The 131,326-nt window shown below is 34.9% G+C and overlaps 146 non-coding genes across 146 annotated transcripts; all 146 read right to left on the bottom strand.

Moving 5' to 3' along the window:
• Positions 1-53,178: 53,178 nt before the first annotated feature.
• Positions 53,179-53,260, bottom strand: TRNAS-AGA (transfer RNA serine (anticodon AGA)). Its single transcript has one exon. It is a non-coding gene; the product is annotated as a tRNA-Ser (tRNA).
• A 249-nt stretch (positions 53,261-53,509) lies between these two features.
• Positions 53,510-53,591, bottom strand: TRNAS-UGA (transfer RNA serine (anticodon UGA)). The gene has a single exon. It is a non-coding gene; the product is annotated as a tRNA-Ser (tRNA).
• Positions 53,592-53,949: 358 nt separating this feature from the next.
• Positions 53,950-54,031, bottom strand: TRNAS-UGA (transfer RNA serine (anticodon UGA)). The gene has a single exon. It is a non-coding gene; the product is annotated as a tRNA-Ser (tRNA).
• Positions 54,032-54,115: 84 nt separating this feature from the next.
• On the bottom strand, positions 54,116-54,197 carry TRNAS-UGA (transfer RNA serine (anticodon UGA)). The gene has a single exon. It is a non-coding gene; the product is annotated as a tRNA-Ser (tRNA).
• Positions 54,198-54,281: 84 nt separating this feature from the next.
• On the bottom strand, positions 54,282-54,363 carry TRNAS-UGA (transfer RNA serine (anticodon UGA)). The gene has a single exon. It is a non-coding gene; the product is annotated as a tRNA-Ser (tRNA).
• Positions 54,364-54,556: 193 nt separating this feature from the next.
• On the bottom strand, positions 54,557-54,638 carry TRNAS-AGA (transfer RNA serine (anticodon AGA)). Its single transcript has one exon. It is a non-coding gene; the product is annotated as a tRNA-Ser (tRNA).
• An 83-nt stretch (positions 54,639-54,721) lies between these two features.
• Positions 54,722-54,803, bottom strand: TRNAS-AGA (transfer RNA serine (anticodon AGA)). The gene has a single exon. It is a non-coding gene; the product is annotated as a tRNA-Ser (tRNA).
• Positions 54,804-54,887: 84 nt separating this feature from the next.
• Positions 54,888-54,969, bottom strand: TRNAS-UGA (transfer RNA serine (anticodon UGA)). The gene has a single exon. It is a non-coding gene; the product is annotated as a tRNA-Ser (tRNA).
• Positions 54,970-55,382: 413 nt separating this feature from the next.
• Positions 55,383-55,464, bottom strand: TRNAS-AGA (transfer RNA serine (anticodon AGA)). Its single transcript has one exon. It is a non-coding gene; the product is annotated as a tRNA-Ser (tRNA).
• Positions 55,465-55,822: 358 nt separating this feature from the next.
• On the bottom strand, positions 55,823-55,904 carry TRNAS-AGA (transfer RNA serine (anticodon AGA)). The gene has a single exon. It is a non-coding gene; the product is annotated as a tRNA-Ser (tRNA).
• Positions 55,905-55,988: 84 nt separating this feature from the next.
• Positions 55,989-56,070, bottom strand: TRNAS-UGA (transfer RNA serine (anticodon UGA)). The gene has a single exon. It is a non-coding gene; the product is annotated as a tRNA-Ser (tRNA).
• An 84-nt stretch (positions 56,071-56,154) lies between these two features.
• Positions 56,155-56,236, bottom strand: TRNAS-UGA (transfer RNA serine (anticodon UGA)). Its single transcript has one exon. It is a non-coding gene; the product is annotated as a tRNA-Ser (tRNA).
• A 193-nt stretch (positions 56,237-56,429) lies between these two features.
• TRNAS-AGA (transfer RNA serine (anticodon AGA)) lies at positions 56,430-56,511 on the bottom strand. The gene has a single exon. It is a non-coding gene; the product is annotated as a tRNA-Ser (tRNA).
• Positions 56,512-56,594: 83 nt separating this feature from the next.
• On the bottom strand, positions 56,595-56,676 carry TRNAS-AGA (transfer RNA serine (anticodon AGA)). The gene has a single exon. It is a non-coding gene; the product is annotated as a tRNA-Ser (tRNA).
• An 84-nt stretch (positions 56,677-56,760) lies between these two features.
• Positions 56,761-56,842, bottom strand: TRNAS-UGA (transfer RNA serine (anticodon UGA)). The gene has a single exon. It is a non-coding gene; the product is annotated as a tRNA-Ser (tRNA).
• A 413-nt stretch (positions 56,843-57,255) lies between these two features.
• TRNAS-AGA (transfer RNA serine (anticodon AGA)) lies at positions 57,256-57,337 on the bottom strand. The gene has a single exon. It is a non-coding gene; the product is annotated as a tRNA-Ser (tRNA).
• A 358-nt stretch (positions 57,338-57,695) lies between these two features.
• On the bottom strand, positions 57,696-57,777 carry TRNAS-AGA (transfer RNA serine (anticodon AGA)). The gene has a single exon. It is a non-coding gene; the product is annotated as a tRNA-Ser (tRNA).
• Positions 57,778-64,053: 6,276 nt separating this feature from the next.
• TRNAS-AGA (transfer RNA serine (anticodon AGA)) lies at positions 64,054-64,135 on the bottom strand. The gene has a single exon. It is a non-coding gene; the product is annotated as a tRNA-Ser (tRNA).
• Positions 64,136-64,493: 358 nt separating this feature from the next.
• TRNAS-AGA (transfer RNA serine (anticodon AGA)) lies at positions 64,494-64,575 on the bottom strand. The gene has a single exon. It is a non-coding gene; the product is annotated as a tRNA-Ser (tRNA).
• Positions 64,576-64,659: 84 nt separating this feature from the next.
• TRNAS-AGA (transfer RNA serine (anticodon AGA)) lies at positions 64,660-64,741 on the bottom strand. The gene has a single exon. It is a non-coding gene; the product is annotated as a tRNA-Ser (tRNA).
• A 250-nt stretch (positions 64,742-64,991) lies between these two features.
• On the bottom strand, positions 64,992-65,073 carry TRNAS-UGA (transfer RNA serine (anticodon UGA)). The gene has a single exon. It is a non-coding gene; the product is annotated as a tRNA-Ser (tRNA).
• Positions 65,074-65,157: 84 nt separating this feature from the next.
• On the bottom strand, positions 65,158-65,239 carry TRNAS-UGA (transfer RNA serine (anticodon UGA)). Its single transcript has one exon. It is a non-coding gene; the product is annotated as a tRNA-Ser (tRNA).
• An 84-nt stretch (positions 65,240-65,323) lies between these two features.
• Positions 65,324-65,405, bottom strand: TRNAS-AGA (transfer RNA serine (anticodon AGA)). Its single transcript has one exon. It is a non-coding gene; the product is annotated as a tRNA-Ser (tRNA).
• Positions 65,406-65,821: 416 nt separating this feature from the next.
• Positions 65,822-65,903, bottom strand: TRNAS-UGA (transfer RNA serine (anticodon UGA)). Its single transcript has one exon. It is a non-coding gene; the product is annotated as a tRNA-Ser (tRNA).
• An 84-nt stretch (positions 65,904-65,987) lies between these two features.
• TRNAS-UGA (transfer RNA serine (anticodon UGA)) lies at positions 65,988-66,069 on the bottom strand. The gene has a single exon. It is a non-coding gene; the product is annotated as a tRNA-Ser (tRNA).
• An 84-nt stretch (positions 66,070-66,153) lies between these two features.
• On the bottom strand, positions 66,154-66,235 carry TRNAS-UGA (transfer RNA serine (anticodon UGA)). Its single transcript has one exon. It is a non-coding gene; the product is annotated as a tRNA-Ser (tRNA).
• Positions 66,236-66,816: 581 nt separating this feature from the next.
• TRNAS-UGA (transfer RNA serine (anticodon UGA)) lies at positions 66,817-66,898 on the bottom strand. The gene has a single exon. It is a non-coding gene; the product is annotated as a tRNA-Ser (tRNA).
• Positions 66,899-66,982: 84 nt separating this feature from the next.
• Positions 66,983-67,064, bottom strand: TRNAS-UGA (transfer RNA serine (anticodon UGA)). Its single transcript has one exon. It is a non-coding gene; the product is annotated as a tRNA-Ser (tRNA).
• An 84-nt stretch (positions 67,065-67,148) lies between these two features.
• TRNAS-UGA (transfer RNA serine (anticodon UGA)) lies at positions 67,149-67,230 on the bottom strand. The gene has a single exon. It is a non-coding gene; the product is annotated as a tRNA-Ser (tRNA).
• A 249-nt stretch (positions 67,231-67,479) lies between these two features.
• Positions 67,480-67,561, bottom strand: TRNAS-UGA (transfer RNA serine (anticodon UGA)). Its single transcript has one exon. It is a non-coding gene; the product is annotated as a tRNA-Ser (tRNA).
• An 84-nt stretch (positions 67,562-67,645) lies between these two features.
• On the bottom strand, positions 67,646-67,727 carry TRNAS-UGA (transfer RNA serine (anticodon UGA)). Its single transcript has one exon. It is a non-coding gene; the product is annotated as a tRNA-Ser (tRNA).
• Positions 67,728-67,975: 248 nt separating this feature from the next.
• On the bottom strand, positions 67,976-68,057 carry TRNAS-AGA (transfer RNA serine (anticodon AGA)). Its single transcript has one exon. It is a non-coding gene; the product is annotated as a tRNA-Ser (tRNA).
• Positions 68,058-68,473: 416 nt separating this feature from the next.
• TRNAS-UGA (transfer RNA serine (anticodon UGA)) lies at positions 68,474-68,555 on the bottom strand. Its single transcript has one exon. It is a non-coding gene; the product is annotated as a tRNA-Ser (tRNA).
• An 84-nt stretch (positions 68,556-68,639) lies between these two features.
• Positions 68,640-68,721, bottom strand: TRNAS-UGA (transfer RNA serine (anticodon UGA)). Its single transcript has one exon. It is a non-coding gene; the product is annotated as a tRNA-Ser (tRNA).
• Positions 68,722-68,805: 84 nt separating this feature from the next.
• Positions 68,806-68,887, bottom strand: TRNAS-UGA (transfer RNA serine (anticodon UGA)). The gene has a single exon. It is a non-coding gene; the product is annotated as a tRNA-Ser (tRNA).
• Positions 68,888-69,136: 249 nt separating this feature from the next.
• TRNAS-UGA (transfer RNA serine (anticodon UGA)) lies at positions 69,137-69,218 on the bottom strand. Its single transcript has one exon. It is a non-coding gene; the product is annotated as a tRNA-Ser (tRNA).
• An 84-nt stretch (positions 69,219-69,302) lies between these two features.
• On the bottom strand, positions 69,303-69,384 carry TRNAS-UGA (transfer RNA serine (anticodon UGA)). Its single transcript has one exon. It is a non-coding gene; the product is annotated as a tRNA-Ser (tRNA).
• Positions 69,385-69,632: 248 nt separating this feature from the next.
• TRNAS-AGA (transfer RNA serine (anticodon AGA)) lies at positions 69,633-69,714 on the bottom strand. The gene has a single exon. It is a non-coding gene; the product is annotated as a tRNA-Ser (tRNA).
• An 84-nt stretch (positions 69,715-69,798) lies between these two features.
• On the bottom strand, positions 69,799-69,880 carry TRNAS-AGA (transfer RNA serine (anticodon AGA)). Its single transcript has one exon. It is a non-coding gene; the product is annotated as a tRNA-Ser (tRNA).
• Positions 69,881-70,128: 248 nt separating this feature from the next.
• TRNAS-UGA (transfer RNA serine (anticodon UGA)) lies at positions 70,129-70,210 on the bottom strand. Its single transcript has one exon. It is a non-coding gene; the product is annotated as a tRNA-Ser (tRNA).
• Positions 70,211-70,294: 84 nt separating this feature from the next.
• On the bottom strand, positions 70,295-70,376 carry TRNAS-AGA (transfer RNA serine (anticodon AGA)). Its single transcript has one exon. It is a non-coding gene; the product is annotated as a tRNA-Ser (tRNA).
• Positions 70,377-70,792: 416 nt separating this feature from the next.
• TRNAS-UGA (transfer RNA serine (anticodon UGA)) lies at positions 70,793-70,874 on the bottom strand. Its single transcript has one exon. It is a non-coding gene; the product is annotated as a tRNA-Ser (tRNA).
• An 84-nt stretch (positions 70,875-70,958) lies between these two features.
• On the bottom strand, positions 70,959-71,040 carry TRNAS-UGA (transfer RNA serine (anticodon UGA)). Its single transcript has one exon. It is a non-coding gene; the product is annotated as a tRNA-Ser (tRNA).
• Positions 71,041-71,290: 250 nt separating this feature from the next.
• On the bottom strand, positions 71,291-71,372 carry TRNAS-AGA (transfer RNA serine (anticodon AGA)). Its single transcript has one exon. It is a non-coding gene; the product is annotated as a tRNA-Ser (tRNA).
• Positions 71,373-71,622: 250 nt separating this feature from the next.
• TRNAS-AGA (transfer RNA serine (anticodon AGA)) lies at positions 71,623-71,704 on the bottom strand. Its single transcript has one exon. It is a non-coding gene; the product is annotated as a tRNA-Ser (tRNA).
• Positions 71,705-71,788: 84 nt separating this feature from the next.
• On the bottom strand, positions 71,789-71,870 carry TRNAS-AGA (transfer RNA serine (anticodon AGA)). Its single transcript has one exon. It is a non-coding gene; the product is annotated as a tRNA-Ser (tRNA).
• A 250-nt stretch (positions 71,871-72,120) lies between these two features.
• TRNAS-GGA (transfer RNA serine (anticodon GGA)) lies at positions 72,121-72,202 on the bottom strand. The gene has a single exon. It is a non-coding gene; the product is annotated as a tRNA-Ser (tRNA).
• An 84-nt stretch (positions 72,203-72,286) lies between these two features.
• TRNAS-UGA (transfer RNA serine (anticodon UGA)) lies at positions 72,287-72,368 on the bottom strand. The gene has a single exon. It is a non-coding gene; the product is annotated as a tRNA-Ser (tRNA).
• Positions 72,369-72,452: 84 nt separating this feature from the next.
• Positions 72,453-72,534, bottom strand: TRNAS-UGA (transfer RNA serine (anticodon UGA)). Its single transcript has one exon. It is a non-coding gene; the product is annotated as a tRNA-Ser (tRNA).
• Positions 72,535-72,783: 249 nt separating this feature from the next.
• Positions 72,784-72,865, bottom strand: TRNAS-UGA (transfer RNA serine (anticodon UGA)). The gene has a single exon. It is a non-coding gene; the product is annotated as a tRNA-Ser (tRNA).
• Positions 72,866-72,949: 84 nt separating this feature from the next.
• On the bottom strand, positions 72,950-73,031 carry TRNAS-AGA (transfer RNA serine (anticodon AGA)). The gene has a single exon. It is a non-coding gene; the product is annotated as a tRNA-Ser (tRNA).
• Positions 73,032-73,280: 249 nt separating this feature from the next.
• TRNAS-AGA (transfer RNA serine (anticodon AGA)) lies at positions 73,281-73,362 on the bottom strand. Its single transcript has one exon. It is a non-coding gene; the product is annotated as a tRNA-Ser (tRNA).
• Positions 73,363-73,611: 249 nt separating this feature from the next.
• Positions 73,612-73,693, bottom strand: TRNAS-GGA (transfer RNA serine (anticodon GGA)). Its single transcript has one exon. It is a non-coding gene; the product is annotated as a tRNA-Ser (tRNA).
• An 84-nt stretch (positions 73,694-73,777) lies between these two features.
• Positions 73,778-73,859, bottom strand: TRNAS-UGA (transfer RNA serine (anticodon UGA)). Its single transcript has one exon. It is a non-coding gene; the product is annotated as a tRNA-Ser (tRNA).
• An 84-nt stretch (positions 73,860-73,943) lies between these two features.
• On the bottom strand, positions 73,944-74,025 carry TRNAS-AGA (transfer RNA serine (anticodon AGA)). The gene has a single exon. It is a non-coding gene; the product is annotated as a tRNA-Ser (tRNA).
• Positions 74,026-74,109: 84 nt separating this feature from the next.
• Positions 74,110-74,191, bottom strand: TRNAS-UGA (transfer RNA serine (anticodon UGA)). The gene has a single exon. It is a non-coding gene; the product is annotated as a tRNA-Ser (tRNA).
• Positions 74,192-74,275: 84 nt separating this feature from the next.
• TRNAS-AGA (transfer RNA serine (anticodon AGA)) lies at positions 74,276-74,357 on the bottom strand. Its single transcript has one exon. It is a non-coding gene; the product is annotated as a tRNA-Ser (tRNA).
• A 249-nt stretch (positions 74,358-74,606) lies between these two features.
• TRNAS-UGA (transfer RNA serine (anticodon UGA)) lies at positions 74,607-74,688 on the bottom strand. The gene has a single exon. It is a non-coding gene; the product is annotated as a tRNA-Ser (tRNA).
• Positions 74,689-74,772: 84 nt separating this feature from the next.
• TRNAS-AGA (transfer RNA serine (anticodon AGA)) lies at positions 74,773-74,854 on the bottom strand. The gene has a single exon. It is a non-coding gene; the product is annotated as a tRNA-Ser (tRNA).
• A 249-nt stretch (positions 74,855-75,103) lies between these two features.
• Positions 75,104-75,185, bottom strand: TRNAS-AGA (transfer RNA serine (anticodon AGA)). The gene has a single exon. It is a non-coding gene; the product is annotated as a tRNA-Ser (tRNA).
• A 249-nt stretch (positions 75,186-75,434) lies between these two features.
• TRNAS-GGA (transfer RNA serine (anticodon GGA)) lies at positions 75,435-75,516 on the bottom strand. Its single transcript has one exon. It is a non-coding gene; the product is annotated as a tRNA-Ser (tRNA).
• Positions 75,517-75,600: 84 nt separating this feature from the next.
• TRNAS-UGA (transfer RNA serine (anticodon UGA)) lies at positions 75,601-75,682 on the bottom strand. The gene has a single exon. It is a non-coding gene; the product is annotated as a tRNA-Ser (tRNA).
• An 84-nt stretch (positions 75,683-75,766) lies between these two features.
• Positions 75,767-75,848, bottom strand: TRNAS-AGA (transfer RNA serine (anticodon AGA)). The gene has a single exon. It is a non-coding gene; the product is annotated as a tRNA-Ser (tRNA).
• An 84-nt stretch (positions 75,849-75,932) lies between these two features.
• Positions 75,933-76,014, bottom strand: TRNAS-UGA (transfer RNA serine (anticodon UGA)). The gene has a single exon. It is a non-coding gene; the product is annotated as a tRNA-Ser (tRNA).
• An 84-nt stretch (positions 76,015-76,098) lies between these two features.
• Positions 76,099-76,180, bottom strand: TRNAS-AGA (transfer RNA serine (anticodon AGA)). The gene has a single exon. It is a non-coding gene; the product is annotated as a tRNA-Ser (tRNA).
• Positions 76,181-76,429: 249 nt separating this feature from the next.
• On the bottom strand, positions 76,430-76,511 carry TRNAS-GGA (transfer RNA serine (anticodon GGA)). Its single transcript has one exon. It is a non-coding gene; the product is annotated as a tRNA-Ser (tRNA).
• Positions 76,512-76,595: 84 nt separating this feature from the next.
• TRNAS-UGA (transfer RNA serine (anticodon UGA)) lies at positions 76,596-76,677 on the bottom strand. Its single transcript has one exon. It is a non-coding gene; the product is annotated as a tRNA-Ser (tRNA).
• An 84-nt stretch (positions 76,678-76,761) lies between these two features.
• Positions 76,762-76,843, bottom strand: TRNAS-AGA (transfer RNA serine (anticodon AGA)). The gene has a single exon. It is a non-coding gene; the product is annotated as a tRNA-Ser (tRNA).
• An 84-nt stretch (positions 76,844-76,927) lies between these two features.
• TRNAS-UGA (transfer RNA serine (anticodon UGA)) lies at positions 76,928-77,009 on the bottom strand. Its single transcript has one exon. It is a non-coding gene; the product is annotated as a tRNA-Ser (tRNA).
• An 84-nt stretch (positions 77,010-77,093) lies between these two features.
• TRNAS-AGA (transfer RNA serine (anticodon AGA)) lies at positions 77,094-77,175 on the bottom strand. The gene has a single exon. It is a non-coding gene; the product is annotated as a tRNA-Ser (tRNA).
• Positions 77,176-77,424: 249 nt separating this feature from the next.
• On the bottom strand, positions 77,425-77,506 carry TRNAS-GGA (transfer RNA serine (anticodon GGA)). Its single transcript has one exon. It is a non-coding gene; the product is annotated as a tRNA-Ser (tRNA).
• Positions 77,507-77,590: 84 nt separating this feature from the next.
• Positions 77,591-77,672, bottom strand: TRNAS-UGA (transfer RNA serine (anticodon UGA)). The gene has a single exon. It is a non-coding gene; the product is annotated as a tRNA-Ser (tRNA).
• Positions 77,673-77,756: 84 nt separating this feature from the next.
• Positions 77,757-77,838, bottom strand: TRNAS-AGA (transfer RNA serine (anticodon AGA)). The gene has a single exon. It is a non-coding gene; the product is annotated as a tRNA-Ser (tRNA).
• Positions 77,839-77,922: 84 nt separating this feature from the next.
• Positions 77,923-78,004, bottom strand: TRNAS-UGA (transfer RNA serine (anticodon UGA)). Its single transcript has one exon. It is a non-coding gene; the product is annotated as a tRNA-Ser (tRNA).
• An 84-nt stretch (positions 78,005-78,088) lies between these two features.
• On the bottom strand, positions 78,089-78,170 carry TRNAL-UAA (transfer RNA leucine (anticodon UAA)). The gene has a single exon. It is a non-coding gene; the product is annotated as a tRNA-Leu (tRNA).
• Positions 78,171-78,254: 84 nt separating this feature from the next.
• TRNAS-GGA (transfer RNA serine (anticodon GGA)) lies at positions 78,255-78,336 on the bottom strand. The gene has a single exon. It is a non-coding gene; the product is annotated as a tRNA-Ser (tRNA).
• An 84-nt stretch (positions 78,337-78,420) lies between these two features.
• On the bottom strand, positions 78,421-78,502 carry TRNAS-AGA (transfer RNA serine (anticodon AGA)). Its single transcript has one exon. It is a non-coding gene; the product is annotated as a tRNA-Ser (tRNA).
• An 84-nt stretch (positions 78,503-78,586) lies between these two features.
• Positions 78,587-78,668, bottom strand: TRNAS-UGA (transfer RNA serine (anticodon UGA)). The gene has a single exon. It is a non-coding gene; the product is annotated as a tRNA-Ser (tRNA).
• Positions 78,669-79,083: 415 nt separating this feature from the next.
• Positions 79,084-79,165, bottom strand: TRNAS-AGA (transfer RNA serine (anticodon AGA)). The gene has a single exon. It is a non-coding gene; the product is annotated as a tRNA-Ser (tRNA).
• Positions 79,166-79,249: 84 nt separating this feature from the next.
• On the bottom strand, positions 79,250-79,331 carry TRNAS-AGA (transfer RNA serine (anticodon AGA)). Its single transcript has one exon. It is a non-coding gene; the product is annotated as a tRNA-Ser (tRNA).
• Positions 79,332-85,330: 5,999 nt separating this feature from the next.
• On the bottom strand, positions 85,331-85,412 carry TRNAS-AGA (transfer RNA serine (anticodon AGA)). Its single transcript has one exon. It is a non-coding gene; the product is annotated as a tRNA-Ser (tRNA).
• Positions 85,413-85,660: 248 nt separating this feature from the next.
• Positions 85,661-85,742, bottom strand: TRNAS-GGA (transfer RNA serine (anticodon GGA)). Its single transcript has one exon. It is a non-coding gene; the product is annotated as a tRNA-Ser (tRNA).
• Positions 85,743-85,992: 250 nt separating this feature from the next.
• On the bottom strand, positions 85,993-86,074 carry TRNAS-AGA (transfer RNA serine (anticodon AGA)). Its single transcript has one exon. It is a non-coding gene; the product is annotated as a tRNA-Ser (tRNA).
• Positions 86,075-86,323: 249 nt separating this feature from the next.
• TRNAS-UGA (transfer RNA serine (anticodon UGA)) lies at positions 86,324-86,405 on the bottom strand. The gene has a single exon. It is a non-coding gene; the product is annotated as a tRNA-Ser (tRNA).
• Positions 86,406-86,489: 84 nt separating this feature from the next.
• On the bottom strand, positions 86,490-86,571 carry TRNAS-AGA (transfer RNA serine (anticodon AGA)). Its single transcript has one exon. It is a non-coding gene; the product is annotated as a tRNA-Ser (tRNA).
• Positions 86,572-86,985: 414 nt separating this feature from the next.
• TRNAS-UGA (transfer RNA serine (anticodon UGA)) lies at positions 86,986-87,067 on the bottom strand. The gene has a single exon. It is a non-coding gene; the product is annotated as a tRNA-Ser (tRNA).
• Positions 87,068-87,151: 84 nt separating this feature from the next.
• TRNAS-AGA (transfer RNA serine (anticodon AGA)) lies at positions 87,152-87,233 on the bottom strand. The gene has a single exon. It is a non-coding gene; the product is annotated as a tRNA-Ser (tRNA).
• An 84-nt stretch (positions 87,234-87,317) lies between these two features.
• Positions 87,318-87,399, bottom strand: TRNAS-AGA (transfer RNA serine (anticodon AGA)). Its single transcript has one exon. It is a non-coding gene; the product is annotated as a tRNA-Ser (tRNA).
• A 415-nt stretch (positions 87,400-87,814) lies between these two features.
• TRNAS-UGA (transfer RNA serine (anticodon UGA)) lies at positions 87,815-87,896 on the bottom strand. Its single transcript has one exon. It is a non-coding gene; the product is annotated as a tRNA-Ser (tRNA).
• An 84-nt stretch (positions 87,897-87,980) lies between these two features.
• TRNAS-AGA (transfer RNA serine (anticodon AGA)) lies at positions 87,981-88,062 on the bottom strand. Its single transcript has one exon. It is a non-coding gene; the product is annotated as a tRNA-Ser (tRNA).
• Positions 88,063-88,311: 249 nt separating this feature from the next.
• On the bottom strand, positions 88,312-88,393 carry TRNAS-UGA (transfer RNA serine (anticodon UGA)). The gene has a single exon. It is a non-coding gene; the product is annotated as a tRNA-Ser (tRNA).
• Positions 88,394-88,642: 249 nt separating this feature from the next.
• TRNAS-AGA (transfer RNA serine (anticodon AGA)) lies at positions 88,643-88,724 on the bottom strand. The gene has a single exon. It is a non-coding gene; the product is annotated as a tRNA-Ser (tRNA).
• A 1,075-nt stretch (positions 88,725-89,799) lies between these two features.
• Positions 89,800-89,881, bottom strand: TRNAS-UGA (transfer RNA serine (anticodon UGA)). The gene has a single exon. It is a non-coding gene; the product is annotated as a tRNA-Ser (tRNA).
• Positions 89,882-92,447: 2,566 nt separating this feature from the next.
• TRNAS-AGA (transfer RNA serine (anticodon AGA)) lies at positions 92,448-92,529 on the bottom strand. Its single transcript has one exon. It is a non-coding gene; the product is annotated as a tRNA-Ser (tRNA).
• Positions 92,530-93,276: 747 nt separating this feature from the next.
• TRNAS-UGA (transfer RNA serine (anticodon UGA)) lies at positions 93,277-93,358 on the bottom strand. The gene has a single exon. It is a non-coding gene; the product is annotated as a tRNA-Ser (tRNA).
• A 411-nt stretch (positions 93,359-93,769) lies between these two features.
• Positions 93,770-93,851, bottom strand: TRNAS-UGA (transfer RNA serine (anticodon UGA)). Its single transcript has one exon. It is a non-coding gene; the product is annotated as a tRNA-Ser (tRNA).
• Positions 93,852-94,101: 250 nt separating this feature from the next.
• Positions 94,102-94,183, bottom strand: TRNAS-UGA (transfer RNA serine (anticodon UGA)). The gene has a single exon. It is a non-coding gene; the product is annotated as a tRNA-Ser (tRNA).
• A 415-nt stretch (positions 94,184-94,598) lies between these two features.
• Positions 94,599-94,680, bottom strand: TRNAS-AGA (transfer RNA serine (anticodon AGA)). The gene has a single exon. It is a non-coding gene; the product is annotated as a tRNA-Ser (tRNA).
• Positions 94,681-94,764: 84 nt separating this feature from the next.
• Positions 94,765-94,846, bottom strand: TRNAS-UGA (transfer RNA serine (anticodon UGA)). The gene has a single exon. It is a non-coding gene; the product is annotated as a tRNA-Ser (tRNA).
• Positions 94,847-94,930: 84 nt separating this feature from the next.
• On the bottom strand, positions 94,931-95,012 carry TRNAS-AGA (transfer RNA serine (anticodon AGA)). The gene has a single exon. It is a non-coding gene; the product is annotated as a tRNA-Ser (tRNA).
• An 84-nt stretch (positions 95,013-95,096) lies between these two features.
• Positions 95,097-95,178, bottom strand: TRNAS-UGA (transfer RNA serine (anticodon UGA)). The gene has a single exon. It is a non-coding gene; the product is annotated as a tRNA-Ser (tRNA).
• Positions 95,179-95,427: 249 nt separating this feature from the next.
• TRNAS-UGA (transfer RNA serine (anticodon UGA)) lies at positions 95,428-95,509 on the bottom strand. The gene has a single exon. It is a non-coding gene; the product is annotated as a tRNA-Ser (tRNA).
• Positions 95,510-95,593: 84 nt separating this feature from the next.
• TRNAS-AGA (transfer RNA serine (anticodon AGA)) lies at positions 95,594-95,675 on the bottom strand. The gene has a single exon. It is a non-coding gene; the product is annotated as a tRNA-Ser (tRNA).
• An 84-nt stretch (positions 95,676-95,759) lies between these two features.
• Positions 95,760-95,840, bottom strand: TRNAS-UGA (transfer RNA serine (anticodon UGA)). Its single transcript has one exon. It is a non-coding gene; the product is annotated as a tRNA-Ser (tRNA).
• An 84-nt stretch (positions 95,841-95,924) lies between these two features.
• Positions 95,925-96,006, bottom strand: TRNAS-UGA (transfer RNA serine (anticodon UGA)). Its single transcript has one exon. It is a non-coding gene; the product is annotated as a tRNA-Ser (tRNA).
• An 84-nt stretch (positions 96,007-96,090) lies between these two features.
• Positions 96,091-96,173, bottom strand: TRNAS-UGA (transfer RNA serine (anticodon UGA)). The gene has a single exon. It is a non-coding gene; the product is annotated as a tRNA-Ser (tRNA).
• An 83-nt stretch (positions 96,174-96,256) lies between these two features.
• On the bottom strand, positions 96,257-96,338 carry TRNAS-UGA (transfer RNA serine (anticodon UGA)). Its single transcript has one exon. It is a non-coding gene; the product is annotated as a tRNA-Ser (tRNA).
• An 84-nt stretch (positions 96,339-96,422) lies between these two features.
• On the bottom strand, positions 96,423-96,504 carry TRNAS-AGA (transfer RNA serine (anticodon AGA)). The gene has a single exon. It is a non-coding gene; the product is annotated as a tRNA-Ser (tRNA).
• An 84-nt stretch (positions 96,505-96,588) lies between these two features.
• Positions 96,589-96,670, bottom strand: TRNAS-UGA (transfer RNA serine (anticodon UGA)). The gene has a single exon. It is a non-coding gene; the product is annotated as a tRNA-Ser (tRNA).
• Positions 96,671-97,083: 413 nt separating this feature from the next.
• On the bottom strand, positions 97,084-97,165 carry TRNAS-UGA (transfer RNA serine (anticodon UGA)). Its single transcript has one exon. It is a non-coding gene; the product is annotated as a tRNA-Ser (tRNA).
• A 415-nt stretch (positions 97,166-97,580) lies between these two features.
• Positions 97,581-97,662, bottom strand: TRNAS-UGA (transfer RNA serine (anticodon UGA)). Its single transcript has one exon. It is a non-coding gene; the product is annotated as a tRNA-Ser (tRNA).
• A 249-nt stretch (positions 97,663-97,911) lies between these two features.
• On the bottom strand, positions 97,912-97,993 carry TRNAS-AGA (transfer RNA serine (anticodon AGA)). The gene has a single exon. It is a non-coding gene; the product is annotated as a tRNA-Ser (tRNA).
• An 84-nt stretch (positions 97,994-98,077) lies between these two features.
• On the bottom strand, positions 98,078-98,158 carry TRNAS-UGA (transfer RNA serine (anticodon UGA)). Its single transcript has one exon. It is a non-coding gene; the product is annotated as a tRNA-Ser (tRNA).
• Positions 98,159-98,242: 84 nt separating this feature from the next.
• On the bottom strand, positions 98,243-98,324 carry TRNAS-UGA (transfer RNA serine (anticodon UGA)). The gene has a single exon. It is a non-coding gene; the product is annotated as a tRNA-Ser (tRNA).
• Positions 98,325-98,573: 249 nt separating this feature from the next.
• TRNAS-UGA (transfer RNA serine (anticodon UGA)) lies at positions 98,574-98,654 on the bottom strand. Its single transcript has one exon. It is a non-coding gene; the product is annotated as a tRNA-Ser (tRNA).
• Positions 98,655-99,235: 581 nt separating this feature from the next.
• Positions 99,236-99,317, bottom strand: TRNAS-UGA (transfer RNA serine (anticodon UGA)). Its single transcript has one exon. It is a non-coding gene; the product is annotated as a tRNA-Ser (tRNA).
• Positions 99,318-99,401: 84 nt separating this feature from the next.
• TRNAS-AGA (transfer RNA serine (anticodon AGA)) lies at positions 99,402-99,482 on the bottom strand. The gene has a single exon. It is a non-coding gene; the product is annotated as a tRNA-Ser (tRNA).
• An 84-nt stretch (positions 99,483-99,566) lies between these two features.
• Positions 99,567-99,648, bottom strand: TRNAS-UGA (transfer RNA serine (anticodon UGA)). The gene has a single exon. It is a non-coding gene; the product is annotated as a tRNA-Ser (tRNA).
• An 84-nt stretch (positions 99,649-99,732) lies between these two features.
• TRNAS-UGA (transfer RNA serine (anticodon UGA)) lies at positions 99,733-99,814 on the bottom strand. The gene has a single exon. It is a non-coding gene; the product is annotated as a tRNA-Ser (tRNA).
• Positions 99,815-100,063: 249 nt separating this feature from the next.
• On the bottom strand, positions 100,064-100,145 carry TRNAS-AGA (transfer RNA serine (anticodon AGA)). Its single transcript has one exon. It is a non-coding gene; the product is annotated as a tRNA-Ser (tRNA).
• A 746-nt stretch (positions 100,146-100,891) lies between these two features.
• Positions 100,892-100,973, bottom strand: TRNAS-UGA (transfer RNA serine (anticodon UGA)). Its single transcript has one exon. It is a non-coding gene; the product is annotated as a tRNA-Ser (tRNA).
• Positions 100,974-101,388: 415 nt separating this feature from the next.
• Positions 101,389-101,469, bottom strand: TRNAS-UGA (transfer RNA serine (anticodon UGA)). Its single transcript has one exon. It is a non-coding gene; the product is annotated as a tRNA-Ser (tRNA).
• Positions 101,470-101,553: 84 nt separating this feature from the next.
• Positions 101,554-101,635, bottom strand: TRNAS-AGA (transfer RNA serine (anticodon AGA)). Its single transcript has one exon. It is a non-coding gene; the product is annotated as a tRNA-Ser (tRNA).
• Positions 101,636-101,719: 84 nt separating this feature from the next.
• On the bottom strand, positions 101,720-101,801 carry TRNAS-UGA (transfer RNA serine (anticodon UGA)). The gene has a single exon. It is a non-coding gene; the product is annotated as a tRNA-Ser (tRNA).
• Positions 101,802-102,050: 249 nt separating this feature from the next.
• Positions 102,051-102,132, bottom strand: TRNAS-UGA (transfer RNA serine (anticodon UGA)). Its single transcript has one exon. It is a non-coding gene; the product is annotated as a tRNA-Ser (tRNA).
• An 84-nt stretch (positions 102,133-102,216) lies between these two features.
• On the bottom strand, positions 102,217-102,298 carry TRNAS-AGA (transfer RNA serine (anticodon AGA)). The gene has a single exon. It is a non-coding gene; the product is annotated as a tRNA-Ser (tRNA).
• Positions 102,299-102,382: 84 nt separating this feature from the next.
• Positions 102,383-102,464, bottom strand: TRNAS-UGA (transfer RNA serine (anticodon UGA)). Its single transcript has one exon. It is a non-coding gene; the product is annotated as a tRNA-Ser (tRNA).
• Positions 102,465-102,548: 84 nt separating this feature from the next.
• On the bottom strand, positions 102,549-102,630 carry TRNAS-UGA (transfer RNA serine (anticodon UGA)). The gene has a single exon. It is a non-coding gene; the product is annotated as a tRNA-Ser (tRNA).
• Positions 102,631-102,879: 249 nt separating this feature from the next.
• Positions 102,880-102,961, bottom strand: TRNAS-AGA (transfer RNA serine (anticodon AGA)). The gene has a single exon. It is a non-coding gene; the product is annotated as a tRNA-Ser (tRNA).
• Positions 102,962-103,376: 415 nt separating this feature from the next.
• On the bottom strand, positions 103,377-103,457 carry TRNAS-UGA (transfer RNA serine (anticodon UGA)). Its single transcript has one exon. It is a non-coding gene; the product is annotated as a tRNA-Ser (tRNA).
• A 581-nt stretch (positions 103,458-104,038) lies between these two features.
• TRNAC-ACA (transfer RNA cysteine (anticodon ACA)) lies at positions 104,039-104,119 on the bottom strand. Its single transcript has one exon. It is a non-coding gene; the product is annotated as a tRNA-Cys (tRNA).
• An 84-nt stretch (positions 104,120-104,203) lies between these two features.
• On the bottom strand, positions 104,204-104,285 carry TRNAS-UGA (transfer RNA serine (anticodon UGA)). The gene has a single exon. It is a non-coding gene; the product is annotated as a tRNA-Ser (tRNA).
• An 84-nt stretch (positions 104,286-104,369) lies between these two features.
• TRNAS-AGA (transfer RNA serine (anticodon AGA)) lies at positions 104,370-104,450 on the bottom strand. Its single transcript has one exon. It is a non-coding gene; the product is annotated as a tRNA-Ser (tRNA).
• Positions 104,451-104,699: 249 nt separating this feature from the next.
• Positions 104,700-104,781, bottom strand: TRNAS-UGA (transfer RNA serine (anticodon UGA)). The gene has a single exon. It is a non-coding gene; the product is annotated as a tRNA-Ser (tRNA).
• Positions 104,782-105,030: 249 nt separating this feature from the next.
• TRNAS-UGA (transfer RNA serine (anticodon UGA)) lies at positions 105,031-105,111 on the bottom strand. Its single transcript has one exon. It is a non-coding gene; the product is annotated as a tRNA-Ser (tRNA).
• Positions 105,112-105,195: 84 nt separating this feature from the next.
• On the bottom strand, positions 105,196-105,277 carry TRNAS-UGA (transfer RNA serine (anticodon UGA)). Its single transcript has one exon. It is a non-coding gene; the product is annotated as a tRNA-Ser (tRNA).
• Positions 105,278-105,361: 84 nt separating this feature from the next.
• On the bottom strand, positions 105,362-105,443 carry TRNAS-AGA (transfer RNA serine (anticodon AGA)). The gene has a single exon. It is a non-coding gene; the product is annotated as a tRNA-Ser (tRNA).
• Positions 105,444-105,692: 249 nt separating this feature from the next.
• TRNAS-AGA (transfer RNA serine (anticodon AGA)) lies at positions 105,693-105,773 on the bottom strand. The gene has a single exon. It is a non-coding gene; the product is annotated as a tRNA-Ser (tRNA).
• Positions 105,774-106,188: 415 nt separating this feature from the next.
• On the bottom strand, positions 106,189-106,270 carry TRNAS-UGA (transfer RNA serine (anticodon UGA)). The gene has a single exon. It is a non-coding gene; the product is annotated as a tRNA-Ser (tRNA).
• Positions 106,271-106,354: 84 nt separating this feature from the next.
• TRNAS-AGA (transfer RNA serine (anticodon AGA)) lies at positions 106,355-106,436 on the bottom strand. Its single transcript has one exon. It is a non-coding gene; the product is annotated as a tRNA-Ser (tRNA).
• Positions 106,437-107,016: 580 nt separating this feature from the next.
• Positions 107,017-107,097, bottom strand: TRNAS-UGA (transfer RNA serine (anticodon UGA)). Its single transcript has one exon. It is a non-coding gene; the product is annotated as a tRNA-Ser (tRNA).
• A 581-nt stretch (positions 107,098-107,678) lies between these two features.
• TRNAS-UGA (transfer RNA serine (anticodon UGA)) lies at positions 107,679-107,760 on the bottom strand. The gene has a single exon. It is a non-coding gene; the product is annotated as a tRNA-Ser (tRNA).
• A 249-nt stretch (positions 107,761-108,009) lies between these two features.
• TRNAS-UGA (transfer RNA serine (anticodon UGA)) lies at positions 108,010-108,091 on the bottom strand. The gene has a single exon. It is a non-coding gene; the product is annotated as a tRNA-Ser (tRNA).
• Positions 108,092-108,340: 249 nt separating this feature from the next.
• TRNAS-AGA (transfer RNA serine (anticodon AGA)) lies at positions 108,341-108,421 on the bottom strand. The gene has a single exon. It is a non-coding gene; the product is annotated as a tRNA-Ser (tRNA).
• An 84-nt stretch (positions 108,422-108,505) lies between these two features.
• Positions 108,506-108,586, bottom strand: TRNAS-UGA (transfer RNA serine (anticodon UGA)). The gene has a single exon. It is a non-coding gene; the product is annotated as a tRNA-Ser (tRNA).
• An 84-nt stretch (positions 108,587-108,670) lies between these two features.
• TRNAS-UGA (transfer RNA serine (anticodon UGA)) lies at positions 108,671-108,752 on the bottom strand. Its single transcript has one exon. It is a non-coding gene; the product is annotated as a tRNA-Ser (tRNA).
• Between the last annotated feature and the right edge of the window lie 22,574 nt (positions 108,753-131,326).

Here is a 131,326-nt window from a genome sequence, read left to right as displayed (position 1 = left end):
GAACTTAAGCCTAAGCCTTTGGTTAAAAAACTTATTTTCTAATTTTTTTATAGATCAAATGAATGGGTTAAAATCTTAAATAGGAAAGATTTGTTTAGCAAATCCACCAAACAACTTTACGATTCGTACAAAATATGTGCAAAACATTTTGATGACACTCAATACATGAATTTAGAAACAAGGAATAAACTTGTACCCAACGCACTACCAAGTTTATTTTCTTGTAAATTTCAAAATCTTCGTGATATTGGTGTTAATACACCAAAAATTCAATTATTTACAAAGAACACTAGTAAGTAATAATTTTAAATACCTTTACCTTTTTAACTAATTACATAATATCAACAAAGGCGAAAGTGAAACAATTGGAAAACAACCCTTGAATATATCAGATTTAGGTCACTTTGAAAGTGAAAAAAATGTTATTGATTCAAAGAAAAACAGATCACCGAGAACTCTTTTCAATGTCAGATCCAAGTCTAATGGTATGTTTCATTTATAATTTATTGTTTTTGTTAAGGTTAAAATTAAAACTATGTAAATTTCCGTACGTTATATCACTGTTTAAAAAATTATTCACAATAGATATATTAAGTTATTATATCTTCTAATTAGAGAATGTTTTTATATAAACAATTAGCTTTCAACTTTTCTTAATATGTACCAACTTGTATTTTTAATTTACTTAATTGGCTGCTAAGATATAATTTAATTAAAAATTGAAGCTCAAAAGTTATAAATCGCTTTGGTTTAATAAATTCAGTTGGTACGATTTTATTCGATACTGCATGAAGCTAAAGGAAATATCGGATTTTTCTTGTTCTAAATGTTCACCTTAAATTATGTTAATAGTTTTTCTCAATTTATTCCACCAGTTCCAAGAAAGGTATTGTCACCATATGAAAATGTTTCATTTTCAAACTCTGATTCTGGTAGGTTTCATCTTTTAACGTGTGGTGTATTTTTCAATTTCTGAAATTTTGTTTCAGGTATATTTTTGGGCGAAACCTATATTGATTCACCTAGGTCCACTAAAAGAAAATATGATAATTTTGGTACAGAATGTTTTCTCATATTATTAAAGTTTTTATTTTACCTTTTTTAACTATTAGATAAAGTTGCAGGTTTATCAAACGCTCGTAGAATAAAACCGAACCTTAAGAGGAGACTTCTTTTTCCCGAAATTTCAGAGACTCCCATCAAAAAATGTACACAAAAGAAATTGCAAGACAGCGGTATGTTTAAAAAAAATTTAAAAGAAAGGTTTTCGCTTATTTTAAATATAAATGTATTTGCATTAGGTACAACTACAAACATTGAAATTAAACGTGCAAGGAAATCATTGGATACTACTGACATACCACTAAGGGTTAGTGAGATATTTCATGGTATGTATTGGGAAATAGTAATAAATTAAATTTATGATTCAGTGGAGTCACAAGCTGGGTGTGATCAGCACCAGGTGTCACCCCTAGAGAGAGTTCCTAGCCTTGGCGAAGGACTTGGGTACCTGTCTGTTCCAGTCCTATATATATGGCGAGTCCGAGTAAGTACTCGAACTTGCAATTTTAGTATCTGCACACCACTATATGTTCACATACAATTAAGGAGGGGAATGTGTTCACAGGCTACGCCACTGGTGTGAATTAGTAATTTAAACTTAAATTTAAATTATTTTCACATTTAATTCGTACTTCTAATTTAGTTTTCTCTAAATTGGTATTACATTATAAGTATATTTGGTGATATAAATTAATTACTTTTTAACAATTTAAGGTCAACAACTCTTGTGGTGTAGCCAGAAACCCTGAAAGGAAATTTCACACTTTGGAAAATACCTAAGAGGGTCAAAGCTATGTCAAAAAAATTCCTTATTTTAAAAATAAAATGTATTTTAGGTGCAGCTACAAACGTTGAAGTTAATGAATCCGATTCCATTGTCGCTGACACATTGCTCATTGAAGAATCTTGTTGCAAAAAACAAGAAAGGAAATTTCAAATAAAGCAGGATAAATTAATGAAAATCATTAACAGTCAAAGGCTAAAACTGTATCGTCGGGAAAAGCATATTCAGAATTTAAAAAGAAAACTGGATGCAGTAAAGAATGTAAAACAGCACAATTCTGGTGAAAAATTGGAAAAATTAAATTCTCTTGCAAAGGCCCTTGTGGAGTCAGATTTAAAACTTCAAAATAGGAAAAAAAGAAGACGCCGTTATTCCACGACAATCAAAACTATAGCACTATCGCTATATTATCATAGCCCTCAAGCTTATAGACAAGTTTCGACAATGTTTTGCCTACCAACTAAAAGATCATTACAAGCTTGGTTAGCTCAAAATGAAATTCGGCCTGGATTTGATGAGAAAGTGTTCAACTTGCTAAAAATGAAATTCGAAAACAAAAGCTCAGATGAAAAGCTGTGTGTACTAGCTCTTGATGAAATCAGCCTGACAGAAACATTGACGTATGACCAACCAAACGACGAAATAGAAGGTTTTGAAAATTTTGGCACTCTGGGAAAAACAAGAAGAGTAGCAAATCAAGCGCTTGTTTTTATGGTAAAAGGTTTAAAATTTAGTTGGAAACAACCCCTTGGCTATTTTTTTGCACGTGACTCTTGCCCAGCTGAGCAGCAAAAAGAACTTTTGTATGAGTGCGTCCAAAAACTGAATGACATTGGTCTAAAAGTAAAGGTCGTAGTCTGCGATCAGGGAACCAACAACAGAAAAATGTTCAAGCTAATGGGGATACGGGAAGAGATGCCGTATTTTTTGTCACCAACAAAAGAAAAAATATTTGCAATGTTTGACCCTCCTCATCTTCTCAAAAGTGTCAGGAATAATTTGAGCAAGTATGTCATTTTAACCAATGGGGGTCCAGTAAAATGGGAACATTTGTTTAAGCTCTACAACTTAGAGACAGCTCAAGGAAAATTTAAACTTGCTCCTAAATTGACAAAGAAACATTTGCATTTAACGAACTTTTCCAAAATGAGGGTGCCATTGGCTTCACAGTTGCTCAGTAGAACCGTTGCCAGTGCGATGTATACATATACATCACAGAATCACTTGAAATTCGATGCTGTATTCACAGCAGAGTTTATCGAGAGAATGAATGATTTGTTCGACCTATTTAATTGCAGAACTGCCAATTTTAATGCTTCCCTTTTAAAAAATACTCCGTGTAAAGGCCCAATGACCAATAAATCTCCTCATTTGGAAACCTTGGATGATGCTTTGATCTGGTTGAATTCATGGAACTTTAAAGGCTGTCGATACAAAACCCTTCCTTGCGTGGAGGGGTGGAAGTTATCAATTCAGTCATTAAAAGCCCTCTGGGAAGATTTAAAGACCAATTATGGATTTAAATTCCTCCTTACAGGAAAAATGAACCAAGATTTTCTTGAGAACTTTTTTGGGGTAATTCGACAAAAAGGTGGGAACAGAGATCACCCGTCACCACAATTCTTCAGAAAGGCATATGGAAGTGCAAGCCTAAATCACTTACTAAAACCAACTGCAAAGTCCAATTGCATAGCAGATTTGGATAAAATAATACTAGATATTGATTCAACAAAAGCTAACAAAAATGTTCGAGTAACGGATCTCTCACTCAGTGAATCAGTACTAATAGAGTACGAAGATGCAGAAACAGCTTTTCAAAAAGAATTTGAAATAACTGGATGTCATAATGATGACAACAATTCAGTTTGCTATATTGCAGGTTACATATTAAAAAAATGTTTTGAAAACCAAAACCATTTGGAATGCAATTCGTGCAAAAAACAACTACTGCGCTTGAACTCAAATTACTAGCACGAAGATACCTTCATTTCATTCAAAACCTACAGTAGTACAACTGTGGATCAAATCACCAGACCAAGTATTCCATTTCTGGATTTTATTGAAGACCTTAATGAAAAATTTGATTCGTTATTTCCCAAAATTTTCCATATGAAAAACATTAGGGAACGCGTTATTCGGAACTTTAATATTGATATAGCTAAACTAAATTGGTTTCACCCACAAGAAGAAAAGTGTTCGTTGCTTATGGACTACATAATCAAATACTATGTTAGGTTTAGTATATTTGCGGCACTAAAAAAAATTAATGACAACATTAGCACTAACAAGAAAGAAGAACGAATTGATAGAAAAGCTATTAAAGTTGGTCACAGTGCAAAATAAAAAACAATAAAAATAGGTGTTAAACTTAAAAGATAATATGAAAAAAAATTAAAATCCTATCCCACATTTAAATGTTTTAAGTAAAACATGATTTTAATATTTTTTTGTTAAATGTTTTAATGCATAAATATGATAAAGATGATAGTGAGATTAAAATTGTTCCTATTTTAAATAACATTAGTGTTAAAAATTAAATCCTATCCCACAATTAAATGTTTTAAGTAAAATATGATTTTAATATTTTTTGTTAAATGTTTTAATGCATAAAGATGATAGTGAGATTAAAATCTGTTCCTATTTTAAATAACATTAGTATTAAAGAAAGCAAAAGATTTGTAATACTGAGTGAAATTCGCTCATTTTCAACTTTTCATTTTGGGAAAAAATCCTTTTTATTTGCATATTTGTTTTCGTAGTTAAATGTTCCTGATCAAAATTATAGCAATTTGTGATTAATTAAATAATTAATACCCAATAGTCCTTGTTCCTATTTTGATGATATTAAAATGAATAAAAAATAAAAATTTAAATACTGAGTGAATTTGTTATTTTCACATTTCCTATTTGCATATTTTAATAATTAAAGTTAGTCAAAAATCATAACACCTCAAGATTAAATTAAAAGCTATAATAGTCATTAGATTTTATTTAAATTATAATATTTTATTTTATATAATATTTATATTATATTACAAACAATATATACAGTTAATATAATATAATTATAAAATAGTTTATATAATTAATATGAAATAATTCAATATAAATAATATAATATTTATATTGTAATTTTTATAATAGTATAAAAATTTCATTATTCATATTTAGCCTATGGTCTATTCCAACAGTTCTGCATGGTTTGTGTATTTTTCAGTTATTTAGTCTGTGGAATACTGAAGCTTACACCCTGGCCGCCACGAGCGCTAGAGCTCGCAAGGGGGGAAGCAAGAGATAAACCTGTTCGGCTCTCTTAACGTTAGAAGTATAGCGAGTTTCACATCTCCTAAAGCATAAGCGTATTTATTATCTCTGGGTAAAAGTTGGCGACTCTTCGGAGCCCAGCCATTCTGTGGAATTTAAGAACTATCACCTTCCCAGAGCCCCAAGGTGTGAAGGGAGGGGAGGGGGGCATGGGTTTTCGTAAGTGCATCTCTAAACGTGGTGAAATCGCTTCTGTTTGTCTTTTAACCCTTTAGCCCATACACTCTGGGTAATTTTTGAAATTGTCACCCCTATATTTCCCACAAACATATTTCGAGCGGTTCCCATATTTTCCACAAAAATATTTCGAGCGGTTTTTTTCGACAGTTTATTTTATTTGTTTCTTGTTTCCGTTAACGGTTATACTACTATTCGTTGTGTTCGTAAAGCTTGGCTCGTGTGAAACTATTATTTGGGACTGCCGGGCCCACTTGTTACGTTTTACGATAACGTGTGTGGCTTATAGAAGCAGCTGTTTTTTCCCTGAATTACAATGATCCCCCTTTACAAATAAACTCGGAATGTTAACACCGCTTCACCTACCCTTTTTAGGCTACAGGGGGCCCCTGAGGGGGCTTGTTTTCTAAAGTGGAAAGCAAAGAGTACCGGCCGTTCAGGAATAAAAAAACTGTTAGTCAACTAGTCATCTTTTCAATGAATCTTAGGCCCCAAGAAGGCACGTTTTTCTTAATTTGGAGGCCCCTAGTAGGCCTATAGTTCTTAAAAAGGAGGCCCCCTAAGTAGGTCCAATTTTTTTCAACGTAGGCACGTGCCTACCGCTGGCGGCGCTACTGCTCGCACAGCCCTAAAGCCCTGGAATAATTTCGGCCAGTACATCTTCGAATATCAGACTTGTAGTTGCATAATTTTTTACGAAAAACCAGAGTAACTTCTAATAATTATAATCAGCTAGGTTAATACCCAAGGCACCACCAGTCCTAAGGCCCAAGTCATCTAGCGTATTTTAATTCCATTAAACAGGTGGAACTATAGTGACGCTTGTGTTGTACACTTAATAGAGAGGTTAAGCAGACAACTCCACAAGTTTGAACAATGTCGAGAGTCACGTGAATATTTTAGACGTTTTAATAGACCCATAACAAAAGAGGGGCCGCAGACGAGGCTTAAGTGAGACCTGTGGACGGAACATCCTGTTTGTGACGTTTTCAACCACGTGACCGCCATTGTAATATACAGGCGGAAGTAAGGAAACGGATGTTCCGTCCAAATGCTGAGTTGCCAGGTAAAAATGTTAATTTTCGGCCCCCCAACTTTCAACATGGGTCTATTTTCCCGTTTATACTTCCCTCTCGCGCCAAGAGGGAGCGCTTGGAGGTAACCATGGTACTTCGAAGTCGAATATTTAACCTCTTCAACACGACGCCATATTCGTGTCGAGCTTGTGACACGTTGTCATAGATTTATAGTGTTTAAATAAGAATACTGATAATTATAGTTTTCCAGCTCAACAAATCGAGACAGAGTTATTACAACTTATTATTGATCCAGCAGCGTACTTGTTAACAAGTTGGCAAGCCAAAATATACCTCTCCTCGGAAGAATGGTCCCTAGTGGTATTAATTTCTCGACACGACCCCCAAAGATATTTCCGCAATTCAGAGTTATTTACGAAAAACGTTTTCTCGGTTCAAACCCTGCCTGGTATAAAATTTTAATTTTAATTTAAATAATTGAGACGAAACAATCGAGTTTAATTTATTCAGAATATTATAAATTAAGTAGTTACAACAGCGAGTTAGACTTACTAAAACAATGCACAATTGAATTTAACCCTTTTTTCAATACATGTTTATCAGTTGAATATAATACTAAGCAAATTTTAATGAAAGAAATATCTAAAGATGGTATTTGTATTTTTCTCGCTTACGAAATACTTGCCGCATCTTTGACGCTCATTTTATTTCAACGCTCGTAGACTTCCAGTTGACGTTGTGACACATACCGCATGAAAAAGACCAATGCCGTCCAATTTCCAATATCATATAATGACTCGCACACCCAGGAAATCATTGACTGCGTTAGAAATCGTAGATATCCAAATATCCACACCAAATATATTTACAAGAAGCAAAAACCTTACCATCAACAAAGCACAGAGAGCCACTTGACTAACCGCCAGCTCTTAAAGCAATTAACGTTAAATTATCTTCTTTGAATTAACACAACTATATATAGGTCGTTAAGAATACCCGTAAATAAATAACAAAAAAACTAACAAAGTGGACCACCCACAGGGTCTACCCTTTAACCCTCTAATCTCGGCTGACTGCGCTAAAACAAGATTTAACCTTTAAAATTTCATTCGTAAAAAAACCAGATTAGGCTTTCATAAATTCATTAATAAAAAAAGACTTTATTACCTATTATGCTTACGATGCGTGTTTTAATTTCAGTGAACCTAAGCAGCTATCGGTGGTTCTGTGGTAGAGCGCTTGACTGCCAAGCCGAATGGCCTGGGTTCGAAACCTGGGTGGCGCATTTCTTTTTAATCAATAGAGAAACGCTAAATTAGAATTTCTTCGATGCAATAATTTCAATTTCAATTCTATTTCAATTAAACCAAAATTTCGTACTCTATTAAATACGCTTCCGATAAAGCTGAAGGTCTAATTTTCAATAAAGCGTAACAAGTGTCGGTGGTTCTGTGGTAGAACGTCCGCCTGTCAAGCAGGAGGTCCCGGGTTCAAATCCCGCCCGATGCGATCGCAAATTGATACTAAGACGAATATCGTGTACAACTGGTGGAAACCCTGCCATTGGACGTTGAGAGGTAGCATTACACTCAACACTCGGTCCGTCCCAAAGTCATTAGGAAGAAGTTGGAGAGGAAACGCCTATACAAACACCACAGACTTAACATGCACAACCGTCAGAACACAAATACAACAAACTCAACACTCACTACCTACGCATAAACATTACAAAAACTTAATACACCGGACCGTCACGACGGTGAGCGAAAAAACACATTCCAAACCAAACCGCAAATGATTCCGTTAACGCTCACCGTCACACGGTGGTTTTTCCAACCCTTCGAGAAACTGCGAACGCAGAGATCTCGAGAAACTGCGCACGCAGTGATTACACTTTGCACCGAAAATGCGAACGCGTTCGCAGGCCTGACAGACAGACACGGTGGTTGTATAACCCCTCCTAGGGGACTTGGTCCCCTCGGAGAGGTAAAAAGCGTATATACTTGTTTGAATGGAAATATGCCTAGACCTTGTACAATTAAGATTAATTTAATAAGTACGAATATACAAGCTTCAGAAACATCGAAAAAAACCGGGGGAAACTGTTTCTATGAAAAAATATCTAACCCTGCGACGTCACCAATGTTAAACGTCTATTGAGAAAAAACGCGAGTTTTCATGACAACCATTACGGAAGCTACGGCTGTGACGTCACTAACTTTTAAAAACGCATCAACTGCAAGCACTCTATTAGTTGTTAAGTATGCTTTTTCAAGCCATATATTTTTTGTAGATATTTGAGGGGGGATGGGAACGGGTTTAGCCAGGCAGCCAGCCATTGTAGGGAAATTTAAAGGAGGTGCAATCTATTCGCTACCCGATTGTGGGAAAAGGAAAAAAATGGAGGGGGATACGTTGTTTGGAGAGGCAAAAACTACAGTTTTTGCTTCTAAAACGGTCGAGTAGAAACTTTGGTTTGTCCGTCCGAAAGCTGAGTGACGGGCGCTAGTAGAAACCAAGCATTAGAGTACTCCGCATATTCATGGCGTACTCCCTGATTACGTCATTATTTTACAGTCAAACTAGAAGTGAGTAGCCCCTCGTTTCCCTTCTAATTTTTGATTAATAATTTTTTCAGAATGCAAACAAGGTGATTCATGTGATAGCACCAAGTGCCCTTCGAAAACAGCCAAATGTTCCGCCAATGATCCGAATGGTGACACCGACGAGGACGCTTTCTGCTACTGCACCTGCCCGGATGGTGAAGATCAGTGCAATGGCTTAAAGATAGGAGAGGGGCCGGATTCTTTCTGCGAGGAAGGGGAAAAAGTCAGCTGCTTCGTTGAAAAATGCGTGTGCCTTTAGAATGCATCAAGCCGGGAAACTATTAATAACAGACTGTTCTGCCACTTTTCACGTCCTCAGAATAATATATATTTACACTTGTCATTACTCTGTACGATTGATATTCAAAATAAAATTGTTTCTTGAATTTTAGTTGAATTAGCGATACAACAATAAGGACTAGCGAATTTTGGATGTTTGTTTGCGAGTTTTGACTGTTTTGTTGATTTTTTGAAACTTTGATAGTTTTGATAGTTTTTTTTGGGCTTTTAGGATACATTTTTTAGTTTGGGTAATTTTATCCATTTATTGGAATTTTTTAGCTTGGAGTATTGGGCCGTTTGTTTTTTTTTCTAAGAAATGTTTGGGCGTTTTTGACGTTTTATAATATTTGCACGGTTTTGTTATACATTTTGGAACAAACGTATGCACATTATCTGACGTAAAATCGCGTAAAATGTCTGCCTGACATGGTAAAATTTAAAATTTACCACAAGTCCGGGCTTTACAGCTAGTTGATTGTAAAGAAATGTAGTTCAAAAGTTTACCTGTATTGTAATCCAACTTTAACCAAATTAATCGAAATGTATCCTCATTATCTGCAAATTACATTAAATAAACGGGACAAAATAAAGGGATGCAACGAAATAATTAGCTAACATATTTTAATCAAATTTGAAAAGTGTTGCGAAGCAAAATTGTTAAAATAATAGTAATAATAATAATAGTAATTAATTAATAAATTAATAAATAATCATAATTTAATAAAATCTATTTTACGTTGTAAATGGAAGTTACCAGGGAAAATGCTACGTGCAGTTGTCAGTGTGAATACACCGGTTTCGGTAAATATCCACGTGTTTGAGAGTTTGATAGTGAATGGTGCGAGATCTATTCTGGGAATAAATACTATTTTTCCGTTTAATCACCCAGTTTATTTTTCGCAAAAATAACACTGATTTCCATATTTGTGGCTACCATTCTGATCTCATTGCATAAACCATTTTTAGAGTTGAGGTTCCCGAGTAGCGTGATTATAGTGCCCACTTTTAATTTTAGTATAAATACTGGCATTCCCAAACAGAAGGTGTGAGAGCAACGGGCGGGTTTGGAACCCGAAACGCGTAAAACCGTACAAGAAGAAAACGGACTCCGCTTTTACTAAATGGCGACTCCGTTGGCTATTCTGCCCTCCAGTCCCTTACTGAACGCACCCAATGACTTTCGATAATGGATCAATGAATTAGGCCATTGTTCAACTATGGAGCTGGTGTTGGTATTTTTTAATTCGTTTCGTTGGTTAGACTATACAAAAATATTTCGATTTTTCAAACCCCTGTAACCTTTAAATTAAAGAATTTAAGGATCAGGTTCGAAATGTTATTTCTCCAGCTGTTAGTTCATACTTCCAAAAATAAAATTATAATTTATTTTGGATGTTAGTATTATTTTTTTGTGTATCGCTACCCAACCTTTTTACCTCTCCGAGGGGACTTTGTACCCTGGAGGGGTATTACAATCACCGTGTCCGTCCGTCTGTCTGTCTGTGGGTCTGTCCTGCGAACGCGTTCGCATTTTCCGTGCAAAGGTTAATCATTGCGTACGCAGTTTCTCAAAATCTCAGCTTCTCGAAGGGTTGGCAAAACCACCGTGTGACGGCGAGCGTTAACGGATTCATTTGCGGTTTGGTTTGGATGGTGTTTTTTCACTCACCGTCGTGACGGTTTGGTGTATTACGTTTTTGTAATGTTTATGCGTAGGTTGTGAATGTTGAGTTCGTGTTATGACGGTTGTGAGTGTTGAGTTTGTCGTGTTTGTCGTGTTTGTGTTATGATGGTTTGACATGTTGAGTTCGAGTTATGTCGGTTGTGGGTGTAGAGATTGTGGTGTGCCTGTGTTATGATGGTTGTGGATGTTGAGTCTGTTGTGTTTGTATGGGCGTTTTCTCTCCAACTTCTTCTTAATGACTTTGGGACGGACCGAGTGCTGAGTGTAATGCTACCTCTTAACGTCCAAGGGGCGGGTTTCCACCAATTGTTCACGGCAATCGTCTTAGTAACAATTTGCGAATTATTGGCGCCGGCCGGGTATCGAACCCGAGTCTGGCTCGTGCAAGAGATTTACTCTAACCACTCAGCCACCAACGCTTGTTAAGTTATGGTGTTTTTCTAAAAAACAGCTTTGGCGAATGTCATTTACAAAGTTATAACGTTAGGTACTATAATTTATTCTACATCATTTTAAATATTTATAAATTATATTAATCTTATATTTAATTAAATATTTATAAATTATATTAATCTTATATTTAATTAAATATTTATAAATTATATTAATCTTATATTTAATTAAATATTTATAAGTTATATTAATCTTATATTTAATTAAATATTTATAAATTATATTAATCTTATATTTAATTAAATATTTATAAATTATATTAATCTTATATTTAATTAAATATTTATAAATTATATTAATCTTATATTTAATTAAATATTTATAAATTATATTAATCTTATATTTAATTAAATATTTATAAATTATATTAATCTTATATTTAATTAAATATTTATAAATTATATTAATCTTATATTTAATTAAATATTTATAAATTATATTAATCTTATATTTAATTAAATATTTATTAATTATATTAATTTTATATTTAATTAAATATTTATAAATATATTAATCTTATATTTAATTAAATATTTATAAATATATTAATCTTATATTTAATTAAATATTTATAAATTATATTAATCTTATATTTAATTAAATATTTATAAATTATATTAATCTTATATTTAATTAAATATTTATAAGTTATATTAATCTTATATTTAATTAAATATTTATAAATTATATTAATCTTATATTTAATTAAATATTTATAAATTATATTAATCTTATATTTAATTAAATATTTATAAATTATATTAATCTTATATTTAATTAAATATTTATAAATTATATTAATCTTATATTTAATTAAATATTTATAAATTATATTAATCTTATATTTAATTAAATATTTATAAATTATATTAATCTTATATTTAATTAAATATTTATAAATTATATTAATCTTATATTTAATTAAATATTTATAAATTATATTAATCTTATATTTAATTAAATATTTATAAATTATATTAATCTTATATTTAATTAAATATTTATTAATTATATTAATTTTATATTTAATTAAATATTTATAAATATATTAATCTTATATTTAATTAAATATTTATAAATATATTAATCTTATATTTAATTAAATATTTATAAATTATATTAATCTTATATTTAATTAAATATTTATAAATTATATTAATCTTATATTTAATTAAATATTTATAAATTATATTAATCTTATATTTAATTAAATATTTATAAATTATATTAATCTTATATTTAATTAAATATTTATAAATTTTATTAATCTTATATTTAATTAAATATTTATAAATTATATTAATCTTATATTTAATTAAATATTTATAAATTATATTAATCTTATATTTAATTAAATATTTATAAATTATATTAATCTTATATTTAATTAAATATTTATAAATTTTATTAATCTTATATTTAATTAAATATTTATAAATTATATTAATCTTATATTTAATTAAATATTTATAAATTATATTAATCTTATATTTAATTAAATATTTATAAATTATATTAATCTTATATTTAATTAAATATTTATAAATTATATTAATCTTATATTTAATTAAATATTTATAAATTATATTAATCTTATATTTAATTAAATATTTATAAATTATATTAATCTTATATTTAATTAAATATTTATAAATTATATTAATCTTATATTTAATTAAATATTTATAAATTATATTAATCTTATATTTAATTAAATATTTATAAATTATATTAATCTTATATTTAATTAAATATTTATAAATTATATTAATCTTATATTTAATTAAATATTTATAAATTATATTTATCTTATATTTAATTAAATATTTATAAATTTTATTAATCTTATATTTAATTAAATATTTATAAATTATATTAATCTTATATTTAATTAAATATTTATAAATTATATTAATCTTATATTTAATTAAATATTTATAAATTATATTAATCTTATATTTAATTAAATATTTATAAATTATATTAATCTTATATTTAATTAAATATTTATAAATTATATTAATCTTATATTTAATTAAATATTTATAAATTATATTAATCTTATATTTAATTAAATATTTATAAATTATATTAATCTTATATTTAATTAAATATTTATAAATTATATTAATCTTATATTTAATTAAATATTTATAAATTATATTAATCTTATATTTAATTAAATATTTATAAATTATATTAATCTTATATTTAATTAAATATTTATAAATTATATTAATCTTATATTTAATTAAATATTTATAAATTATATTAATCTTATATTTAATTAAATATTTATAAATTATATTAATCTTATATTTAATTAAATATTTATAAATTATATTAATCTTATATTTAAGTAAATATTTATAAATTATATTAATCTTATATTTAATTAAATATTTATAAATTATATTAATCTTATATTTAATTAAATATTTATAAATTATATTAATCTTATATTTAATTAAATATTTATAAATTATATTAATCTTATATTTAATTAAATATTTATAAATTATATTAATCTTATATTTAATTAAATATTTGTAAATTATATTAATCTTATATTTAATTAAATATTTATAAATTATATTAATCTTATATTTAATTAAATATTTATAAATTATATTAATCTTATATTTAATTAAATATTTATAAATTATATTAATCTTATATTTAATTAAATATTTATAAATTATATTAATCTTATATTTAATTAAATATTTATAAATTATATTAATCTTATATTTAATTAAATATTTATAAATTATATTAATCTTATATTTAATTAAATATTTATAAATTATATTAATCTTATATTTAATTAAATATTTATAAATTATATTAATCTTATATTTAATTAAATATTTATAAATTATATTAATCTTATATTTAATTAAATATTTATAAATTATATTAATCTTATATTTAATTAAATATTTATAAATTATATTAATCTTATATTTAATTAAATATTTATAAATTATATTAATCTTATATTTAATTAAATATTTATAAATTATATTAATCTTATATTTAATTAAATATTTATAAATTATATTAATCTTATATTTAATTAAATATTTATAAATTATATTAATCTTATATTTAATTAAATATTTATAAATTATATTAATCTTATATTTAATTAAATATTTATAAATTATATTAATCTTATATTTAATTAAATATTTATAAATTATATTAATCTTATATTTAATTAAATATTTATAAATTATATTAATCTTATATTTAATTAAATATTTATAAATTATATTAATCTTATATTTAATTAAATATTTATAAATTATATTAATCTTATATTTAATTAAATATTTATAAATTATATTAATCTTACATTTAATTAAATATTTATAAATTATATTAATCTTACATTTAATTAAATATTTATAAATTATATTAATCTTATATTTAATTAAATATTTATAAATTATATTAATCTTATATTTAATTAAATATTTATAAATTATATTAATCTTATATTTAATTAAATATTTATAAATTATATTAATCTTATATTTAATTAAATATTTATAAATTATATTAATCTTATATTTAATTAAATATTTATAAATTATATTAATCTTATATTTAATTAAATATTTATAAATTATATTAATCTTATATTTAATTAAATATTTATAAATTATATTAATCTTATATTTAATTAAATATTTATAAATTTTATTAATCTTATATTTAATTAAATATTTATAAATTATATTAATCTTATATTTAATTAAATATTTATAAATTATATTAATCTTATATTTAATTAAATATTTATAAATTATATTAATCTTATATTTAATTAAATATTTATAAATTTTATTAATCTTATATTTAATTAAATATTTATAAATTATATTAATCTTATATTTAATTAAATATTTATAAATTATATTAATCTTATATTTAATTAAATATTTATAAATTATATTAATCTTATATTTAATTAAATATTTATAAATTATATTAATCTTATATTTAATTAAATATTTATAAATTATATTAATCTTATATTTAATTAAATATTTATAAATTATATTAATCTTATATTTAATTAAATATTTATAAATTATATTAATCTTATATTTAATTAAATATTTATAAATTATATTAATCTTATATTTAATTAAATATTTATAAATTATATTAATCTTATATTTAATTAAATATTTATAAATTATATTAATCTTATATTTAATTAAATATTTATAAATTATATTTATCTTATATTTAATTAAATATTTATAAATTTTATTAATCTTATATTTAATTAAATATTTATAAATTATATTAATCTTATATTTAATTAAATATTTATAAATTATATTAATCTTATATTTAATTAAATATTTATAAATTATATTAATCTTATATTTAATTAAATATTTATAAATTATATTAATCTTATATTTAATTAAATATTTATAAATTATATTAATCTTATATTTAATTAAATATTTATAAATTATATTAATCTTATATTTAATTAAATATTTATAAATTATATTAATCTTATATTTAATTAAATATTTATAAATTATATTAATCTTATATTTAATTAAATATTTATAAATTATATTAATCTTATATTTAATTAAATATTTATAAATTATATTAATCTTATATTTAATTAAATATTTATAAATTATATTAATCTTATATTTAATTAAATATTTATAAATTATATTAATCTTATATTTAATTAAATATTTATAAATTATATTAATCTTATATTTAATTAAATATTTATAAATTATATTAATCTTATATTTAAGTAAATATTTATAAATTATATTAATCTTATATTTAATTAAATATTTATAAATTATATTAATCTTATATTTAATTAAATATTTATAAATTATATTAATCTTATATTTAATTAAATATTTATAAATTATATTAATCTTATATTTAATTAAATATTTATAAATTATATTAATCTTATATTTAATTAAATATTTGTAAATTATATTAATCTTATATTTAATTAAATATTTATAAATTATATTAATCTTATATTTAATTAAATATTTATAAATTATATTAATCTTATATTTAATTAAATATTTATAAATTATATTAATCTTATATTTAATTAAATATTTATAAATTATATTAATCTTATATTTAATTAAATATTTATAAATTATATTAATCTTATATTTAATTAAATATTTATAAATTATATTAATCTTATATTTAATTAAATATTTATAAATTATATTAATCTTATATTTAATTAAATATTTATAAATTATATTAATCTTATATTTAATTAAATATTTATAAATTATATTAATCTTATATTTAATTAAATATTTATAAATTATATTAATCTTATATTTAATTAAATATTTATAAATTATATTAATCTTATATTTAATTAAATATTTATAAATTATATTAATCTTATATTTAATTAAATATTTATAAATTATATTAATCTTATATTTAATTAAATATTTATAAATTATATTAATCTTATATTTAATTAAATATTTATAAATTATATTAATCTTATATTTAATTAAATATTTATAAATTATATTAATCTTATATTTAATTAAATATTTATAAATTATATTAATCTTATATTTAATTAAATATTTATAAATTATATTAATCTTATATTTAATTAAATATTTATAAATTATATTAATCTTATATTTAATTAAATATTTATAAATTATATTAATCTTATATTTAATTAAATATTTATAAATTATATTAATCTTATATTTAATTAAATATTTATAAATTATATTAATCTTACATTTAATTAAATATTTATAAATTATATTAATCTTACATTTAATTAAATATTTATAAATTATATTAATCTTATATTTAATTAAATATTTATAAATTATATTAATCTTATATTTAATTAAATATTTATAAATTATATTAATCTTATATTTAATTAAATATTTATAAATTATATTAATCTTATATTTAATTAAATATTTATAAATTATATTAATCTTATATTTAATTAAATATTTATAAATTATATTAATCTTATATTTAATTAAATATTTATAAATTATATTAATCTTATATTTAATTAAATATTTATAAATTATATTAATCTTATATTTAATTAAATATTTATAAATTATATTAATCTTATATTTAATTAAATATTTATAAATTATATTAATCTTATATTTAATTAAATATTTATAAATTATATTAATCTTATATTTAATTAAATATTTATAAATTATATTAATCTTATATTTAATTAAATATTTATAAATTATATTAATCTTATATTTAATTAAATATTTATAAATTATATTAATCTTATATTTAATTAAATATTTATAAATTATATTAATCTTATATTTAATTAAATATTTATAAATTATATTAATCTTATATTTAATTAAATATTTATAAATTATATTAATCTTATATTTAATTAAATATTTATAAATTATATTAATCTTATATTTAATTAAATATTTATAAATTATATTAATCTTATATTTAATTAAATATTTATAAATTATATTAATCTTATATTTAATTAAATATTTATAAATTATATTAATCTTATATTTAATTAAATATTTATAAATTATATTAATCTTATATTTAATTAAATATTTATAAATTATATTAATCTTATATTTAATTAAATATTTATAAATTATATTAATCTTATATTTAATTAAATATTTATAAATTATATTAATCTTATATTTAATTAAATATTTATAAATTATATTAATCTTATATTTAATTAAATATTTATAAATTATATTAATCTTATATTTATAAATTATATTAATCTTATATTTATAAATTATATTAAACTTATATTTATAAATTATATTTAATTAAATATTTATAAATTATATTAATCTTATATTTAATTAAGTATATATAAATTATATTAATCTTATATTTAATTAAATATTTATAAATTATATTAATTTTATATTTAATTAAATATTTATAAATTATATTAATCTTATATTTAATTAAATATTTATAAATTATATTAATCTTATATTTAATTAAATATTTATAAATTATATTAATCTTATATTTAATTAAATATTTATAAATTATATTAATCTTATATTTAATTAAATATTTATAAATTATATTAATCTTATATTTAATTAAATATTTATAAATTATATAACAACTGGCCCGACCACTGTCTGATAATGGAATTTCATGGCAAACTTCACCATGATCAGAAATTTGATTATGTTCCTTCCACTACCGCCAATGACTAAACAACTCGCAATTGCCTATCAAAATGTTCGGGGTCTTCGGACCAAATCTCATATATTTTTCACTAATGTCAATTTATCTAATTTCGACGTCATCTGTATCACCGAAACGTGGCTCAATAGCACTCATTTTAACGACGAATATTTTCCGAACACATTTAACATATTTCGCTCGGACAAAGATTATTCGGCTGATAATGGTATCCGAGGTGGTGGCGCCTTAATTGCCATTAAAAAATCTTACATGGTTATACGACGCACCGATCTGGAAAACACTCCCGAATCCATATTTTTAGAAATCAAAATTAACACCAATAAATCCGTAATCCTTGGGACTGTCTACTTTTCTCCTAGCAGTAGTGTGAAGATCTTCGAGGACCTTAGTTCGCATTGGCAACGCTGTGCGCCCCATCTACAACAAGACATTATCATATTGGGCGACTTCAATTTACCTAAAGTTAACTGGTCGGGGAATGACGCATCCGACTGCACTCATTACGTCCGTAAAAAATCTTGCCATATCTTTGACATGTGTTACGCTAGCAACTTACACCAAGTTAATTATTTAAAGAATCACTGTAACAACGTCTTGGACCTTTGTCTCACTAATGTATCTAACGCTAAAATTTGTCCTCTCCCTGATCCATTTGTTGATGTAGATGTCGCTCACCCACCTTTTGTATTGCATTATACCACGTTATCCGATGGTACAGTGCCATCTAGCGTAAAAAAATTTAATTATCTTAAAGGTGATTATCACAGCCTATATACATTTCTGAGAGATTCCGACTGGTCTGAATTCTACAATCAAACAGATGTTGACTTTTGCGTAAATGAACTTACGAGTAAAATTGAATCGGCCATGAATTTATTTATTCCGAAAAAAGTGTACAAGAGGTCAAAAAATTATCCAGATTGGTATTCACCGGAATTAATTGCTTTATTTAAACGTAAAACATACTATCACAAAAAAATTAAGAGAACAGGTAATCCTCTGGATTACGCGCATTATACCGAGCTCCGAGCTAACTCTAAAATTTTAATTAAAAGAGACAATTGCGATATGAATAAGAATTTGTGTGATATGGCACTAAAACACCCTAAAATGTTTTGGAATTACGTAAATCGTAATATTAAGAGTCAACCAATGGACATTAGGTTAAAACAAGGGGGAAATTTCGTTACCAGCCCAAAGGATTTAGCAGATATCTTCCTGGATAATTTTTCTAATATAGCGGTTGATACCGTCAGTCGTGACCAACCTTTTGACTACGGTGCTTCTAATTCTTTCTCAGATAACTTTTACACTTTCACAATCACTAATCTTGACATAAAAGCTGCTATTATTAAACTTAAACTTACATTTTCTACTGGAGTTGATAACATTCCTCCATTTATAGTTAAGGGCTGTGGCGATATTTTTGCGCCTCTACTCGGTCACATTTTTAATCTGTCCATTCGTTGTAATAAGTTTCCCAATTTATGGAAATCGGTGATTGTTAGTCCAATTTTCAAAAGCGGTTTCGCTGGTGACGCCAAAAATTATCGTCCTATTTCTTTGTTATGTGTTTTTGCTAAACTTTTTGATAGTATTATGCACGCGAAATTATCTAGTTGGTTCAGCGCCTTTCCAAACCCATGTCAACATGGTTTTACTAAAGGAAAGAGTGTAGAAACCAACCACGTCACCTTTCTTAACACCTTAGCACCCAATATTGAAAATAGGCATCAGGTTGATGTGATATTTTTAGATTTAGCCAAAGCCTTTGACAGGGTGTCACATCACTACCTTCTAAAAAAGCTCGACAGCTATGGTCTTCATGGAAATTTATTAGAATGGGTTCGTGATTATTTGAGCCAGCGCAAAAACGTCATCAAATGTAATGCAGTCGTCACTGACGTAACATATCCGGTCACTTGTGGAGTCCCGCAGGGGTCCTCACTCGGGCCGCTCCTATTCAATATGTACATCAACGACCTTCAATTTAGATTAAATCATTCGGAACTCTATCAGTTTGCTGATGATAATAAAGTTTGTCGTGTTATAAGGGATGTAGGTGATTGTGACTCTCTGCAAAGTGACTTAAATATAATTAATTCCTGGTGTAAACAAAATAATTTACCAATTAATCCCACAAAATCAGTAGTCGTCTCTTTTTCTAGAAAAACCAATATCATTCGGTATAATTATAGAAATAATAATGATGAAATCACTCGAAAAAGTAGCACTAGAGATTTAGGGGTCATTTTTGCCAAAAACCTAAATTTCCGGGAACAAATACAGAACATTATTAGCTCCTGTAAACGTTTATTAGGAGTAATCCTTAAACTTAGCAAAAACATTAAATCTAGTAAACATTTTATTTTATTATATATAAGCTTAATTCGTTCCAAAGCTATGTACGGGTCATTAACCTGGGAAGGTTGCAGTAATTATCTGTTACTAAACATAGAAAAAATTCAACGTAAATTTGTAGATCAACTATATTATTTCTTTCTTCGAAAACACTGCAGATATAATTACAAAAATATACTTAAAGACATTGGATTAAATACCCTATCCACCATTCGTGAGCAAACTGAGCTAATATTTATGTTTAAACTAACAAATAACATTACACTATGCTCAAATCTATTACCCTATATCAATCTATGTGTGCCTAATTATAAAACAAGAAATTTTAATTTGTATAAAACCGAAAAAAGCCCATTAAATCCAATTAATAGAGTACTAAACACTGTAAATAAATATAGTGGCAAAATTGATATTTATAATTGCAGAATTGCCCATTTAAAACAAGTAGAATATTAAACCTCTCATTTATATACTCAAAATACACTCAAAATTGTTTAAATTGTTTTGAAATTTTCCTTTTTTTTTTCTTCCACAAGAAACATGTATAATTTTTTAACTGTGTGTTAACTTGCTGATACAACCCTGTATTGTTTTAATGCACATTAAACTACTTTTTCATTTCATTTCATTTCATTTCAATTAAATATTTATAAATTATATTAATCTTATATTTAATTAAATATTTATAAATTATATTAATCTTATATTTAATTAAATATTTATAAATTATATTAATCTTATATTTAATTAAATATTTATAAATTATATTAATCTTATATTTAATTAAATATTTATAAATTATATTAATCTTATATTTAATTAAATATTTATAAATTATATTAATCTTATATTTAATTAAATATTTATAAATTATATTAATCTTATATTTAATTAAATATTTATAAATTATATTAATCTTATATTTAATTAAATATTTATAAATTATATTAATCTTATATTTAATTAAATATTTATAAATTATATTAATCTTATATTTAATTAAATATTTATAAATTATATTAAGCTTATATTTAATTAAATATTTATAAATTATATTAATCTTATATTTAATTAAATATTTATAAATTATATTAATCTTATATTTAATTAAATATTTATAAATTATATTAATCTTATATTTAATTAAATATTTATAAATTATATTAATCTTATATTTAATTAAATATTTATAAATTATATTAATCTTATATTGAATTAAATATTTATAAATTATATTAATCTTATATTGAATTAAATATTTATAAATTATATTAATCTTATATTGAATTAAATATTTATAAATTATATTAATCTTATATTGAATTAAATATTTATCAATTATATTAATCTTATATTTAATTAAATATTTATAAATTATATTAATCTTATATTTAATTAAATATTTATAAATTATATTAATCTTATATTTAATTAAATATTTATAAATTATATTAATCTTATATTTAATTAAATATTTGTAAATTATATTAATCTTATATTTAATTAAATATTTATAAATTATATTAATCTTATATTTAATTAAATATTTATAAATTATATTAATCTTATATTTAATTAAATATTTATAAATTATATTAATCTTATATTTAATTAAATATTTATAAATTATATTAATCTTATATTTAATTAAATATTTATAAATTATATTAATCTTATATTTAATTAAATATTTATAAATTATATTAATCTTATATTTAATTAAATATTTATAAATTATATTAATCTTATATTTAATTAAATATTTATAAATTATATTAATCTTATATTTAATTAAATATTTATAATTTATATTAATCTTATATTTAATTAAATATTTATAAATTATATTAATCTTATATTTAATTAAATATTTATAAATTATATTAATCTTATATTTAATTAAATATTTATAAATTATATTAATCTTATATTTAATTAAATATTTATAAATTATATTAATCTTATATTTAATTAAATATTTATAAATTATATTAATCTTATATTTAATTAAATATTTATAAATTATATTAATCTTATATTTAATTAAATATTTATAAATTATATTAATCTTATATTTAATTAAATATTTATAAATTATATTAATCTTATATTTAATTAAATATTTATAAATTATATTAATATTATATTTAATTAAATATTTATAAATTATATTAATCTTATATTTAATTAAATATTTATAAATTATATTAATCTTATATTTAATTAAATATTTATAAATTATATTAATCTTATATTTAATTAAATATTTATAAATTATATTAATCTTATATTTAATTAAATATTTATAAATATATTAATCTTATATTTAATTAAATATTTATAAATTATATTAATCTTATATTTAATTAAATATTTATAAATTATATTAATCTTATATTTAATTAAATATTTATAAATTATATTAATCTTATATTTAATTAAATATTTATAAATTATATTAATCTTATATTTAATTAAATATTTATAAATTATTTTAATCTTATATTTAATTAAATATTTATAAATTATTTTAATCTTATATTTAATTAAATATTTATAAATTATTTTCATCTTATATTTAATTAAATATTTGTGAATTATTTTAATCTTATATTTAATTAAATATTTATAAATTATATTAATCTTATATTTAATTAAATATTTATAAATTATATTAATCTTATATTTAATTAAATATTTATAAATTATATTAATCTTATATTTAATTAAATATTTATAAATTATATTAATCTTATATTTAATTAAATATTTATAAATTATATTAATCTTATATTTAATTAAATATTTATAAATTATATTAATCTTATATTTAATTAAATATTTATAAATTATATTAATCTTATATTTAATTAAATATTTATAAATTATATTAATCTTATATTTAATTAAATATTTATAAATTATATTAATCTTATATTTAATTAAATATTTATAAATTATATTAATCTTATATTTAATTAAATATTTATAAATTATTTTAATCTTTTATTTAATTAAATATTTATAAATTATTTTAATCTTTTATTTAATTAAATATTTATAAATTATTTTAATCTTATATTTAATTAAATATTTATAAATTATTTTAATCTAATATTTAATTAAATATTTATAAATTATATTAATCTTATATTTAATTAAATATTTATAAATTATATTAATCTTATATTTAATTAAATATTTATAAATAATATTAATCTTATATTTAATTAAATATTTATAAATTATATTAATCTTATATTTAATTAAATATTTATAAATTATATTAATCTTATATTTAATTAAATATTTATAAATTATATTAATCTTATATTTAATTAAATATTTATAAATTATATTAATCTTATATTTAATTAAATATTTATAAATTATATTAATCTTATATTTAATTAAATATTTATAAATTATATTAATCTTATATTTAATTAAATATTTATAAATTATGTTAATCTTATATTTAATTAAATATTTATAAATTATATTAATCTTATATTTAATTAAATATTTATAAATTTTATTAATCTTATATTTAATTAAATATTTATAAATTATATTAATCTTATATTTAAGTAAATATTTATAAATTATATTAATCTTATATTTAAATAAATATTTATAAATTATATTAATCTTATATTTAATTAAATATTTATAAATTATATTAATCTTATATTTAATTAAATATTTATAAATTATATTAATCTTATATTTAATTAAATATTTATAAATTATATTAATCTTATATTTAATTAAATATTTATAAATTATATTAATCTTATATTTAATTAAATATTTATAAATTATATTAATCTTATATTTAAATAAATATTTATAAATTATATTAATCTTATATTTAATTAAATATTTATAAATTATATTAATCTTATATTTAATTAAATATTTATAAATTATATTAATCTTATATTTAATTAAATATTTATAAATTATATCAATCTTATATTTAATTAAATATTTATAAATTATATCAATCTTATATTTAATTAAATATTTATAAATTATATTAATCTTATATTTAATTAAATATTTATAAATTATATTAATCTTATATTTAATTAAATATTTATAAATTATATTAATTTTATGTTTAATTAAATATTTATAAATATATTAATCTTATATTTAATTAAATATTAGAAATATATGAATCTTATATTTAATTAAATATTTATAAATTATATTAATCTTATAATTAATTAAATATTTATAAATTATATTAATCTTATATTTAATTAAATATTTATAAATTATATTAATCTTATATTTAATTAAATATTTATAAATTATATTAATCTTATATTTAATTAAATATTTATAAATTATATTAATCTTATATTTAATTAAATATTTATAAATTATATTAATCTTATATTTAATTAAATATTTATAAATTATATTAATCTTATATTTAATGAAATATTTATAAATTATATTAATCTTATATTTAATTAAATATTTATAAATTATATTAATCTTATATTTAATTAAATATTTATAAATTATATCAATCTTATATTTAATTAAATATTTATAAATTATATTAATCTTATATTTAATTAAATATTTATAAATTATATTAATCTTATATTTAATTAAATATTTATAAATTATATTAATTTTATATTTAATTAAATATTTATAAATAAATTAATCTTATATTTAATTAAATATTAGAAATATATTTATCTTATATTTAATTTAATATTTATAAATTATATTAATCTTATAATTAATTAAATATTTATAAATTATATTAATCTTATATTTAATTAAATATTTATAAATTATATTAATCTTATATTTAATTAAATATTTATAAATTATATTAATCTTATATTTAATTAAATATTTATAAATTATATTAATCTTATATTTAATTAAATATTTATAAATTATATTAATCTTATAATTAATTAAATATTTATAAATTATATTAATCTTATATTTAATGAAATATTTATAAATTATATTAATCTTATATTTAATTAAATATTTATAAATTATATTAATCTTATATTTAATTAAATATTTATAAATTATATTAATCTTATATTTAATTAAATATTTATAAATAATATTAATCTTATATTTAATTAAATATTTATAAATTATATTAATCTTATATTTAATTAAATATTTATAAATTATATTAATCTTATATTTAATTAAATATTTATAAATTATATTAATTTTATGTTTAATTAAATATTTATAAATATATTAATCTTATATTTAATTAAATATTTATAAATTATATTAATCTTATATTTAATTAAATATTTATAAATTATATTAATCTTATGTTTAATTAAATATTTATAAATATATTAATCTTATATTTAATTAAATATTAGAAATATATTAATCTTATATTTAATTAAATATTTATAAATTATATTAATCTTATAATTAATTAAATATTTGTAAATTATATTAATCTTATATTTAATTAAATATTTATAAATTATATTAATCTTATATTTAATTAAATATTTATAAATTATATTAATCTTATATTTAATTAAATATTTATAAATTATATTAATCTTATATTTAATTAAATATTTATAAATTATATTAATCTTATATTTAATTAAATATTTATAAATTATATTAATCTTATATTTAATTAAATATTTATAAATTATATTAATCTTATATTTAATTAAATATTTATAAATTATATTAATCTTATATTTAATTAAATATTTATAAATTATATTAATCTTATATTTAATTAAATATTTATAAATTATATTAATCTTATATTTAATTAAATATTTATAAATTATATTAATCTTATATTTAATTAAATATTTATAAATTATATTAATCTTATATTTAATTAAATATTTATAAATTATATTAATCTTATATTTAATTAAATATTTATAAATTATATTAATCTTATATTTAATTAAATATTTATAAATTATATTAATCTTATATTTAATTAAATATTTATAAATTATATTAATCTTATATTTAATTAAATATTTATAAATTATATTAATCTTATATTTAATTAAATATTTATAAATTATATTAATCTTATATTTAATTAAATATTTATAAATTATATTAATCTTATATTTAATTAAATATTTATAAATTATATTAATCTTATATTTAATTAAATATTTATAAATTATATTAATCTTATATTTAATTAAATATTTATAAATTATATTAATCTTATATTTAATTAAATATTTATAAATATATTAATCTTATATTTAATTAAATATTAGAAATATATTAATCTTATATTTAATTAAATATTTATAAATTATATTAATCTTATATTTAATTAAATATTTATAAATTATATTAATCTTATATTTAATTAAATATTTATAAATTATATTAATCTTATATTTAATTAAATATTTATAAATTATATTAATCTTATATTTAATTAAATATTTATAAATTATATTAATCTTATATTTAATTAAATATTTATAAATTATATTAATCTTATATTTAATTAAATATTTATAAATTATATTAATCTTATATTTAATTAAATATTTATAAATTATATTAATCTTATATTTAATTAAATATTTATAAATTATATTAATCTTATATTTAATTAAATATTTATAAATTATATTAATCTTATATTTAATTAAATATTTATAAATTATATTAATCTTATATTTAATTAAATATTTATAAATTATATTAATCTTATATTTAATTAAATATTTATAAATTATATTAATCTTATATTTAATTAAATATTTATAAATTATATTAATCTTATATTTAATTAAATATTTATAAATTATATTAATCTTATATTTAATTAAATATTTATAAATTATATTAATCTTATATTTAATTAAATATTTATAAATTATATTAATCTTATATTTAATTAAATATTTATAAATATATTAATCTTATATTTAATTAAATATTAGAAATATATTAATCTTATATTTAATTAAATATTTATAAATTATATTAATCTTATATTTAATTAAATATTTATAAATTATATTAATCTTATATTTAATTAAATATTTATAAATTATATTAATCTTATATTTAATTAAATATTTATAAATTATATTAATCTTATATTTAATTAAATATTTATAAATTATATTAATCTTATATTTAATTAAATATTTATAAATTATATTAATTTTATGTTTAATTAAATATTTATAAATATATTAATCTTATATTTAATTAAATATTTATAAATTATATTAATCTTATATTTAATTAAATATTTATAAATTATATTAATCTTATGTTTAATTAAATATTTATAAATATATTAATCTTATATTTAATTAAATATTAGAAATATATTAATCTTATATTTAATTAAATATTTATAAATTATATTAATCTTATAATTAATTAAATATTTGTAAATTATATTAATCTTATATTTAATTAAATATTTATAAATTATATTAATCTTATATTTAATTAAATATTTATAAATTATATTAATCTTATATTTAATTAAATATTTATAAATTATATTAATCTTATATTTAATTAAATATTTATAAATTATATTAATCTTATATTTAATTAAATATTTATAAATTATATTAATCTTATATTTAATTAAATATTTATAAATTATATTAATCTTATATTTAATTAAATATTTATAAATTATATTAATCTTATATTTAATTAAATATTTATAAATTATATTAATCTTATATTTAATTAAATATTTATAAATTATATTAATCTTATATTTAATTAAATATTTATAAATTATATTAATCTTATATTTAATTAAATATTTATAAATTATATTAATCTTATATTTAATTAAATATTTATAAATTATATTAATCTTATATTTAATTAAATATTTATAAATTATATTAATCTTATATTTAATTAAATATTTATAAATTATATTAATCTTATATTTAATTAAATATTTATAAATTATATTAATCTTATATTTAATTAAATATTTATAAATTATATTAATCTTATATTTAATTAAATATTTATAAATTATATTAATCTTATATTTAATTAAATATTTATAAATTATATTAATCTTATATTTAATTAAATATTTATAAATTATATTAATCTTATATTTAATTAAATATTTATAAATTATATTAATCTTATATTTAATTAAATATTTATAAATTATATTAATCTTATATTTAATTAAATATTTATAAATTATATTAATCTTATATTTAATTAAATATTTATAAATTATATTAATCTTATATTTAATTAAATATTTATAAATTATATTAATCTTATATTTAATTAAATATTTATAAATTATATTAATCTTATATTTAATTAAATATTTATAAATATATTAATCTTATATTTAATTAAATATTAGAAATATATTAATCTTATATTTAATTAAATATTTATAAATTATATTAATCTTATATTTAATTAAATATTTATAAATTATATTAATCTTATATTTAATTAAATATTTATAAATTATATTAATCTTATATTTAATTAAATATTTATAAATTATATTAATTTTATATTTAATTAAATATTTAAAAATTATTTTAATCTTATATTTAATTAAATATTTATAAATTATTTTAATCTTATATTTAATTAAATATTTATGAATTATTTTAATCTTATATTTAATTAAATATTTATAAATTATATTAATCTTATATTTAATTAAATATTTATAAATTATATTAATCTTATATTTAATTAAATATTTATAAATTATATTAATCTTATATTTAATTAAATATTTATAAATTATATTAATCTTATATTTAATTAAATATTTATAAATTATATTAATCTTATATTTAATTAAATATTTATAAATTATATTAATCTTATATTTAATTAAATATTTATAAATTATATTAATCTTATATTTAATTAAATATTTATAAATTATATTAATCTTATATTTAATTAAATATTTATAAATTATATTAATCTTATATTTAATTAAATATTTATAAATTATATTAATCTTATATTTAATTAAATATTTATAAATTATATTAATCTTATATTTAATTAAATATTTATAAATTATATTAATCTTATATTTAATTAAATATTTATAAATTATATTAATCTTATATTTAATTAAATATTTATAAATTATATTAATCTTATATTTAATTAAATATTTATAAATTATATTAATCTTATATTTAATTAAATATTTATAAATTATATTAATCTTATATTTAATTAAATATTTATAAATTATATTAATCTTATATTTAATTAAATATTTATAAATTATATTAATCTTATATTTAATTAAATATTTATAAATTATATTAATCTTTTATTTAATTAAATATTTATAAATTATATTAATCTTTTATTTAATTAAATATTTATAAATTATATTAATCTTATATTTAATTAAATATTTATAAATTATATTAATCTTATATTTAATTAAATATTTATAAATTATATTAATCTTATATTTAATTAAATATTTATAAATTTTATAAATCTTATATTTAATTAAATATTTATAAATTATATTAATCTTATATTTAATTAAATATTTATAAATTATATTAATCTTATATTTAATTAAATATTTATAAATTATATTAATCTTATATTTAATTAAATATTTATAAATTATATTAATCTTATATTTAATTAAATATTTATAAATTATATTAATCTTATATTTAATTAAATATTTATAAATTATATTAATCTTATATTTAATTAAATATTTATAAGTTATATTAATCTTACATTTAATTAAATATTTATAAATTATATTAATCTTACATTTAGTTAAATATTTATAAATTATATTAATCTTACATTTAATTAAATATTTATAAATTATATTAATCTTATATTTAATTAAATATTTATAAATTATATTAATCTTATATTTAATTAAATATTTATAAATTATATTAATCTTATATTTAATTAAATATTTATAAATTATATTAATCTTATATTTAATTAAATATTTATAAATTATATTAATCTTATATTTAATTAAATATTTATAAATTATATTAATCTTATATTTAATTAAATATTTATAAATTATTTTAATCTTATATTTAATTAAATATTTATAAATTATTTTAATCTTATATTTAATTAAATATTTATAAATTATTTTAATCTTATATTTAATTAAATATTTATGAATTATTTTAATCTTATATTTAATTAAATATTTATAAATTATATTAATCTTATATTTAATTAAATATTTATAAATTATATTAATCTTATATTTAATTAAATATTTATAAATTATATTAATCTTATATTTAATTAAATATTTATAAATTATATTAATCTTATATTTAATTAAATATTTATAAATTATATTAATCTTATATTTAATTAAATATTTATAAATTATATTAATCTTATATTTAATTAAATATTTATAAATTATATTAATCTTATATTTAATTAAATATTTATAAATTATATTAATCTTATATTTAATTAAATATTTATAAATTATATTAATCTTATATTTAATTAAATATTTATAAATTATATTAATCTTATATTTAATTAAATATTTATAAATTATATTAATCTTATATTTAATTAAATATTTATAAATTATATTAATCTTATATTTAATTAAATATTTATAAATTATATTAATCTTATATTTAATTAAATATTTATAAATTATTTTAATCTTATATTTAATTAAATATTTATAAATTATTTTAATCTTATATTTAATTAAATATTTATGAATTATTTTAATCTTATATTTAATTAAATATTTATAAATTATATTAATCTTATATTTAATTAAATATTTTTAAAATTATATTAATCTTATATTTAATTAAATATTTTTAAAATTATATTAATCTTATATTTAATTAAATATTTATAAATTATATTAATCTTATATTTAATTAAATATTTATAAATTATATTAATCTTATATTTAATTAAATATTTATAAATTATATTAATCTTATATTTAATTAAATATTTATAAATTATATTAATCTTATATTTAATTAAATATTTATAAATTATATTAATCTTATATTTAATTAAATATTTATAAATTATATTAATCTTATATTTAATTAAATATTTATAAATTATATTAATCTTATATTTAATTAAATATTTATAAATTATATTAATCTTATATTTAATTAAATATTTATAAATTATATTAATCTTATATTTAATTAAATATTTATAAATTATATTAATCTTATATTTAATTAAATATTTATAAATTATATTAATCTTATATTTAATTAAATATTTATAAATTATATTAATCTTATATTTAATTAAATATTTATAAATTATATTAATCTTATATTTAATTAAATATTTATAAATTATATTAATCTTATATTTAATTAAATATTTATAAATTATATTAATCTTATATTTAATTAAATATTTATAAATTATATTAATCTTATATTTAATTAAATATTTATAAATTATATTAATCTTATATTTAATTAAATATTTATAAATTATATTAATCTTATATTTAATTAAATATTTATAAATTATATTAATCTTATATTTAATTAAATATTTATAAATTATTTTAATCTTATATTTAATTAAATATTTATAAATTATTTTAATCTTATATTTAATTAAATATTTATAAATTATTTTAATCTTATATTTAATTAAATATTTATGAATTATTTTAATCTTATATTTAATTAAATATTTATAAATTATATTAATCTTATATTTAATTAAATATTTATAAATTATATTAATCTTATATTTAATTAAATATTTATAAATTATATTAATCTTATATTTAATTAAATATTTATAAATTATATTAATCTTATATTTAATTAAATATTTATAAATTATATTAATCTTATATTTAATTAAATATTTATAAATTATATTAATCTTATATTTAATTAAATATTTATAAATTATATTAATCTTATATTTAATTAAATATTTATAAATTATATTAATCTTATATTTAATTAAATATTTATAAATTATATTAATCTTATATTTAATTAAATATTTATAAATTATATTAATCTTATATTTAATTAAATATTTATAAATTATATTTATCTTATATTTAAGTAAATATTTATAAATTATATTAATCTTATATTTAATTAAATATTTATAAATTATATTAATCTTATATTTAATTAAATATTTATAAATTATTTTAATCTTATATTTAATTAAATATTTATAAATTATATTAATCTTATATTTAATTAAATATTTATAAATTATATTAATCTTATATTTAATTAAATATTTATAAATTATATTAATCTTATATTTAATTAAATATTTAATTATTTTAATGTAAAATTTGATCGTGATCAGGAATTGAACTCGAGTCGCATTGTTACAATGCGGATAGTTCACCGGCGAGCCATTGACTTCATTTGGGAAAATTAAAAAGTGAAGGAACCATTATGATAAGGCGGTGTTTTTTACTAAACGGATGAATACAATATCTGTATATATTGTTTATTGAACTTTGGTTTTTAGTTTTTGTGAACTTGTTAAAGCCTAAATATTTTACGTATGGAAATTTAAAGGTCAAATCTTGTTAGTTTTTACCTCTCCGAGGGGACAAAGTCCCCTAGGAGGGGTTATACAACGACCGTGTCTGTCTGTGGGTCTGTGGGTGGGTCTGTGGGTGGGTCTGTCTGTCTGTCAGGCCTGCGAACGCGTTCGCATTTTCGGTGCAAAGTGTAATCACTGCGTACGCAGTTTCTCGAGTTCTCTGCGATCGCAGTTGCTAGTAATTAGGGAACAAAGTCGAAAAACCGTGTTTGCAAAACCACCGTGGGACGGTGAGCGTTAACGGATTAATTTGCAGTCGGGGTTGGTTTGGTGGTTTTTTTTTCGTCAACGTTCGCCGTCACGACAGGTTTAATTCAGTAGTTTGGATATTTCGCTATTGTAATGTTTATGTGTAGGGTGGTAAGGTTGTGTTATTGTTATGACGTTTGTGGGTGTTGAGTTTGTGGTGTGTATGTACGGGTGGTAACTCTCCAACTCTTTCTTATTGACTTTTGGGACGGACCGAGTGTTGAGTGTAATGCTACCTCTCAACATCCAATGGCAGGGTTTCCACCAATTGTTCACGGTATTCGTCTTAGTATCAATTTGCGATCGCATCGGGCGGGTTTCGAACCCGAGACCGCCTGTTTGACAGGCGGACGTTCTACCACAGAACCACCGACACTTATTACGTTTCTTTGAAAATTAGACCTTCAGCTTTATCAAAAGCGTATTTAATAGAGCATGAAATTTTGGTTTAATTGAAATAGAGCAAAATTTCGGGAAAGATTTAAATTATTACATCGAAGAAATTCTAATTTAGCGATTTCTCATTTGATTAAAAACAAATGCGTCACACAGGTTTCGAACCCGGGCCGTTCAGTTAGGCAATCGATCGCTCTACCAAAGAACCAACGATAACTTCAAGCTATACTGCAAATAAGACACTCATTGTAAGCATAATAGTTAACAAAGTCTTGAATTTTTTTACGAATGAAATTGTGAAGGCCTAATGTGGTTTTTTTACGAAAAAATTATAAAGACTTAATCTTGTTTAATATAATAAGTTGCTTTATTTCAATTTGGTATTTTGTTTAGTGTTTTTTAATGAATGGAGTTAATGATTTTTTTCTTCTATTATTTGACGTTTTATTTTTGCGGTTGTATATTTGTTTTATCTTTTATTCTTTTAAAATTATTTACTTCTTCCGCAAAATGGTTCATTTTTTGGACGAACCTTTTTACTTATTTTTTGTGTATTAATGTTTTGAGAACCTTTACGTTTGGGAAAGGATAATTTTTGACGGAACCTTCAAAGTGTATACGTCGCATTTTCAAAAAATGTAATGGTCAAATCTTGTTTTAGCGCAGTCAGCAGATAAGATAAAGGGTAGAACCCGTTAATTTTTTGTAATTTATTTAGTTTTTTCAGTCGTATATTCTTATCTATTAGGTTTAGCGTATTGGTTTTCAAGCTTAATAATTCATTTATTAACAACATATCGAGTTGGTCTGGTTTTCAACTCGGTCGTAATTTATTTTAAACGTTTTCTCGGCTGATTAAGATGTTTAATGCAGTTCATCAATTGGGTTCGTTTGTGTTTATTTATAAAGAACCTTAACTATTCCATCTACGGTCATTTATTGATATACGTTTAGTCAAGTGGCTTACTGTGCTTTGTGAATGGTAAGTTTTTCGCTTCTTGTTAATAAGTTTTTTGGTGGTGTGGATATTTGGATATCTACTATTCCTAATGCAGTCATTGATATCCTGGGTGTGCGAGTCATTATATGATATTGGAAATTGGACGGTTTTGGTCTTTTTCATGCGGTATGTGTCACAACGTCAACAGGATGGTTCCGACAGTCTACGAGTCGTCCACTACCAGATATCTACGGTATCTTGATCGGGCGAACGTTGAAATAAAATGAGCGTTAACTATGCGGCAAGTATTTCGTAAGCGACAAAAATACAAATACCCTCTGTAGATATTTCTTTCATTAAAATTGGCTTCTTATTATATTTAACTGCTAAACTTGTACCGGAAATAGGGTTAAAGTCAATTGTGCATTGTTTTAGTACGTCTAACTCACTGTTGTAACTACTTAATTTATAATATTCTGAATAAATTAATCTCGGTTGTTTCGTCTCAATTATTTTAATTCAAATTAAAATTTTATACCGGGCGGGATTGAACCGGGATTACGTTATTAGTAAATAACTCTGAATTGGGGAGATATAACTTTGAGGGTCATCTCGAGAAATTAATACCGCTAGTTGTATTTTAATTTTGATTGTGTTGAGCTTTTGGGCGGTATTGTTGGCTTTAATTATCATTTTTTCGTGTGAAGTGGTTTAAAGAAGGTTTTCTGTGTTGTTATATCGTAAGCGATAAAAATACAAATACCCTCTGTAGATATTTCTTTTATTAAAGTTTGCTTCGTATTACATTTAACTTATAAAATTATTCTGTAAATAGGGTTAAATTCAATTGTGCGTTGTTCTAGTTCGTCTAACGCACTGTTGTAACTACTTAATTTATAATATTCTGAACAAATTAATCTCGATTGTTTCGTTTCAATTATTTTAATTCAAATTAAAATTTTATACCGGGCGGGATCGAACGGGGATTACGTTATTAGTAAATAACTCTGAATTGGGGAGATATAACTTAAAGGGTCATCTCGAGAAATTAATACCACTAGGGACAATGCTTCCGAGGAGAGGTATATTTTGGCTTGCCAACTTGTTTGTAATTTATTTAGTTTTTTCAGTCTTTTTTTATCTAGTGTATTTAAACTCGGTCGCCATTACTTCGTATTTTATTTTAAAGGTTTTCTCGACTGATTAAGATGTTTAATGCATTTCATCAATTTGGTTCGTTTGTGTTTATTTATAAAGAGCCCTAACTATTCCGTCTACGGTCATTTATAGATATATCAGCTGTCGTTTAGTCAAGTGGCTTTCTGTGCTTTGTGAATGGTAAGTTTTTCGCTTCTTGTTAATTCATTTTGTATTGGTGTGGATATTTGGACATCTACGATTGCTAATGCAGTCATTGATATTCTGGGTGTGCGAGTCATTATATGATATTGAAAATTGGACGGTATTGGTCTTTTTCATGTGGTATGTGTCACAACGTCAACAAGAAGTGAACGAGTCGTCCACTACCAGATATCTACGGTATCTTCATCAAGGGCGAGTGTTGAAATAAAATGAGCCTTAAAGATGCGGCAAGTATTTCGTAAGCGATAAAATTACATATTCTTTTTCATTAAAATTTGCTTCGTATTATATTTAACTGATAAACTTGTTCTGTAAAAAGGGTTTAATTCAATTGTGCATTGTTATAGTACGTCTAACTCACTGTTGTAACTACTTAACTTTACTGAAGATGGCACAAATGAGTTTCTCCGGACTGACGTCCTCATGTGGGAGGACATAAGAGCCACCAGAACGAGATCCTCGCGGGGGACGCTTCCAAGGCGAGACCGAAGCGCTGAGCTCGGAGTACGCCCCACCCGACTTATGGATCACCGAGTTTATTGCCGTGAGACGCTTGACCATCCGACGCGACGTTAGAGTTGGCCAGCGGACATTCTGGAGAACCCGGGTTATACTAACCACTAGGGACAATTCTTCCGAGGAGAGGTATATTTTGGTTTGCCAACTTGTTGTTTATACGTTACCGAAACATTTTTGGATGGTACGAAATTTAAAATATTTAATAAAAAATATGAAGGCTCTAAACAAAAAATGTAATTCCTCTGGATCCCAGCCTAATATATATTTCACAAAATAAACACAAAGTTTTCGGTAAATTAGGTTTTTTTGTATTTCGCACAATGGCGGAGCTTCGGTTGATAGATCTTCCTCGCGGCTTAAGACTTTAAGCGCGTTTATAAACCAAATAAAACGTTTGCACCCCAAAAACATCTAGCGCACCCTTGTAAAAATATTGCTAGAATTATATTTCGATATTTATTGGTTTTGTGGTTTTATTTTTCTTAAAACAAGGCTTAAAAAACTACCTTAAAAATAGTTGTTGAAAAGTAAGTTCATGAAATAATTAAAGAAAATGGAAATTATATTTAATTGGATCGTTTACTGGATAATCGTTCATTTACAATTTTTACAGCATGTTACAACAATGGTTCAATTATCCGCCATCGGCTGCCACACAGGCTTGAGCTCAAACGATCATGTTATGATACGCACGTTCGACCATTTCTTGGGTTGCTTCACTCAAGCATTTATTATTCGTTGACGAAGTTCCTGTTGACTTTGAACAAGAGTTGCGTAAACCCTTTCTTTGATAAATACCCAAAGAAAAAAATCCTGGGGCGCAAGACCTGGAGACCTTGGTGGCCAATGAATCGTGTCTCGTAAGTTAAAATCTCCTAGAAACTTCATAGTAACCCCTACGGACAATAGGTATTTCACAAACTATTAAAATCCAAATTTCGAAAGGGAACAGAGCAGTGCGAGTAACGTCCATGTATGATGGACCTACGAGATGTCCAAGAGTATCTTTGAAATTCAGGGTACGACTATGAGCAATTCAAATCATATGGGCTAAGACATTTCGATCCGCTTCTTAGACCATTTTAATCTTGGGATTTTATGTTATCGTTTTATTTAAAATCTTTCCAGGTCGGGTTTGATGTCCATAGTGAGAAGGTAAGAGTCGGGCCTAGTTTAGCTTATCGCGGGAAAGTAGTTATATTTAAATAAGATTCTATTAACTATTAATATACGCTTCCGTTTAAGCTGAATTTCTATTTTTCAGTGATGCGTAATAAGCGTCGGAAGTTCTATGGTAGAATGCCAGCCTGTCATGCAGGAGGGCTCAGGTTCGTAACCAGCACGATGCTATAGCCAATTTTGATAAGACGTATACTGTAACGTTTTTATGGTTAAAGCTCAAATTCCTATACTCCAACCAACTTATTCTACAGGGTCTTTTTTTTTGCTCGGAAAAGTGTTTTTTTTCAAAAACTATTTATAGTACCGATTTCAAATTTGGAAGGTCAATTCTCTATACCGGGGGACACCAGTTTGAGAAATTTGAGCGTTTTCGGTAATGTTTTTCACCAATTTTGAAAAATTATTTTTCGACCACTAGGTGCGAGATAAAAAATTTCTATTATAAAGTTGTAGGCCGTCATCGAAAACCCTTAAAAATTGTTCACTCGACGAAAAACAATTTATTTATCAGTGAAAATTCGAGCTTGAAAAATTTACAAGTTGGTGAAGCCAAATTACGATTGTTTGAAACGATAATTGAAAAGGGAACAAGTCTAATACAAACGTAGTAGAGTTTTCACACTTGAAAAAATGTACACGTTTGGTTTTTAAATGCAGATATTTTATTCACATAAATTTTTACAAAACATTTTCAATAATATCACCATTGGCTGCAACACAGGTTTGTGCGCGGACAATTAAGTTCTCAAACGCTTTCTCTACCATTTCTGGTGTGACGTCTCGGCAAGCACTGATTATTCGTCTAATGAGTTCCTCCCTAGTTTCAATGGGCGTGGCGTATACCTTTGCTTTAACGAATCCCCAGAGAAAAAAATCCAGCGGTGTTAGGTCAGGTGACCTTGCTGGCCAATGCACTGGACCATTTCTCCCTATCCACCTTTCAGGAAACTCGTTGTTGAGGTGCTCAGTTACTTGCCGGGAAAAATGCGGAGGGGCGCCATCTTGCTGAAACCACAACTGACGTCTTTCAGCCAATGGAAGGTCGTCGATTGCGTCACTCAGTTCATTCTGTAGAAAATGTAAATACCTTTGGCCGTTGAGGTTCGTCGGCAGGAAAAAGGGACCAATCAAACGGTTTCCAACAAGTCCAACCCAAACATTGACCCGTTCAAATTGAACCTGGTGATGATATTCAAAACCCCAATGTGGGTTGATGTCAGACCAAAGATGGCTGTTTTGATGATTAAAGGGCCCATCTCTAGAAAATGACGCTTCGTCGGAGAACAAAACATGGCGCAAAAATTGTCTATCTTCTTGGACAGCATTTAGTAACCAGTTGCTAAATTCATAACGTCTTTGATGGTCTCCGTCAATTAGTCCTTGGTGGAGCGTAGCTCTGTATGGGTGATAGCGATTCTTACGAAGAATTTTCCACACACGATTTGCAGAACAACCCAAATCAGCAGCGGCGTTAGCGCAACTGTGACGAGGATATGCCACAAAGTACGCGAGTACATTGTTCTCGAAGTCTAAATCCGGTTGACCCAATCCGCGAAACCTAGGTTGCAAGTTACCAAATTGATTGAAATCGTGAATTGCTCGTCTTACTGTATTTACAGATGGTGCTCCATTTGGATGTCTTTCTGCGAAGATTTCAGTCACTCTTCTAAGGTTTTGCGCTGCTTCTCCATAGTAAATGGCAACTATCTCGGTACGCTCAGCTACTGAATAACGAGGCATTGTTCGAAATATTATCAAACACTGATAATAATCTCCCAAAGTTTTCCTTTAAATACCCAATGCATGTTTAGGATTGACCTATAGCCTCGTGTTTTTTAAATCCGGTCGTTTTTTTAACCAAAGTTTCAACTGGATTAGGTAATTCGGTTTCAATTATCGTTTCAAACAATCGTAATTTGGCTTCACCAACTTGTAAATTTTTCAAGCTCGAATTTTCACTGATAAATAAATTGTTTTTCGTCGAGTGAACAATTTTTAAGGGTTTTCGATGACGGCCTACAACTTTATAATAGAAATTTTTTATCTCGCACCTAGTGGTCGAAAAATAATTTTTCAAAATTGGTGAAAAACATTACCGAAAACGCTCAAATTTCTCAAACTGATGTCCCCCGGTATAGAGAATTGACCTTCCAAATTTGAAATCGGTACTATAAATAGTTTTTGAAAAAAAACACTTTTCCGAGCAAAAAAAAAGACCCTGTATAACGTTAGCATTTTCAAGAACTAAACAACTAAACTAACTAATTAATGAATTATTTAACTAATAGGAAACTAGCAAATGTAGGATTAAATTTAAACAACAATGGCTTATATTGAAGATAAACAATAGCGAGACAATTTAATTAAGCAATATGAATAATGAATATAACAAATTATTAGCACGTCCTGGCTCTCGAATTAGATTCCAAAAATAACAAATTACAATACACTTTTCTACAATACACTTTTATTTCTACTAAACATTAAACCGCGAGATCGTTCTAGTTCGCACGACTATCCCGAGTAACACGAGGCTACTTTGACCGCTAAATCGGTGGGCTAGCCCTAGGGCGATTAACGCATGGTTGATAAGAGTTATTGTACTTAACTACATCGATGGTGTAACGTAACTTACGTGACTTTTACACGCACCCTTCTATTCGCAATAAAGGGTTGATCGCACCATGGCTAACTTACCTTTTCTGCCGTTACAATTAAGTTCGTCCCGGGTGAAACGTGGTAAGTTCCTTTTAACGGTTTGTTATTCATCAACACCAGTCCGTAGGTCAATTTACCAAACTTAGTACCTATTCTATACGGTCCATCATACCGCGGGGATAACTTCCTAGCCTGATACTCTGCCGCGTTGGACAAGACGTGGTTCATTCGCCACACTAAATCTCCCTCATTAAATTCCACATCTCTATGCCGCTTGTCATAATAACGCTTTTGCCTGTCTTGGGCCTTTTCATTCGATCCCTCGCAATATCCAGGGCCTTCTTGACCCGCGGTAGGAGGTTTATCCCATAGGCGTTTCTGCGCTCCTCATCTAAAAATTCAAGGGGGGTATTTCCAACATCGGCCACTACATCTAAAGGAGTGCGAATATCTCTCCCAAACATCAACAACGCGGGGCTGTAACCCGTGGATTCCTGAACAGCAGACCTAATAGCCATCGCGTGAAGCTGTAAGTTCATATCGCAATCCCTATGGTCATCCGTAACAAAAGACGCGATTTGGGTGCCAATTGTTCTATTAAACCGCTCTGTAATGTTACTCTGGGGGGAATAAAGAGAAGTAAACCGTTGCGTAACGCCCATCTGACGCATCACGCCCCTAAAAATTCTTGAGACAAACTGCGAACCATTGTCGCTTAACACCTTCGAAGGGAGGCCATACCGGCAGAATACATCGTCAACCAGATGTTTCACTATAGGACGGGTGATGGCCTGTCGTAAGGGGAAAATCTCAACCCATTTAGTTAAGTAGTCCGTAACCACGAGTATGTAACGGAATCCGCGTGTACTTCGGGGGTAGGGCCCTTTGATATCTATCGAAATACAATCCCAGGGTTCCGTAGCACTATTGGATTTCATTAAACCGGCGGGTAATAAGGGTGGTACTTTGTGCGCCTGACAAACGAGACACGATCGACAATAGTCGTAAACATCTTTGGTTAGTCCCGGCCAGGTAAACTGTTTTTGAATTCTGGCCAGTGTTTTCTTTACCGCGAAGTGGCCGGAGGCGGGTAAGTCATGGCTTACGTGCAAAAGGCGGGCGCGGAAGGACTCTGGAACTAATATCTTATAAGATTCACCGGTAGTATACTTTCCCACATCTTGATAAATTAAACCATCCCGAATATCACATTTAGGGGAAACTTTTTCCACCCAATTTTTAACTACAGGGTTTTCGGGCAGAGGATTATCGTTGAAATAATTAATCAACGCCTTTAACTGGGGGTCATTCATCTGAGCCGCGATTAGCTCGTGTTTCTCATACAACACCAAAGGCTGAGCAGTGGGGGTCTTTCCTAAGGCGGCAACCTGGCCAATAACGGGGGCGATACATTCGGGTATTCGTGAAAGCGCGTCAGCTACGGCGTTATCCTTTCCCGGGACGTGATGGATGGAAAAGTCAAACGCCTGGAGGCGAGTGTTCCAACGGGCGAACTTACCGGTGTGGTCGGGGGCGGTAAGAAGCCATTTTAAGCTGCTGTGGTCAGTGTAGACCTCGAACTTCGTCCCATCAATGTATGGTCGGAACCGTTCTACAGCGTAGACCACCCCTAAGCATTCCCTTTCAGTAGTGGAATATTTTCTATATGTGGCACTAAGTGACCGAGAGGCATATTGTATCACATGGCGCTTTTTATCAATTACCTGGGACAATACGCAACCTAAACCCTCATTGGAAGCATCACAATGAATGATAAAGGGGTAATTATAATCTGGGGATGACAGTATAGGGGCCGTGACTAGCTGGTCCTTCAACACTGTAAAGGCTTCATCTTGCGCCTTTCCCCAGCACCATTTTACCTCGTTTTGCAGTAAGGCGTTAAGTGGTGCAGCTATTTTGGAAAAACTTTCTATAAACCGCCGATAATATGAGGCCATGCCGAGAAATCGCCGCAGCTGGCGAATATTACGCGGAGTTGGGAAATCACTCATCGTACTGGTCTTTGCGGGGTCAACCGTAACGCCCGAGCCGGAGACAATATGACCAAGAATCTTACTTTCTGATCTACAAAAATGGTCTTCGACGCTTTGATTGTCAGCCCCGCTCTCATCAATCTATCAAAACCCTCTTCTAATACTCTAATATGGGTGCTGAAATCAGCCGAAGCAACGATAATGTCGTCTAAATACGCGCATACACCATGATGTGTTAAATCCATAAACAAACTATTCACCATGCGTTGAAATGTAGCCGGCGCCCCGGTCAACCCGAACATTAGCACTTTAGGGCGAAATAGTCCTCGGTGCGTCACGAAAGCCGCTACATCCCTATCACCCTCAAACAGTGGAACTTGATGGTAGCCACTGCGCATGTCAAGAGTCGTTATGTATTTGGGGCAAGTCATTGAGTCGAGTATATCGTCGATTCGCGGTAACGGTTGACTATCTTTTGTGGTCAGCTCATTTAGCTTTTTATAGTTTATGACCATCCTTGGCGACCCATCATGCTTCCAAACCACTAAGGCGGGGGCTGCCCATGGGGAACTACACGGTTCAATTAGATCAAGCTCTAACATTTCATCAATTATGTCACTTATCATCTGTCTTTTAGCTGGGGCCGCAACGCGATACGGTGCTCGCGAATATGGCCGACAACCTTCCCCAACTTTAATATAGTGTTGGGCACAACTTGTTTTGCCGGGGCGCGTGGAAAATATTGATTTGTACTGGTCAACTAAACTTTCTAATCTTTGTCGTTCATCACCAACTAAAGGACATTCTTTTAACGCGTCTCTAATTCCATCATAATCCGTAAAATCATTAGTGTATTCAGCTGTTAGTAAGGGGCCTATCGCTGAACAACCTAACTTAGAATCACCTTTGTTATAAAACCGAAAAATCTCATCAAATCCAGCTCCATAACAAAAACTACCCTTTCCATAATCAACTATCATACCAACAGCTCCATAACAAAAACTACCCTTTCCATAATCAACTATCATACCAACATCTTCTAGCAAGTCTCTTCCCAAAATACACGAATACACCAAATTATCAACATAAACAGCTTCAAAGTAAACCATCTTTTTAGGGAGGCCAAAAGGTACAGTCACCACTCCCTGAGTAGCTAAAAGGGTAGAGTCGGGCTGTCTCAAAGCAACGTTTGCGCTAGTAGTGGGGAATACCTGGGCCTCCAAAAGGGGTTTTAAGGCGCTGTTAAGTATGGTATGAGAGGACCCTGGATCCACTAACGCCGCGCACGGAATGCTTCCAATAAAAATATCAAGAAAATCTTGCCCCCCCGTCAACTTGAAAGTACCCCTTTTAGAATGACACGCCGCGCGTCCCCCTGAATTTTCTCTCTCTTTTATTGCTGAGACGCGGACGAGCCCGCGGGGGTTTCTTTCCGGGAGTCCGCTTTTCCGTTTCCCGAGAGCTGGGTCCCACCTTTCTTCGGACAAAACAAGGCTATATGTCCAACCCCTTGGCAATTATAGCATGTCATGCTAGGGTTATAGTAGACGCCATTCCTAAAAAACGTTGAAGGGTCTGGCGCGTTGGGGGTGGTAGGAGGTCTCGCGCGTCTACTACCATTGCGCGAAAAATGGCCGGGGTTTCCACAAATATAGCACGAAATACCGGCATCCGACGGGGGTGCAGGCTGTTGCGGTCCACGTCCCGAAGAAGTAAACGGGGGATATCCCGGGGACAGCGGGGGTCTAGCAGCGAAGGTCATCGCATTCAATCGCTCAACTGCCTCTACACTATCTATGAGATCTCTCAGATTATTAAAAGTTTTAGTGGTTAGGTAAATTTTAATATCGGGTCGCAAATTTCTAAAAACTAAACGGGCCTGCTCGCTAGGACTAAGGGGGACATTTAACTGGCCAAAACAGGCCTGCATCCGCGAGGCGAAAGTACTCACCCCCTCATTCAACCCTTGACGCATATCAGCTATCTTATCTCTAACGTAATTGTCATTTGACGCCCTTTCAAATGTTTCTCTCATCTTTCGTTCAAACTCATCCCACGATCTAAAGCGTGGTTCCGCGTGAAACCAGTCCGCCGCTGGCCCGGTCAACATATTCGGCATCCAGCGGTGGATGAAAATATCCTCGGGGTCATTGGTAGTGTTCATGACTTGACGGGCCCTTCGGAGGAAATCTTTGGGGCCCGTGTCAGTCGCGTTTCCAGCATAGGTAGGGGGCGGTAGGGGGTTTGACCAAACAAAAGACGAACTGGAGAACGGTTGTTGCGGCATTGGTATAGGGTTAATTATAGTCTGCACGGGAGGATTAATAGCATTTATCACGGGGGGATTAATAACATTCGGCGCTGGGGAATTAATAACATTCGGAACTGGGGAATTAACTACGGACTGAGCTGGGGGATTAACAACGGCCTGAGCTGGGGGAGTTACCACCGGCTGTGCTATAACCGCATTGGGGAGCGGGTTGTACTGCATGCCAGCTATTACCCCTTGCATCGCAGCTTGAGCAGCAGAGAGGGATTGTAACTGGGTCATAATCCTATCTAATACATCCGTACTTATAGTCACCGTCCCTGAGACTCCACTGGATGGGCTGGGGCTTCCACCGGCCAACACCGGGGCACTTCCGGTGGGACCCTGACTTCCCGCGGGCGTCTGAACATTTATCGGGGAATTATTTCCTGGCAACTGGGTATTAATTCCCTGCACCAAAGCGGCATTACTTTGTGCCGGAACATTACTAAGCAAGGCTGGGGAGGATGGGTGGGAAGACAACTGGTTTATCGGAACCGGCGATCCGGGTCGCGAATTTGTGGGAGTTCTGAGCAAACCCATGGCAGCGTTTGGGGTAGAACTGGTATCTACTGGTTTCACTATCGTAATGATAATACGCTCTGAGACAATCGTCACAACTATAATCGGTTATCCAAGGGGTACACTGTGGGTATATCAAGCAGCTTTCTCTATTCCAACTTATGTAACTACGACACAACTAAGCAGCAAAATCTTTCAACTATTCCTACTAAACACTATTTCAACTAAACAACAACAAAATTCCCCGCAAGAATCCCAAGAATAACGTCACATTACTTTTGTAGCATTAAAACCTTCCTTCCATCCCAATTCTAACTCCCTTAGCGACCACTAGTCATCCTCTGCCCCACTAACGAAATCATTAAATTCATTATCATTAACAAATTTACGCAGCCTGGAAATAACGAGACAGTCGCAGGCATGTGAAACCTGGCAATAAAATTAAAGTCACTAACAACACAAATGGTGTATCTGAAAATCCCGGCTGGGCCCCCATTTTGTAACGTAACTTACGTGACTTTTACACGTACCCTTCTATTCGCAATAAAGGGTTGATCGCACCATGGCTAACTTACCTTTTCTGCCGTTACAATTAAGTTCGTCCCGGGTGAAACGCGTATCGTTCACTATTGGAGATAGCGTAGCTGCTGGTCTAGAAAATGGTAAGCTTACAACTATCATTAAATTTAGATTTAAATGGTTTTACCAGGGTTTAATAGGGCGAAACAAACGGAAATTAAACACTCAAACATAAAATAAATAACGCAACATAAACAATTTCCCATACATCAATTCCCACAATATATACATTAAAAGTCAACGGTTTTTATACCTCGTCATCGTCCACTTGCCTTGGTTCACTGCGGCAGCGCACTCATTGGAGATCTTGTTGGACGCAGATGGATCACACGCTCACGCACCACCGCTACCTGCCCGCACAACAGCTTGGGTCGACGCACGGTCGGATCCTCTGACTCAGCGAGTTAGAGTTTTACGCGAGTCCGCATCTAAGTTTAGCCGGAGACCGAGCACAACTGATATTATACCACTTAGGGCAAAAGTTATGTCATTTGACGCGATCGTCGTAGGCAAGGTTTCAGCTCCGAGTAGAAGTCAAGTTCCAAGCATGACTTATGAAAAACTTAGGGTTATCGGCTCTGCAGCTTAGTTTTGTTCGAGCCTCCTGTCCATCAACGGAGCGTCATTGGCGTCATTGTTTTCAATACCAAATCGTCGGCAAGGGGGCTGACCTTTTATTACCCAATTGGTGAAGGGGTCACACCCCTTACACCTGGGACACACACGTGGAAAATCTCGTGGCATATGGGGAACACACAATCATCGGTACACTTTCAACATTTGGGAAACATCGGTACACCTTCAACATTTGGGAAGCATACGCGACACTTTTCAACATGTGGGATACATTTATAAATCCGCTGGCAAACCATATTTAGAAAAGTTAAAGAAAGAACAAGTATTAATAATAAATAATAATAATAATAATAATCAACTAGGCTAATACCCAAGGCACCACCCTAGGCCTAAGTCATCGAGCGACTTTTGAAGCCATTAATTCAGGTGGCCGGGTTACAATGCGTAGGAGGGTGGTGGTAAGCCCTGCATGCCACGAGATCGAGCCAACAGCTCCCTACAGTAACTATTACCGTTAACCTAGACAAGTTTTTATGGAAGGGGAAACCGAAGAACTCGGGGAAAAACCCCTATTCGCGGGGTTAAGGAAAGATAAGGAGATGGCCACATTTGACCTTCATTTTACGGTAGAAATACTTTAAAATACAATGGCATTACTTTTTACGCAAGGGGGGAAAAGACAGCAGCAGCTATCGCTTTAAGCGGACAATAGTGAACGACTTTGGTGCGAGGAAGCGGGAAGCGGGACCCCTAGGCCTACGGAGTCATCACTCCCCTACACACAATGGGAATCTTAGGGAATGGTCGAATATGGAGTCAATTACTCCACTCACGTCCCGCGCGAGCTTCGTAAACTACCCCACATGCGGAAACACTCCCTGGAGAAAAATAAACTGAATTCCACGGAATAATAATTAGGGTTTTTGAAATATATCTAACGAGAGCTAAGAACGTCTTAATGTAACGGCTAAATGCCATAAGTCCATTATTTTATGTTACAATGGTACGGCGATGAAGCCGGGAAGGAGTTCTTTACTTCGGGTAATCATCTAGTGCACCACAGCTACAGGCTCATCAGTGACGGGCGTCCTACGGATGGCTGCTCCATGGCGAGGCGACCTTGCTGCTCGATTCTGATTACCGGCCGACGTCTAACGATACTTCGGCGTAGTTGGTTTCGAATACCGCTTCTAGCTGATCCACGACGGACAGGGCTTCAAAGAGCTTTTTCTGCGCGATACTTTTTAAACTTGTACCCGAGCATAGTTAGTTACCTTCTTGACTCACTTCGAGCGACAGTATCCAAGAACTGATTGTCACCACGTGCCCCCGCTGCCTATATTCGGGCTAGCGGATATTGTCCGAGAATCGCCATCGAGTCTTCTACATTACTACCCCCCATTTAGCCAGGAGCGTTACTATACATATTTCAACTAGATACAATACAATAGATAGAGAGCCAGGATTTTCCCCCCAAAAATATTTTAAAAGATGATTACAATAGCTGAGTTTAAAAATATATATACTTGGAAATGAAAGTTGTTGGTTAGACGGATATTGGAATTTATTTACAAAACAAGTCGTCGCGCTAAAGCGCCTAAATATTTGTTACAATACCCAGGCCCGTAGCCAGTGTGAAAGAATTTATAGCCCGGTGTACCTAGTAACAGAGACCATACAACCGGAGGCCTATCATCATAGAATTCCTAGCCCGGACAGGTGACAAATCCAGCATGGATAGCAGTACTCTATTACTGGTGGTCGCACCGTTGACGCAAGCCACTCAACCCAGCAGAAAGAGCAGCAATGGGTGGACCAATCCCCATTTCACACACAGCAGTGGGATTAAGAGTGGATGCTGTAGCAACTCCAGCCAACGCCCTACCTACGTAGGTAAAGAGTCAAACCCTTTGGAGAGAGCTCCTAAAGGGAAACGGAGAGCACACAGCAGTTCAAGTAACCCGGCACAGCTGGCACCGGAGATCCCAGTGTGATTACAAAAGGTCGGGGAACAGGACCGGGGTCAAAGTTACTAGCGGGCCCCTTCGATTTGCACCCCCGCTTGAGCCTCTTCGATGGGCCCTACCACTACGGGCCCCGCTCATGGGCCTTTTTCATCCGGGCCCCGGGGATTTTGCCCCCCCTGCCCCCCTCTGCACGGCCCTGCCCAAGGCGGGGTAGATTTCAACCCAAAATCAAGTTGAATTTTTAACCTTTAATGGGTTGATTCTAAACAACCCAAATTTTGGGCTGGGTAAATACGGACCCAGGTTTGGGTTGAATTTTAACCCATCTTGGGTTGAAAACAACCCAACCTTTTTAAGAGTGAAGGCTTACGCCACGGGGATTATTTTTCAGTCTCGACGACGCATCGATTCAAATCTAGGTCAAACACGTACGTTAACAATATGGCCACTTCTTCAGCTATACCTCCTCCACCACCTTTATCTTTTGATGGCGATGTTTACGCAAATTGGACGCTTTTTAAGGCTCAAATTACGAACTACGAAAAGGCTACTAAAATTGATAAAAGCGATTAAGATGTACGTATATTGCAACATTTTTATCAGTTATGTACGTGGCTTGTTTCGAAGTTTATGTCGGCTTTAAGTAGCGTCACCAGCAATAGGCACAGGTAGTCACGGGCCTACGTCGAAATATTTTGGGCCTACTTGGGGGCCCCAAAATTTCAAAAACTTTCCAATAGGGCCCTCAAAATGTGTTAATAATGTGCCTATTTAAAGCTTGGGACTTAATTGTTTTGGAAAACATTGGCCGCTAGGTGTCAATATTCAAGCTAATACATTAAATAGTTTAATATTTTCATTTCATTTCGTATTGAGCGTTAGAACGAGCTATACATACAGATCTCTGTGTCAATTAATTTTAGGCTATAGTATATTTTGTTTGGATTTCTTTGCGAGAAGAGCGGACTTTTACCTATTCGAGTTTTAAACAGGCCTTAATGTGCTTGCTTAAAATATAAACAAATAACAAATAGCTAAATAATTTTACTTAATAGTTAAGTAAAAAGTTTCAGTTAGTATTTAGTGAAAATTACCAATGAGCGGCAAAAAACATATTTCGGGGGCTCAAAAACGGCAAAAACGTAAAAGAGAAGTCTTAGAAGATAGCATTCAGAAAGATGCAATGAAACGTTTTTAGCGTTTTTAATCAAGGTATTGCAGAAAACCATTATGCACCGAGTGAAGTTGAAATAGTGGAAACCTTTAGTCCTACAAAGGAAACTTTAGTCCTACTAAGGCAAACGTTATAGTCCTGCTAAGGAAATCGTTAAAGCTTGCGAGATCTCAGACGTCTTAGTGATTGATATTTGTTTAAGTAAGGATTGTCTGCCCGTTCAGCCTAAAAGAACTTCTATACCTAAAACTTTAATTGGTGATAAAAACCAAGGTTTCAATTTTTTTGGTATGAGAAATATAAAATGCCCGAATACTCCGTAGTAAAGGATAAAGTTTATTGTTTTTGTTGCCACCAGAAAGACCGGTATTGTTAATGGGTTTTCGGATTGGAAAAATATTGCGAAAACATTTGAAGAGCATTTTAGTTCTGTTAATATTTTCACCAAAAATCCCATAAAAAATACTTAGATTATTTAGAATCTACTAAATCAAGTGGTTCAATTGCGTCTCAGGTCAATGACCATCATAGGCTTCAGGTAATTAGAAATAGAGATGTGCTATCTGCTCAACAAGACCTAGCGCTAAGGGGTCATAGATCTAATGAAGAAAATGGAAATAGGGGGAATTTCGCTGAAATTTTAGATCTACTAAAAAGAAAATGTCCTGATTTGAAAGCCAAGTGCGATAGCATGCACAACAATGCCAAATATACCTATGGACAAATTAAAAATGAACTGATCAATGTAAGTGAAAATGTAGTGAGGAGGATGCGTGCGCAAGTGGTCAATGAATCTTGTAGATTTTATTCAGTAATTGCAGATGAAACTAGAGACAATTCAGGGGTGGAACAATAATGAATGTTATAAGGTATACAAGAAAAGAAAAAGACGTCGTAGAAAGATTTTTAGGATATACAGATTTGCACAAGTTTGATTCAGAAACCATTAGTTTGGCCATAATTAGTCTTCTAAGGGAGAGCGGTTTAAAAATTGAAAATTGTGTCGCGCAGACGTATGACGAAGCTAGCGTAATGAGGGATATGTAAATGGGGTCAGGGTAAAAATAGAAGCGTTGGTGAACGGCAATTGTCCATAAGTGCACTGCTACCCTCGGTCCCTCACCGTTTAAATAAAGATCTGGTTAACTGTTTCTCCAACATATTGCCAGTTCGGGAATTGCTAGGTTTAGTTCAAGCCATCTAAACTTTCAAAGCGGGAAGACCCCAACAGATTTCTAGTCTGTCGCCTTAAGCCCGTCGCACACTGGAATAAAATTTCTTCAAGTTGACGCTGGCGCCGGATATCAATTTTTTTCAAAACACGTTTTTGTCGTCAGCGCGAAAGAACGTTGGCTTCATTTTCGTCGAATCACACACTAGCCGGCTGCTACCATAGGAAACAGGAACACCAACGGATGCGCGCGCAGTCGTTTGTTTTGATATCTGTCGTGTCTGTCGCGCGGGCATGAATATAGTTTCGTATAGCTATTTTGATTTCATTTATCATTGTTCTCTTTAAATATTATAATAATTTTGTGATATTTATTATATTATAAATATGAAAAAAAAAACACCCGGGTTATTAAAGGGTTAAATTACAATCTAAACTACCACAGTCATTTTCATCATTCATTGCTTTTTCACGCCCCTCATTATTTTCATAAATAATTGACATTATGGCATCTGCCCCAATATAAGCCGGCTGATAATAATTAAATTCAACAAAAAGAAAACACGTGTTTCGTGGCGTGGTGCCTTCTCTATTTTTGGCGGAAAAATCTAGCGTACGGTGCGTACCCCTTCCCCCGGTATGCTTATTGGATATCAAAAGAAGGAATGTAGTGACGTCTGAGACCGAAGCTGAGAGGAGCGTCAAAATGTTCAGGCAAGTTGAAGTCGGTAAGAAACGCACGTACGTCCGGACAGCTGCAGGTCGCCAGCGTCAGCGCGAGTTTAGGCTATTGTAATGTGCGATATATGGTCGTCGATACGAGCAACGTTGACGGTGGCAACAACGGTTGCTAGGACGAGCAACCGTCCAGTGTGCGACGGGCTTAAGCCACTCGGCCACGACTGCCCATTAACTGTATAAAGGACATCGCACTTCTTCTATGGGATTTGGCTTTCGACAGATTTTTCTGAAATTGAAACCTAATGTTAAGCTTGATCAAAGGAGCAAAATTGTCCATTGCCATTTTCCCCTAGCTCCTATAGTTTGTCCAGTATCAGCGGTCAAAAGTGGACAAAACTTAGTATAGTCCATTTGTTAAAAGAGGTTACGGCCGATTGGTTAGCGTTCAAGGTTCGCACGTCGCTAGTCCTGGCTCACTATCAATAGAGTTTTCTTGCCAACATTCGCGGTACTTCCCAAAACAGAGCGTCGGATTTGGTTACTTTCTGATCGCACGATGAACGAACTCAGTAAATAAATAATTAAATATTGAGTTTTAACTGTCGTTTGATCGTGACCTTAGACGACTATGTGACCAAAATCGTTAAATAAGTGTTTGATATGTTGTGATGTGACTGTTTCTTTCCTATCAGCGAGTGTTGAATGGGGGATTCATCGAAACGGTTAATCATATATATTCTGATTTCTTAAGTATTTATTTTATGTTATGTTTTCTTTTATTATTGCTCATAAAATATTGATCAATAAATTATTCCACGTAAAAAAAAGCATCGAATAATAAGTTGCAAGAAAATAAATAATGAATAATGAAGTAGAGGTGTAAAAATCTTAGCAAGAAAACTTTATTGATAGTGAGCCCGGACTAGCGACGCGCGAACGTAGAACGCTAACCGATAAGCGCTGAATTCTTTAAACAAATAGACTACACTAAGTTTTGTCCACCTTTGAGCGCTGATACTGGACAAACTATAGGAGCTAGGGAAAATTGACAATGGACAATTTTGCTACTTTTATCAAGCTTAACAACATGTTGCAATTTCAGAAAAGCCAAATCCCATAGAAGAAGTGCGATGTCCTTTGTGAAAAATGATAAAAATAATATCTTACGGATTGATTAACACAGCCAAATAGAAAAATTAACAACCGCAGTCGGCAGAATTCGAACCTGCGCGGGAAGATCCCAACAGATTTCTAGTCTGTCGCCTTAACCACCCGGCCACGACTGCCCGTTGAAAGGCTAAATAAGTGAAAAATTATAAGAATAATATCTTACGGGTTGATTCACAAAGCCAAAGAGAAAAATTTACTACCGCAGTCGTTAGGATTCGAACCTGCGCGGGAAGATCCCAACGAATTTCAAGTCTGTCGCCTTAACCACTCGGCCACGACTGCCAATTAAATCGAAAATTTGTGAGAAATGATAAGAATAATATCTTACGGATTTTTTTAAACAGCCAAATAGAAAAATTAACAACCGCAGTCGGCAGGATTCGAACCTGCGCGGGAAGATCCCAACAGATTTCAAGTCTGTCGCCTTAACCACTCGGCCACGACTGCCTATTAAATAGATAATTTGTGTAAAATGATAAGAATAATATCTTACGGATTGATTAACACAGCCAAATAGATTTGTAGTCTGTCGCCTTAACCACTCGGCCACGACTGCCCGTTGAAAGGCTAAATAAGTGAAAAATTATAAGAATAATATCTTACGGGTTGATTCACAAAGCCAAAGAGAAAAATTTACTACCGCAGTCGTTAGGATTCGAACCTGCGCGGGAAGATCCCAACGAATTTCAAGTCTGACGCCTTAACCACTCGGCCACGACTGCCAATTAAATGGAAAATTTGTGAGAAATGATAAGAATAATATCTTACGGATTTTTTTAAAAAGCCAAATAGAAAAATTAACAACCGCAGTCGGCAGGATTCGAACCTGCGCGGGAAGATCCCAACAGATTTCAAGTCTGTCGCCTTAACCACTCGACCACGACTGCCAGTTGAAAGGTTAAATAAGTGAAAAATTATAAGAATAATATCTTACGGATTGATTTACACAGCCAAAGAGAAAAATTTACAACCGCAGTCGGCAGGACTCGAACCTGCGCGGGAAGACCCCAACAGATTTCAAGTCTGTCGCCTTAACCACTCGGCCACTACTGCCTAATAACAAGATAAATTTGTGAAAAATGATAAGAATAATATCTTACGGATTGATTTAAACAGGCAAAGAGAAAAATTAACAACCGCAGTCGGCAGGATTCGAACCTGCGCGGGAAGATCCCAACAGATTTCAAGTCTGTCGCCTTAACCACTCGACCACGACTGCCTATTAAATGGATAATTTGTGTAAAATGATAAGAATAATATCTTACGGATTGATTAACACAGCCAAATAGATTTCTAGTCTGTCGCCTTAACAACTCGGCCACGACTGCCCGTTGAAAGGCTAAATAAGTGAAAAATTTTAAGAATAATATCTTACGGATTGATTCACAAAGCCAAAGAGAAAAATTAACAACCGCAGTCGGCAGGATTCGAACCTGCGCGGGAAGATCCCAAAAGATTTCTAGTCTGTCACCTTAACCACTCGGCCACGACTGCCAATTAAATGGCAAATTTGTGAGAAATGATAAGAATAATATCTTACGGATTGATTTAAACAGGCAAAGAGAAAAATTAACAACCACAGTCGGCAGGATTCGAACCTGCGCGGGAAGATCCCAACAGATTTCTAGTCTGTCGCCTTAACCACTCGGCCACGACTGCCCGTTAAATGGCTAATTAAGTGAAAAATTATAAGAATAATATCTTACGGATTGATTTAAACAGGCAAAGAGAAAAATTAACAACCGCAGACGGCAGGATTCGAACCTGCGCGGGAAGATCCCAACAGATTTCAAGTCTGTCACCTTACCCACTCGGCCACGCATGCCTAATAACTAGATAATTTGTGAAAAATGATAAGAATAATATCTTACGGATTGATTTAAACAGGCAAAGAGAAAAATTAACAACCGCAGTCGGCAGGATTCGAACCTGCGCGGGAAGATCTTAACAGATTTCAAGTCTGTCACCTTACCCACTCGGCCACGCATGCCTAATAACTAAATAATTTGTGAAAAATGATAAGAATAATATCTTACGGATTGATTTAAACAGCCAAAGAGAAAAATTAACTACCGCAGTTGCAGGATTCGAACCTGCGCGGGAAGATCCCAACAGATTTCAAGTCTGTCGCCTTAACCACTCGGCCACGACTGCCTAATAACTAGAAAAATTTGTGAAAAATGATAAGAATAATATCTTACGGATTGATTTAAACAGGCAAAGAGAAAAATTAACAACCGCAGTCGGCAGGATTCGAACCTGCGCGGGAAGATCCCAACAGATTTCTAGTCTGTCGCCTTAACCACTCGGCCACGACTGCCTTTTAAATAGATAATTTGTGTAAAATGATAAGAATAATATCTTACGGATTGATTAACACAGCCAAATAGATTTGTAGCCTGTCGCCTTAACCACTCGGCCACGACTGCCCGTTGAAAGGCTAAATAAGTGAAAAATTATAAGAATAATATCTTACGGGTTGATTCACAAAGCCAAAGAGAAAAATTTACTACCGCAGTCGTTAGGATTCGAACCTGCGCGGGAAGATCCCAACGAATTTCAAGTCTGTCGCCTTAACCACTCGGCCACGACTGCCAAGTAAATGGAAAATTTGTGAGAAATGATAAGAATAATATCTTACGGATTTTTTTAAACAGCCAAATAGAAAAATTAACAACCGCAGTCGGCAGGTTTCGAACCTGCGCGGGAAGATCCCAACAGATTTCTAGTCTGTCGCCTTAACCACTCGGCCACGACTGCCAGTTGAAAGGTTAAATAAGTGAAAAATTATAAGAATAATATCTTACGGATTGATTTACACAGCCAAAGAGAAAAATTTACAACCGCAGTCGGCAGGACTCGAACCTGCGCGGGAAGACCCCAACAGATTTCAAGTCTGTCGCCTTAACCACTCGGCCACTACTGCCTAATAACTAGATAAATTTGTGAAAAATGATAAGAATAATATCTTACGGATTGATTTAAACAGGCAAAGAGAAAAATTAACAACCGCAGTCGGCAGGATTCGAACCTGCGCGGGAAGATCCCAACAGATTTCAAGTCTGTCGCCTTAACCACTCGACCACGACTGCCTATTAAATGGATAATTTGTGTAAAATGATAAGAATAATATCTTACGGATTGATTAACACAGCCAAATAGATTTCTAGTCTGTCGCCTTAACAACTCGGCCACGACTGCCCGTTGAAAGGCTAAATAAGTGAAAAATTTTAAGAATAATATCTTACGGATTGATTCACAAAGCCAAAGAGAAAAATTAACAACCGCAGTCGGCAGGATTCGAACCTGCGCGGGAAGATCCCAAAAGATTTCTAGTCTGTCACCTTAACCACTCGGCCACGACTGCCAATTAAATGGCAAATTTGTGAGAAATGATAAGAATAATATCTTACGGATTGATTTAAACAGGCAAAGAGAAAAATTAACAACCACAGTCGGCAGGATTCGAACCTGCGCGGGAAGATCCCAACAGATTTCTAGTCTGTCGCCTTAACCACTCGGCCACGACTGCCCGTTAAATGGCTGATTAAGTGAAAAATTATAAGAATAATATCTTACGGATTGATTTAAACAGGCAAAGAGAAAAATTAACAACCGCAGACGGCAGGATTCGAACCTGCGCGGGAAGATCCCAACAGATTTCAAGTCTGTCACCTTACCCACTCGGCCACGCATGCCTAATAACTAGATAATTTGTGAAAAATGATAAGAATAATATCTTACGGATTGATTTAAACAGGCAAAGAGAAAAATTAACAACCGCAGTCGGCAGGATTCGAACCTGCGCGGGAAGATCTTAACAGATTTCAAGTCTGTCACCTTACCCACTCGGCCACGCATGCCTAATAACTAGATAATTTGTGAAAAATGATAAGAATAATATCTTACGGATTGATTTAAACAGCCAAAGAGAAAAACTAACTACCGCAGTTGCAGGATTCGAACCTGCGCGGGAAGATCCCAACAGATTTCAAGTCTGTCGCCTTAACCACTCGGCCACGACTGCCTAATAACTAGAAAAATTTGTGAAAAATGATAAGAATAATATCTTACGGATTGATTTAAACAGGCAAAGAGAAAAATTAACAACCGCAGTCGGCAGGATTCGAACCTGCGCGGGAAGATCCCAACAGATTTCTAGTCTGTCGCCTTAACCACTCGGCCACGACTGCCTTTTAAATAGATAATTTGTGTAAAATGATAAGAATAATATCTTACGGATTGATTAACACAGCCAAATAGATTTGTAGCCTGTCGCCTTAACCACTCGGCCACGACTGCCCGTTGAAAGGCTAAATAAGTGAAAAATTATAAGAATAATATCTTACGGGTTGATTCACAAAGCCAAAGAGAAAAATTTACTACCGCAGTCGTTAGGATTCGAACCTGCGCGGGAAGATCCCAACGAATTTCAAGTCTGTCGCCTTAACCACTCGGCCACGACTGCCAAGTAATTGGAAAATTTGTGAGAAATGATAAGAATAATATCTTACGGATTTTTTTAAACAGCCAAATAGAAAAATTAACAACCGCAGTCGGCAGGTTTCGAACCTGCGCGGGAAGATCCCAACAGATTTCTAGTCTGTCGCCTTAACCACTCGGCCACGACTGCCTGTTGAAAGGTTAAATAAGTGAAAAATTATAAGAATAATATCTTACGGATTGATTTACACAGCCAAAGAGAAAAATTTACAACCGCAGTCGGCAGGACTCGAACCTGCGCGGGAAGACCCCAACAGATTTCAAGTCTGTCGCTTTTTTTTTTTTTTTTTTTTACCCAGGATCTCCTGTTTACTAGACAGGCGCTTTTTTTTATTATTTAAAATTTTTATTTTGTTACATGCATTATTGCACAGTGTTAATATTTAAAACAAATTTAACAATTTAAACCTACGTACATCCAGCAATGTTATATATATGTGAAGCAGTGTTATTAAAAGCATTACACAATTGAAGTTAGAAACAACATGACAAATAAATAAGCAAAATATCATTGATAAAAAATCCTCAGTTATAGAAAATAATAACTACTGCAAATACAACAAAATACACATTTCAATAAAGTACTTTAAATATTAAAGACCATAAGGATATCTCCAAGATTATTGACCCCTCATATGTTACGAAAAATATCTATTGCGGCCGTACACTCTGTTTGAAAAGTCTTCGACAGCTGAAATTTTTGCCCTCTTTTTAATTCTGCTAGAAAACTATAATAGATAGCTCGATGAAACCAATTGCAACTTTTATTTATTTTCTAATATCTTTCGTTATTTATCGGTTTCGTCCGCCAAAAATTAATAGTTTGGCGGGAACCGTCAAAACTCATTTTTGACAACTTAATAAATATTGGTTCTACGGCACTGACTCGCGCGTTTTTGAATTCACAGTGGTCGGTTCATATTTAGAAAGTGGAAAAATTATCCCTCTACAACCAACGGTTGAGAAGTTATCGCGTTTCCATATTTTCGTCGAAGTTGCGTTATTTATAATCGCTTGATGCATTTTAGGTGTTTCCTAGTTTCGACGAAAGTTTGGAAACGCGATAACTTCTCAACCGTTGATTGTAGAGGGATAATTTTTCCACTTTCTAAATATGAACCGACCACTGTGAATTCAAAAACGCGCGAGTCAGTGCCGTAGAACCAATATTTAAATAGGTGTCAAAAATGAGTTTTGACGGTTCCCACCAAACTATTAATTTTTGGCGGATGAAACCGATAAATAACGAAAGATATTGAAAAATAAATAAAAGTTGCAATTGGTTTCATCGAGCTATCTATTATAGTTTTCTAGCAGAATTAAAAAGAGGGCATAAATTTCAGCTGTCGAAGACTTTTCAAACAGAGTGTACAACCCGGCTTATGAAGGAGTAGCCATTGCACGCGGTACCGAGCCTCAGTTTTTATGAGAGCACGAAAACGGGAAAAAAGCGTACGCTTATTGGTTATCTGCCCCAAATTGTACAAACAACGATTACTCCAAATGGCTTCTTTGGCAATAGCAGTTAATATGGAAGCGACCTCCCAATGCTCTTTAGAGTCCGCAGTTTTAGGCTTGAGTCCAAAGACGATATAACGCGTCCACATGTCCTTTTCACCAAACAGCGTGTACAGCGACAACACTGAAGAAAATAACCAATCGAGCCATTCGTGCGTATCTTGACATTCCAAAAATAAATGCGAAACTGACTCCTTTTCAAGGCCACATAGCGGGCACTGATCATCGTCTGTTATGCCGGCGCGAAATAGCCGCTGCTTGACCATGAACCCCATATGATACACTCGGAGATTCATACTTGACAATCGGGGACCCAACGTAGAATTGACAAGTGATGGAACCCGGAACTTCTGTAAAGGGCCCCGAAGTAAGCCCGCCAACGTTCTTCACCATTCGATTCCGGAATCGGGGTTACGGCATTGAAAGTTTTGGAAATTGACGTAGATGTAATTTTGTACAATTCCACAGAGATCCCTGTGTCCGCGACCAGCGCGAACGTTGGCCGTGTCTCAAGCTCGTAGACCTCTTTACTATGTATCACTCGATGTACCGCGGGAGGGAGAGAATCTTTGATCCTTTGAAAAATTTGCAACAACCGACGGCGACCGATTCCGGAATCTGCGGTCAATTCCAAAAAGGCTTCATCCGGAAGAAACCCCAGGATGACCTCGTAGCAAATATCTTTCAGGTAGACCACGCCACAAGAAGCAAGAAGACGCCGCTCAGCCAAAGAAATGTTCGTGATTAAAAGATTTGAGTTATAAAATAGGGGCTCCATAATAGGGTTGGTCAAAGGAACCAAGGTCCATCGCGTGAGAGCCAAGAACTCTTTCCAAGCCAATAACATTGATCCATGGCGTTTCGGGATAGCGCAAAGCAGACGACGTTCAATTCTAATCCGTAGCATTGAGAGACCCTGGCGAAGTCCGCCGCCATATTCGTCAAAGAACCGAGACGCAACGCATGCGACATGCGAAGGCTTGGACCCGGTAGCGAGCTGCAAACATTCCTTCAGACGAAGTACCTTCTGTTTGATCCGAAGATTGATTAATCCAAACCCGCCTTGACTCTTATGGCGAGTTAAGGTTTCGTACGATATAGAATGTGGGCGATCCTTCCAAATAAAATCCAACATGAGCCGCTTAAAATCAGAAAACCAGCGGTCCGGTAAATCAAAAACCTCCAGAATATGCCACAATATCGACGCTCCTAACACGTTAATGATAATGACTTTCCCAAAAATGGTCAGACTACGACCCTTCCAAACGTGTAGGACATTTTTAAATTTTTCATACCGGCCCTCCCAGTTCATCGTGGCAACGACGTCATGGTCATAGCCCAAGGTCACGCCCAATACCTTTATTGAACGGGCGCTAATAACAAGCCCAGCCACAGTCTGGTCCGCGTGAAATCGCAAGGAGCCGAGCCAACAACCAGAACTTTTTGCAAGATTGATGGCAGCTCCCGAAGACTGGCAATAAAGTTCAATATCCTCCAAAAGGTAAGTAACATCCCTAGGCCCAGTGACGAGAATGGAAGTGTCATCAATATGTTGAAACACCACAGGGGACGGTGTTAAGTCCGTGAGCATTATCCGACATATACGTTTGTCCGTTTCGAGTAAGGCGCAAAAAGGTTCAGATGATAGAACGTACAGCAAAGGACTGAGCGGACACCCTTGACGAACCGAGCGGCTAATGACAAAAGAATCGGTAACATATCCATGAAGCTTAATAGCTGTCTTGGCGCCAATTAAAAACATCTGAATCCAAGCGCGGAAGCGTGCGCCGAAACCAAAGGCTTCTAAGATTGCAAATAGATACGGCCATTCCACCCGATCGAACGCTTTTAACAAATCGAGTTGAAGAAAAATCCCTGGCCTATTTTCCATTTTTAAAAACTCCATGACATCAGACAGAAAACGAGGAGTATCGGAAATGGTACGCCCACGAATGCCACCAGTTTGACACGGTGACGTAATTAAAGGTAAAAGCGGCGAAACACGGCGAGTAAAAACCTTAGCAAGGAGTTTCCTATCGCCATTCAATAGGGTAATTGGCCTCCAATTTTTCAGAAGAGTCAAATCCCCCGATTTAGGCAACAAAACCACCATCCCTTCTCGCATGCTATTCGGCAAAAGGCCACGGGCTTCGCATTCGGCAACCAAGCGCATAAAGTCATCTTTAATTAGAGGGATAAAGAAACGCAGGAACTCATTGGTAAAGCCATCTCTACCGGGGGCCTTCCCTCCGGCCAAATTAGTTAACTCCGTGTAAATGTCGCTCCAGGTCACGACGGCTTCGCAGGAATCGCGGTCACCTTCAGTAAGCCTCCCTGAGATTAAATTCTTCAAATTGTCAGTAGCGGCTTGAGACGTAACGCCTCGTGTATACAACTCCGAATAAAAACGGAACACTTCCTCCCTTATTAACGCAGGATCTCTAATAATCGCCCCCGAAGGGAGAGTCAGAGAAGTCATTTGACGTTGACGCTGACGAAATTTCTCCAGCCGCAAAAAATACTGAGTGGGGCGTTCCCCCAAATCTCTCCACTCCAACCTCGAACGAACTAATGCACCCTGCAAATCGTTCTCTTCCATATCTCGTAATTTACTCGTTACCGCAGCTATTTCGTCTAAAATCGTATCTGTTTTTAATGGCGAATCTTGTAGGTCTCGAAGCCTATTTTGTAGGTCCGCCCATACAGCCCGCTTCATCAACGCTTTGTGACGCCCGTAAAAAATGCAGTACTCCCGTATTTTAACTTTTAAAGCATCATACCACTCAAAGATATCGGTTAAATAACAAGGCCAAGAATAACTATTTTTAACTGTCCGCTCGATGGCCGTGCAAAAAAGTGCGTCTTCTAAAAAAGTAGAATTAAAACTCCAAGTTCCGGGCCCCCTAAGAATACCACTAGGTTCAAAAATCAGAGAAACACCCTTATGGTCAGAGACACTACAAAAAACATGCATACACTTTGAAATATTATATACGTCTGAATGTAAAGCAAAAAAATAATCAATTCTAGAACTCACAAAGTTACCAAAAACCACCCCCGATCGCGTATAATCGAATGTTTTTTTATGTTGCAGCCGCCAAATGTCTACCAACGAGAGATAAGAGGCCCAGCGATGAAGATTCGTCATTCCACTCACCGTAATCTTGGCAGGCGACCGCCGATCAAAAACTCGAGAAACAATATCATTAAAATCACCGCCCAATAGCGGACGATTTAACACACGAACAATGGGAATTAAATTTTGCATAAAAATAGATATATTGACCGCATCGGTTGGGGCATAAACAGAACCTAAATCAACTTTCTCGCCTTCAATTTCAGCGGAAATAAAAATATACCGGCCCTCGTTAGAACTTATCAAATTACATTCTTTAAAATCAAGTAACCGCGAAATACAAATTGCCACACCGCAAAACTTGGTGTCCAAGTTCAAGTCCACGTAGACCGCACCCGAAAAAAAAGTCCGAAAAGTACTTACATGACACGCCTCCCAATGAGTCTCTTGCAACAACAACACATCATAATGCTTCGCCCACAAAACCAACTTTCGCATCTTCTCTACATCGCGCAAACCGCCTACATTAATCGTCAGAATTTTCACCGGCATTTGGATTCAAATTAATTTGGGTCCATTTACCCGATGGCAACTTCTGAAATATCTTGTGCGGAGGACCTGTAGACGGATTAGTAGCTGAATCGGTGTCACCAGATGAGATCCGGTGCTTGGAACCCCTTTGAGCTTCACCAGTCGGTTTGACGCGGCCCACTTGGTCGGCGCCCATTCCCTGAGACATCGGCGTTGCGTTAGGAGTGGCAATATGAACTTCTTCGTGTCCGGCACCCAATGAACCAGGACCATCGAGGCCATCCTTACGACCCTCAGCGAATTGATCAATCGATCCCCCCGCGACAATGACAGGGGGTTGTCCACGCTCCTGTCCCTTCATCTCCACTGCAGGGCGTTCCCAAGTAGGGCAATTACGCACAGCATGACCTTGTGTTTTACATTTACGGCAAATAAATTGAGGGCAATCCTTATATAAATGATCGGATGCCAGACACATATTACAGACTTTAACTTGCGATTCATGAGTGACACGGTAAGAATTTTCTCTATTTAAGACATCCGGAACTCGAAGACTGTAAGGTAACGCTGATTTACCTTCCGGGAGCGTCAAACGGACTGATCGGATACCACAATAGAACCCGGCTTTTTCCCGCCACGAAATCGTACCTCTGACTTCGCAGCCCATCATCGTCAACTTCGCCAGCAACGCCTCATCAGTAACATAATCCGGAAGGCCGAAAAAATTTGCCGTAACAGTTTTTTTGGTGACGCTCGAAATGGCATAAGTAATGCTGTCTACCTCCAACCCAGTGTCAATCGCATCATTAATCAAAGTTTCAGACGAAAATACCAAAATGTAGCCGCCCGTGGACGGAACAACAGATTTCACCGCATCCAAACCATATTGAATTTTCACCGCCTCCGCAACATCGTCAAACTTCGGTAATTTTCCTTCAAAATCCACAAAAACCGACCGTTTAATAATATCCATCCTGGATCAGAAGACCCAGGAGGGAAATCACCCGCAAGAAACCGAAACTAGATAAAAAAGGTTTTAACAGAGAAGAAAAAAAAACTTGAACTAAAATAACAACTTAAAGGCGGCAAACAGCCTTAGCGAAAACTGAGCGAAAAAAGACGAACCGTTCACTACCAAATCTAGCAGCGAACTCCCCGATTTCAAGTCTGTCGCCTTAACCGTTCGGCCACGACTGCCTAATAACTAGATAAATTTTTGAAAAATGATAAGAATAATATCTTACGGATTGATTTAAACAGGCAAAGAGAAAAATTAACAACCGCAGTCGGCAGGATTCGAACCTGCGCGGGAAGATCCCAATAGATTTCTAGTCTGTCGCCTTAACCACTCGGCCACGACTGCCCGTTGAATGGATAATTTGTGTAAAATGATAAGAATAATATCTTACGGATTGATTAACACAGCCAAATAGATTTCTAGTCTGTCGCCTTAACCACTCGGCCACGACTGCCCGTTGAAAGGCTAAATAAGTGAAAAATTATAAGGATAATATCTTACGGATTGATTCACAAAGCCAAAGAGAAAAATGTACTACCGCAGTCGTTAGGATTCGAACCTGCGCGGGAAGATCCCAAAAGATTTCTAGTCTGTCACCTTAACCACTCGGCCACGACTGCCAATTAAATAGATAATTTGTGAGAAATGATAAGAATAATATCTTACGGATTGATTTAAACAGGCAAAGAGAAAAATTAACAACTGCAGTCGGCAGGATTCGAACCTGCGCGGGAAGATCCCAACAGATTTCTAGTCTGTCGCATTAACCACTCGGCCACGACTGCCCGTTGAATGGTTAAATAAGTGAAAAATTATAAGAATAATATCTTACGGATTGATTTAAACAGGCAAAGAAAAAAATTTACAACCGCAGTCGGCAGGATTCGAACCTGCGCGGGAAGATCCCTACAGATTTCTAGTCTGTCGCATTAACCACTCGGCCACGACTGCCCGTTGAATGGCTAAATAAGTGAAAAATGATAAGAATAATATCTTACGGATTGATTTAAACAGGCAAAGAAAAAAATTTACAACTGCAGTCGGCAGGATTCGAACCTGCGCGGGAAGAACCCAACAGATTTCAAGTCTGTCGCCTTAACCACTCAGCCACGCGCGCCTAATAACTAGATAAATAAGTGAAAAATTATAAGAATAATATGGTACGGATTGATTTACACAGCCAAAGAGAAAAATTAACTACCGCAGTCGGCAGGATTCGAACCTGCGCGGGAAGATCCCAACAGATTTCAAGTCTGTCGCCTTAACCACTCGGCCACGACTGCCTGATAACTAGATAAGTTTGTGAAAAATGATAAGAAAAATATCTTACGGATTGATTTAAACAGGCAAAGAGAAAAATTAACAACCGCAGTTGGCAGGATTCGAACCTGCGCGGGAAGATCCCACCAGATTTCAAGTCTGTCGCCTTAACCACTCGGCCACGACTGCCCGTTGAAAGGCTAAATAAGTGAAAAATTATAAGAATAATATCTTACGGATTGATTTACACAGCCAAAGAGAAAAATTAACTACCGCAGTCGGCAGGATTCGAACCTGCGCGGGAAGATCCCAACAGATTTCTAGTCTGTCGCATTAACCACTCGGCCACGACTGCCCGTTAAATGGCTAAATAAGTGAAAAATGATAAGAATAATATCTTACGGATTGATTTAAACAGGCAAAGAAAAAAATTTACAACCGCAGTCGGCAGGACTCGAACCTGCGCGGGAAGAACCCAACAGATTTCAAGTCTGTCGCCTTAACCACTCAGCCACGCGCGCCTAATAACTAGATAAATTTGTGAAAAATGATAAGAATAATATCTTACGGATTGATTTAAACAGGCAAAGAGAAAAATTAACAACCACAGTCGGCAAAATTCGAACCTGCGCGGGAAGATCCCAACAGATTTTAAGTCTGTCACCTTAACCACTCGGCCACGACTGCCCGTTGAAAGGTTAAATAAGTGAAAAATTATAAGAATAATATGGTACGGATCGATTTACACAGCCAAAGAGAAAAATTAACTACCGCAGTCGGCAGGATTCGAACCTGCGCGGGAAGATCCCAACAGATTTCAAGTCTGTCGCCTTAACCACTCGGCCACGACTGCCTGATAACTAGATAAGTTTGTGAAAAATGATAAGAAAAATATCTTACGGATTGATTTAAACAGGCAAAGAGAAAAATTAACAACCGCAGTTGGCAGGATTCGAACCTGCGCGGGAAGATCCCACCAGATTTCAAGTCTGTCGCCTTAACCACTCGGCCACGACTGCCCGTTGAAAGGTTAAATAAGTGAAAAATTATAAGAATAATATCTTACGGATTGATTTACACAGCCAAAGAGAAAAATTAACTACCGCAGTCGGCAGGATTCGAACCTGCACGGGAAGATCCCAACAGATTTCAAGTCTGTCGCCTTAACCACTCGGCCACGACTGCCCGTTAAATGGCTAAATAAGTGAAAAATTATAAGAATAATATCTTACGGATTGATTTACACAGCCAAAGAGAAAAATTAACTACCTTAGTTGCAGGATTCGAACCTGCGCGGGAAGATCCCAACAGGTTTCAAGTCAGTCGCCTTAACCACTCGGCCACGACTGCCTAATAACTAGATAAATTTGTGAAAAATGATAAGAATAATATCTTACGGATTGATTTAAACAGGCAAAGAAAAAAATTTACAACCGCAGTCGGCAGGACTCGAACCTGCGCGGGAAGAACCCAACAGATTTCAAGTCTGTCGCCTTAACCACTCAGCCACGCGCGCCTAATAACTAGATAAATTTGTGAAAAATGATAAGAATAATATCTTACGGATTGATTTAAACAGGCAAAGAGAAAAATTAACAACCACAGTCGGCAAAATTCGAACCTGCGCGGGAAGATCCCAACAGATTTTAAGTCTGTCACCTTAACCACTCGGCCACGACTGCCCGTTGAAAGGTTAAATAAGTGAAAAATTATAAGAATAATATGGTACGGATCGATTTACACAGCCAAAGAGAAAAATTAACTACCGCAGTCGGCAGGATTCGAACCTGCGCGGGAAGATCCCAACAGATTTCAAGTCTGTCGCCTTAACCACTCGGCCACGACTGCCTGATAACTAGATAAGTTTGTGAAAAATGATAAGAAAAATATCTTACGGATTGATTTAAACAGGCAAAGAGAAAAATTAACAACCGCAGTTGGCAGGATTCGAACCTGCGCGGGAAGATCCCACCAGATTTCAAGTCTGTCGCCTTAACCACTCGGCCACGACTGCCCGTTGAAAGGTTAAATAAGTGAAAAATTATAAGAATAATATCTTACGGATTGATTTACACAGCCAAAGAGAAAAATTAACTACCGCAGTCGGCAGGATTCGAACCTGCACGGGAAGATCCCAACAGATTTCAAGTCTGTCGCCTTAACCACTCGGCCACGACTGCCCGTTAAATGGCTAAATAAGTGAAAAATTATAAGAATAATATCTTACGGATTGATTTACACAGCCAAAGAGAAAAATTAACTACCTTAGTTGCAGGATTCGAACCTGCGCGGGAAGATCCCAACAGGTTTCAAGTCAGTCGCCTTAACCACTCGGCCACGACTGCCTAATAACTAGATAAATTTGTGAAAAATGATAAGAATAATATCTTACGGATTGATTTAAAGAGGCAAAGAGAAAAATTAACAACCGCAGTTGGCAGGATTCGAACCTGCGCGGGAAGATCCCAACAGATTTCAAGTCTGTCGCCTTAACCACTCGGCCACGACTGCCCGTTGAAAGGTTAAATAAGTGAAAAATTATAAGAATAATATCTTACGGATTGATTTACACAGCCAAAGAGAAAAATTAACTACCGCAGTCGGCAGGATTCGAACCTGCGCGGGAAGATCCCAACAGATTTCATGTCTGTCGCCTTAACCACTCGGCCACGACTGCCCGTTAAATGGCTAAATAAGTGAAAAATTATAAGAATAATATCTTACGGATTGATTTACACAGCCAAAGAGAAAAATTAACTACCTTAGTTGCAGGATTCGAACCTGCGCGGGAAGATCCCAACAGATTTCAAGTCGGTCGTCCTAACCACTCGGCCACGACTGCCTGTGTAAGGCTAAATAAGTGAAAAATTATAAGAATAATATCTTACGGATTGATTTACACAGCCAAAGAGAAAAACTAACTACCGCAGTCGGCAGGATTCGAACCTGCGCGGGAAGATCCCAACAGATTTCTAGTCTGTCGCCTTAACCACTCGGCCAACACTGCCTAATAACTAGATAAATTTGTGAAAAATGATAAGAATAATATCTTACGGATTGATTTAAACAGGCAAAGAGAAAAATTAACAACCGCAGTCGGCAGGATTCGAACCTGCGCGGGAAGAACCCAACAGATTTCAAGTCTGTCGCCTTAACCACTCAGCCACGCGCGCCTAATAACTAGATAAATTTGTGAAAAATGATAAGAATAATATCTTACGGATTGATTTAAACAGGCAAAGAGAAAAATTAACAACCACAGTCGGCAAAATTCGAACCTGCGCGGGAAGATCCCAACAGATTTTAAGTCTGTCACCTTAACCACTCGGCCACGACTGCCCGTTGAAAGGTTAAATAAGTGAAAAATTATAAGAATAATATGGTACGGATTGATTTACACAGCCAAAGAGAAAAATTAACTACCGCAGTCGGCAGGATTCGAACCTGCGCGGGAAGATCCCAACAGATTTCAAGTCTGTCGCCTTAACCACTCGGCCACGACTGCCTGATAACTAGATAAGTTTGTGAAAAATGATAAGAAAAATATCTTACGGATTGATTTAAACAGGCAAAGAGAAAAATTAACAACCGCAGTTGGCAGGATTCGAACCTGCGCGGGAAGATCCCACCAGATTTCAAGTCTGTCGCCTTAACCACTCGGCCACGACTGCCCGTTGAAAGGTTAAATAAGTGAAAAATTATAAGAATAATATCTTACGGATTGATTTACACAGCCAAAGAGAAAAATTAACTACCGCAGTCGGCAGGATTCGAACCTGCACGGGAAGATCCCAACAGATTTCAAGTCTGTCGCCTTAACCACTCGGCCACGACTGCCCGTTAAATGGCTAAATAAGTGAAAAATTATAAGAATAATATCTTACGGATTGATTTACACAGCCAAAGAGAAAAATTAACTACCTTAGTTGCAGGATTCGAACCTGCGCGGGAAGATCCCAACAGGTTTCAAGTCAGTCGCCTTAACCACTCGGCCACGACTGCCTAATAACTAGATAAATTTGTGAAAAATGATAAGAATAATATCTTACGGATTGATTTAAAGAGGCAAAGAGAAAAATTAACAACCGCAGTTGGCAGGATTCGAACCTGCGCGGGAAGATCCCAACAGATTTCAAGTCTGTCGCCTTAACCACTCGGCCACGACTGCCCGTTGAAAGGTTAAATAAGTGAAAAATTATAAGAATAATATCTTACGGATTGATTTACACAGCCAAAGAGAAAAATTAACTACCGCAGTCGGCAGGATTCGAACCTGCGCGGGAAGATCCCAACAGATTTCATGTCTGTCGCCTTAACCACTCGGCCACGACTGCCCGTTAAATGGCTAAATAAGTGAAAAATTATAAGAATAATATCTTACGGATTGATTTACACAGCCAAAGAGAAAAATTAACTACCTTAGTTGCAGGATTCGAACCTGCGCGGGAAGATCCCAACAGATTTCAAGTCGGTCGTCCTAACCACTCGGCCACGACTGCCTGTGTAAGGCTAAATAAGTGAAAAATTATAAGAATAATATCTTACGGATTGATTTACACAGCCAAAGAGAAAAACTAACTACCGCAGTCGGCAGGATTCGAACCTGCGCGGGAAGATCCCAACAGATTTCTAGTCTGTCGCCTTAACCACTCGGCCAACACTGCCTAATAACTAGATAAATTTGTGAAAAATGATAAGAATAATATCTTACGGATTGATTTAAACAGGCAAAGAGAAAAATTAACAACCGCAGTCGGCAGGATTCGAACCTGCGCGGGAAGATCCCAACAGATTTCTAGTCTGTCGCCTTAACCACTCGGCCACGACTGCCTGATAACTAGAAAGTTTGTGAAAAATGATAAGAATAATATCTTACGGATTGATTTACACAGCCAAAGAGAAAAGTTAACTACCGCAGTCGCAGGATTCGAACCTGCGCGGGAAGATCCCAAGAGATTTCTAGTCTGTCGCCTTAACCACTCGGCCACGACTGCCCGTTAAATGGCTAAATAAGTGAAAAATTATAAGAATAATATGGTACGGATTGATTTACACAGCCAAAGAGAAAAATTAACTACCGCAGTCGGCAGGATTCGAACCTGCGCGGGAAGATCCCAACAGATTTCAAGTCTGTCGCCTTAACCACTCGGCCACGACTGCCCGTTGAAAGGCTAAATAAGTGAAAAATTATAAGAATAATATCTTACGGATTGATTTACACAGCCAAAGAGAAAAATTAACTACCGCAGTCGGCAGGATTCGAACCTGCGCGGGAAGATCCCAACAGATTTCTAGTCTGTCGCATTAACCACTCGGCCACGACTACCCGTTGAATGGCTAAATAAGTGAAAAATGATAAGAATAATATCTTACGGATTAATTTAAACAGGCAAAGAAAAAAATTTACAACCGCAGTCGGCAGGATTCGAACCTGCGCGGGAAGAACCCAACAGATTTCAAGTCTGTCGCCTTAACCACTCAGCCACGCGCGCCTAATAACTAGATAAATTTGTGAAAAATGATAAGAATAATATCTTACGGATTGATTTAAACAGGCAAAGAGAAAAATTAACAACCACAGTCGGCAAAATTCGAACCTGCGCGGGAAGATCCCAACAGATTTTAAGTCTGTCACCTTAACCACTCGGCCACGACTGCCCGTTGAAAGGTTAAATAAGTGAAAAATTATAAGAATAATATGGTACGGATTGATTTACACAGCCAAAGAGAAAAATTAACTACCGCAGTCGGCAGGATTCGAACCTGCGCGGGAAGATCCCAACAGATTTCAAGTCTGTCGCCTTAACCACTCGGCCACGACTGCCTGATAACTAGATAAGTTTGTGAAAAATGATAAGAAAAATATCTTACGGATTGATTTAAACAGGCAAAGAGAAAAATTAACAACCGCAGTTGGCAGGATTCGAACCTGCGCGGGAAGATCCCACCAGATTTCAAGTCTGTCGCCTTAACCACTCGGCCACGACTGCTCGTTGAAAGGTTAAATACGTGAAAAATTATAAGAATAATATCTTACGGATTGATTTACACAGCCAAAGAGAAAAATTAACTACCGCAGTCGGCAGGATTCGAATCTGCGCGGGAAGATCCCAACAGGTTTCAAGTCAGTCGCCTTAACCACTCGGCCACGACTGCCTAATAACTAGATAAATTTGTGAAAAATGATAAGAATAATATCTTACGGATTGATTTAAACAGGCAAAGAGAAAAATTAACAACCGCAGTCGGCAGGATTCGAACCTGCGCGGGAAGATCCCAACAGATTTCTAGTCTGTCGCCTTAACCACTCGGCCACGACTGCTCGTTGAAAGGTTAAATACGTGAAAAATTATAAGAATAATATCTTACGGATTGATTTACACAGCCAAAGAGAAAAATTAACTACCGCAGTCGGCAGGATTCGAATCTGCGCGGGAAGATCCCAACAGGTTTCAAGTCAGTCGCCTTAACCACTCGGCCACGACTGCCTAATAACTAGGTAAATTTGTGAAAAATGATAAGAATAATATCTTACGGATTGATTTAAACAGGCAAAGAGAAAAATTAACAACCGCAGTCGGCAGGATTCGAACCTGCGCGGGAAGATCCCAACAGATTTCTAGTCTGTCGCCTTAACCACACGGCCACGACTGCTCGTTGAAAGGTTAAATACGTGAAAAATTATAAGAATAATATCTTACGGATTGATTTACACAGCCAAAGAGAAAAATTAACAACCGCAGTCGGCAGGATTCGAACCTGCGCGGGAAGATCCCAACAGATTTCTAGTCTGTCGCCTTAACCACTCGGCCACGACTGCTCGTTGAAAGGTTAAATACGTGAAAAATTATAAGAATAATATCTTACGGATTGATTTACACAGCCAAAGAGAAAAATTAACTACCGCAGTCGGCAGGATTCGAATCTGCGCGGGAAGATCCCAACAGGTTTCAAGTCAGTCGCCTTAACCACTCGGCCACGACTGCCTAATAACTAGATAAATTTGTGAAAAATGATAAGAATAATATCTTACGGATTGATTTAAACAGGCAAAGAGAAAAATTAACAACCGCAGTCGGCAGGATTCGAACCTGCGCGGGAAAATCCCAACAGATTTCCAGTCTGTCACCTTAACCACTCGGCCACGCATGCCTAATAACTACATAAATTTGTGAAAAATGATAAGAATAATATCTTACGGATTGATTTAAACAGGCAACGAGAAAAATTAACAACCGCAGTTGGCAGGATTCGAACCTGCGCGGGAAGATCCCAACAGATTTCAAGTCTGTCGCCTTAACCACTCGGCCACGACTGCCCGTTGAAAGGTTAAATAAGTGAAAAATTATAAGAATAATATCTTACGGATTGATTTACACAGCCACAGAGAAAAATTAACTACCGCAGTCGGCAGGATTCGAACCTGCGCGGGAAGATCCCAACAGATTTCATGTCTGTCGCCTTAACCACTCGGCCACGACTGCCCGTTAAATGGCTAAATAAGTGAAAAATTATAAGAATAATATCTTACGGATTGATTTACACAGCCAAAGAGAAAAATTAACTACCTTAGTTGCAGGATTCGAACCTGCGCGGGAAGATCCCAACAGATTTCAAGTCGGTCGTCCTAACCACTCGGCCACGACTGCCTGTTGTAAGGCTAAATAAGTGAAAAATTATAAGAATAATATCTTACGGATTGATTTACACAGCCAAAGAGAAAAACTAACTACCGCAGTCGGCAGGATTCGAACCTGCGCGGGAAGATCCCAACAGATTTCAAGTCTGTCGCCTTAACCACTCGGCCAACACTGCCTAATAACTAGATAAATTTGTGAAAAATGATAAGAATAATATCTTACGGATTGATTTAAACAGGCAAAGAGAAAAATTAACAACCGCAGTCGGCAGGATTCGAACCTGCGCGGGAAGATCCCAACAGATTTCTAGTCTGTCGCCTTAACCACTCGGCCACGACTGCCTGATAACTAGATAAGTTTGTGAAAAATGATAAGAATAATATCTTACGGATTGATTTACACAGCCAAAGAGAAAAGTTAACTACCGCAGTCGCAGGATTCGAACCTGCGCGGGAAGATCCCAACAGGTTTCAAGTCAGTCGCCTTAACCACTCGGCCACGACTGCCTAATAACTAGATAAATTTGTGAAAAATGATAAGAATAATATCTTACGGATTGATTTAAACAGGCAAAGAGAAAAATTAACAACCGCAGTCGGCAGGATTCGAACCTGCGCGGGAAGATCCCAAGAGATTTCTAGTCTGTCGCCTTAACCACTCGGCCACGACTGCCCGTTAAATGGCTAAATAAGTGAAAAATTATAAGAATAATATCTTACGGATTGATTTACACAGCCAAAGAGAAAAGTTAACTACCGCCGTCGCAGGATTTGAACCTGCGCGGGAAGATCCCAACAGGTTTCAAGTCAGTCGCCTTAACCACTCGGCCACGACTGCCTAATAACTAGATAAATTTGTGAAAAATGATAAGAATAATATCTTACGGATTGATTTAAACAGGCAAAAAGAAAAATTAACAACCGCAGTCGGCAGGATTCGAACGTGCGCGGGAAAATCCCAACAGATTTCCAGTCTGTCACCTTAACCACTCGGCCACGCATGCCTAATAACTACATAAATTTGTGAAAAATGATAATAATAATATCTTACGGATTGATTTAAACAGGCAAAGAGAAAAATTAACAAAAGCAGTCGGCAGGATTCGAACCTGCGCGGGAAGATCCCAACAGGTTTCAAGTCAGTCGCCTTAACCACTCGGCCACGACTGCCTAATAACTAGATAAATTTGTGAAAAATGATAAGAATAATATCTTACGGATTGATTTAAACAGGCAAAGAGAAAAATTAACAACCGCAGTCGGCAGGATTCGAACCTGCGCGGGAAGATCCCAACAGATTTCTAGTCTGTCGCCTTAACCACTCGGCCACGACTGCTCGTTGAAAGGTTAAATACGTGAAAAATTATAAGAATAATATCTTACGGATTGATTTACACAGCCAAAGAGAAAAATTAACTACCGCAGTCGGCAGGATTCGAACCTGCGCGGGAAGATCCCAACAGGTTTCAAGTCAGTCGCCTTAACCACTCGGCCACGACTGCCTAATAACTAGATAAATTTGTGAAAAATGATAAGAATAATATCTTACGGATTGATTTAAACAGGCAAAGAGAAAAATTAACAACCGCAGTCGGCAGGATTCGAACCTGCGCGGGAAGATCCCAAGAGATTTCTAGTCTGTCGCCTTAACCACTCGGCCACGACTGCCCGTTAAATGGCTAAATAAGTGAAAAATTATAAGAATAATATCTTACGGATTGATTTACACAGCCAAAGAGAAAAGTTAACTACCGCCGTCGCAGGATTTGAACCTGCGCGGGAAGATCCCAACAGGTTTCAAGTCAGTCGCCTTAACCACTCGGCCACGACTGCCTAATAACTAGATAAATTTGTGAAAAATGATAAGAATAATATCTTACGGATTGATTTAAACAGGCAAAAAGAAAAATTAACAACCGCAGTCGGCAGGATTCGAACGTGCGCGGGAAAATCCCAACAGATTTCAAGTCTGTCGCCTTAACCACTCGGCCACGACTGCCCGTTGAAAGGTTAAATAAGTGAAAAATTATAAGAATAATATCTTACGGATTGATTTACACAGCCACAGAGAAAAATTAACTACCGCAGTCGGCAGGATTCGAACCTGCGCGGGAAGATCCCAACAGATTTCTAGTCTGTCGCCTTAACCACTCGGCCACGACTGCCTGATAACTAGATAAGTTTGTGAAAAATGATAAGAATAATATCTTACGGATTGATTTACACAGCCAAAGAGAAAAGTTAACTACCGCAGTCGCAGGATTCGAACCTGCGCGGGAAGATCCCAACAGGTTTCAAGTCAGTCGCCTTAACCACTCGGCCACGACTGCCTAATAACTAGATAAATTTGTGAAAAATGATAAGAATAATATCTTACGGATTGATTTAAACAGGCAAAGAGAAAAATTAACAACCGCAGTCGGCAGGATTCGAACCTGCGCGGGAAGATCCCAAGAGATTTCTAGTCTGTCGCCTTAACCACTCGGCCACGACTGCCCGTTAAATGGCTAAATAAGTGAAAAATTATAAGAATAATATCTTACGGATTGATTTACACAGCCAAAGAGAAAAGTTAACTACCGCCGTCGCAGGATTTGAACCTGCGCGGGAAGATCCCAACAGGTTTCAAGTCAGTCGCCTTAACCACTCGGCCACGACTGCCTAATAACTAGATAAATTTGTGAAAAATGATAAGAATAATATCTTACGGATTGATTTAAACAGGCAAAAAGAAAAATTAACAACCGCAGTCGGCAGGATTCGAACGTGCGCGGGAAAATCCCAACAGATTTCCAGTCTGTCACCTTAACCACTCGGCCACGCATGCCTAATAACTACATAAATTTGTGAAAAATGATAATAATAATATCTTACGGATTGATTTAAACAGGCAAAGAGAAAAATTAACAAAAGCAGTCGGCAGGATTCGAACCTGCGCGGGAAGATCCCAACAGGTTTCAAGTCAGTCGCCTTAACCACTCGGCCACGACTGCCTAATAACTAGATAAATTTGTGAAAAATGATAAGAATAATATCTTACGGATTGATTTAAACAGGCAAAGAGAAAAATTAACAACCGCAGTCGGCAGGATTCGAACCTGCGCGGGAAGATCCCAACAGATTTCTAGTCTGTCGCCTTAACCACTCGGCCACGACTGCTCGTTGAAAGGTTAAATACGTGAAAAATTATAAGAATAATATCTTACGGATTGATTTACACAGCCAAAGAGAAAAATTAACTACCGCAGTCGGCAGGATTCGAACCTGCGCGGGAAGATCCCAACAGGTTTCAAGTCAGTCGCCTTAACCACTCGGCCACGACTGCCTAATAACTAGATAAATTTGTGAAAAATGATAAGAATAATATCTTACGGATTGATTTAAACAGGCAAAGAGAAAAATTAACAACCGCAGTCGGCAGGATTCGAACCTGCGCGGGAAGATCCCAAGAGATTTCTAGTCTGTCGCCTTAACCACTCGGCCACGACTGCCCGTTAAATGGCTAAATAAGTGAAAAATTATAAGAATAATATCTTACGGATTGATTTACACAGCCAAAGAGAAAAGTTAACTACCGCCGTCGCAGGATTTGAACCTGCGCGGGAAGATCCCAACAGGTTTCAAGTCAGTCGCCTTAACCACTCGGCCACGACTGCCTAATAACTAGATAAATTTGTGAAAAATGATAAGAATAATATCTTACGGATTGATTTAAACAGGCAAAAAGAAAAATTAACAACCGCAGTCGGCAGGATTCGAACGTGCGCGGGAAAATCCCAACAGATTTCCAGTCTGTCACCTTAACCACTCGGCCACGCATGCCTAATAACTACATAAATTTGTGAAAAATGATAATAATAATATCTTACGGATTGATTTAAACAGGCAAAGAGAAAAATTAACAAAAGCAGTCGGCAGGATTCGAACCTGCGCGGGAAGATCCCAACAGGTTTCAAGTCAGTCGCCTTAACCACTCGGCCACGACTGCCTAATAACTAGATAAATTTGTGAAAAATGATAAGAATAATATCTTACGGATTGATTTAAACAGGCAAAGAGAAAAATTAACAACCGCAGTCGGCAGGATTCGAACCTGCGCGGGAAGATCCCAACAGATTTCTAGTCTGTCGCCTTAACCACTCGGCCACGACTGCTCGTTGAAAGGTGAAATACGTGAAAAATTATAAGAATAATATCTTACGGATTGATTTACACAGCCAAAGAGAAAAATTAACTACCGCAGTCGGCAGGATTCGAACCTGCGCGGGAAGATCCCAACAGGTTTCAAGTCAGTCGCCTTAACCACTCGGCCACGACTGCCTAATAACTAGATAAATTTGTGAAAAATGATAAGAATAATATCTTACGGATTGATTTAAACAGGCAAAGAGAAAAATTAACAACCGCAGTCGGCAGGATTCGAACCTGCGCGGGAAGATCCCAAGAGATTTCTAGTCTGTCGCCTTAACCACTCGGCCACGACTGCCCGTTTAATGGCTAAATAAGTGAAAAATTATAAGAATAATATCTTACGGATTGATTTACACAGCCAAAGAGAAAAGTTAACTACCGCCGTCGCAGGATTTGAACCTGCGCGGGAAGATCCCAACAGGTTTCAAGTCAGTCGCCTTAACCACTCGGCCACGACTGCCTTATAACTAGATAAATTTGTGAAAAATGATAAGAATAATATCTTACGGATTGATTTAAACAGGCAAAGAGAAAAATTAACAACCGCAGTCGGCAGGATTCGAACGTGCGCGGGAAAATCCCAACAGATTTCCAGTCTGTCACCTTAACCACTCGGCCACGCATGCCTAATAACTACATAAATTTGTGAAAAATGATAATAATAATATCTTACGGATTGATTTAAACAGGCAAAGTGAAAAATTAACAAAAGCAGTCGGCAGGATTCGAACCTGCGCGGGAAGATCCCAACAGGTTTCAAGTCCGTCGCCTTAACCACTCGGCCACGACTGCCTAATAACTAGATAAATTTGTGAAAAATGATAAGAATAATATCTTACGGATTGATTTAAACAGGCAAAGAGAAAAATTAACAACCGCAGTCGGCAGGATTCGAACCTGCGCGGGAAGATCCCAACAGATTTCTAGTCTGTCGCCTTAACCACTCGGCCACGACTGCTCGTTGAAAGGTTAAATACGTGAAAAATTATAAGAATAATATCTTACGGATTGATTTACACAGCCAAAGAGAAAAATTAACTACCGCAGTCGGCAGGATTCGAACCTGCGCGGGAAGATCCCAACAGGTTTCAAGTCAGTCGCCTTAACCACTCGGCCACGACTGCCTAATAACTAGATAAATTTGTGAAAAATGATAAGAATAATATCTTACGGATTGATTTAAACAGGCAAAGAGAAAAATTAACAACCGCAGTCGGCAGGATTCGAACCTGCGCGGGAAGATCCCAACAGATTTTAAGTCTGTCGCCTTAACCACTCGGCCAACACTGCCTAATAACTAGATAAACTTGTGAAAAATGATAAGAATAATATCTTACGGATTGATTTAAACAGGCAAAGAGAAAAATTAACAACCGCAGTCGGCAGGATTCGAACCTGCGCGGGAAGATCCCAACAGATTTCCAGTCTGTCACCTTAACCACTCGGCCACGCATGCCTAATAACTACATAAATTTGTGAAAAATGATAAGAATAATATCTTACGGATTGATTTAAACAGGCAAAGAGAAAAATTAACAACCGCAGTCGGCAGGATTCGAACCTGCGCGGGAAGATCCCAACAGATTTCTAGTCTGTCGCCTTAACCACTCGGCCACGACTGCCCGTTGAAAGGTTAAATACGTGAAAAATTATAAGAATAATATCTTACGGATTGATTTACACAGCCAAAGTGAAAAATTGACTACCGCAGTCGGCAGGATTCGAACCTGCGCGGGAAGATCCCAACAGATTTCAAGTCTGTCGCCTTAACCACTCGGCCACGACTGCCCGTTAAATGGCTAAATAAGTGAAAAATTATAAGAATAATATCTTACGGATTGATTTACACAGCCAAAGAGAAAAATTAACTACCTTAGTTGCAGGATTCGAACCTGCGCGGGAAGATCCCAACAGATTTCAAGTCGGTCGTCCTAACCACACGGCCACGACTGCCTGTTGTAAGGCTAAATAAGTGAAAAATTATAAGAATAATATCTTACGGATTGATTTACACAGCCAAAGAGAAAAACTAACTACCGCAGTCGGCAGGATTCGAACCTGCGCGGGAAGATTCCAACGGATTTCAAGTCTGTCGCCTTAACCACTCGGCCAACACTGCCTAATATCTAGATAAATTTGTGAAAAATGATAAGAATAATATCTTACGGATTGATTTAAACAGGCAAAGAGAAAAATTAACAACCGCAGTCGGCAGGATTCGAACCTGCGCGGGAAGATCCCAACAGATTTCTAGTCTGTCGCCTTAACCACTCGGCCACGACTGCCTGATAACTAGATAAATTTGTGAAAAATGATAAGAATAATATCTTACGGATTGATTTAAACAGGCAAAGAAAAAAATTAACAACCGCAGTCGGCAGGATTCGAACCTGCGCGGGAAGATCCCAAGAGATTTCTAGTCTGTCGCCTTAACCACTCGGCCACGACTGCCCGTTAAATGGCTAAATAAGTGAAAAATTATAAGAATAATATCTTACGGATTGATTTACACAGCCAAAGAGAAAAGTTAACTACCGCCGTCGCAGGATTCGAACCTGCGCGGGAAGACCTCCACAGGTTTCTAGTCAGTCGCCTTAACCACTCGGCCACGACTGCCTAATAACTAGATAAATTTGTGAAAAATGATAAGAATAATATCTTACGGATTGATTTAAACAGGCAAAGAGAAAAATTAACAACCGCAGTCGGCAGGATTCGAACCTGCGCGGGAAGATCCCAAGAGATTTCTAGGCTGTCGCCTTAACCACTCGGCCACGACTGCCCGTTAAATGGCTAAATAAGTGAAAAATTATAAGAATAATATCTTACGGATTGATTTACACAGCCAAAGAGAAAAGTTAACTACCGCCGTCGCAGGATTCGAACCTGCGCGGGAAGATCTCAACAGGTTTCTAGTCAGTCGCCTTAACCACTCGGCCACGACTGCCTAATAACTAGATAAATTTGTGAAAAATTATAAGAATAATATCTTACGGATTGATTTAAACAGGCAAAGAGAAAAATTAACAACCGCATTCGGCAGGATTCGAACCTGCGCGGGAAGATCCCAAGAGATTTCTAGTCTGTCGCCTTTTTTTTTTTAATTTTTTTAAAACCCTTTATTCACAGTATTAAAATTACAATACAATCATAAAGATTGGAGGTTATAAAACACAAAATAGAATTGAGGACAAGCAATCAACAAGCATTCTATTCAAATATTTTGTTTAACATGTTGTATAAAATTAAATCTGACGGTAAATCTAAATGTAATTTCTGTTGCTTATAACGACATTCTAGTTTTAAAACTGCATGGAATTTCTTTTGACACAAAAAGTGATTAAATTGAATATCATTAAAAGAACAATAACACCGGTATAACCAAATTTCTCTTTTCATTACAGCACAAAGGAACTGGACCACTGTCCAAAACATTTTAGAGTTATGCAAGTCTTTATGAATTAAACCAAAAATAAGGAAAGAATTTCGCGTATACGAAGAAACGCCATATAAATCACGATTAAGTTCCAAAATATCACAGAATAGCCAAGTCCATAATTGAGAAACCACGGGGCACGTTACGAAGAGATGTTCTACCGTCTCTGAGTCTATCCGACAATATATGCACGTATCATCCTGTACCACTAGAGCGTGCACCAAACGCGACTTCACCGAGAAACCATGATGAATGAGGCGTAAATTTATGGCAGAGAGCGAAGGACCCAAAAAATTGGATCGCACGAATTTCCAGCGAATCCGTTGAAGAGGGCCACCGAAAAAGCGACGCCAGCGTTCTTCTCCACTCGACTCGATAGACAATGATTCCGCGAACGCAGCGTAAATGGGCCTCACTGCGATAGCGAGAGACACCTTTTCGCCCGACACGTCAATAACCGATAAACCGACCTCGTGCGCGACCGGAGGGCGACGCAATTGACGCCCCCCTTGTTGAATGCTCATGGACCAAATCAGAGGAACTGCATCAATAAGTTCTTGGTAGAGTAGCAAGACCCGAGACCGAGGCAAAACGAGCGATGAATCGGCTGTAGCGTCGAAACACGCCTGTGGCGGCAAGAACCCGGGGACGTACTCGTAACACAGATCGCGTACTGTCCGAAAACCCGCTTGCGAAAAAAACCCACGCTCGAGACGACCGAAATGTGGCAACGACAGACGCGGATTTAAAAAAAGCGGTTCATCCAAAAAATTCGAGAGAGCGGGAAAGGTCCAGCCATGAATGTGCTGAAAATCCTTCCAAGCAAGCAGCATGGAAACATACCGAGACGGAAGACCGGCGGCGCAACGAGCAGTGATAGATAACCGGAAAACGTGTAGGCCCAATTTCAAGGCGCCGCCATAAAGATTAAGAATCTGCGACGAAAGATCCCGAGCGAAAACCGGAGTAGTCTCTGCAAACAACGTAAGAGCTTCACGAACGCGAAACGCCTTAACTTTGGTACAAATGTCTACTAGCCCGAACCCTCCGATCAGCGTTGGCCGAACAAGACTCTCATAGGCGACCAGATGAGGGCCATTGCCCCAAATAAAGTTCAAAATGGCTTCCCGAAATTGACGAAGCCAAAAAGGCGAAATATCGACTGTTTTTAAAATATGCCAGAGCATAGATGCAGCGAGCACATTGACAACCAAAACTTTGCCAACGACCGAGAGAGTACGACCTTTCCAAGACCGTAAGACCCGAGAGAACTTGCCATAGCGCTCCTCCCATTGAAGGCGAGCCGAATGCACAGAATCGTAGTCTATCCAAATACCGAGAATTTTCAAAGGTGAACTAGAAAGCGTTACGCCGCTGATCTCGATAGGGTCCCGACCGTGATATAGACCAAGCCATTTCGCGTGGCACTTTGACGGGTTCAATTTCGCTCCGGAGGCTTGACCGAAATCCGCAAAAACGTCGCAGATCGCGGGAATCGCGGCCGCTGTTGAGGTTACAACCGTGGTGTCATCCATATGTTGAAAAAGAGTCGGCAAAACCGAATGCGCGGATAACCGTACCGGCGGGATGGATTCGTGCGACGTGACCGCGGAAAACAGAGGTTCCGAGGCTAAAACATATAGCAGAGGGCTAAGCGGGCACCCTTGGCGAACCGACCGCCCTAACGAAAAGACATCAGTCAAATGACCATTGACTTTGACACAGGCCCTGGAACCCGCGACAAAAGCTTGAATCCACTTGCAGAAAAACGGGCCAAACCCCATGGCCGCTAAGAGCTCAAATAAATATGGCCATGCCACCCGGTCGAAAGCCTTCATAAGGTCCAGCTGGACCATAATGCCACCCTCTTCACGAAGGCGGAGGTTCTCGGCGACATCTGACAACAGTCTCGTGGAGGTAGAAATGTCCCGACCACGAACCGCACCCGTTTGAGTAGCTGACGTAATGTTCGGCAAAAGCGACGCTACTCGGAGAGCAAAAACTTTGGATAAAATTTTATAATCAGTATTGAGTAACGTTATAGGCCTCCAGTTCTTTAAAAGAGTTAAATCACCAGTCTTGGGCAAAAGGATAATAAGACCTATTTTCATGCTGCGCGGAATTCGGCCCTGATCACGGGCGATATGGGCTAAGCGAAGAAAGTCATCCTTAATAAGCGGAAGAAAAAACCGCCAAAACTCCACCGTCAAACCATCAAGTCCCGGACTCTTATTGGGCTTCATAGACCCCAAGGACCGCTCGAGTTCCTCCCAGGTGACAGGCAACTCAACTGCGTCACGATCAGCTTTCGATACCCGGTCCCGGACCCGATTGCTAAAACTCCGACTCTGGGCCTCGCAAATAGGCTCCTGAGTATAAAGGGCATTATAGAAATCAAAAATTTGCTGACGGATGAGACGCCCGTCGCGAAAGACCTCTCCTGATGGAGACACTAAACGACCAATCGATTTGATACTCTGACGATGAGTCTCCAGGCGCAGAAAATAGCGCGTGGGCCGCTCACCCAATTCTTTAAAATCCGTCTTAGCGCGTACGACCTGGCCACGAAGCACCTCAGAATCGAAATCCGCCAATGCCTGCTTAGCGTCCAGCAACTCCGGCAAACAAGTAAGATCGGACGCGTAGCGAGACTCGAGGTGAGAAATCCGAACCAATAAAGCAGCGCGAGAACTTCTCAACTTCTGAGCGCGAGCTTTGCCGTAGAACATGGCGTAATCCTTAATACAAACTTTAAGATTTTCGTACCATTGAAAAATATCTACACGGTACTCGACGGTGTCGCGACTCCGATCAACAATACGCTGGATGCCCGTACGGAAGCGCTCCTCTTGAAGTAACGTAGAGTTAAACGCCCAGACCCCAGGGCCACGCTGGACGCCACTGGGATCAAAGACGAAAGACACGGCCTTGTGGGCAGAAAAAGGAACATTCAAGATTAGATTCCGCGAACAATTATGCGCATCCGTTGGGCGAATAAATAAATAGTCAATCCGCGACATGACAAAGTTCCCGAATACGAAACCGGAACGAGTATAATCAAAATGATCGGCGTGAGAAGCCCTCCAGGGATCATAAAGATCAAGACTGGTAAGCCAAAGCTTAAAACTCGTAGGCGGAACAACGGAACGAAGATTAGAAACGGGGCGACGATCAAGAGATGAGTTTAAAATATCATTAAAATCCCCCGCTATAATCGGACGAGGTAAAAGCGAACACCACAACTTCGCCGAAGACATAAAAAGAGAACGCGACGGCGCGTCATTCGGAGCGTAAATATTCGCGAAATCCATAGGAACATCGTCAACAACCGCGGAGACGGAAAGAAATCGGCCGCAGTCGCTTCGAAAAACTCGCGAAGGAACAATATCCAGCCCAGCCCGAAAGCAGGTCGCTACGCCGCAAAAAGTAGTAGTAGGGTCATTATCCCAAAAAACGCGGCCGCGAAAAATTTTCCGAAAAGTACTCACATGTTCATTCGTCCAGTGTGTCTCTTGTAAAAAAACCACATCATACGCGTCCATAAAAATAAGCACTTCCGACATCTTATTAACATTCCGAAGACCATTAACGTTAAGAGAGACGATTTTTAACGGCATTAAAGGAACCGGGGACAGGCGTGACAACGGTTGGCAGGGACGTAGAAGGCAACTTGGCAGGTGCGATGGCATGCGATTCCGTAGAGTAGACGTTCGTCTTCTTAGGAGGAGGCTGGCGTTTATCACCCTCCGAGCCACTCGTCGAAGTCAAAATTCTCTTACCAACGTCCTTCGTAACGTGCTTGGGAAATTTCGGCCGATCAACATTGTCGCCCCCCTGGGCAACCATGCCTTGAGAGGACTCTTTGGCTAAAAGAACCTGATCAGTAATCAGGCCCGCATCCTGTTCTTCGACCATCCTATCAGCAACCGGATCCTTGGATTCAACAACTTCAGCGCGAGTTGGACAGGACCGCGCCACATGACCTTGCTTCTTACAACGAAAACAGATAAAAGAGGGACAGTCTTTATACAGGTGGCTCGAAGAGAGACACCCATTACAAACTTTACTCTGAGAGGAGTGACGAACCTGATAAAAAGTCTCCCGACCTAAAACGTCTTTGATCTTTAGACCGTACGGTAACGAACTGACACATTCGGCAAGGCGAACCTTGACCGAACGAATTCCAAAATAAATTCCGGCGTCATTTTTAGTCCAGACAATTTCGCCACGCAACTCACATTGTAAGCTTTCCAATTTCTCCTTCACCGCTCCGTCACTCACAAACTCAGGTAAACCATAGATATGGACAATAACTGTTTTCCTCGCTATCCCAGACACAGCAAAACGCGTCTCTCCTACTTCGATCCCAGCATCAAGACACAATTCCGCTTCTTCCTCGCGTAAGAAGGTGACGTAATAGCCACCCTCCGTAGCAACAACCGACGAGACCGTATTAGGCCCGTAATCCAAAATACATGCCGTCAAAATTTCTTGCTTAGAAACTTCTTTCACGACGCATTCCACAAAAATGGAACGTTTTAAAACATCCATCCTGGAATTCAGAAGAAACCCAGGAGGGCACGAAAAACGAAAAATAAACTGCGCGAATTAGTAAATTTTAAATTAAGCAAACAAAATGTTAGAAAAAGAACCGAAACTAAGGCTTAGCGAGCAGGCGAGGAGAGCAAAGAAAAACGAACCGCACTCTCCAAAAAACCAAACGCGACTCCCCTGTCTGTCGCCTTAACCACTCGGCCACGACTGCCCGTTAAATGGCTAAATAAGTGAAAAATTATAAGAATAATATCTTACGGATTGATTTACACAGCCAAAGAGAAAAGTTAACTACCGCCGTCGCAGGATTCGAACCTGCGCGGGAAGATCTCAACAGGTTTCTAGTCAGTCGCCTTAACCACTCGGCCACGACTGCCTAATAACTAGATAAATTTGTGAAAAATTATAAGAATAATATCTTACGGATTGATTTAAACAGGCAAAGAGAAAAATTAACTACCGCAGTCGGCAGGATTCGAACCTGCGCGGGAAGATCCCAACAGTTTTCTAGTCTGCCGCCTTAACCACTCGGCCACGACTGCCCGTTGAAAGGTTAAATACGTGAAAAATTATAAGAATAATATCTTACGGATTGATTTACACAGCCAAAGAGAAAAGTAAACTACCGCCGTCGCAGGATTCGAACCTGCGCGGGAAGACCTCAACAGGTTTCTAATCAGTCGCCTTAACCACTCGGCCACGACTGCCTAATAACTAGATAAATTTGTGAAAAATGATAAGAATAATATCTTACGGATTGATTTAAACAGGCAAAGAGAAAAATTAAAACCGCAGTCGGCAGGATTCGAACCTGCGCGGGAAAATCCCAACAGATTTCCAGTCTGTCACCTTAACCACTCGGCCACGCATGCCTAATAACTACATACATTTGTGAAAAATGATAAGAATAATATCTTACGGATTGATTTAAACTGGCAAAGAGAAAAATTAACAACCGCAGTCGGCAGGATTCGAACTTGCGCGGGAAGATCCCAACAGATTTCAAGTCTGTCGCCTTAACCACTCGGCCAACACTGCCTAATAACTAGATAAATTTGTGAAAAATGATAAGAATAATATCTTACGGATTGATTTAAACAGGCAAAGAGAAAAATTAGCAACCGCAGTCGGCAGGATTCGAACCTGCGCGGGAAGATCCCAACAGATTTCTAGTCTGTCACCTTAACCACTCGGCCACGACTGCCCGTTGAAAGCTTAAATAAGTGAAAAATGATTAGAATAATATCTTACGGATTGATTTACACAGCCAAAGAGAAAAATTAACAACCGCAGTCGGCAGGATTCGAACCTGCGCGGGAAAATTACAACATATTTATATTCTGTCGCCTTAACCACTCGGCGACGACTGCCATATAAATGGATAATTTGTGAGAAATGATAAGAATAATATCTTACGGATTGATTTAAACAGGCAAAGAGAAAAATTAACTACCGCAGTCGGCAGGATTCGAACCTGCGCGGGAAGATCCCAATAGATTTCAAGTCTGCTGCCTTAACCACTCGGCCACGACTGCCTGATAACTAGACATATTTGTGAAAAATGATAAGAATAATATCTTACGGATTGATTTAAACAGGCAAAGAGAAAAATTAACAACCGCAGTCGGCAGGATTCGAACCTGCGCGGGAAGATCCCAACAGATTTCTAGTCTGTCGCCTTAACCACTCGGCCACGACTGCCTGATAACTAGATAAGTTTGTGAAAAATGATAAGAATAATATCTTACGGATTGATTTACACAGCCAAAGAGAAAAATTAGCAACCGCAGTCGGCAGGATTCAACCTGCGCGGGAAGATCCCAACAGATTTCTAGTCTGTCACCTTAACCACTCGGCCACGACTGCCCGTTGAAAGCTTAAATAAGTGAAAAATGATTAGAATAATATCTTACGGATTGATTTACACAGCCAAAGAGAAAAATTAACAACCGCAGTCGGCAGAATTCGAACCTGCGCGGGAAAATTACAACTTATTTATATTCTGTCGCCTTAACCACTCGGCGACGACTGCCATTTAAATGGATAATTTGTGAGAAATGATAAGAATAATATCTTACGGATTGATTTAAACAGGCAAAGAGAAAAATTAACTACCGCAGTCGGCAGGATTCGAACATGCGCGGGAAGATCCCAATAGATTTCAAGTCTGTCGCCTTAACCACTCGGCCACGACTGCCTGATAACTAGATATATTTGTGAAAAATGATAAGAATAATTTCTTACGGATTGATTTTAACAGGCAAAGAGAAAAATTAACAACCGCAGTCGGCAGGATTCGAACCTGCGCGGGAAGATCCCAACAGATTTCTAATCTGTCGCCTTAACCACTCGGCCACGACTGCCCGTTGAATGGCTAAATAAGTGAAAAATGATAAGAATAATATCTTACGGATTGATTTAAACAGGCAAAGAGAAAAATTAACAACCGCAGTCGGCAGGATTCGAACCTGCGCGGGAAGATCCCAACAAATTTCTAGTCTGTCACCTTAACCACTCGGCCACGACTGCCCGTTGAAATCTTAAATAAGTGAAAAATGATTAGAATAATATCTTACGGATTGATTTACACAGCCAAAGAGAAAAATTAACAACCGCAGTCGGCAGGATTCGAACCTGCGCGGGAAAATTACAACATATTTATATTCTGTCGCCTTAACCACTAGGCGACGACTGCCATTTAAATGGATAATTTGTGAGAAATGATAAGAATAATATCTTACGGATTGATTTAAACAGGCAAAGAGAAAAATTAACTACCGCAGTCGGCAGGATTCGAACCCGCGCGGGAAGATCCCAATAGATATCAAGTCTGTCGCCTTAACCACTCGGCCACGACTGCCTGATAACTAGATATATTTGTGAAAAATGATAAGAATAATATCTTACGGATTGATTTAAACAGGCAAAGAGAAAAATTAACAACCGCAGTCGGCAGGATTCGAACCTGCGCGGGAAGATCCCAACAGATATCAAGTCTGTCGCCTTAACCACTCGGCCACGACTGCCTAATAACTAGATAAATTTGTGAAAAATGATAAGAATAATATCTTACGGATTGATTTAAACAGGCAAAGAGAAAAATTAGCAACCGCAGTCGGCAGGATTCGAACCTGCGCGGGAAGATCCCAACAGATTTCTAGTCTGTCACCTTAACCACTCGGCCACGACTGCCCGTTGAAAGCTTAAATAAGTGAAAAATGATTAGAATAATATCTTACGGATTGATTTACACAGCCAAAGAGAAAAATTAACAACCGCAGTCGGCAGGATTCGAACCTGCGCGGGAAAATTACAACATATTTATATTCTGTCGCCTTAACCACTCGGCGACGACTGCCATTTAAATGGATAATTTGTGAGAAATGATAAGAATAATATCTTACGGATTGATTTAAACAGGCAAAGAGAAAAATTAACTACCGCAGTCGGCAGGATTCGAACCTGCGCGGGAAGATCCCAATAGATTTCAAGTCTGCCGCCTTAACCACTCGGCCACGACTGCCTGATATCTAGACATATTTGTGAAAAATGATAAGAATAATATCTTACGGATTGATTTAAACAGGCAAAGAGAAAAATTAACTACCGCAGTCGCAGGATTCGAACCTGCGCGGGAAGATCTCATCAGATTTCAAGACTGTCGCCTTAACCACTCGGCCACGACTGCCTAATAACTAGATAAATTTGTGAAAAATGATAAGAATAATATCTTACGGATTGATTTAAACAGGCAAAGAGAAAAATTAGCAACCGCAGTCGGCAGGATTCGAACCTGCGCGGGAAGATCCCAACAGATTTCTAGTCTGTCACCTTAACCACTCGGCCACGACTGCCCGTTGAAAGCTTAAATAAGTGAAAAATGATTAGAATAATATCTTACGGATTGATTTACACAGCCAAAGAGAAAAATTAACAACCGCAGTCGGCAGAATTCGAACCTGCGCGGGAAAATTACAACATATTTATATTCTGTCGCCTTAACCACTCGGCGACGACTGCCATTTAAATGGATAATTTGTGAGAAATGATAAGAATAATATCTTACGGATTGATTTACACGGCCAAAGAGAAAAATTAACTACCGCAGTCGCAGGATTCGAACCTGCGCGGGAAGATCCCAACAGATTTCAAGTCGGTCGCCTTAACCACTCGGCCACGACTGCCCGTTGTAAGGCTAAATAAGTGAAAAATTATAAGAATAATATCTTACGGATTGATTTACACAGCCAAAGAGAAAAATTAACTACCTTAGTTGCAGGATTCGAACCTGCGCGGGAAGATCCCAACAGATTTCAAGTCTGTCGCCTTAACCACTCAGCCACGCATGCCTAATAACTAGATAAATTTGTGAAAAATGATAAGAATAATATCTTACGGATTGATTTACACAGCCAAAGAGAAAAATTAACTACCTTAGTTGCAGGATTCGAACTTGCGCGGGAAGATCCCAACAGATTTCAAGTCTGTCGCCTCAACCACTCGGCCACGACTGCCCGTTAAATGGCTAAACAAGTGAAAAATTATAAGAATAATATCTTACGGATTGATTTACACAGCCAAAGAGAAAAATTAACTACCTTAGTTGCAGGATTCGAACCTGCGCGGGAAGATCCCAACAGATTTCAAGTCTGTCGCCTTAACCACTCAGCCACGCATGCCTAATAACTAGATAAATTTGTGAAAAATGATAAGAATAATATCTTACGGATTGATTTAAACAGGCAAAGAGAAAAATTAACAACCGCAGTCGGCAGGATTCGAACCTGCGCGGGAAGATCCCAACAGATTTCAAGTCTGTCACCTTAACCACTCGGCCACGCATGCCTAACAAGTAGATAAATTTGTGAAAAATGATAAGAATAATATCTTACGGATTGATTTAAACAGGCAAAGAGAAAAATTAACAACCGCAGTCGGCAGGATTCGAACCTGCGCGGGAAGATTCCAACAGATTTCAAGTCTGTCGCCTTAACCACTCGGCCACGACTGCCCGTTGTAAGGCTAAATAAGTGAAAAATTATAAGAATAATATCTTACGGATTGATTTACACAGCCAAAGAGAAAAATTAACTACCTTAGTTGCAGGATTCGAACCTGCGCGGGAAGATCCCAACAGATTTCAAGTCTGTCGCCTTAACCACTCAGCCACGCATGCCTAATAACTAGATAAATTTGTGAAAAATGACTAGAATAATATCTTACGGATTGATTTACACAGCCAAAGAGAAAAATTAACTACCTTAGTTGCAGGATTCGAACCTGCGCGGGAAGATCCCAACAGATTTCAAGTCTGTCGCCTCAACCACTCGGCCACGACTGCCCGTTAAATGGCTAAACAAGTGAAAAATTATAAGAATAATATCTTACGGATTGATTTACACAGCCAAAGAGAAAAATTAACTACCTTAGTTGCAGGATTCGAACCTGCGCGGGAAGATCCCAACAGATTTCAAGTCTGTCGCCTTAACCACTCAGCCACGCATGCCTAATAACTAGATAAATTTGTGAAAAATGATAAGAATAATATCTTACGGATTGATTTAAACAGGCAAAGAGAAAAATTAACAACCGCAGTCGGCAGGATTCGAACCTGCGCGGGAAGATCCCAACAGATTTCTAATCTGTCGCCTTTTTTTTTTTTTTTTAATTATATCATTTAAAAAATACACGACGCGTGTATGGTACAAAAAGCGAAATGCAACAAGATAATAGAACAAGAAAAAAATACGAAGTAACATTTGAAAAATCGGTCGCGAAAATGAACATCGATAAAGAAAGAACAACGATTAGATAATATTGATTAAACAATAGTGAGAAATAAAAAAAATTAAGCAACGTATCAAACACTATTAGGCAGTACATGTTGTAGAAAGAATTCATGAACAAAAATAGGCTAAATTAGATATTAAACAGCAGTAAAGACGATTAAGAAGAAATAAATTAACGAAAAAAACTCCTTATTGAAAATGAGAAGCAAAGGCTTAGAACCGACAGAACACAGAAAAGGCCGCAAAACATTAAGAAAATCCATCACCATTAATCTGTAACTTATACTTTGAAACCGTAATCATCCGGGATCACAAAGTCCTTATACAGAGGACTGGTAACAGGCTGACCCTGATACCGACACGCCCGAGCAAAAAATTCGTTCTCTGAAGATGGCGGCCAAGCAACCTCCTTAGGCCACCACTCAGGCCGGCGATGACCCTTGAAAGGGTACAGACGCATAGCAACGGGAACCCTTTGAACCTTCGTAGCAGAGCCAGAAGAAGAAGACAGCTTCTGACCGACATCGCCATCGCTTGACGACAGCGAATGCTTAGTACTCCGACGCGGATCAGACTTGACACCGGCATCGACGATGGAAGATTCACCACTACCGGCCCGGACCGGAGAACCTTGAGGAATAGCGACTGAGGCAGGATCGACGACCATCGCTTCACCGTCACCACCACCGCCCGACGCCGCTTCTAAATCGCGGGATGCCATCCGGGGCCATAGAGGACACTCCCGAACAACATGTCCCTGCTTCTGGCACTTAAAGCACTTGAAATCAGGACAATGGCGATAAATATGGTCAGGAGAATAACACTTATTACATATTTTCAACTGAGAATCATGTCGGACAGCGTAAAACTTCTCCCGACCAACAGCATCGGCAACTCGTAAGCGATATGGTAATGATGACAGACTCTCAGGTAAGGTAACACGAACGGTACGAAGTCCGCAATAGAATGATGCCTTTTTATTCCAAACAAGCGGACCCTTGATTTCACAGCCAAGCGACGTTAATTTGGATAAAACGGCTTCATCAGTCACAAACTCAGGTAAGTCCGAAAAGGCGACAGTCACGGTCTTCGCAGAAACGCTTGAAATTTCATATATCTCACCATCAATATCCAAGCCCGAATCTATAACGCCCTCGACATCGGCCAAAGTCTTCAAGGTGAGAATGTAACAACCCTCATCACAGACAACTAAAGCAGAAGCACAATCCAGACCAAAGTTCGCAATCACCGCCGTAGACACAACTTCAAAACTTGGTAGATTTCGTTTAAAATCAATAAAAACCGATCTTTTGAATGCGTCCATCCTGGGTAGAAACACCCAGGAGGGATAACCAAATTAATAAATTAACAACTATTAAATTAAATGCACTAATAATAACCGAAAGAATAATAAATAGGCAAAAACCGCGCTTAGGCTTAGCGTGACGAAAACACGGAGAGCGAAATCAGACGACCTGCACTCTCCGAAAGCTCAAACGCAACTCAAATCTGTCGCCTTAACCACTCGGCCACGACTGCCCGTTGAATGGCTAAATAAGTGAAAAATTATAAGAATAATATCTTACGGATTGATTTACACAGCCAAAGAGAAAAATTAATTACCGCAGTCGCAGGATTCGAACCTGCGCGGGAAGATCTCATCAGATTTCAAGTCTGTCGCCTTAACCACTCGGCCACGACTGCCTAATAACTAGGTAAATTTGTGAAAAATGATAAGAATAATATCTTACGGATTGATTTTAACAGGCAAAGAGAAAAATTAGCAACCGCAGTCGGCAGGATTCGAACCTGCGCGGGAAGATCCCAACAGATTTCTAGTGTGTCACCTTAACCACTCGGCCACGACTGCCCGTTGAAAGCCTAAATAAGTGAAAAATGATTAGAATAATATCTTACGGATTGATTTACACAGCCAAAGAGAAAAATTAACAACCGCAGTCGGCAGGATTCGAACCTGCGCGGGAAAATTACAACATATTTATATTCTGTCGCCTTAACCACTCGGCGACGACTGCCATTTAAATGGATAATTTGTGAGAAATGATAAGAATAATATCTTACGGATTGATTTAAACAGGCAAAGAGAAAAATTTACAACCGCAGTCGGCAGGATTCGAACCTGCGCGGGAAGATCCCAACAGATTTCAAGTCTGTCGCCTTAACCACTCAGCCACGCATGCCTAATAACCAAATAAATTTGTGAAAAATGATAAGAATAATATCTTACGGATGGATTTAAACAGGCAAAGAGAAAAATTAACAACCGCAGTTGGCAGGCATCGAACCTGCGCGGGAAGATCTCAACAGATTTCAAGTCTGTCGCCTTAACCACTCAGCCACGCATGCCTAATAACTAGGTAAATTTGTGAAAAATGATAAGAATAATATCTTACGGATTGATTTAAACAGGCAAAGAGAAAAATTAACAACCACAGTCGGCAGGATTCGAACCTGCGCGGGAAGATCCCAACAGATTTCAAGTCTGTCACCTTAACCACTCGGCCACGCATGCCTAACAAGTAGATAAATTTGTGAAAAATGATAAGAATAATATCTTACGGATTGATTTAAACAGGCAAAGAGAAAAATTAACAACCGCAGTCGGCAGGATTCGAACCTGCGCGGGAAGATCCCAACAGATTTCAAGTCTGTCGCCTTAACCACTCGGCCACGACTGCCCGTTAAATGGCTAAACAAGTGATAAATTATAAAATATCTTACGGATTGATTTACACAGCCAAAGAGAAAAATTAACTACCTTAGTTGCAGGATTCGAACCTGCGCGGGAAGATCCCAACAGATTTCAAGTCGGTCGCCTAAACCACTCGGCCACGACTGCCCGTTGTAAGGCTAAATAAGTGAAAAATTATAAGAATAATATCTTACGGATTGATTTACACAGCCAAAGAGAAAAATTTACAACCGCAATCGGCAGGATTCGAACCTGCGCGGGAAGATCCCAACAGATTTCAAGTCTGTCGCCTTAACCACTCAGCCACGCATGCCTAATAACTAGATAAATTTGTGAAAAATGATAAGAATAATATCTTACGGATTGATTTAAACAGGCAAAGAGAAAAATTAACAACCGCAGTCGGCAGGATTCGAACCTGCGCGGGAAGATCCCAACAAATTTCAAGTCTGTCGCCTTAACCACTCGGCCACGACTGCCCGTTGAAAGGTTAAATTAGTGAAAAATTATAAGAATAATATCTTACGGATTGATTTAAACAGGCAAAGAGAAAAATTAACAACCACAGTCGGCAGGATTCGAACCTGCGCGGGAAGATCCCAACAGATTTCAAGTCTGTCACCTTAACCACTCGGCCACGCATGCCTAACAAGTAGATAAATTTGTGAAAAATGATAAGAATAATATCTTACGGATTGATTTAAACAGGCAAAGAGAAAAATTAACAACCGCAGTCGGCAGGACTCGAACCTGCGCGGGAAGATCCCAACAGATTTCAAGTCTGTCGCCTTAACCACTCGGCCACGACTGCCCGTTAAATGGCTAAATAAGTGAAAAATTATAAGAATAATATCTTACGGATTTATTTACACAGCCAAAGAGAAAAATTAACTACCTTAGTTGCAGGATTCGAACCTGCGCGGGGAGATCCCAACAGATTTCAAGTCGGACGCCTTAACCACTCGGCCACGACTGCCCGTTGTAAGGCTAAATAAGTGAAAAATTATAAGAATAACATCTTACGGATTGATTTACACAGCCAAAGAGAAAAATTTACAACCGCAGTCGGCAGGATTGGAATCCGCGCGGGAAGATCCCAACAGATTTCAAGTCTGTCGCCTTAACCACTCAGCGACGCATGCCTAAAAACTAGATAAATTTGTGAAAAATGATAAGAATAATATCTTACGGATTGATTTAAACAGGCAAAGAGAAAAATTAACAACCGCAGTCGGCAGGATTCGAACCTGCGCGGGAAGATCCCAACAGATTTCTAGTCTGTCGCCTTAACCACTCGGCCACGACTGCCCGTTGAATGGCTAAATAAGTGAAAAATTATAAGAATAATATCTTACTAATTGATTTACACAGCCAAAGAAAAAAATTAACTACCGCAGTCGGCAGGATTCGAACCTGCGCGGGAAGATCCCAACAGATTTCAAGTCTGTCGCCTTAACCACTCGGCCACGACTGCCCGTTAAATGGCTAAATAAGTGAAAAATGATAAGAATAATATCTTACGGATTGATTTACACAGCCAAAGAGAAAAATTTACAAACGCAGTCGGCAGGATTCGAACCTGCGCGGGAAGATCCCAACAGATTTCTAGTCTGTCGCCTTAACCACTCGGCCACGACTGCCCGTTGAAAGGCTAAATAAGTGAAAAATTATAAGAATAATATCTTACGGATTGATTTACACAGCCAAAGAGAAAAATTAACTACCGCAGTCGGCAGGATTCAAACCTGCGCGGGAAGATCCCAACAGATTTCAAGTCTGTCGCCTTAACCACTCGGCCACGACTGCCCGTTAAATGGCTAAATAAGTGAAAAATTATAAGAATAATAACTTACGGATTGATTTACACAGCCAAAGAGAAAAATTAACTACCTTCGTTGCAGGATTCGAACCTGCGCGGGAAGATCCCAACAGATTTCAAGTCGGTCGCCTTAACCACTCGGCCACGACTGCCTGTTGTAACGCTAAATAAGTGAAAAATTATAAGAATAATATCTTACGGATTGATTTACACAGCCAAAGAGAAAAATTTACAACCACAGTCGGCAGGATTCGAACCTGCGCGGGAAGATCCCAACAGATTTCAAGTCTGTCGCCTTAACCACTCGGTCACGACTGCCTAACAACAAAATAAATTTGTGAAAAATGATAAGAATAATATCTTACGGATTGATTTAAACAGGCAAAGAGAAAAATTAACAACCGCAGTCGGCAGGATTCGAACATGCGCGGGAAGATCCCAACAGATTTCTAGTCTGTCGCCTTAACCACTCGGCCACGACTGCCCGTTGAATGGCTAAATAAGTGAAAAATTATAAGAATAATATCTTACGGACTGATTTACACAGCCAAAGAGAAAAATTAACTACCGCAGTCGCAGGATTCGAACCTGCGCGGGAAGATCCCAACAGATTTCAAGTCTGTCGCCTTAACCACTCGGCCACGACTGCCTATAAACTAAATAAATTTGTGAAAAATGATAAGAATAATATCTTACGGATTGATTTAAACAGGCAAAGAGAAAAATTAACAACCGCAGTCGGCAGGATTCGAACCTGCGCGGGGAGATCCCAACAGATTTCAAGTCTGTCGCCTTAACCACTCGGCCACGACTGCCTAATAACTAGATAAATAAGTGAAAAATGATAAGAATAATATCTTACGGATTGATTTAAACAGGCAAAGAGAAAAATTAACAACCGGAGTCGGCAGGATTCGAACCTGCGCGGGAAGATCCCAACAGATTTCAAGTCTGTCGCCTTAACCACTCGGCCACGACTGCCTAATAACTAGATAAATTTGTGAAAAATGATAAGAATAATATCTTACGGATTGATTTAAACAGGCAAAGAGAAAAATTAACAACCGCAGTCGGCATAATTCGAACCTGCGCGGGAAGATCCCAACAGATTTCAAGTCTGTCGCCTTAACCACTCGGCCACGACTGCCTAATAACTAGATAAATTTGTGAAAAATGATAAGAATAATATCTTACGGATTGATTTAAACAGGCAAAGAGAAAAATTAACAACCGCAGTCGGCAGGATTCGAACCTGCGCGGGAAGATCCCAACAGATTTCTAGTCTGTCGCCTTAACCACTCGGCCACGACTGCCCGTTGAATGGCTAAATAAGTGAAAAATTATAAGAATAATATCTTACTAATTGATTTACACAGCCAAAGAAAAAAATTAACTACCGCAGTCGGCAGGATTCGAACCTGCGCGGGAAGATCCCAACAGATTTCAAGTCTGTCGCCTTAACCACTCGGCCACGACTGCCCGTTAAATGGCTAAATAAGTGAAAAATGATAAGAATAATATCTTACGGATTGATTTACACAGCCAAAGAGAAAATTAACTACCTTAGTTGCAGGATTCGAACCTGCGCGGGAAGATCCCAACAGATTTCAAGTCGGTCGCCTTAACCACTCGGCCACGACTGCCTGTTGTAACGCTAAATAAGTGAAAAATTATAAGAATAATATCTTACGGATTGATTTACACAGCCAAAGAGAAAAATTTACAAACGAACCGGCAGGATTCGAACCTGCGCGGGAAGATCCCAACAGATTTCTAGTCTGTCGCCTTAACCACTCGGCCACGACTGCCCGTTGAAAGGCTAAATAAGTGAAAAATTATAAGAATAATATCTTACGGATTGATTTACACAGCCAAAGAGAAAAATTAACTACCGCAGTCGGCAGGATTCAAACCTGCGCGGGAAGATCCCAACAGATTTCAAGTCTGTCGCCTTAACCACTCGGCCACGACTGCCCGTTAAATGGCTAAATAAGTGAAAAATTATAAGAATAATAACTTACGGATTGATTTACACAGCCAAAGAGAAAAATTAACTACCCTCGTTGCAGGATTCGAACCTGCGCGGGAAGATCCCAACAGATTTCAAGTCGGTCGCCTTAACCACTCGGCCACGACTGCCTGTTGTAACGCTAAATAAGTGAAAAATTATAAGAATAATATCTTACGGATTGATTTACACAGCCAAAGAGAAAAATTAACCACCGCAGTCGGCAGGATTCAAACCTGCGCGGGAAGATCCCAACAGATTTGAAGTCTGTCGCCTTAACCACTCGGCCACGACTGCCCGTTAAATGGCTAAATAAGTGAAAAATTATAAGAATAATAACTTACGGATTGATTTACACAGCCAAAGAGAAAAATTAACCACCGCAGTCGGCAGGATTCAAACCTGCGCGGGAAGATCCCAACAGATTTCAAGTCTGTCACCTTAACCACTCGGCCACGACTGCCCGTTAAATGGCTAAATAAGTGAAAAATTATAAGAATAATAACTTACGGATTGATTTACACAGCCAAAGAGAAAAATTAACTACCTTCGTTGCAGGATTCGAACCTGCGCGGGAAGATCCCAACAGATTTCAAGTCGGTCGCCTTAACCACTCGTCCACGACTGCCTGTTGTAACGCTAAATAAGTGAAAAATTATAAGAATAATAGCTTACGGATTGATTTACACAGCCAAAGAGAAAAATTTACAACCACAGTCGGCAGGATTCGAACCTGCGCGGGAAGATCCCAACAGATTTCTAGTCTGTCGCCTTAACCACTCGGCCACGACTGCCCGTTGAATGGCTAAATAAGTGAAAAATTATAAGAATAATATCTTACGGATTGATTTACACAGCCAAAGAGAAAAAGTAACTACCGCAGTCGCAGGATTCGAACCTGCGCGGGAAAATCCCAACAGATTTCAAGTCTGTCGCCTTAACCACTCGGCCACGACTGCCTAATAACTAGATAAATTTGTGAAAAATGATAAGAATAATATCTTACGGATTGATTTAAACAGGCAAAGAGAAAAATTAACAACCGCAGTCGGCTGGATTCGAACCTGCGCGGGAAGATCCCAACAGATTTCAAGTCTGTCGCCTTAACCACTCGGCCACGACTGCCCGTTGAATGGCTAAATAAGTGAAAAATTATAAGAATAATATCTTACGGATTGATTTACACAGCCAAAGAGAAAAATTAACTACCGCAGTCGCAGGATTCGAACCTGCGCGGGAAGATCCCAACAGATTTCAAGTCTGTCGCCTTAACCACTCGGCCACGACTTCCTAATAACTAGACAAATTTGTGAAAAATGATAAGAATAATATCTTACGGATTGATTTACACAGCCAAAGAGAATTATTAACTACCGCAGTCGCAGGATTCGAACCTGCGCGGGAAGATCCCAACAGATTTCAAGTCTGTCGCCTTAACCACTCGGCCACGACTGCCTAATAACTAGATAAATTTATGAAAAATGATAAGAATAATATCTTACGGATTGATTTAAACAGGCAAAGAGAAAAATTAACAACCACAGTCGGCAGGATTCGAACCTGCGCGGGAAGATCCCAACGGATTTCAAGTCTATCACCTTAACCACTCGGCCACGCATGCCTAACAAGTAGATAAATTTGTGAAAAATGATAAGAATAATATCTTACGGATTGATTTAAACAGGCAAAGAGAAAAATTAACCACCTTAGTTGCAGGATTCGAACCTGCGCGGGAAGATCCCAACAGATTTCAAGGCCGGTCGCCTTAACCACTCGGCCACGACTGCCCGTTGTAAGGCTAAATAAGTGAAAAATTATAAGAATAATATCTTACGGATTGATTTACACAGCCAAAGAGAAAAATTTACAACCGCAGTCGGCAGGATTCGAACCCGCGCGGGAAGACCCAACAGATTTCTAGTCTGTCGCCTTAACCACTCAGCGACGCATGCCTAATAACTAGATAAATTTGTGAAAAATGATAAGAATAATAGCTTACGGATTGATTTAAACAGGTAAAGAGAAAAATTAACAACCGCAGTCGGCAGGATTCGAACCTGCGCGGGAAGATCCCAACAGATTTCAAGTCTGTCGCCTTAACCACTCGGCCACGACTGCCCGTTGAATGGCTAAATAAGTGAAAAATTATAAGAATAATATCTTACGGATTGATTTACACAGCCAAAGAGAAAAATTAACTACCGCAGTCGCAGGATTCGAACCTGCGCGGGAAGATCCCAACAGATTTCTAGTCTGTCGCCTTAACCACTCGGCCACGACTGCCCGTTGAAAGGCTAAATAAGTGAAAAATTATAAGAATAATATCTTACGGATTGATTTACACAGCCAAAGAGAAAAATTAACTACCGCAGTCGGCAGGATTCGAACCTGCGCGGGAAGATCCCAACAGATTTCAAGTCGGTCGCCTTAACCACTCGGCCACGACTGCCTGTTGTAACGCTAAATAAGTGAAAAATTATAAGAATAATATCTTACGGATTGATTTACACAGCCAAAGAGAAAAATTAACTACCGCAGTCGGCAGGATTCGAACCTGCGCGGGAAGATCCCAACAGATTTCAAGTCTGTCGCCTTAACCACTCGGCCACGACTGCCCGTTAAATGGCTAAATAAGTGAAAAATTATAAGAATAATATCTTACGGATTGATTTACACAGCCAATGAGAAAAATTAACTACCTTAGTTGCAGGATTCGAACCTGCGCGGGAAGATCCCAACAGATTTCAAGTCTGTCGCCTTAGCCACTCGGCCACGACTGCCTAATAACTAGATAAATTTGTGAAAAATGATAAGAATAATATCTTACGGATTGATTTAAACAGGCAAAGAGAAAAATTAACAACCGCAGTCGGCAGTATTCGAACCTGCGCGGGAAGATCCCAACAGATTTCTAGTCTGTCGCCTTAACCACTCGGCCACGACTGCCCGTTGAATGGCTTAATAAGTGAAAAATTATAAGAATAATATCTTACGGATTGATTTACACAGCCAAAGAGAAAAATTAACTACCGCAGTCGGCAGAATTCGAACCTGCGCGGGAAAATTACAACATATTTATATTCTGTCGCCTTAACCACTCGGCGACGACTGCCATTTAAATGGATAATTTGTGAGAAATGATAAGAATAATATCTTACGGATTGATTTAAACAGGCAAAGAGAAAAATTAACTACCGCAGTCGGCAGGATTCGAACATGCGCTGGAAGATCCCAATAGATTTCAAGTCTGTCGCCTTAACCACTCGGCCACGACTGCCTGATAACTAGATAAATTTGTGAAAAATGATAAGAATAATATCTTACGGATTGATTTAAACAGGCAAAGAGAAAAATTAACCACCTTAGTTGCAGGATTCGAACCTGCGCGGGAAGATCCCAACAGATTTCAAGGCCGGTCGCCTTAACCACTCGGCCACGACTGCCCGTTGTAAGGCTAAATAAGTGAAAAATTATAAGAATAATATCTTACGGATTGATTTACACAGCCAAAGAGAAAAGTTTACAACCGCAGTCGGCAGGATTCGAACCCGCGCGGGAAGACCCAACAGATTTCTAGTCTGTCGCCTTAACCACTCAGCGACGCATGCCTAATAACTAGATAAATTTGTGAAAAATGATAAGAATAATAGCTTACGGATTGATTTAAACAGGTAAAGAGAAAAATTAACAACCGCAGTCGGCAGGATTCGAACCTGCGCGGGAAGATCCCAACAGATTTCAAGTCTGTCGCCTTAACCACTCGGCCACGACTGCCCGTTGAGTGGCTAAATAAGTGAAAAATTATAAGAATAATATCTTACGGATTGATTTACACAGCCAAAGAGAAAAAGTAACTACCGCAGTCGCAGGATTCGAACCTGCGCGGGAAGATCCCAACAGATTTCAAGGCCGGTCGCCTTAACCACTCGGCCACGACTGCCCGTTGTAAGGCTAAATAAGTGAAAAATTATAAGAATAATATCTTACGGATTGATTTACACAGCCAAAGAGAAAAGTTTACAACCGCAGTCGGCAGGATTCGAACCCGCGCGGGAAAATTACAACATATTTATATTCTGTCGCCTTAACCACTCGGCGACGACTGCCATTTAAATGGATAATTTGTGAGAAATGATAAGAATAATATCTTACGGATTGATTTAAACAGGCAAAGAGAAAAATTAACTACCGCAGTCGCAGGATTCGAACCTGCGCGGGAAGATCCCAACAGATTTCAAGTCTGTCGCCTTAACCACTCGGCCACGACTGCCTATAAACTAGATAAATTTGTGAAAAATGATAAGAATAATATCTTACGGATTGATTTAAACAGGCAAAGAGAAAAATTAACAACCGCAGTCGGCAGGATTCGAACCTGCGCGGGAAGATCCCACCAGATTTCTAGTCCGTCGCCTTAACCACTCGGCCACGACTGCCCGTTGAAAGGCTAAATAAGTGAAAAATTATAAGAATAATATCTTACGGATTGATTTACACAGCCAAAGAGAAAAATTAACCACCGCAGTCGGCAGGATTCAAACCTGCGCGGGAAGATCCCAACAGATTTCAAGTCTGTCGCCTTAACCACTCGGCCACGACTGCCCGTTAAATGGCTAAATAAGTGAAAAATTATAAGAATAATAACTTACGGATTGATTTACACAGCCAAAGAGAAAAATTAACTACCTTCGTTGCAGGATTCGAACCTGCGCGGGAAGATCCCAACAGATCTCAAGTCGGTCGCCTTAACCACTCGTCCACGACTGCCTGTTGTAACGCTAAATAAGTGAAAAATTATAAGAATAATATCTTACGGTTTGATTTACACAGCCAAAGAGAAAAATTTACAACCACAGTCGGCAGGATTCGAACCTGCGCGGGAAGATCCCAACAGATTTCAAGTCTGTCGCCTTAACCACTCGGTCACGACTGCCTAACAACAAATTAAATTTATGAAAAATGATAAGAATAATATCTTACGGATTGATTTAAACAGGCAAAGAGAAAAATTAACAACCGCAGTCGGCAGGATTCGAACCTGCGCGGGAAGATCCCAACAGATTTCTAGTCTGTCGCCTTAACCACTCGGCCACGACTGCCTATAAACTAGATAAATTTGTGAAAAATGATAAGAATAATATCTTACGGATTGATTTAAACAGGCAAAGAGAAAAATTAACAACCGCAGTCGGCAGGATTCGAACCTGCGCGGGAAGATCCCAACAGATTTCAAGTCGGTCGCCTTAACCACTCGGCCACGACTGCCTGTTGTAACGCTAAATAAGTGAAAAATTATAAGAATAATATCTTACGGATTGATTTACACAGCCAAAGAGAAAAATTAACTACCGCAGTCGGCAGGATTCGAACCTGCGCGGGAAGATCCCAACAGATTTCAAGTCTGTCGCCTTAACCACTCGGCCACGACTGCCCGTTAAATGGCTAAATAAGTGAAAAATTATAAGAATAATATCTTACGGATTGATTTACACAGCCAATGAGAAAAATTAACTACCTTAGTTGCAGGATTCGAACCTGCGCGGGAAGATCCCAACAGATTTCAAGTCTGTCGCCTTAGCCACTCGGCCACGACTGCCTAATAACTAGATAAATTTGTGAAAAATGATAAGAATAATATCTTACGGATTGATTTAAACAGGCAAAGAGAAAAATTAACAACCGCAGTCGGCAGTATTCGAACCTGCGCGGGAAGATCCCAACAGATTTCTAGTCTGTCGCCTTAACCACTCGGCCACGACTGCCCGTTGAATGGCTTAATAAGTGAAAAATTATAAGAATAATATCTTACGGATTGATTTACACAGCCAAAGAGAAAAATTAACTACCGCAGTCGGCAGAATTCGAACCTGCGCGGGAAAATTACAACATATTTATAATCTGTCGCCTTAACCACTCGGCGACGACTGCCATTTAAATGGATAATTTGTGAGAAATGATAAGAATAATATCTTACGGATTGATTTAAACAGGCAAAGAGAAAAATTAACTACCGCAGTCGGCAGGATTCGAACATGCGCGGGAAGATCCCAATAGATTTCAAGTCTGTCGCCTTAACCACTCGGCCACGACTGCCTGATAACTAGATAAATTTGTGAAAAATGATAAGAATAATATCTTACGGATTGATTTACACAGCCAAAGAGAAAAATTAACTACCGCAGTCGCAGGATTCGAACCTGCGCGGGAAGATCCCAACAGATTTCAAGTCTGTCGCCTTAACCACTCGGCCACGACTGCCTAATAACTAGATAAATTTGTGAAAAATGATAAGAATAATATCTTACGGATTGATTTACACAGCCAAAGAGAATTATTAACTACCGCAGTCGCAGGATTCGAACCTGCGCGGGAAGATCCCAACAGATATCAAGTCTGTCGCCTTAACCACTCGGCCACGACTGCCTAATAACTAGATAAATTTATGAAAAATGATAAGAATAATATCTTACGGATTGATTTAAACAGGCAAAGAGAAAAATTAACAACCACAGTCGGCAGGATTCGAACCTGCGCGGGAAGATCCCAACAGATTTCAAGTCTATCACCTTAACCACTCGGCCACGCATGCCTTACAAGTAGATAAATTTGTGAAAAATGATAAGAATAATATCTTACGGATTGATTTAAACAGGCAAAGAGAAAAATTAACCACCTTAGTTGTAGGATTCGAACCTGCGCGGGAAGATCCCAACAGATTTCAAGGCCGGTCGCCTTAACCACTCGGCCACGACTGCCCGTTGTAAGGCTAAATAAGTGAAAAATTATAAGAATAATATCTTACGGATTGATTTACACAGCCAAAGAGAAAAATTTACAACCGCAGTCGGCAGGATTCGAACCCGCGCGGGAAGACCCAACAGATTTGTAGTCTGTCGCCTTAACCACTCAGCGACGCATGCCTAATAACTAGATAAATTTGTGAAAAATGATAAGAATAATAGCTTACGGATTGATTTAAACAGGTAAAGAGAAAAATTAACAACCGCAGTCGGCAGGATTCGAACCTGCGCGGGAAGATCCCAACAGATTTCAAGTCTGTCGCCTTAACCACTCGGCCACGACTGCCCGTTAAATGGCTAAATAAGTGAAAAATTATAAGAATAATATCTTACGGATTGATTTACACAGCCAAAGAGAAAAATTAACTACCGCAGTCGCAGGATTCGAACCTGCGCGGGAAGATCCCAACAGATTTCTAGTCTGTCGCCTTAACCACTCGGCCACGACTGCCCGTTAAATGGCTAAATAAGTGAAAAATTATAAGAATAATATCTTACGGATTGATTTACACAGCCAATGAGAAAAATTAACTACCTTAGTTGCAGGATTCGAACCTGCGCGGGAAGATCCCAACAGATTTCAAGTCGGTCGCCTTAACCACTCGGCCACGACTGCCTGTTGTAACGCTAAATAAGTGAAAAATTATAAGAATAATATCTTACGGATTGATTTACACAGCCAAAGAGAAAAATTAACTACCGCAGTCGGCAGGATTCGAACCTGCGCGGGAAGATCCCAACAGATTTCAAGTCTGTCGCCTTAACCACTCGGCCACGACTGCCCGTTAAATGGCTAAATAAGTGAAAAATTATAAGAATAATATCTTACGGATTGATTTACACAGCCAATGAGAAAAATTAACTACCTTATTTGCAGGATTCGAACCTGCGCGGGAAGATCCCAACAGATTTCAAGTCTGTCGCCTTAGCCACTCGGCCACGACTGCCTAATAACTAGATAAATTTGTGAAAAATGATAAGAATAATATCTTACGGATTGATTTAAACAGGCAAAGAGAAAAATTAACTACCGCAGTCGCAGGATTCGAACCTGCGCGGGAAGATCCCAACAGATTTCAAGTCTGTCGCCTTAACCACTCGGCCACGACTGCCTATAAACTAGATAAATTTGTGAAAAATGATAAGAATAATATCTTACGGATTGATTTAAACAGGCAAAGAGAAAAATTAACAACCGCAGTCGGCAGGATTCGAACCTGCGCGGGAAGATCCCAACAGATTTCAAGTCTGTCGCCTTAACCACTCGGCCACGACTGCCTAATAACTAGATAAATTTGTGAAAAATGATAAGAATAATATCTTACGGATTGATTTAAACAGGCAAAGAGAAAAATTAACAACCGCAGTCGGCAGTATTCGAACCTGCGCGGGAAGATCCCAACAGATTTCTAGTCTGTCGCCTTAACCACTCGGCCACGACTGCCCGTTGAATGGCTAAATAAGTGAAAAATTATAAGAATAATATCTTACGGATTGATTTACACAGCCAAAGAGAAAAATTAACTGCCGCAGTCGCAGGATTCGAACCTGCGCGGGAAGATCCCAACAGATTTCTAGTCTGTCGCCTTAACCACTCGTCCACGAATGCCCGTTGAATGGCTAAATAAGTGAAAAATTATAAGAATAATATCTTACGGATTGATTTACACAGCCAAAGAGAAAAATTAACTACCGCAGTCGCAGGATTCGAACCTGCGCGGGAAGATCCCAACAGATTTCTAGTCTGTCGCCTTAACCACTCGGCCATGACTGCCCGTTGAAAGGCTAAATAAGTGAAAAATTATAAGAATAATATCTTACGGATTGATTTACACAGCCAAAGAGAAAAATTAACCACCGCAGTCGGCAGGCTTCAAACCTGCGCGGGAAGATCCCAACGGATTTCAAGTCTGTCGCCTTAACCACTCGGCCACGACTGCCCGTTAAATGGCTAAATAAGTGAAAAATTATAAGAATAATAACTTACGGATTGATTTACACAGCCAAAGAGAAAAATTAACTACCTTCGTTGCAGGATTCGAACCTGCGCGGGAAGATCCCAACAGATTTCAAGTCGGTCGCCTTAACCACTCGTCCACGACTGCCTGTTGTAACGCTAAATAAGTGAAAAATTATAAGAATAATATCTTACGGATTGATTTACACAGCCAAAGAGAAAAATTAACCACCGCAGTCGGCAGGATTCAAACCTGCGCGGGAAGATCCCAACAGATTTCAAGTCTGTCGCCTTAACCACTCGGTCACGACTGCCTAACAACAAAATAAATTTGTGAAAAATGATAAGAATAATATCTTACGGATTGATTTAAACAGGCAAAGAGAAAAATTAACAACCGCAGTCGGCAGGATTCGAACCTGCGCGGGAAGATCCCAACAGATTTCTAGTCTGTCGCCTTAACCACTCGGCCACGACTGCCCGTTGAATGGCTTAATAAGTGAAAAATTATAAGAATAATATCTTACGGATTGATTTACACAGCCAAAGAGAAAAATTAACTACCGCAGTCGGCAGAATTCGATTCTGCGCGGGAAAATTACAACATATTTATATTCTGTCGCCTTAACCACTCGGCGACGACTGCCATTTAAATGGATAATTTGTGAGAAATGATAAGAATAATATCTTACGGATTGATTTAAACAGGCAAAGAGAAAAATTAACTACCGCAGTCGGCAGGATTCGAACATGCGCGGGAAGATCCCAATAGATTTCAAGTCTGTCGCCTTAACCTCTCGGCCACGACTGCCTGATAACTAGATAAATTTGTGAAAAATGATAAGAATAATATCTTACGGATTGATTTACACAGCCAAAGAGAAAAATTAACTACCGCAGTCGCAGGATTCGAACCCGCGCGGGAAGATCCCAACGGATTTCAAGTCGGTCGCCTTAACCACTCGGCCACGACTGCCTAATAACTAGATAAATTTGTGAAAAATGATAAGAATAATATCTTACGGATTGATTTACACAGCCAAAGAGAATTATTAACTACCGCAGTCGCAGGATTCGAACCTGCGCGGGAAGATCCCAACAGATTTCAAGTCTGTCGCCTTAACCACTCGGCCACGACTGCCTAATAACTAGATAAATTTATGAAAAATGATAAGAATAATATCTTACGGATTGATTTAAACAGGCAAAGAGAAAAATTAACAACCACAGTCGGCAGGATTCGAACCTGCGCGGGAAGATCCCAACAGATTTCAAGTCTATCACCTTAACCACTCGGCCACGCATGCCTAACAAGTAGATAAATTTGTGAAAAATGATAAGAATAATATCTTACGGATTGATTTAAACAGGCAAAGAGAAAAATTAACCACCTTAGTTGCAGGATTCGAACCTGCGCGGGAAGATCCCAACAGATTTCAAGGCCGGTCGCCTTAACCACTCGGCCACGACTGCCCGTTGTAAGGCTAAATAAGTGAAAAATTATAAGAATAATATCTTACGGATTGATTTACACAGCCAAAGAGAAAAATTTACAACCGCAGTCGGCAGGATTCGAACCCGCGCGGGAAGACCCAACAGATTTCTAGTCTGTCGCCTTAACCACTCAGCGACGCATGCCTAATAACTAGATAAATTTGTGAAAAATGATAAGAATAATAGCTTACGGATTGATTTACACAGCCAAAGAGAAAAATTAACTACCGCAGTCGGCAGGATTCGAACCTGCGCGGGAAGATCCCAACAGATTTCAAGTCTGTCGCCTTAACCACTCGGCCACGACTGCCCGTTAAATGGCTAAATAAGTGAAAAATTATAAGAATAATAACTTACGGATTGATTTACACAGCCAAAGAGAAAAATTAACTACCTTCGTTGCAGGATTCGAACCTGCGCGGGAAGATCCCAACAGATTTCAAGTCGGTCGCCTTAACCACTCGTCCACGACTGCCTGTTGTAACGCTAAATAAGTGAAAAATTATAAGAATAATATCTTACGGATTGATTTACACAGCCAAAGAGAAAAATTAACCACCGCAGTCGGCAGGATTCAAACCTGCGCGGGAAGATCCCAACAGATTTCAAGTCTGTCGCCTTAACCACTCGGTCACGACTGCCTAACAACAAAATAAATTTGTGAAAAATGATAAGAATAATATCTTACGGATTGATTTACACAGCCAAAGAGAAAAATTAACTACCGCAGTCGCAGGATTCGAACCTGCGCGGGAAGATCCCAACAGATTTCTAGTCTGTCGCCTTAACCACTCGTCCACGACTGCCCGTTGAATGGCTAAATAAGTGAAAAATGATAAGAATAATATCTTACGGATTGATTTACACAGCCAAAGAGAAAAATTAACTACCGCAGTCGCAGGATTCGAACCTGCGCGGGAAGATCCCAACAGATTTCTAGTCTGTCGCCTTAACCACTCGGCCACGACTGCCCGTTGAATGGCTAAATAAGTGAAAAATTATAAGAATAATATCTTACGGACTGATTTACACAGCCAAAGAGAAAAATTAACTACCGCAGTCGCAGGATTCGAACCTGCGCGGGAAGATCCCAACAGATTTCAAGTCTGTCGCCTTAACCACTCGGCCACGACTGCCTATAAACTAGATAAATTTGTGAAAAATGATAAGAATAATATCTTACGGATTGATTTAAACAGGCAAAGAGAAAAATTAACAACCGCAGTCGGCAGGATTCGAACCTGCGCGGGAAGATCCCAACAGATTTCAAGTCTGTCGCCTTAACCACTCGGCCACGACTGCCTAATAACGAGATAAATTTGTGAAAAACGATAAGAATAATGTCTTACGGATTGATTTAAACAACCTAAGAGAAAAATTAACAATAGCTTTGATGCGATCGAATTTGACCAATAGGAAGTCGAGGAACTGTTTTTCAAAATCACAAAGGTCGTTAAAATGAAAATTGAAAGAAAACGCACAGAACTCGAAACCAATTCGTGTTACAGCGAAATTTGCTAGACAAACTCATTATGGTGGGAGTTTTTCAAGTTTGTAAAATTGGATGACCTTGAAGACGTCGTTTAAGGTGTGAAAACATTATCTCGCGATCCATTGGGTTTAGAAACTAGGTTTCAATAGGAAATTTGCTAATCATCACTTTCTCGTCAAAGTAGTTTTGAACCATGTCTTCAAAGACGTTCAAAAATGACCTTGGGAAATAAATTGAATTTGAATCAGTTTAAACCACGTGAAAATAAACCATGAAGTAGCAGATCTTTTGTTTTTAATAATTATTAATTTAGTCAACCATGGTCATAAAATAAAATATTTATAATCTTTAGAGTTATCAGCTCCCGAACCTCGCTTTAGACACGTTATCAACTTAACGAACTTCTTGTTTTTCATCTAGCATTTCTCGGCTTCCTTTTGGTCAAATCCGATCAGGTGAAAGCTATTGGTACTTAGAAAGTCACGTGGAACACTTTTCTTATTGGAACCAACTTTGTAACACTTACGGTTCTAGAGTTAGGTTTTGGATGACTTTGAAGACATGGTTCAAGGTCATCGACATTTTCGCATTAGGTTTCCCCCCCACCATCTTGTATACGACTTGAAACTTTCCAAATCGTACCTAAAACAGATTTTGAGATATTCGCCCTGGTTAATTTTTTAGTGGACAGATTTTTTAGAGCTAACAGATTCGAACTGGTACGGGAGGACCCCATCATATTTCAAGTCTGTCGCCTTAACTACTCGGCCACGATTGCCCTGAATATGGTATATTACGGATCGATTTCCATAACCAAAGCTTTAAAAGATTATGTTATGTTTCCTTTCTCTAAAAATCTAACATGTCATTCACAACAGAGTTTCCTTGTTAGAACAAATTGAAACCCATGCGTTAACAAATAATTGATGCAAGCAACAGTAGATTTGAGGTAAATAAAATAACTTGATAAGTTTCATTTGTTAGTACAGGTTGTTTTTCAATAGATTTTACTTGATTTAAATATTCCAGGAAAGTGGTCTTAAGCCAGAGAAGGCGATCATCATCTAAGCTGAAAAAATAACTTTTATTTGCATTTCTAGATTCGATGCCATAAGGTCTGTTGCAGAGATTGTGGAAGTCAAACCATTTCTGAAGTAGGCCCAGATGTTTCGATGACCAAAGCGATATTTCTGTAAATAGTTCAGAGCCGCAATTATTGGTGGAGAAAAAAATAGAATGGCTCGTCTGGCATTCATTTTTTCAAAGTTAGTTGGTTCTACACATTTCCTTGTTACATTTCTCACAGCTTTTATATTTTCATTTCGTTGTATGTTTTCAAGCTTTACGACATATTTTCCTGAAATTTCCGATGAAGCTTCGGTTTTGGCGTCCAATAACTGGGTTTGTGCATTTTTAATTATGTGAGTGGGATCGAAACTAAGAAAAAAGAAACGCTTTTCATCGTAAAGTTGTGGAATTTCTGGTTTCAGTTCTCTACCTCCTCCTTCTAGCTTCCGAAACATTGCCACATTTGACTTGTGATTATCTGCCGTAATTCTAATGATGTAGAATCCACAGTCTGCTACCTCTATTATTACAGATAGTGCTCGAAATTGAATATTCATTATCCTAAAATATTTCTTATTGAATTTATTTAAGGACAGAGTTGTAGAAATTTACAAATTGCAGTTCTTTATAAGACGAATTAAAAAATATATCAGGGCTCATACAACATTTGGAAAATTAATTTCCCTGATATTTCCAGGTGCTAAAACCCTGTATGTTTTCGTTTAATCGAAAAAAATTATATATCATTATTAAGGCGCTTCCAGACTCAAACGAATTTCCGTGATATATCCAGTTTTTGGTTAAATATTTAAAATTTCCCTGATATTTCCCTGATTTTTTTTGGAAAGAATCTGTTTCACTGATTTTTCCAGGTTTTCCAGGTTCTCCAGGTTTGTATGAACCCTGGATATCGTCATTTCGTTAATAGTGAGAGCGCATGGTTACAAAATATACCCAAATTGTTCGAAATTGGTATTCAGCTCTGAAACTTGATATACACGTGCCTTGAACTATACTCTCAACTACCTAAATTTTATTTTTCAATAAAACCGACTGGAAAAACTTTCATAAGCAAAAAACGCTTTTGTTGCCGAGGCGGCGTGCATCGTAGTTTCACTGTGTTTTAAAATATTTGTGTTAAGTTGCACCGTATCTCCACAACTTTAGGAATAAAAAATGGTAAATCGCGTGTAGCTCGCGTGGTAAAGGTGGTAAAGTTATGATTTTTATATGGTAATACGTGTCACAGTGCTACTTAAAACCTGATAAGGAACCACATCGAGGGACTTTTTTGACTTGATGTTTTATACCATTTTTAATTTTTCTCCATAGGGAAAAATGGTAAATCGCGTGTAACTCGGGTGGTAAAGGTGGAAAAGTTATGAAATTTTTTATCATGATACGTGTCATAGTACTACTTAAAACCTGATATGGAACCACATCGAGGTATTTTTTTTACTTGACGTTTTTAACGATTTTTCGTTTTTCTCCATAGGGAAAAATGGTATATCGAGTGTAGCTCGGGTGGTAAAGGTGGTAAAGTTATGAAATTTTTTATGGTGATACGTGTCACAGTACTACTTTAAACCTGATATGGAACGACATCGAGACATTATTTTACTAACTTTTTTTTTAAATTTCCAGTTTTTTTTCCTACCTAATAAATAAGAAAAACTTCAAATACAACTGAAATGATCTACGTTTATTACATACTTTATGTATAATAAAAATGTCTAAAAATGTGAAAAGTGATTTGTTTTTAAATAAAAAATTACAATTATTATAAATATAGAATTATAATACATAAATATGGAAATATTGAAATTATTGCATTACGTACGGGTAAAACAGAATGAGAAGTTTTCTTAATTATCACAATTTCGTTCACACGCGCACATAATGGTACATTTAAGGTTAGCCTTCGCGCATTTGCAGTTAAATTTTCTGCAGTTGCATTTAACTAGATAGATTCGACGCTTCCGGTAAAGTTGACCAAATTGCCTGCCATTTGTTTTCGGGACTTCAGCTGGGAAATTTAAAAAAAATGTCTCGATGTAGTTCCATATCAGCTTTTAAGTAATACTATGTCACGTATCACCGTAAAAAAAATCAATATTTTAACCACCTTTACGACCCGAGCTAAACTCGATTTACCATTTTTTCCTATAGAGAAAAACGAAAAATGGTAAAAAACGTCAAGTTAAAAAATATCTCGATGTGGTTCCATATCAGGTTTTAAGTAGTACTATTAGAAGTATCACCATAAAAAATTTCATAACTTTACCACCTATACCACCCGAGCTACACACGATTTACCATATTTTCCTATGGAGAAAAACGAAAAATCGTTAAAAACGTCAAGTAAAAAAATACCTCGATGTGGTTCCATATCAGGTTTTAAGTAGTACTATTACACGTATCACCATAAAAAATATCATAACTTTACCACCTATACCACCCGAGCTACACACGATTTACCATTTTTCCCTATGGAGAAAAATGAAAAATGGTAAAAAACGTCAAGTAAAAAAAGTACCTCGATGTGCTTCCATATCAGGTTTTAAGTATTACTATGACACGTATCACCATAAAAAATTTCATAACTTTTCCACCTATACCACCCGAGCTACACACGATTTACCATTTTTCCCTATGGAGAAAAATGAAAAATGGTAAAAAACGTCAAGTAAAAAAAGTACCTCGATGTGCTTCCATATCAGGTTTTAAGTATTACTATGACACGTATCACCTTAAAAAATTTCATAACTTTTCCACCTATACCACCCGAGCTACACACGATTTACCATTTTTCCCTATGGAGAAAAATGAAAAATGGTAAAAAACGTCAAGTAAAAAAAATACCTCGGTGTGGTTCCATATCAGGTTTTAAGTAGCAGTGTGACACGTATTTCCATAAAAAAATTCATAACTTTACCACCTTTACCACGCGAGCTACACGCGATTTACCATTTTTATTCCTAAAGTTGCGGAGATGAGGTGCAACTTAGACCTTTGTTTTAAAAATACCTATAAACTACGATGCGCGCGTCCTCGACAACAAGGGCGTTTTTTGCTTATAAAAGATTTTCCAGTCGGTTTTTTTGAAAAATTGAGTATAGTTCAAGGCACGTGTATATTCATTTTCAGAGCTGTATACCAATTTCGAACAATTTATCACCATGCGCTCTTACTATAAACAGATACAGAGTATTTTTATTTATAAATATTATTCATTTGGATAAAACTAGAATAAGCCTATCTCATTTATAAAATATAAGCCAAGTTTTTTATTCATATTATTTTTGTTCATAACCAAACATTTTTCTTAAACATATCGTTTGAAATGTTAAATATGGGACGAGTATTTATAGCCATTTGACTACAAAGAGGTATCATACACTTATGATCACGTTTAAATAATAAACTGACGGTGGGAATTTTTTACAAGTTGGCAACTAAAATATACCTCTCCTCGTAAGAGTTGGCTGTAATATTTTTCATTTCCATTAAAAGTCAGGAAATGACTTCGCCCTTAAAACCAAACTGTAGAGAACGCCTCCTTTGTTTCGATTAATAAATTAATTATTATTATTATTATTATTATTATTATTACCGTATTTTATATTAAAATATTTAATTAATTTTAATTTTATTTATAAATATTAAAAATATTATAGAACAAATTGACGTTTATTAAAGCGTAAAGGAAAACGGACTTTCGCTAAACCTGTTTTCCTAAATATCATTTTAGCGTTATATTTGTCGGTGGTCCTGTGGTAGAACACTTTTGAATTTCTTCTACGCAATAATTTAAATCGAAAACGAAATCTCGTTATATTTAAATAAGAACCAAAGTGTAAATTCTATTAACTATTAATATACGCTTCCGCTTAGGCTTAATATCTATTTGTCATCCAACTGCTTCTAAAAAATTTCGAGGTGGTGCTGGTGGTCAGTTTTAGTACTTTAGATTTAAGGTCACTAAATCTTTGTCAACAGAGTCTCAATTAATCAAATACTAAATCTCTCGGGGGAGCCCATAATCTTCCCCTACAGGGTAGGTCCCTGAGAGCACTTGGACCGTCGTTAACGGCACTTGGAACGTCGATAACGGCCCTTGGAACGTCGATAACGGCACTTGGAACGTCGATAACGGCCCTTGGAACGTCGATAACGGCACTTGGACCGTCGATAACGGCACTTGGACCGACGATAACGGCCCTTCGAACGACGATAACGGCCCTTGGAACGTCGATAACGGCACTTGGAACGTCGATAACGGCACTTGGACCGTGAATAACGGCACTTGGACCGTCGATAACGGCACTTGGACCGACGATAACGGCCCTTCGAACGACGATAACGGCCCTTGGACCGACGATAACGGCCCTTCGAACGACGATAACGGCCCTTGGACCGTGAATAACGGCACTTGGACCGTCGATAACGGCACTTGGACCGACGATAACGGCCCTTCGAACGACGATAACGGCCCTTGGACCGTCGATAACGGCCCTTGGGCCGGCGATAACGGAACTTGGACCGTCGATACCGTAACTTGGACCGTTGATAACGGCACTTGGACCGTCGATAACGGCCCTTCGAACGACGATAACGGCCCTTGGACCATCGATAACGGCCCTTGGACCGTCGATAACGGCCCTTGGACCGTAGATAACGGCCCTTGGACCGGCGATAACGGAACTTGGACCGTCGATACCGTAACTTGGACCGTCGATAACGGCACTTGGACCGTCGATAATGGCACTTGGACTGTCGATAACGGCACTTGGACTGTCGATAACGGCACTTGGACCGTCGATAACGGCACTTGGACCGTCGATAATGTTAATTGTACCGTCGATAATGGTTCAAGTACTTTCACCAACGGTATAAATACCATCAGAATTATGCAGTTCGAGTTTTGCGCAGAAAATTACAGGGTATAGTTACTTTGAGGTTGTTTTCTATAATAAATAGGAAACTCGCTCGTCGGTGTGGCGTATTTTAGAGAGCATCATGAAACACCAAGCAACTTTTGAAACAGTAGAGTTGATTCACCGTTACGACGGTGTAGACCGTGCGCGAGATGGTAGTTGGCCATGGCAGTGTATCTGCTACGGATTTGTATCATTGTTTGCCAAATAAATAGTCTTTTTTGGGAGAGCAAATGAAATTTTTATTCTCAACTGAAAACTATCTAAAAACACCACCTCTCTTATACTCGACCAAATCGCATCTGAACAACACTTCTTTTTTTAGTTTTTAGTTCCACATCGAGATATATATACAGGGTGTCTCAATTTGCTCGATCAGGCCATTTTTCTCAAAATGTATTTATGCTAGGGTTCTGAAATTTTCAGGGTTTATTTGTTAGGTATGGAAGGCTTTGGTTACTAAATTTCAGAAAAATCGAACGATTTTGTGCCGTTTTGGAAAATTTATTTTTTCACTGGTAGGTGTCACGCAAAATGTTTCAATAGAAAAGTTGTAGGGCATAGTCAAAAGTGTAAAAATAATTTTGGTTCGGTTGAAAAAGACCTATTTTTCACTGAGTTTGGAGGTCGGGGGAAAAACAAGTTGTACTAGCAGGCAATAGCCTTTAACGAATTGTAGGTAACATGCATTTCAGTTATAAGATTTCGAAAAATAAACAAATAATAATTAGCCCAAGTGACAAATGTTTTTTAATGACTTGTACAAAATGTTTTCAAAAATGCCACCTTCTGATGCAATGCACAAATATGCACGATGTTGCATATTGCGAAATGCTCCCCGAACCATTTCTGGAGTCACCCGGCAACATTCTTCGATGATTCTTTGTCGTAAATCTTCAACGCTCGTCACAGGTGTTTGGTATACGTAGTCCTTTACGAATCCCAAAGAAAAAAGTCGAGTGGTGTTAGATCAGGGGATCTTGCAGGCCAACGAACAGGACTAGTTCTTCCGATCCATCTTCCAGGAAACTCGTCGTTTAGATATGCAACCACGTCACGATATTGGTGAGGTGGCGCCCCATCTTGCTGGAACCAGATGCGTCTGTACTCGGCCAGAGGAATGTCGTCCAACTTGTTTTTCCCCCGACCTCCAAACTCAGTGAAAAATAGGTTTTTTTCAACCGAACCAAAATTATTTTTACACTTTCGACTATGCCCTACAACTTTTCTATTGAAACATTTTGCGTGACACCTACCGGTTAAAAAATAAATTTTCCAAAACGGCACAAAATCGTTCGATTTTTCTGAAATTTAGTAACCAAAGCCTTCCATACCTAACAAATAAACCCTGAAAAGTTCAGAACCCTAGCATAAATACATTTTGAGAAAAATGGCCTGATCGAGCAAATTGAGACACCCAGTATATCGAAGTGGGACTATTGCTATGGATGGATTGTCGTTAAGTGTTTGTCGTGGAAAAGCAACGACACGGTAGATGGAGCTGCGAAAAATAAATATTATAAATAATTTTACTGGCGGCGCCGGGACTCGAACCCACATAGCCGCCGGCCGCATAATCTCTAATACCGACTATTTTACCAACCAAGCCACACCGCTCTGTTCAAATTTCAATCGGAACTTCTAGTAGCTTTTAGCGACGCGGGGGGATTTGTCTAGTTAAGTTGTCGCAATTCTCATTCGTTTTTCCGCGTTATTTTACGTATATTTACGGCGTTTTAGGGTCAAGTTAACCTCAAACTTCGCCTCCCCCCGCCCCCAACCCAATGGAATTTCACGAAGGGTGACACGGGCGTGGCGGGAAGTTTGAATTACAGTGTGGGGCTACACAACTTTTCCCGATGGCCAGTTTCAGGTCTGTCAGGTAAACAGGGGGCACAATTTCGACCCCCCTTATCGAAACCGTGTATGGTCAGAAGTAATAAGTAAGTGTGGCACTTTCTTATCGAAACCGTGTATGGTCAGAAGTAATAAGTAAGTGTGGCACTTTCTTATCGAAACCGAGTATGGTCAGAAGTAATAAGTAAGTGTGGCACTTTCTTATCGAAACCATGTGTGGTCAGAAGTAATAAGTAAGTGTGGCAAACCGTGTATGGTCAGAAGTAATAAGTAAGTGTGGCACTTTCTTATCGAAATCGTGTATGGTCAGAAGTAATAAATAAGTGTGGCACTTTCTTATCGAAACCGTGTATGGTCAGAAGTAATAAATAAGGGTGGCACTTTCTTATCGAAACCGTGTATGCTTAGAAGTAACAAATAAGTGTGGCACTTTCTTATCGAAATGGTGTATGGTCAGAAGTAATGAGTAAGTGTGGCACTTTCTTATCGAAACCGTGTATGGTCAGAATTAAGTAACAAATAAGTGTGGCACTTTCTTATCGAAAACGTGTATGGTCAGAAGTAATAAATAAGTGTGGCACTTTCTTATCGAAACCGTGTATGGTCAGAAGTAATAAATAAGTGTGGCACAAAATAAAATTATCGTCTTCTTGGCGAACTTGTATAGTTTGTATAGTTGGTCCAGAGATTTGGTCTCATTCGATAGAACTCTTTGACGCGCACGTAGTGCCGTTAATTTCCGCCCCCTCCTAACAACCCCCTTAAAGGGAAAGTGACCGAAAAAAACAAGTTGGTCTCATTTGATAGAGCTCTTTGACGCGCACGCAGTGCCGTTAATTTCCGCCCCCTCCGACCAACCCCCTTAAAGGGAGAGTGATCGAAAAAACAATTTGGTCTCATAGAACAATAAAAGTAAGAGATTGGAATCGTCTACGCTCGCGTCTACTTGAAAGAGTGAGACCAAAAAAGGGCGTGTTGCAAAAGTCTGCTTTGCTAGAATCAAACATGTTAAATTCAATGGGCTAGCACTTTGGCTAGGGCTTTGGCAACAGGCCCTTAAGCTGAAAAGTATGCGACCATGGGGACAGATTCTCCGTCTTGCCATATTCTTAGTACATAAATACATTCTTGGATTAATATGATTTATGCAGTTGTTAATAATCCACATTAAATATCTGCTCTAAGAAAATACTAATTTAATCACCGAGATAATATAAAATCACATGGCCTGAACAGCTTTTGTATTGGTTTGCCCACCCGGCTATCCTGAGGATGGGCGGTGGCCACTCTTTAACATAGGATGGTAAATTATATATCAAACGCTAGGAAATAATATGGCCTTAACAGCTTTTGTATTGGTTTGCCCACCCGGGTATCCTGAGGGTGGGCGGTGGCCACTCTTTAACATAGGATGGTAAATTATATATCAAACGATAGGAAATCACATGGCCTCAGCAGCTTTTAAATTGGTTTGACCACCCGGGTATCCTGAGGGTGGGTGGCACCCACTCTTTAACTTAGGATGGCAATTTATATATCAAACGATAAGAAATCACGTAGCCTCAACAGTTTTTGTATTAGTTTGCCTACCTGTGTCTACTAAGGGTGTATGGGTTTGCCCACTCGAATATACTGGTGTGGAACTAATAGTATGGCCTGGGCCGACTTGTTTAAAGCCGTAATTTTCGAATAATTTTAATTATAATTAAAATAATTGAGACGAAACAACCGATTTTAATTTATTCAGAATATCATAAGTTAAGTAGTTACGGTACAAGTTTATCAGTTGAATATAATACGAAGCAAATTTTAATGAAATAAATATCTACAGAGGGTATTATAACGACCGTTCGCTTTTTGGTTTATAATTTTAACGGAATCGGGCCGATTTTAATTAAACGATAGTTTATCGAAATTTTGTTAAAAGAATATTCCCTAAGGCCGCGCGATAAATTTATGAGAATAATTTCCCGTCGCCGTTATATCGAAAATTTATTTGATTCGGGATTGCCAGAACTGTAATGTTGTGGGCGAGTGATTAGAAAATAAAATGGCAACCAGAATTATGCAAAATTATAAATGTTTATTTTTATTAAGAACAGTCTATGGAACGTTCTAGACTTAACTTTCATCAATAACCCAACAATATATATCCCTTCTACGTAATTGTACAGAACTGTTACTCAAGTGTCTAAGACTAGACATCGTGATTGAAAAATAAACCAAAACATACTTACACTTAAGTAAATATCATAAATTATACTGAGTAATTTTAACTAAATTCAAACTACCAAACTATCAACTCTGTCTTAATTAACAGCTGAGAGCTGTTCGCTACTAATTACTTCCAATCTACTTAATTAGCCTCACAGGTTGAGTTGATAATTTCAAGGGTATAATTAGGTTATTCCAATTCAAAAAATAATAACAATCAATTTTATCTTACAGTTTTTCTTGACAGCTGACTTGAGTTAGTTCACAATTACTTTAACACTTTCAGTCTTAAACACGCACGGTTAATACACTTAAGTCCATTCACTCACGTTCCAAACGCGAAACACAATTTAACTCTTTTCTTGACCGAAGACCGAACATACTAATTAAAACCGCAAAGGTACCTCATAACTTTTGACCGACACCAGGACCCCGTCCTGTAGTAGTTCGTCTGACAGCCAAGAACTAAATAAGACTATATCTTCTATATTGACGGCAACGGCTTCATGAACTTTTATTTTGTGTTTTTGTTGACCCGTCGAGATTTGACTAAAGTTCGAAAAATTGAAGAGATTATATTTTTTACCCGGTTTGATTGATAGTTCTCCACACGGTGGCACTATATTATTACTTTGATATAGTTTCCGCGGGAGTTTTGAATAATTATCCTTTTTCTAAGCGTTATTAAAAGGTAACAATGAACTACTTTCAACGAAAATTTGTTAAGAATTTAACAAAAATTTAAAACAAAACAAAAAACCGTACCAAAGAATAAACAAACAAAGTTCAAAATACAGATATTGTATTAATCCGTTTAATAAAAAAACCCGCTTTATCATAATGGTTCCTTTACTTTAATATTTTCCCTAAGGAAGTCAATGGCTCGGCGGTGAACTATCTGCATTGTTACAATGCGACCCGAGTTCAATTCCTGATCACGATCAAATTTTTACAACCGACTCAACATCCCCCACCATCATAACACAACAAACTCCACACCCACAACATTAACAACACGAACTCAACATTCACAACACGAGCTCAACATTCACAACCTACAAATAAACATTACAATAACGAAATATCCAGTCAAACTGAATTAAAACTGTCGACGGTGAGCGTTGACGAAAAAATGACAATTCAAACCAAACCCAACCGCAAATCAATCCGTTAACGCTCACCGTCACACGGTGGTTTTGCCAACCCTTCGAGAAACTGCGAACGCAGAAATTTCGAGAAACTGCGAACGCAATGATTACCCTTTGCCTGACAGACAGACAGACACGGTGATTGTATAACCCCTCCTAGGGGACTCGGAGGTAAAAAGGTTTAATGTAGAAGCAGGATGTTATTAAGAATAACGAAGGTTGAGGTAGTTTAAATTAAATTTTTAAATGGGAAAATATTTTTATGAAAACACAATTTTTTACATTAGGGTCTTACTTCATATTAGTGGCAGCTCGGAGCAACAAACACAAGGAGAACGCAGCTAGCCTTTAAACACGCTAACGAAGGGTTGTGTACGAATTTCATTGGACGAGCGTCACGAGCCTTTACGCTAAACGTTTTACGGGCGGGGGGAAGAAAATTTCAAAATTTTCCCCTTCCGACGGCAGCAGGCGCTAAAGCGTCTAGCCAATGAAAAATGTACACAAGAAAATCCACGACTCTCGACGGGTTGCGTTCTTCTTGTGTGGGGTGTTGTGTTTGTTGCTCCTAGGTGGCAGACAATAAATTTAACCTAACTCTAATTCACCAACTGTCCTAGCCTCTCGGCCTCCTTGTCTCTCTACCTATTTGTATTGTCCACTGTCTTAACGTGATGGGTCTTAGACCTCTTGTTAAGCAATAAAAGAACTAAAGAACTAAAGAACTCCCTTTCCTCCCGGGAGGCAATCTGTACTTAAATCGGCACTATGACTCTACTTTCTTACTTTATATTAGTGGCAGACAATAAATTTAACCTAACTCTAATCTAAAATATTCCCGCCTTTTGTAGAAGACGGGCACACTGGGAAAACCTACTCAATAAAATTTCACCAACAATTGATGTATTTCTATTTTGGAAGAATGACTATGTTGAGACGGAACCAATTAAATACCGGGTTGATTTTTAGGTGGAATTCACCACCCCGGCTCGAATGGGTTAAAGGAATACCGTCACTAACGTTAAATTGAAATAAAACACAGTTCCACGATTTCTGAGTGAAACAAACACGAGACGCAGAAATAAAAAGACATTGTCTCTTTTCCTCGGTCAGTTTTGACAGAAAAGCCACCTTAAGGAGAAAGCGTACCTTGATATTTTAGATGTAACGCGGTTTGAATATCCATTCTGCTTTTAAGAAAATGATTGTTTTGCGTGTTTCAAATGCTTCAATAATATTTTAACTGGTTTTGCTTGAAATTAGCTGAACATTTTTGGTTATTTCTAAAGAACAGTTTGATAATAAATGTAAAAATTCTTGGCTTTTTGATATAAAACAAAATATTGAATATGCAATATGGTATTTCTGCTAAAAGTGGAGTGTTTAATTAGGGCTTAACTGCGTTTAAATATTTTGCCTTTACGTTTTAAGTAAAGTAATTTTAGACAAAACTCAGGTAATTGTGCACTCATTCTACTTATGTAGTTATTGCTTTTGACCCCAGTATAATGTTAGAAGTCAGAAGTTCAAATTGGGAGATTTTTAATATTTTTATAGCTCCTTTAAGTTGTATCGGATTTTGACACCGAGATTTTCATATTTATCGATATCTTATGGACACGAGATGACGCTCAGGGCCGGATTAAGGAGAGTGCCAAGAGGGCATTAGCCCGCGGGCGCAAGGCTGTTGGGGGCACCCCATATTAGAAAATTTTACCGACGGAACGTCTGTATCTGCTAACTTACATACAAACTTGAGGAGCATCTAATGATTTTAGATAATGGAGTTCAAACTTGAAGGGTGTCTTATGATTTAAGATAATGGATTGCAAACTTTAAGGGCATCTAATGATTTTAGATAATGGAGTGCAAACTTGAAGGGCGTCTTATGATTTAAGATAATGGATTGCAAACTTTAAGGGCATTTGATGATTTTAGATAATGGATTGAAAACTTTAAGGGCATTTGATGATTTTAGATAATGGAGTGCAAACTTGAAGGGCATCTAATGATTTAAAATTATCGATTTAGGAAGTTAAATTATTTCGGTATTTGATGAAGCAGAAAATTACATCCAAATACAATTGGAAAGTCTAAAATAATGCAATGCCATTGTGCCGCGAAAGCCCTTGGAGAAAAGTACGTGGCGGAAATGTGGTGGCGCATTTCAAATTCACTGGCTGGCCGCCATCGCTATTGCGAGACCCTTAATCGCAAAACAGACATACTAGAAAATGGATTAAAGAAACTTTGTTGTCGTTGATTCAGCTTCCTTTTTCAAAATTAGTCATTCGAAGTGATCGGCGTTGGAGACGGGAGAGAAACAAGTTGGCAAGCCAAAATATACCTCTCCTCGGTAGAATTGTCCCTAGTGGTATTAATTTCTCGAGATAACCATTAAAGATATATCTCCGCAATTTAGAGTTATTTGTTAAAAATATTAACCCATTTCTATCCCGCCCGGTATAAAATTTTAATTATAATTAAAATAATTGAGACGAACGACCAATTTTAATTTATTCAGAATATCATAAGTTAAGTAGTTACAACAGTAAGTTAGACGTACTATAACAATGCACAATTGAATTAAACCCTTTTACAGAACAAGTTTATCAGTTAAATATAATACGAAGCAAATTTTAATGAAAGAAATATCTACAGAGGCTTTTTGGAATTACTCGCTTACGAAATACTTGCCGCATCTTTAACGCTCATTTTATTTCAACACTCACCCTTGATGAAGATACCGTAGATATCTGGTAGTGGACGACTCGTTCACTTCCTGTTGACGTTGTGACGCATACCATATGAAAAAGACCAATGCCGTCCAATTTCCAATATCATATAATGACTCGCACACCCAAGAAATCATTGACTGCGTTAGAAATCGTAGATATCCAAATATCCACACCAAATGTATTTACAAGAAGCAAAAACCTTACCATCAACAAAGCACAGAGAGCCACTTGACTAACCGCCACCTCTTAAAGCAATTAACGTTAAATTATCTCCTTTGAATTAACAGAACTATATATAGGTCGTTAAGAAAGTGGACCACCCACAGGGTCTACCCTTTAACCCTCTAATCTCGGCTGACTGCGCTAAAACAAGATTTAACCTTTAAAAAATACCAGATTAGGCCTTCATAAATTCATTAATAAAAAAAGACTTTATTACCTATTATGCTTACGATGCCTGTCTTAATTTCAGTGAATCGAAGCAGCTATCGGTGGTTCTGTGGTAGAGCGCTCGACTGCCAAGCCGAATGGTCTGGGTTCGAAACCTGGGTGGCGCATTTGTTTTTAATCAATAGAGAAACGCTAAATTAGAATTTCTTCGATGCAATAATTTCAATTTCAATTCTATTACAATTAAACCAAAATTTCGTACTCTATTAAATACGCTTCCGATAAAGCTGAAGGTCTAATTTTCAATTTGGCGTAACAAGTGTCGGTGGTTCTGTGGTAGAACGTCCGCCTGTCAATCAGGAGGTCTCGGGTTCAAATCCCGCCCGATGCGATCGCAAATTGATACTAAGACGAATACCGTGTACAACTGGTGGAAACCCTGCCATTGGACGTTGAGAGGTAGCATTACACTCAGCACTCGGTCCGTCCCAAAGTCATTAAGAAGAAGTTGGAGAGAAAACGCCCATATAAACACAACAGACTCAACATGCACAACCATCAGAACACAAACACAACAAATTCAACACTCACAACCTACGCATAAACATTACAAAAACGTAATACACCAAACCGTCACGACGGTGAGCGAAAAAACACCATCCAAACCAAACCGCAAATGCATCCGTTAACGCTCACCGTCACACGGTGGTTTTGCCAACCCTTTGAGAAACTGCGTACGCAGTGATTACACTTTGCACCGAAAATGCGAACTTTGTCCCCTCGGAGAGGTAAAAACCAAAAAATTTGGTTATCTGTGGTTAGATCGTAGACGGGGTTTATTCAATGCATATTAAAAGTAATAGAAAATAAAAGATTTTGTTTCCATACTTAAAGTTATAAAGTACAATAATTATCCTACGTAAGAATTATTCTGTTTTGATGCTTCACAATTTCACGGATTAAGATCGTTTTCCCCCATTTCGAATTTCTTACTTCTCTCTTAACCTGTTACAGTTTAATTGATATTGCTTAGTTTTACTATACTAATTCGAAGCTAGAAGCAGCCGAGAGGGGAACAATAGCCGATCACTCTATAATATAAAACAAAGAAATCTGCAGGATCTGCTCCCGATCACCCAGTGAAACACGAAACAACATTCGGAGCACTTATGATTACTTACGATACTTTGGATTTATCGACAAAAATATGGCGTCGAATTCAAAATTCCCTCCATGTACACAAGGATAGTGGCGCACAAATGTCGACTAGATTTGATAATCCGTCTACTAACTTGTCAGTGGTGGCGAAACATGGTAGGAAAAAACAATTAATTGACTCGGCTACAATTCTCATTCTGGTTACTTACTGTTGCATTATAGTAAAATATATTTGTGTAACAAATTAGTAAAATATGAGCTGATACCGTAAAGCGCGTTGGTAAACAGAGCGTGGCATTTACAAAAGTGGTGCCATCTCTAGATTCATTGCTGAGTTAGAAGTTAAGAACACGCTAGAAAAAGTGCAGTGGTATCGTGCAGGTTGAAGTCTGTGCGCAATAAAGTTACTTGCGCGTACCTAATCTGTCTATTATATATTACAAATAATTAATTATAATATATTTTTTAGCATCTTTAGCCGTCGTGTCCTAAATTGCGCTTCAGCGATTTATCTTAAGATGGCTCTATTTGTGACAACAAAATTCCGGGTGCTTCTTTTATTTAGTTACAAATCAAATTGAAATCAAAACCGCAAACTGCTTCGTTCAATTTATGATGTCCACAACTTCGTCTTCATCCGCGCCGAACTCCATATTGACCAAAGTGTCGGGGATCTTGGAGACATCCTCGCTGTTATCCCCAATTGGCAAGTCATAAACGAGCTCTTCTTTAATGGAGCTGAGATCCACTTTGAGGCATTCGGGGCTGAACATAATTTCTGTCTCAATAGGGATGGTCCAGGTTGTGTCCGCGTGCGATTCGCGAGCTTCCGGAGAAATTGGTAAGTCATAAACGTGCTCTTCTTTGATGGAGCTGAGCTCCACTTTGAGGAAATCGGGGCTGAATATAATTTCTGTCTCAATAGGGATGGTCCCGGGTGTGTCCGCGTGCGGTTCGGGAGCTTCCGGAGAAATCGGTAAGTCATTAACGTGCTCTTCTTTAATGGAGCTGAGATCCACTTTGAGGCATTCGGGGCTGAACATAATTTCTGTCTCAATAGGGATGGTCCAGGTGGTATCCGAGTCCGGTTCGGGGACTTTCGGTTTGAGGGCATGTGTGCAGTCGGGGTTTGAGGTGCCAAATTGAATCTGTTCATCCGTCAGGCGTCGATGTGGCTTTGAATAAGACTCAACTCCCGTTTGAGTAGAAAGGGTGTCAACCAGCCGTGCTTGTAACGAAGTTTGGTGCGATGGCAGTCGATCGCGACTGGTCGAAGCGCCTCTTTCGTTACCGGGAAAACCGTTAAATGGAAAGGATTTTACCGTCGCGAAGTTGCCGTCGGTACTTGGGCTTTTGCGAGGCTCCCTCTCTTGAGCGTGACGTGCTCTGTCGTGCAGCACTAACTTGCTCTTTTGACTGGCCCGATATCCGCACTTGGTGCACCCAAAGGGTTTCTCGCCGGTGTGTCTTCTTATGTGTACTTTCAAGTCGCTCTTTCGCGAGCTGGTATAGCTACACTCCCTACATTTAAATGGTTTTTCATCTGAATGCACTTTCTGGTGCACGGTCAAATGAATCTTACGCACAGCTGCGTAGCTACACTGACTACATTTAAATGGTTTATCACCAGAATGAACTTTCTGGTGCACAGTCAAATGACACTTATATGCAGCTGCGTAGCTACACTGACTACATTTATAAGGTTTCTCTCCGGAATGCACTTTCAGGTGCTTCGTCAAATTATTATTCTGTGCAGTTGCGTAGCTACACTGACTACACCTAAAAGGTTTTTCACCGGAATGCACTTTCTGGTGCTTAGTCAAATCACTTTTATGTGCAGCTGCGTAGTTACACTGATCACAACGAAAAGTTTTCTCTCCCTTGTGTCTTTTTTGGTGGACGATGAAATTACCATTTATGTTCGTGGCGTAGACGCACTCCGCGCATTGGAACCTCATCTCTTCCCGGGTATTAATTTGCCAGTTTCCCGCCGAGATGTTCCATTAGATGTTACTTTCAGATTTATCTTGCTAAAGTTCTGAAGTAATACTTATCCGTGAAAAACAAGTCTAGAAAGACCTAAACAAAATAAAATTTATATTAGTAATATTATCGCAATATTTCGTAAAACCCAAATCCGATTCGGCGGCCACACCATAGAAATCCTATAGGGTAGAATGATTATAACCGAAAAATATGTAAAGCGCCGCTGCAGACGATCGAAACGGTTCAGCCAATCAGAGCTCAGAGTGGTTCGCGAATTTGGTTTAGTTTTTATTTCACGTTTATTCCAAAAGACGGAAAAGTAAAGTTCGCGACAAAGATGAACGCATAGATCTATAAACTTAACTAAAGCCGAGGGGTAAGACAGTCTCAGATAATCTGTACACCGAGTTCGTTTAGCACTGTTAAAGGTACGTATTTTCAAGAGTACGCGAGTTCCATTTAGTACTGTCAAAGGTACCCCTCGACTAAAGCGCAAAACAAAGTAAACGTAAGACATATAAAAAATAATTAATTAAAAATAGATCAAAGGAAAATATAGAATGATGACTAGAAGGGTGTCGTTTATAACATCCCTAGTGACTGTGCGAAACAGAATGCAGGACCGAAAAATTAGAGCAAAAAACCTGCATCAAATAAGCTTAAATGAATAATGGGGTGTATTAGGATATGGGCGACGGTCCAAGTGAAAAATCATGAAAAAATGGGTAGAATGGTAAAACCCAAGTGATTTAAATCAGACAACCCTGCATGTGGATTAACTTTGGTTATATAAAAATTGTTCTTGACTTTTATTAAAACTATATTAAATTTCTTTCACGAAGTTACTGACAACTAGGAGCAACAAACACAAGGAGAAACAAACACAAGGAGAACGCAACTAGCCTTTAAACACGCTAACGAAGGGTTGTGTACGAATTTCATTGGACGAGCGTCACGAGCCTTTACGCTAAACGTTTTACGGGCGGGGGGAAGAAAATTTCAAAATTTTCCCCTTCCGACGGCAGCAGGCGCTAAAGCGTCTAGCCAATGAAAAATGTACACAAGAAAATCCACGACTCTCGACGGGTTGCGTTCTTCTTGTGTGGGGTGTTGTGTTTGTTGCTCCTAGGTGGCAGACAATAAATTTAACCTAACTCTAATTCACCAACTGTCCTAGCCTCTCGGCCTCCTTGTCTCTCTACCTATTTGTATTGTCCACTGTCTTAACGTGATGGGTCTTAGACCTCTTGTTAAGCAATAAAAGAACTAAAGAACTAAAGAACTCCCTTTCCTCCCGGGAGGCAATCTGTACTTAAATCGGCACTATGACTCTACTTTCTTACTTTATATTAGTGGCAGACAATAAATTTAACCTAACTCTAATCTAAAATATTCCCGCCTTTTGTAGAAGACGGGCACACTGGGAAAACCTACTCAATAAAATTTCACCAACAATTGATGTATTTCTATTTTGGAAGAATGACTATGTTGAGACGGAACCAATTAAATACCGGGTTGATTTTTAGGTGGAATTCACCACCCCGGCTCGAATGGGTTAAAGGAATACCGTCACTAACGTTAAATTGAAATAAAACACAGTTCCACGATTTCTGAGTGAAACAAACACGAGACGCAGAAATAAAAAGACATTGTCTCTTTTCCTCGGTCAGTTTTGACAGAAAAGCCACCTTAAGGAGAAAGCGTACCTTGATATTTTAGATGTAACGCGGTTTGAATATCCATTCTGCTTTTAAGAAAATGATTGTTTTGCGTGTTTCAAATGCTTCAATAATATTTTAACTGGTTTTGCTTGAAATTAGCTGAACATTTTTGGTTATTTCTAAAGAACAGTTTGATAATAAATGTAAAAATTCTTGGCTTTTTGATATAAAACAAAATATTGAATATGCAATATGGTATTTCTGCTAAAAGTGGAGTGTTTAATTAGGGCTTAACTGCGTTTAAATATTTTGCCTTTACGTTTTAAGTAAAGTAATTTTAGACAAAACTCAGGTAATTGTGCACTCATTCTACTTATGTAGTTATTGCTTTTGACCCCAGTATAATGTTAGAAGTCAGAAGTTCAAATTGGGAGATTTTTAATATTTTTATAGCTCCTTTAAGTTGTATCGGATTTTGACACCGAGATTTTCATATTTATCGATATCTTATGGACACGAGATGACGCTCAGGGCCGGATTAAGGAGAGTGCCAAGAGGGCATTAGCCCGCGGGCGCAAGGCTGTTGGGGGCACCCCATATTAGAAAATTTTACCGACGGAACGTCTGTATCTGCTAACTTACATACAAACTTGAGGAGCATCTAATGATTTTAGATAATGGAGTTCAAACTTGAAGGGTGTCTTATGATTTAAGATAATGGATTGCAAACTTTAAGGGCATCTAATGATTTTAGATAATGGAGTGCAAACTTGAAGGGCGTCTTATGATTTAAGATAATGGATTGCAAACTTTAAGGGCATTTGATGATTTTAGATAATGGATTGAAAACTTTAAGGGCATTTGATGATTTTAGATAATGGAGTGCAAACTTGAAGGGCATCTAATGATTTAAAATTATCGATTTAGGAAGTTAAATTATTTCGGTATTTGATGAAGCAGAAAATTACATCCAAATACAATTGGAAAGTCTAAAATAATGCAATGCCATTGTGCCGCGAAAGCCCTTGGAGAAAAGTACGTGGCGGAAATGTGGTGGCGCATTTCAAATTCACTGGCTGGCCGCCATCGCTATTGCGAGACCCTTAATCGCAAAACAGACATACTAGAAAATGGATTAAAGAAACTTTGTTGTCGTTGATTCAGCTTCCTTTTTCAAAATTAGTCATTCGAAGTGATCGGCGTTGGAGACGGGAGAGAAACAAGTTGGCAAGCCAAAATATACCTCTCCTCGGTAGAATTGTCCCTAGTGGTATTAATTTCTCGAGATAACCATTAAAGATATATCTCCGCAATTTAGAGTTATTTGTTAAAAATATTAACCCATTTCTATCCCGCCCGGTATAAAATTTTAATTATAATTAAAATAATTGAGACGAACGACCAATTTTAATTTATTCAGAATATCATAAGTTAAGTAGTTACAACAGTAAGTTAGACGTACTATAACAATGCACAATTGAATTAAACCCTTTTACAGAACAAGTTTATCAGTTAAATATAATACGAAGCAAATTTTAATGAAAGAAATATCTACAGAGGCTTTTTGGAATTACTCGCTTACGAAATACTTGCCGCATCTTTAACGCTCATTTTATTTCAACACTCACCCTTGATGAAGATACCGTAGATATCTGGTAGTGGACGACTCGTTCACTTCCTGTTGACGTTGTGACGCATACCATATGAAAAAGACCAATGCCGTCCAATTTCCAATATCATATAATGACTCGCACACCCAAGAAATCATTGACTGCGTTAGAAATCGTAGATATCCAAATATCCACACCAAATGTATTTACAAGAAGCAAAAACCTTACCATCAACAAAGCACAGAGAGCCACTTGACTAACCGCCACCTCTTAAAGCAATTAACGTTAAATTATCTCCTTTGAATTAACAGAACTATATATAGGTCGTTAAGAAAGTGGACCACCCACAGGGTCTACCCTTTAACCCTCTAATCTCGGCTGACTGCGCTAAAACAAGATTTAACCTTTAAAAAATACCAGATTAGGCCTTCATAAATTCATTAATAAAAAAAGACTTTATTACCTATTATGCTTACGATGCCTGTCTTAATTTCAGTGAATCGAAGCAGCTATCGGTGGTTCTGTGGTAGAGCGCTCGACTGCCAAGCCGAATGGTCTGGGTTCGAAACCTGGGTGGCGCATTTGTTTTTAATCAATAGAGAAACGCTAAATTAGAATTTCTTCGATGCAATAATTTCAATTTCAATTCTATTACAATTAAACCAAAATTTCGTACTCTATTAAATACGCTTCCGATAAAGCTGAAGGTCTAATTTTCAATTTGGCGTAACAAGTGTCGGTGGTTCTGTGGTAGAACGTCCGCCTGTCAATCAGGAGGTCTCGGGTTCAAATCCCGCCCGATGCGATCGCAAATTGATACTAAGACGAATACCGTGTACAACTGGTGGAAACCCTGCCATTGGACGTTGAGAGGTAGCATTACACTCAGCACTCGGTCCGTCCCAAAGTCATTAAGAAGAAGTTGGAGAGAAAACGCCCATATAAACACAACAGACTCAACATGCACAACCATCAGAACACAAACACAACAAATTCAACACTCACAACCTACGCATAAACATTACAAAAACGTAATACACCAAACCGTCACGACGGTGAGCGAAAAAACACCATCCAAACCAAACCGCAAATGCATCCGTTAACGCTCACCGTCACACGGTGGTTTTGCCAACCCTTTGAGAAACTGCGTACGCAGTGATTACACTTTGCACCGAAAATGCGAACTTTGTCCCCTCGGAGAGGTAAAAACCAAAAAATTTGGTTATCTGTGGTTAGATCGTAGACGGGGTTTATTCAATGCATATTAAAAGTAATAGAAAATAAAAGATTTTGTTTCCATACTTAAAGTTATAAAGTACAATAATTATCCTACGTAAGAATTATTCTGTTTTGATGCTTCACAATTTCACGGATTAAGATCGTTTTCCCCCATTTCGAATTTCTTACTTCTCTCTTAACCTGTTACAGTTTAATTGATATTGCTTAGTTTTACTATACTAATTCGAAGCTAGAAGCAGCCGAGAGGGGAACAATAGCCGATCACTCTATAATATAAAACAAAGAAATCTGCAGGATCTGCTCCCGATCACCCAGTGAAACACGAAACAACATTCGGAGCACTTATGATTACTTACGATACTTTGGATTTATCGACAA

Source organism: Leiobunum rupestre, chromosome 11, assembly GCF_980474605.1.
Source record: "Leiobunum rupestre chromosome 11, qqLeiRupe1.1.hap1, whole genome shotgun sequence".
NCBI lineage: Eukaryota > Metazoa > Arthropoda > Arachnida > Opiliones > Sclerosomatidae > Leiobunum > Leiobunum rupestre.
Note: the sequence above shows the minus strand (reverse complement) of the source record. Positions and strands in the feature narration are given on the sequence as shown.